The sequence below is a fragment of the Carassius auratus genome, chromosome 6 (assembly GCF_003368295.1).
Source record: "Carassius auratus strain Wakin chromosome 6, ASM336829v1, whole genome shotgun sequence".
In the NCBI taxonomy this organism is placed as follows: Eukaryota; Metazoa; Chordata; class Actinopteri; order Cypriniformes; family Cyprinidae; genus Carassius; species Carassius auratus.
In genome coordinates, this window is record NC_039248.1 from 10,475,665 (window position 1) to 10,619,843 (window position 144,179).

The window sequence follows — 144,179 nt, forward strand, 5'->3', positions numbered from 1 at the left end:
TATCCAATTAAATATGTACTAATTTGCATACATTTCCTGGCGAGAAATCTGAATATTTTATAAAGCCTGTTTCAAATTTTTTTTCATTTTGTTGACTTTCCTGAGATAAAGGTTTTTACAGACAGGACTTATTTTTTTCTTTTTCACTCAGTAAATCAGAAAATCCTGTCAATAGCGAGAAAATAAATAAATGTTCACCATGTTAAAAAAAAAAAAAAAAACCTTTTGGATGTTTTCTTTTTACCAGTCTAAATGTGTTGTATATATTTCGCTACCACAAAATTATTAATATTTTAAATGAGTTTTATTTTTAGATTCATCCTTTTCTTCATTTTAGTTGAAGTTTTAATAATTTTGTTGTTTTTAGCTATTTAAATTATGTTTATTATTTTATTAATTTTTAGTTATTTTAGTAAGGTTATTGCTTTGGAACAATATTTACTTTTAAATAAACTATACAAATTAATTTCCATTGAATTGAAATAGTGTTGTTGTTGTTTTTTTTATAATTGGCTTAGGCCTACATAAATATGGCTTCAGTAGAGCAACTACTGAATTTACTCTGATTTGTTCGATTTTTGGACTCCAGACTCTAAAAACAGCTTGTGTTGAACATCCCCAAGAGACAAGCTCTTACAGGCTAGAAAACTGGGAATCGATTCATTATTTGTGTGAAAACAGCATGAGGCTGGATGTGTTAGTGTTGCACAACTGCACCCGTTTAGTGTTTTCACTACATCTCTGTCTACTGGGCTTTCAGACCTGCTGTACGATGAAAATGTAAGACACTCACTTCAGAGGTTTGTTCAATAAACCACATGATATTTTTCTAAATATTTCCTCCCATACTGTTATTGTGTGATATGTTATATTTTCAGGTTACATGCAACAAGATCACGAGCTACAAATAAATGAATCTGTAAATCAAAATTGACACGTTTTTGTAATCTATTTATGGAAAAATAAACTACTTTGAAAATATGTCGAATTATCAAACACAGTTGTTCCTCATATGAGTTTGTCTTGTTTTCTTATTTTTACTGGAAAACAGAACAATTAAGACTGATTAATAAATGTGGAAGGCTTCATAGAAATCATCTATGTTTCTATATTTGTTCAGACAGACTTTCAAATCTTGTTTTATCAATGCCAAATAAATATAACCATTTTACATTAAATGTATGTAGACAAAATTTGTGGGGTTTTAGACTTTTTATGGCTCTTTTCTTTTGAAAAGCAAGGTGTGCTGTGATTGGCCGGCTATCCAGTGCTTTGTGATTGGCTTAGTTTCGCTTTCACAATGAAACACAACACATCACACACGGCGGCCTCATAGACAGTAAAAGAAATGGACACAGCGACCCCATTGGAACTCAATTGAGACAAGTGAAGCCATTTTTTAGCTATTTTTAGCACTTCCGTTTCTGATGCGCAAACTCAAACTAAGCTTGATGACGTCAGCAACCTGTCTGACAGATGTGATCTTCTAGTAGCTGTGCGTGCAAACTGCCAACGTTAATCTTGCAGAGACGGCGAGCTTGAGCGGGGAGTTCTTTGGCGTGAGTGAGCAGGAGTAAGTATTCTGATTAATTATTTTGTATAGTATTTTAAAATGTAATGCCAGTACGCCATATTAAGTTAATTGCTTGCGAGCTTCTCCTCCTGTCTGTACGATAATTTCTCTACTGTGCGACAGAGAGTGAGTGGTTATGACGCAATCGTTAGCCTATTTTTACAAAAAATGTTTCTACGGGGCCATAATGTAACATAGAAGGTAATGGAGCCCTTTATACATTGTTGTGTATCTTTAGAAATAAATAATGGACAAATGGAGTCTCAAGGCTGGCTTGAGAATGGCGCGACTGGCAGATTTGGTGAAGAAGCTTGCGTCAACCACATGTGATAACCCCAGTCTGGACTCTGCTTTGTCCACGGTGAAGGCCGATCGGGCGATTCACAGCACACAGGTAATGTATTTCCTTAGTGACTAAAATGGATCAGTTCAAGGCATGACGAAGGGAGTGGCTTTTGGAAAGTCAGAGAAAGTAATTTCGCTTTCAAAACGAAACACAGCTTCTCCACATGGTGCAGGGAGCTACAGCGAGAATAAAAGTTAAGCCTTCTTTCTTTGCATGAACATTTGGGCGGTGTTATGCAAATCTTCCTACATCATGACGTAGCCATATGGGGCGTGTTAGAATGAGCCATTTTAGGATGGTATTGTTGACTTAAGTTTTATAAAGAATATCTCTTTGTATTTTAGACTTTAGTCTTTGCACCTTTAAAGATCTTCTTTATGTACCAAGAGCTTGTTACAATCCAAAGAGAAAGAAAAACTTGAAATCGCATCAAATGACCCCTTTAAACTTCACTTGAAGGCTAAAACGAACGGAATTTTGACAAGAACAGAACCAGAAACTAAATCAAATTTTATATTTCCGAACAGAATCGAAAATTTGAAATGGCCATTAACCGATTAATAACATTAGTTCATCATTCCATTTAATATTTGAAATGTGCTGTCAACCAATTGTGAATTCCAGTAGTACGGCATATGCAAATGTGACGCTGAAGACAACGAGTGAAATGTCTGCTCAGCTCGCAATGGCAATGCACCGCCCTTAGAGTTTATCTGAGGATAGTGTGAGATGAATTCAACAGATCACATGCACCTGCAGCGCTTCTGTGAATGGAGAAAACTGAAAAACTATAGGCTTACATAAAAGGCATAAAGGCATATACACTAAATATATTTTTCACTTAAATCATATTGACAGATTAACAAAATGAAAGAATTTTTTTTATAAATTACGGTTCATTGTGATACATTTCAAAGTTTCCAGAAATGCTGCTCGCATCAAATTCAAGGTACTGATGCTTGCCTACAAGATTAATACCTACAATATTTGCAATTAATAATTTTTTTTTGTTAATTGTATTGATTTGTCTGTAATGTTTTTCTTAAACAGTACTGTACACAAACCATGTAATTTTCAAATAATATTAAACTACTTGATTAGCTGGATCAGGTCAGGTGTGTTTAATTAGGGTTGCATCTAATCTCTAAAGGGCTCTTGACCTCCAGGAACTGTTTGACACGACTGGTTTAGAGGTAGGAGTGGGATTAGGGACTATAAAAATACTTTTAATGCTATATTGTTACTAAAATGGTTATTTCCCTGCATACTTTGGTCAACTGGGTTTCATATCCTTTTATATTTGCTATAAAATAGGTAGATTAAGGTTTAATGGGTCTAAAAATCGAAATCACTTACTAATAAAAAGTTAACAATGCATATTCGCCAAAAAATTGGTAGGTTTAAGTTTGGGGGTAGGTTAAATAAGAATAAACAATTATATATAGATATATATATATATATATATAACATGTTTTTAATGGTCATGTCAGGTAGTACAACTGAAAATTGTTTACTTCCCTGTGTATAATAAAAAATAAGTCTCCTGCTCAGGAGAAAGGCAAAGGTGTATATATGCATATTCTGAGTGATTAGATGAATCACTGTGCCACAATATCTATAAAGGTTTCCATCTAAAGCCATCAAAGAGTTACACTGGCAAAAATGATTACAACCCAACTGATGTATACCTCTACTTGTCAAATCCCCATACAAACATAATTTAATTTCTAATCTCCTAATCACTTGACCTAGTGGCAAGCTGTGTTACAAGCATATTTTGTAATATTGATATGTAGGTCAGGAGCATATCTGTCATTAGGCTGCATAATGGAATGCTTTTTTATGCTTGGCGTGTTTGATGTTGATATTACTGAAAATGTAGCATTACAAAGGCAACAAATCAGTCGCGTTTGTGAAGTGTGTCCTGGTTTACATGCACCAATGTCAAAAACTTAAATAACGAATGCCAGAGAAATCACACGCTTCCTACCAGCATACCACTTAAACTGATCAACCACCTTCAATGAGTAATGCCTGCACTGTTTGTCATGCTGCTGACATTCAACCACTCAATATGTTCTCAAAAGCACTTTCAGAACTCCACAGTATATAATCAAAGTCAAAGCTGACTCAGATCAGTCCAATATTAAGTTCTAAAATAATGAAAATGAAAGTGGCTGTGCAAATTAGCATGCAGTCAGGCACGTGAGCACACTGTGCTCTAAAACCGACTTCAATTCAATTCACAACTGTGTCCCGACATCAGAGAACATTTCTACAGACTGGCATGACAGATGAGTGTCCAAGATCCTGCTTCTGGGAATCACGTCAAAATTGGAGTCACAGCTAAATGGCATGGAGACGTGAGCTTCTGCTTGTTGATATCTGGCAGCAGCCCACAGTTAGAGATTAAGAGCCATTGATTCAGGTGTTAAGCTACAAATTCAATTCACTACAAAAATGTCCACATTTGGTTTTCTGTTGATAAATTTTGCTTTTCATTACTTTCCTGTTACCTATTAGGCACCGTGTTCATACCTGTTCCAGGAGGGCAACTGTCCTGCATTCAAATTTTTATTCAGCAAGGAAACATTAAACTAATCCAAAAATTGCCTAATCCAAAAAAGGTATTTTATACGATAATATATATATATATATATATATATATATATATATATATATATATATATATATATATATATATATATATACATATATATATATATATATTGAATTTTCCATTCATTCCAACTTTTTTCCCCCATTTTCAACATTGATAATAATAATAAATGTTTCTTGACCTGCAAATCATTAGAATGATTTCTGATAATAATAATAATATACAGAAAATTTAACTTTGCATCAGGTATTGTTTTTTTCTTAGTTTTTTTTTCTAAGTCTTTCTGACCCCAAACTTTTTACGTATTCCTGAGTTTCTGACCAATTTGTGTGTATTTGTGGTTGCTACACGTTTTATCACCAATTACTGTGAGAAATGGAAATGTTCTCTTCTTTTTTCACCTTTGGGGGTGGGTTATAGCTTTAATTAAAGGGGTCAGACCACACATAGTCACGTAGTCTTACCAGTTGGAAAAAGTAGTCATGCTCTTCTATCCTGTTAGTTATGCCTTTGCTTGTCTCCACACATGGCTTACTTTTGTTGTTAGTCTTATCTTTCACCTGAAGCTCACAAGTCCACAAGCCACAAATTCCATTAAAAACATACCTTTCAAACATAAACCGATTCTATTGCCAAATGTTAAAGGTGCCATCTGTCATGTCTGGCAAAAAAATCAAGTCATACTCCACATTCCATATCAGATGGGGCAGTATGCCTCAATAAAGTGAATTGGTCTACTCTAGAGTAACAAACGAGAAATAGCATCTATAGTCTCTATGCTCCGCCCCTACCTTCACAACAACACTACAGCCATAGCCAAAGCCTAAGAGGACGTTTTGCCTCCAAAGGAACATTAGGTGATGTCAAGTGATTTTGAAACATGACATCTTCAAGCTACTCCCCTTCACCTTTACCAGTGGTTAGCAGGTTAGTTATGATATAAAAAAAATGGGTAAGTTATAGCTAGCTAATTATCAAACTCAGCTACGGTTAGCCATCACTAACATTAGCATGTTTATCGAACAGCCTTCGATACATTTCTATGTTATAACTTCCCGAAAAAAAATACACAAACATGTAAAACCAACTTCTAGTGAAATACTAACAGCATCTAATTTACCAATCCAAAAGAAATGTTGCAAGTTCGGAGTCGAGCCTCATTTCTTTCAGGTCCATCAGTTGTCTCCAGCGATGGAAAGCAGTGCCGATGTTTACTCTGGTTCGGCTCCTTTTCTTATCGGATTTGATTTGTGATTCCGAGCGCGGTTGTTTCCCTGTAGCGGGTGGTGGTCTCTTGCCAAGGGCTTGAGCCATCCTTTCTCTCTCTTCCCTGAACTGAAATGAAGTAGTGGGCTGTACTTTCCACACGATTGACATCAGGTTCAAATACGCCCACAAGACGTGCGAGTTATTCGTGTATTGCAGGTTGTCTGGTGGTTATGTTGCCCGCATACCGCCTCCCATGGCCGAAACTGGTATTACGACACCTGTCGGGCCGTGGCTAGTAATGCTAATGCTAATTAAGGTTGATATCTCTGCAGCACTATAACTTGACATTTTTTAATGACATCATCGCCCTTATTTCTTCTCATTCTTTTGATGCGTGTAGGTCATTTTTTGGATATTTTTACCTCAATTTTTACACAAGGCACCTTTAAAGCTGCGGTAGGGAACTTTTGACGCTCTAGCGGTTAATAAACAGAAATGCTTGCGTCTTGCGGAAGAACATCATAGCCGGAACTACTTCTCTCTGTTTATGTCTATGAAGAATCACAAAGGTACTGGGTTACTCTGCCGCGGTATCCCCGAAGCAATCTAAAATAGTCCGAATATAAACACTTATTATAGGTGCACCCTAGTGATTCAGGACAAGCCAAAAACACGTTTTGGAAAATGGATTCATGGTGTACTCTCTTATTATATACATTTTTCTACATTTTGAACACAAACAAAGTTACGGACCGCAGCTCTGATTGGTTATTTTTTACCGGGAGCAATGGAGTTTCTGCAAATGGCAATAGGACCACTGGGAGGAGCCAGAGGAGCTTGATTTTTTCACAGATTATCTGTCTCATATTCTACTGTCAGGACATAATGACAGGTTTAATAAATATGTAAAACATATTTTTTTACAAAAGTTCCCTACAGCACCTTTAAAGCACTTTATTGACACATAGAACAGTGGCCATGTACAGGCATTTTCAAAACAAAATCCACCACACAAGTAGTCAGATGTTTTTCTCAATATTTAAACACACTGTATTTTGTACACCACTGTGATTGTGATTAGAACACCACACACTGTGAGCTATTTATTTTCCTACTTGCTATGTACAGTTAAATAATAGGAATAACAAAAATCAGTGACTGTGACCAGTTTTGGAAAAAGAAAATAATACAAATAAAATCTTTTTAGGGGCAAATGAAAGGAATGGAGGATCGGCAGGGGATAAAATTGGAGTTTAACATTAATTCAGTGTAAAAAAGAATCATAAACCTCCAAAGCTGTTTGATACAATTCACATTGAGATGCCAGTGATTTTCTTTACATAGAAGTACTGTGATGGCACTGGTATGGACAGTGATGTATCAGATGGTAACATCATGGTACTGTGATATATACAGTAGTACTGAACCATACGCATGTACTATTTACATGTACCCCTACATACTTTGAAGAATATTAACATGGTACACGTTCATGGCATTTGGACATGTTTGATAGTGTTTTATTTTCACAGTATGTCAGAGTGGCTTTTAAAGCTCAGATACAGAGAGCTGACCATTGTAGCCTCCTCGGGGAGTGACTCCTTCAAGTCTGTCTGCTTCATGCACAGGAGAGTTCCCACCAGTTTGGGGAACTTCACAGTGAACAGCAGGTAGATACATGGGTTGGCAACACTGTTCAAGCTCGCCAGCAACATGAGGATGGTGAAGGTGGCAGCTGAAATATAAGTATATATATACACTGGTTAATTAATATTTACATTTGATCACATTCTTAATAAATAAATATCCTGAAACATTTCATATTGATTGAGCATAGCTCCAGCTACCATGTATAGGGGACAGTGGGGAGTGTTGGAATAAAAGAGGTGACATCATATACAAATGTGTGTGTGCTTAAATAGTTTGTATTAAGCATTTTATAACACAGTTTGATTTCCATTTGGTTTATCTGTATTTTTTAATGAATTATTATTATTATTATTATTATTATTATTATTTAATAGAAACTCAAAGGTCACATCACAATTCCCCTGATTAAAATAATGTAGCTATATAAATCTTCAAATAATAATAATAATGAAAAAATATCTGATGACATCTAAGTCTTCACTTTTTAATCACTTTTTTTAACCACTATTTTGTATTCTGTTATGTTTGTCAGAAGCATATAGGCGACGATATTAAACAGAAATATTAGTTAACGTGTGTCACCTTGTATCAGCCCTATATTTGAGGCATATCTCAACAGCACATCGTTTTACATTCAGATTAAGATGACATGCAATGTATTAACACCCACAGGTGTTTGTAAGTAGACTTTCTCTTACTCTCGGTCGGAGCTTCGGCGTCCCACACAGACCACAGCTGAACGGTGAAGAACGGAGCCCAGCACACGGTGTAGGCGAGCACGATCACCACCGTCATCTTCGCGGTCTTAATTCGAGACTTGGACACCGACGCCACGTTGCTGGTCCTGGATGAAAGGGGGTGTCCTTCACCACGACCCTGCTGCTGCTGCTGGGTCTTCAGGTACAGGTTGATCTGGAGCGCGCGGCAGATGCGCACCTGGCACACCGTCACGGTCACGATGGGCACCAGAAATATCACCAGTGTCGTCCACGTCACGTACGCTTTAGGTCCCCACGGCTGAATGAACTGTGCCCAGCAGTCGTAGACCCCCGGAGCGATCTGAACCCTGGAGAAAATAAACAGCTGCGGGACGCTGAAGACGAAAGACGCGAGCCACGCGACGCACACCGGCAGGTTCCAGCGCGCGCGTCGCCTCCGGAAAGTCACCATGGGGTTACAGATCGCCTGATAACGGTCAACGGTCATCACAACTATCATATAAGTGGAGGCGAACATGCCGACGATCTGCAGATACTTGACCAGACGACATACGAGGTCAGGACCGATGAAGCGGTCGGTTATGTCCCACATCAGCTGTGGACACACCTGGAAAAAGGCGACCACCAGGTCCGCCAAGCAGAGATGACTCACAAACACGCGCATCCTGGACATCTGCTGTCTCTTCCTCCACAGAACCAGAAGCAGGCCAAAGTTCAGAGATGATGCGCAAAGAAAGATGACGCTCAGCAGCGCGATCTCAACTTGAGCTAAATGCTCATCCCGGGGTTCATCTCCGGTTGCTCCCATCTCCAAAGTTACATCGCTTAAGTTCAATGTAAGGACAGGCATTTTCTTCCTTTTTCTAGAGTTTTAAACTAGTTCAGGTTAAGTAGGTGCAGTTTTACGCACGAGACTCTCAATGGTCACGCGTCTGCGTATCTTTTAACATGTGAGTGCGCACGGAGACTACAGGGTTTATATGTTGCTCTGGTGGACGTGGGAGGGTCTTTCATTCACAAACAGTACTCAAGATCACAATATGGCACTCAGCGATCCACATGCTCAAAAGATGGATTACGTTAAAGACATTATTAACCTTTTGGCAATTTTTCTTAATAAATATTTACTCTGGATCTTCCTGATATAAATTATTTATAAATGTAGCCAACATAAGATCTCTCAATTTAATTACTTGTGGCTAAACCCAATCAGGTGCACAATTGATGATTTGGCCCTCAGGCCATCCAAGACTTTTATATTATTTGGATAGTTCAACCAAAAGTTGTATATATAAAATCAACAATATTGAACCAAACATTAATTCTATAGACAGAAAAAAAAATTATAATACGCACACACATGGAAACATTCTTTAAAATACCTTTTACGTTCCACAAAATAAATAAATACAAGTTTAAAATGACATAAGGGTGAGTAAAAAAGGACAAGAATTTTCTTTTTTGGGTGAGCTATCCCTTTAAACTTGACACCTTTACATTGAATTACTCTTAAAAAGCTGGACTGTATAAAAACAATCAATGCAAAAATGATGACAACTTACCCCCAATGTGAAACGCTTATCATAATATGTAATTCACAAACATATCAAAAGCAATCCTTATGTAATCTTTGTACATAAAGCAAGACAGCACGACACTGTATGAATTGGTGTGGGTTCATTTATTTCAAAGTAAACACCTGGAGAGCTGGTTGCATAACCTTCTAAAAACTATGAACTATTGACAAAAGCAACACAAATTTCCTCGTAATGAAACCATGGCTACAGCTTCATATGAGAAGTCTTCTCTGCAAGAGAGCTAAATTACTCCCTTCACTATAATAATTACACCATTCTTCTGAAAGGGCAAAATCCCACATCAAATCAACAAAAAACAAAATGAACTTTGCATCATTGTGTCATTCATTTTAGATGCATCCTTGTTCAAACCAATTATGTTAATGAATGAATATGATATTTTGTCAAACTAAATCCCCATTTATAAAAATAAAAAAAGATAAGGAAATTCATGATTAATTTATAAAGAAAACTTTTTAGAGAGTGTTTATGATGCTCACGGTTTTATGATGCTCCATGTTTCTCATGTTAACTATGTTATGCATTCAAAATCTGAAAATGTGCACTTTGATGCTCCAAGACATTTTCTGCACCCTGAAAAGCATCTAAATAAATCATAGGCAATACAAAATCCCAAGATAGCAACCACAGATAGATCTAAACCTTTGGTTGCATTTTATCTGCAAAGGCATAGGACCAAATGATTTATACCACTGCCCTGATGGTTCTTTCTCACACTATCCACTGACACTATGGAGGTACAACTTCTGTACACAGACTCATAATGCATTATATTGTACAAGCATGCAGAGACATAAGCACGTTCTCTTATCTGAAATCAGGATGTGCTGAGGGTGGCCAGGACTTCCTCCTTGCTCATCTGACAGTGGCTCTTCTTCCACGTGTCCCTTAGCTCCTGAAGGATGGTGCCAATCTCTTTACCCGAGGTAAAACCCAGTTTGCGTAGGTCATGCCCACTCACTGGGAAGCGCGGGATGGACCACCTGCTCAGTTCATCTAAGAGCTTCTTTTCCCCCTGATATTTTAGCAGCTCCAAGACTTTACTCTGGGACTCCGGCTCTCTAGACTTCAATGAAAAAAAAGAAAAAAAAAAGAAAATTTTATTTAAATATTATATTACGGTGTTGTTATTGTTAATTAAAAACATTTCAAAGTGTTCTCTATAAATCTGAAACAAATAAAAAACAATATAACACAATATAAAGAAAATATAGTATTAAATATATAGAAAAATGTATAATAGAAATGTTCCATTTAAAGTCTACTAAACTAAAGTTCAGAAGTTCTAAAAAGAACTTTAACTACTAAATTTTAAATAATTATATTTATAAACAATCTAATGACAAACATACATAAAATGACTAATATTTAAATAAAAAAATGTTAACAGAAAATACAAAAACAAAAGCTTTATCAAAATATTAATAAATAGTACATAAATAAAACTAAATAACTTATTTAGTTTTAATTTTTTCATTTAGGAATTAAATTTGAATGATTATGGGGATAAAGTGGGTCATGTTTTTGTGTGTGTGTGTGTGTGTCAAAATGTTTTAAACGAAATTCAATCAATTTAAACTAAAATGTTTTCAATTTATTTAATTTTACGTACAACTGATGTAATGACATTTGTGAACTATATTAGAGCAGAAGGAAATGCACATACATCAATGATGAAATCAGTGTATGGTTTCATGTCGTCACGTTCGTCCTGTTCCTTTACGAGATCTCGTCTGTATTTGACCAGGAAGAGGCCCAAGTTTTTCTCCTCTCTGGATAGTTTCAGTCGCAGATCTAGTTTCTCCACATCATCCTGTCTTCGGAACAGAGCAGCAAGGATAGTCATGGGTTTAGGAGAGCAGTCATGAGCCTTCTGCCAGGTCTGCTTCATCTCCTCAACATTGCCATCTGCTGGAAGACCTGTAGGAAAATAAACAGCAAGTCTGAACATCTATAATAACAAATATTATGATACATCAACAGTACATTCATAATAAATAAATAAATAAATAAAAATTGTATTGTGAAAAAAAAAAGTGCAACCCCCCACATCTCCAGAAATTTTCATTACCATGTTTATGCCTCGCAAAATATCAAAGTTAACTTTAATTCAGACATTTAAAGCATGTTCATCATAGAAAACTGCCCATATGAATTGCATTTTTAAATGCATTTAGAATAATACATTTGGATGGGGATAAAAATAGTGACAGGTAATTGTACAGTGTGTATGTTTCTATTTTCAGCCACAGTTCCTTACAAATATTTGTATCACTATGTTTTGTTTCTCACCAGTATACTGGGCAAGACCCAACTCATAGACAAGCTCCAGCAGGTGATCAGCATGGTCTCCAACCAGCATCTTCTTCAGCTCCACCCAGATCCTCTCACCTGAGATTCCTGCCAATCCTCTGGCATTCTCTCTTATTGCCTCCAGAGTCTCGGGTTCATGTTGCCCAGGCTCAGTTGCCACCCGCCCGTAAAATCTATAGAGCAATCAGACAGATAAAAAATAAGATAAACTACCCAGGCCATTTATATGCTATACAGTGGCTAAAGTTATTTAAAATTTAAAGGATAACTTATTCAACCCTTATATAATTTCAAAGGCATATATCCAGTAGTACACAATTACCTGAAATATCTCAGAATTCGAAGGTAGTCCTCTTGGATCCGTAGTGAGGCGCTGCCGACAAACCTTACTTTCCTGTGCTTGAGGTCCTCATACCCTTGGAAATAATCATAGAGAGTTCCATCTAGCCCTGTGAAAAACATAGTATAGGACAAATCAAATATACAAAAATGTTAATGATTCAAAATCCAAGTCTACAACAAATCGATGAGAAATGCAAAGCAAATGCAGGTGAAATATTTTACCAAGAAACATGGAGTTGATGGTGAGATCTCTGCGCTCTGCATCCTTCTGCCAGTCAGTGGTAAACTCCATCTCTGCATGCCGCCCATCGGTCTGTACATCCACTCGCAAAGTGGTCACTTCAAAGTTCTCATCATGAAGCTATGTATAATGTATAAATCAGCAATGTTGATATTATGTGGATAAATGTCACCAATCAAAACAGTTAACCTAAACCCACTGCAGGACTTTAAAAATATGGGTTAGAGGTTTGGAAACTTTGGAGAAAATTTTTCCATATTATTATATATTTAAAAAAAAAAAATTATGCTTCACCTTACCCTGGCCGTAATGGTCCCATGTCTCTCTCCTTTGTTGTTAATCATCCTGACTCCTGCTGCCTGGAACATGCTCTTCATTTGCTCTGGAGTGGCTGTGGTGGCAAAATCCACATCTTCAGGCCGTTTTCCTGACAGAAGGTCGCGCACTGCCCCTCCTGCAATCCTCAGCTCAAACTGGTTCTTTTCAAACATTTCTATTTGTCATAAAAAATAAAATAAAATAATTCACAATTCATACATGTTCCTTGGTAGTACAAAGTAAATTGCATGGTACACTAAAATGGTAATCATTCAAAAGTTTGGACAAGTTTACACAACTTAATGTACATAATAAAATGTAAAATAATTTTATATGTATTTGTTATTTCATAGTTTTTGGTGACTCTACTGTTATTCTAAAATATGAAAATGCTAATAACAAAGAATGAGTAAGTGTGTCCAAACTTCTCAATGGCACTGTATATCAAAATGGTATATCTTACCAGCCAGAACAAGCAGTCCGTCAGTAAACAATGACTCAAACTCTTTAGTCTTCAGTTGCATTTCGATTAATGATCTGTAACTCCACGTGAGATGATGAACTCGGTAACGTTAGATAAACGAGGGGCGGAGAAATAATTTAGCCCATATCTGTGTAAACCTTTTAAAGACAATAAAGTCAGTGTAAATTTCACGTCATATAAATCATGCTGAAGTTAGAAGTAGCAAATGACTTGAAGTGACTCTTCGAGGCTAGTTCTTAGTGATAAACACATAACGTTACATTACCAAAGAGAACACTGTAGTTTCAATTGGTCACAGTTGGAGTTACAAAAACAAACATCATATGTGACAAAAAAAGAAAGAAAAAAAAAGTAATGTTTAGGAAAAAAACTTGTAAGATGCTATTACAACACATCGGTAGTTTTACCCACGTTGTGGGCCACTATGACAAACATTCACAGAAGGGGCGTGGTCAAGCTACACAGAGCTTCCGGGATAGCTACGTAATGACTTAAACAACCAATGAAAATTGTTTATTTACTTTCGCAGGCTGCCTCCCACGCAGCATGCTGGAGTTGAAACATTTATTTATTTATTTATTTGGGCTGTATATTAAATTGGGCTTTAATGCTTTTCATTAAACTAAATTTGTTTCGTATTTATGCTGATACAACTGTGATATGTTGAATATGAAATACGTCCTCATCAATAAAATCCTAATTATGTTATCGGTTCAATGACACAGAATGTGATAGGGTTCAATGTTTCATCTAAAAGATCCGACTAAAAAGAGTGATTAGTTCATGAATTGTAATTTGCCGGTTAATTCAATCAGACAGTAACCCAGTCGTAAAGGAATATGTGAGTAGTATGATAATAAAAAGCATTATCTCTCTGATTGCATCAAGTCCTAAATATTCAAACGTATCGGTTTGTCTACATTTAAAGTTACCGCCCATTTAAAGCCGAAGCGCATCGCGAGAGTGAGGAAGTGGCAGACTGTGGCATACATGCATTGAGCAGTTGCTGGCATCCGGTTAGTTTGATTTAATGGCTAAAGTGGAGATCGCCCCTTTGAGAAGCTGGGAAGATTTCTACCCAGGCTCAGAGCGCTTCGCCAAACCCGACACACGAGATCTGGCGAAATGGAACAACAGAGTGGTCAGCAACCTGCTGTACTATCAAACAAACTATCTGGTGTTGGCTATCATCGTATTCCTGATCGTAGGGTAAGTCCAGTAGTCTCTGTCTTCTTGGTGAACGTGAAAATGCATGCACAATATGGGATTTAAGTTAACTGTAAACAGAATATTCATATAGTATTAGTAGTTTGTTGTGACCACGTCAACACCAACATCCCATTACAGAGAGTATCGCGAGAAGTAATGTCTGTTCAAATGAAATACCCTGTAAAGTCAGCTTTAAATGCACTGTAAATAAAGTCATAATCCACGTAAATGTTTTTAAGCACGGTACTATCATACTATCACACTTAAAAAAAAAAAAAATAAATAAATATATATATATTTTTTTTATTGGATACGTATCAGCAAATTTCAGTACCTTATATTATCATTTGACATCATTATTGTAACTTGTTTTCAGCAGCACTGTACTTTTGTAAGATAATTTCATGTTGCACTCAAGAAAATAAGCTGTTCTAATGAGAAGTATTTGTCCTGTACAATTTAGAACATGAGGTAATTCTCCGCTAAATATAGAGGATAGTTAGCCTAGTTGATCTGGGTACACATAGTCGTGTTGGTATGTGGGCAGCTGTGTTTGTAAAACGAAGGCCAGTTTAATTTCTGGGAGATTATGGTTTGGCACTAATATTATAACTAGTTGCTAAGACTGAACAATATTTAAGGGAGTAATCACATGACACTGACAGCGCATGAGCAAAGGGTACGAGAGCAGTATTTAGTCGTGTAATCACAGGCATAAACTGCACGTCAAGATTATTATTTAACTGTCAAGTTTATTCAGTTTTATAATAACCAACATGGAAAATAAATCCTTTTGTCAAAAAATATTTTTGCGTTTACACTTTATAACCATTAGATGTCACTATTGAAGCTTGTATTCTCATAAGCTTAGAAAGCTGAGGCTGTGATCTAAAACAATTTCAAGTGAGCTTAAGGGGGTATTTAATGTGTACACCGATTGTCATTGATTGAAGTATAAAAATTAAAATGTATTTAAGACACAAATGTAGTAAAATCACTGATTTTGTCTTCAATAACATCCTGTCACCATCTAATTCTCTGTCCGCAGGTTCTTATACCCTGTGAGCATGTTCACGGGTGCAGCAGTGGTCGCTTCTGTCTTCATTGGCTCTGTATGGGCAGGGGAGAACAAGGCGATCATCAAAAAATTCAAGAAGGAGAACCCTGCTCTGTTTGTGTTCTTGGTGCTGGTTGTGAGCTACTTCCTCATGTCCCTCTTCGGTGGAGTTATGGTGCTCCTGCTTGGAATCAAGCTGCCTCTTCTCTGTAAGTTTCTTAAGAAAATTGTCTTCATTATCATAAATCTAAAAATGAAATGAGACCTGTTTTCATAAGATGGAAATCTTTTAGATGGAATACAGTGCTACTCTTTGTGGCATGCAGGAAAACAAATGCAAAGCAGCAGTTTATTAAATCCATGATGAAGCATCTGAAAGCTTAAAGTGCTTTCATTTTGTGTTTCAGTGATCTTTGCACATGCATCGCTTCGCCTACGGAACATGAAAAACAAACTGGAGAATAAGATGGAGAGCGCCGGAATCAAGAAAACACCCATGGGAATCATACTTGAAGCACTGGGTCAACAAGAAGAGAACCTCAATAAAATACAAGATTTTCTAGAGAGCAAACTCAAGGAGTGAACCTTTACTGAGCTTCTCTCCTGTACAAGAAGGATCTGCTTTCATCTGGCGCAGTTTCTGAAAACTACTCCGTTTAATCCAACATCTTTAATTGGCAAAACAAAAAGTATTTTTCTTAGTGTGTTTTTTCTATTATGGAATGAAATGATTGTATTGAAAATAAGTGTTTTATAATGTTTATTTACATCTCAGGTCAAATGTAAGAGGATGCAATTCAAAACGTCTTCCAAAGATTTCACTATGGCCTGTAGGCAAATGTGTCGTGTGCATATTTCAATTGATAGTGTTTTTCTCTCCCAAAATACATTTCTTCATGTATTAAGACAATGCATAATATAACATGGGAAGATGTCATCAGGTTTAGAGATCTTCAGATGTTCTGCAGTGTGATAACTGGAATTCTGTGGCAACTTGAAACTCCTGTGGTACTGATAATGAACTGTATTACTTTGTAGAAGATCGTTTACTTCTGTTTGTTGTTGATGATGTGCATTGTTCATTGATTCATTTTATCACACTGCTGATGCAGCTGTGTTGTAAAAGCAATAAGCAATCCGAGTACTGAATTATAGTGATTTTACCATAGGAAAGGGGATTTTAGATACTCCGTTTTTCACATCTAACATCATCCCTTACCTTTGGTTAATTATTTTAATGTGTAGAATTTCATGGCTTATTGCTCTCGTCATCCATGAGGTAAAAACTCAATTTCCTGTGATGCTTTAAACCTTGTTTTGCACAATTAAGTTGTATTCTTTGAATGTGCTTTTTGTGTTACAAACCAGTGTGTTTATGAAGTAGGAAAAATATAACCAATATGTTTTCAATATCATGTGGCATAAGGGACTGACAAGTAAAATAACTGAACGTGAATAACACCAGGAGCTTCACACATTCAACATATCTTAAATCTATGCAAAATGTGTTAATAAAGTCACATTTTGGTACCATCGTGTGTTTTATTTTAATCAAATATTGATTTAGAAATCAAATTAATCGCACTCAGCAGTTTTTTCATGTTGTGTGGGTCAACGTGTCGTCTTGTAGCTTGAATGCAGCAGCATCATGTGGAAGTCATTTTTAAAAATGCCATATTCACAATCAGACATGATTCATTTATTCCACAATCAAAGGCTTTGAAAACACTGAGTTTACAGAGATAAAACAACTAGTAGTCAGTCAATTGATCTCAGCATGTTGACCCAACCTGATCCATGTCAAATAAATCAATCTTAGGCTGCTGATATGAGTCTACATCCCTCGTTAAGTGTACATGACTTGAAACATGTCTTCCAAGAGTATTCACTTCTTTGTGTAAAACCTTTTTAAAGAGGAACAAATGAACTGAGTGGACCAAGCAAAGCATGTGACGGAGCAGTTCTTTAGAACAGTTTCCAACAGCTGACTCTCATTACAAACTCACTGAACGACTGAACTTGTAGCAAAAAAAACGAGTCTTTAAAATGTATGAGGAAGTACGGCTTTAAATGTAGTTTATTCCCAAATATAATCCACATTCTGTCCCTCTCTCTCATTTTATACAATAGATTACAGGGTGTTTGAGAGCAGCTCACATCTGTGCAAACTTACCTGCATTAAATCATGCTTAGTCCCTTCATTTCTGAACCTGCTGAATCAGCAACTTCACTATCATGTGTTTACACTTAAAAACAGATGCAAATCAAAGCTCTTTGATTTCTACAATGCTGAGCAAATAGCTCATGAGGACTATGATAAATGTAAGTGGATAACTATCAATTAAGCACACACATTTTTTTTTTTTTTTTGCACAATGATCGAGTTCAACAGTCATTTATAACAAATCTCCTAAGGCACCTACAGGGGATTTATGATGGAAGTCAGAAACTACCCTCCCCATCTCTAAAGGTTAAACATGACCTCATGTCTAATGACCTTCAGCTGCATAAGGTGACCATTGTTGCATACGTTTACACTGCCATGAAATCATTCTCTTAAAGGGTTAGTTCAGCAAAAAAATAAAATCAAACCATAAATCATTACCCCCTGAAGTCATCCTAGGTGTATATGACTTTTTTCTTTCAGACAAATTCAGTTGGAGCTATTTTAAAAATTGTCTTTGATTTTTTTAAGCTGTTTGACGAAACTTGAATATGCGGGTGTTAAGACTCCATCGGTTCATGAGGTTTATTAACAGTTAATCCATTTAAAAAAAAACAGCTCTGGGGGGTGAACAAACGCCTCGTGCAGCAAATCGATGCGTTAGTGTCAAAAAATGTAATAATGACTTGAATCTAGTTTGCACTCACAGTTGTAAATGAAGCAGTCACGGAGAATGAGGTCAGCTCTGTGCATGAGCTGCTCAGAAGTGATGCACACAAAACGCAGCAGAGATACAAACAAAACAATAGTCACTAAATAGAAGTACAAAACAAGGAATAGAAGAATATCAGATTTTCAAACATTGTAATATGGAATATGACCTTTATATTAAACTTGATTCAAATGGATTTATGAAGTGCAACACCCACTAAGTTGCATCAAATGGCTTGCAAGATCAAAGACCATTTTTAAAATAACTGAAATTGTCTGAAAAAGAAAGCCATATACACCTAGGAGGTTGAGTAATCTACGGCTTAACTTTCTAACTAACTCTTTAAGTCACTAAGGTAGTGGAATAATAGAGTGAGTTTTGACAACACAGAAGATGCAGAAAGTCTGAAGTGTGTAACTGTCAAAAGTAAAAGGTTGTGAAGTACAAAATGTCTTGAATCAAGTGATTTTAGGGTAAGCAATTGAGGCATTGTACATGCACATTTATGCACTGACATTTTGTTTTGAAAAATTTGGTAAATAAATCCCCACATATTTACAGATGATTATATTACAATAATAGTGTGTCTATATACTGTGAAGCTTAAGTAGGGTGTATAACCACAAACCCACTTGACAACTGTGTGTGTGTTTATGAAGGACTAATAGATGGCCATTGTTTGCATGGGTTTGGAGTCAGCTGCGGATGGCCTGGCTGATGTCTTTGTACAGCTGGTGGCTACAAGAGCAAGGGGAGGTTAGACAGAGGGGCACAGCTGCAGCACAAACATCCCAGAAGCAGTGGAGGGCGTAGGGCGGACGGCCCCGGGCCACAGTTCATCAGAACAAAGCCTCTGTATATCACTCATTCTCAGAGCCAAGAGAAGAGGCCAATGTGAGAGGAGAGCAATCGCTTCAAGAGCTGCAGGGTGAATGTCATAAAGATATACAACACTAAAATCGAAATGAAAAAAAATTGCTTGACCCATTCAAATGTTTTGCATTTTGAAATCATTCTCATGATTAAAACTTATTCCCCATTTCAATTTGGGGGAAAAAAAAGTCACATTACTGCAATATAATAATGCCACTCATCAAATGAGGCATGAATGGAGTACAAAAAAACAACAACTTTTTAAGGGTTTAATATTTTATTAAATATATATATATATATATATATATATATATATATATATATATATATATATATATATATATATATATATATATATATATATTCTATGAATGATTAATTCATGATCATTTTATGTAAAACAAATTATGCACAAATTTTCTTTACTGCTATGATTTTTTTCCACCAGTCTATTTTGGATTGAAATATAGTCTTACAGTAAATTTATTTTGTATTGCATATTTTTGAAAATATTTTATGACTGGCTTAGAGTTTATAGGTGAGAGGTCACAATACCTTTTTTATTTTTTCACAGGACCCAATCAAAATATATTGGGACTATAATACCCCCTTTCAGTGTATTTTAAATGTCACTTACTTTTTCTAATCATCATTTCAAGTGCAGACATAAATACATAAACGATGGTTATTTATCAAAGGTGTAGCATTAAAGCCAGCCAGCCAGCCACATGATGTGTAGTGAGCTCATTCTGTACACAGATGACAGATTGCTTATCTTAAGGGGAGTGGCTCATGTGCTCTTAGCTGGAGTTTTAAAACTTGTTTTTCTGGTTTCATACTGTACTCCACATATGATGACAAGCTGCTTGTTCTCATGAGATTTCTGAAGTGACAAAAAACTGAGTGTATAACTTTAACACAAGTTATGTTTTTGTATGTGAGAACTTTAATTCAATATTTCAGCTACTTATAGACAAATATACAATGAATCACTTATTGAAAGTCATATTTATAGTCCTAATTGTAGTTTACGGTCATGCTTAGTCAAGCTTGCCACTTCCTTATTGCATCCCGGTGTTTTTTCCTTATGAAGCCATTAGAAAGTTATATTTCTGATCATAAAAATTGAAAACATTTATGCTTGATTCGGACAAAATACAAAGACAATGTATGTTGGTTTTCTATTTTAATTCCAATGAATTTTTTGACAAATTACTAAGAACCAGCTTGAGAAATCCAAACTATATATTATATATTCTGTAAAAACAAATCTTTCAAAATGATGAAAACCGATCTCTCTAAAAGATGAAAAATGTATCAAATGTTTTTACAGTATTTACAAACATATACAGTTCCCTTCTAAAGAGAAAGAGAAATGCTGTGCACTCAGTCACGGTTTCCAATCTTTCAGAGTGAGCAAAGTCCATTTAGAGTATAAAAGTGCAGTAAATGGCCATAATTATTGTACCTGGATAATTGTTAGTGACCGTATAAAATCAATTATACTCCCCTACAGTCATGTTTCAACAATTAGAGTTGTTGCAGTCTGTTTTAACAGGATAAGAAAAGAAAATTAATACTTGGCACTGACTGATGCAAAGTAACATGTTGATAGACATGATTCACTAGTATAGAAACACTGTTTGTGACTGGTACAAATGTTAGCTGTGCACGAATAAAAAAACAGCACCGCTGGTTGTGAACCTAATTAAAATGGTCCCAGTACAAAGCCAGAAAGGATGGATACTTGTTATTGTGAATGCATTAAAATTGAACCTGATGACTGAGAAAATACTATATGAAAAGAATGTTGTTGCACCATCACAATCCAAGTACTTGACTTCCAAACACACAAAAACACTGTAAAAATGTTTGTTGAGATCAGCACAAACAACTAAATCCAAGTGTGAAAAAGCATGGGGAATATTTTGGTGAGGTTTTTTGCACATGAGAAAAATCTGGTTTCAATCCTTCATATAATCGCTTGTGCCTGATGAAATATTAATGTTGCAATATCCTTCAATCTCTCAGTGTGTATTGGGGCGATGTATCCAGTTCATTTTGACTACAGCATCAAACGTTTCACCCAAAGTTTCCACAGCAGCTGTGTCTTGAAGACGAAGTGCTATCCCATAGGTTTTTACACAAAGAGAATGCATTGTCCATTCTCGGGTCGCTTAGCAGGATCTACTTCACACGCATGTTTTAGGCTCTCGTCCGGCAGCATTCCTACCTTTGGAACGTAACAAATGGGATGAGAACAGAAGGCGGCGGCACATGAGAGTGAACAGTTTCTCACACTCTCTACACTATCGTTCCAGGTTTGGAGTTCTCATGCCAACACAGTGTCTGCTGGTCTTCAGAGTCAAAACTGCTGTCCATTGGGCTGCTCGTGTGTGAATCATGGTGGTTCACGTCTATGTAGGATCTGCAAATAGAGAAGAGAGTAAAATGTTTTGAAAATTAAAAAAACAAACGTGGATTTTAAACCCCAGTAGCACATAGCATTCCAGATATACTAAAAGCCAGAGTCACGGTCAATAGTTTTGCAAAGAAACAGAATGTTACAAAAATAACTCCTTGTGCAGCTGGTTTTGCAGCATTGTGTACCAAGGAATTCAGTATATCTGGTCAAGAAACAAGCCTGGTTTCCATATTAATGCTTTTTGATTAATACGTTTAAACATGTTCATCACAGATTTGAAGGAGATTGAGTGAGACACAACATCACTGTACAGTGTTAAACATTCACACACCTAAAGCAGACCATACACAAACACACACGTATGCTAGTCAGAACTTGCACACAGCAATCAAAAACAGTGCAGGGTCACATGCTTCCCCTCAAAACGAGACCTCACCCTTTTTTGGAAGCAAACACACAACCATCCCACCACCAGTGAGTAAGCTGTAGAAAGTGCTGTGGAAAAGACTGAGGTTTTGTTAACCCCTGAGTGATTCGCCATCATAGTTAGAAAGGCAAATGCGAGTCCTTTATATCTCACCAATGTTTTATGTGTTGTCTGTGTCACTAGCAATGAGAGTAAAAGTATTCCGGGTCATAACCGCTGGCAACAGCACCAGGCACCTCTAAAGGTGCTAGCAATGGGCTTCTCCTGCCTGGAGTCATCCACCCGTACTCGGGTGGGTATCTGTCCATAACAGGGTCAGGAGGCGGAGCCAGCAGATGGGGGTCAGGGCTGGTTTGGGAGGAAGGTTAAGCAGCAGTCAGATCAAACTGAAGTGTTCATGTGTGCTCACTACACACAGTTACACAGAGACAGACCACTGGATGTATGCTGATTTTTAAAGGGATAGTTCACCCAAAAAATACAAATAAAAGAAAAATCTGGCCATTTACTCTCTACCCTTTATGTTGTTGCATATATACATTTTTTTCTGGCATTTTATAATGTTGTATTTTTTCTTTTGCCTTAATAAATTTGGCTTTTAATATGTGAACGTTATGGAAATTTGGCTCACTTTTTTGAGCAAATATGTCTGTATAGTTAGGGATTGTTTGTTTCTATAAAAAAGAAAATGTAACATTTGATATATTATTATTGATCATGTATAATAAATATAAAACAATACATATAAAATTCTCTGCAGTTGATCAAAGATAGAGTAAAAACTGTAACACTGGAATATTATTATTATAATTATTTTTTTTAATGTTCTTGTGATCAATTTTCAGCAGCAATGTAAATTGTGTGTCATATAATCCTTCAGAAATCATTCTAATGTGCTGTTTTCAGGGGTTTATGATAAATATCGGTGATAATTAATGCGCAGCTTGTCAGTTAACAAATTGTGAAATCATGCACCTGATGGAATTTACCTCTGATTAGAGAACTGGCTTTACTGACGAGATTCGCATTAATTATCAGCCGATATCTATAGTGCACCCCTAGCTGATTCGGTGCTCAAGAAACTTTTCTTGTTATCACATTGAAACCAGCTGTATTACTTAATATTGTTTTTCAGGATTATTTAATGAATGGAAAGTTCAAAAGCACTTTGGAAATAGAAATATTAACATTATAAATGTATTTATTGTCACTTTTTGATCAATGTAAAGCATCCTTGCTGAAAAAAAAAGTTTTACCTTTATAAAAATCATTTATAAAACTAACTGAAAAATCTATTTAATGACATTTTTAAAGTTTGCAAGGAATACAGGCTTCAAAAGACATAAAATGAAAAGTCGTATTCATATGGACACTTGACACGATATCTATATATTTGCATTTTTATAGGATAAACTCATACATTTGGCACAAATAAGGGTGAGCACACGTGTGAACTACTCCTTTAAAGGCTGCTTGAAGAAACACGAGCACATTTAAAAAGGAAGCCATGCAGTTGAGCTTTTACATCACACAACAAGCCAGAAACCCTGAGACTCTGACTAAACAACAAATCACGCTGAGCAAAGACAGAGCAACCCCACACGGCTGCCGCTTTACTTACTATCAAGGGCTACAATTAGCAAATGAAGCTTTATTAACTCTTGCATGTCTTGCACCACCAGTTTGAGGCGGGGACAAACCCATCTGCTTCATCTGATAGCAAGAGGAGGAAGAAGGAAGATGAGGAGGAGGGAGAGAAGAAGAGAAAGCTTGGGAGAAATGAGGAGGATAGAACTGAGGACTGGCAGGGTAGTGCCAAGCACGTTTAGAGTGCGAGCTGGAGCCTCTGTGAGGGAAAGAACGGTCATAAAGAGAACAAAACGTGAGAGCAGGTACTGCACCAGCGCTCCTGCAGAATTAACCAGAAGCATGGTGTCAGGCAAGCTGTTAGCTAGAACATGCCCATAAACAACTGTAGCATATCAGCTAAACACACTGAAAAAGGTACAAAAGCTATTACTGGGACAGTACCCTGTACCTCATTCACACCTGAAAGGTGCATATTAGCGCCTTAAAGTTATGTATCTGTACCTAAAATGTATAAGTTGGTACCAAAATTGTACATATTAATACCTTTTGAAAGGATACCACCCCAGTGACAGATTTTGTACACTTTGGCAAACATCAGAAAAGAAAATTATACATTATCAAAACTAGAATTTTCTTTGAAAGAGTTAGAATCTAGAATAAAGGGTGTTTTACAGGGTATTCTTGGTGGGTGCTTACTCAAAAGGCCCACCTAAGCTTCTGTTAAATGGATTGGAACCCTCATTCAATGCAGGTCTATGAGATTTTTCACCCTTTTTTATAGGGAGGCACTATAGACACAACCCAGTAATGAGTTTCTTGGCATGGCATTGTGATGGTAGTGCTTAACTCTGGTTAAGACAGTTCAGATAAAGGCTAATGAGGTAATCAGTAAAGGACGATGGCGCACAGAAGAGTCGTACCTGCTGTGTAACGGCTGGCTGTAATGGACAGTGTTGTAGCCATAGGACTGATGGTGTGCGGGAGGCATATCGTAGTCTGACATTGCCATGACTGGTCGACCGTGCCAGTTTCCCGAACCCACTGCGATGAAATTAAGATGACAGGAAATTAATGAAGGAGAACCTCATGCAGATAACATTACTGTTCAACTACTCAAGACGGCATCAAAAAACACTCAAGGTTTTAGACTGGCTTGGGTTATTAAATTGCCAAAATTTGACTGTTATGGCAGATTAACAAAAGTTTAAGATGACCATTAAGTCATTTTCAGATTTAATTCTATATAAATAGAATGTCAAAATTGTTAAGACAATTTTTGATGTAATATATATATATATATATATATATATATATATATATATATATATATATATATATATATATATATATATATATACTCTGTCTGCGCCAATAGCTTTGAACACCTACTCGAGGACCTTTCCTTATCCTACCCCATTCTCTCTCCTACTTCACTTCCTGTCAGCTCTGTTCCGGAACATAATAATGCCAATATTTCTTGTAGGCTGGCACATACAAGTACTCCATTTGTCAGCCTTTATATACAAGACAAATTATTTTTTAAATAAAGTAATCTTGAATCACATTACTGTATACTGTTCTGATAATAATGTTGCAATGCAAACAAACTTAATCATCCTAAACCAGGCTTTTTTTTTAACACAATTGAGTTCATATGTGTCATCGTGAGATTTACTGAATGACTATAGAAGTCCAGAAAAATTTCGAACATGAGGAAACGCAAGATTTTTATGCAACAGTTCTCACCTGTCGAGTAGGAAGTAGTACTGTCACTGCGTACGTAACTCGATGACATGGTCCTGTAGCCCAGGTTCTGCTGTGGTCCCCTGTAGGGATCATACCCTTGTTGTCTCTGCTGTCGGTTGTACCAAACACGCAAGTGTTCCACCACTTCAGCCTTTTGCATGTTTTTCTCATTACTGGATGGAGGACGGTTCCTTGGCGGCCTTAATGTGGCATAAAGGTTATGAGCTGAACCATCGATCTCGTCCTGGCCATAGTTCCCATAAGGGTCATGTCTGTAGTAGCGTGGGTTTACAGGATAGTGTCCTTCCATCTCAGTCTCGTACATGTACGGTCCAATTTTGTACACATCAGGTTCCAAGTATCGTGGATATTCAGTGACATAATAGGCTGTGGTGGTTGGTTGTTGCCGAGGTTGGGGTGTATAACCCCGTGTCTCGTTTTGTGTTAGGTTAGGCATGCTGCCCGTGGGGGCGTATGTGTTACCCTGCCTCCGCCGATGGCGGTTTTTAGCACGGGAATGGCAGTGGGGTACAGGGTACTCCACACTGGATTGGCTGGTGTAGGAGGAACCATCGTCAAGTATCTCAGTGCTATTGCTACGGCGAGGAGGAGGTACGGTGAAGACGGGCTCGGATGGCTCACTTTCTGCAAGGAACCGTGACTGAGATTCCAGACTGCCACTGCGTTGCCGAAAATGAGTGCTGCTAAAGGAAGCAACAAAATAATTCGTGTAAATTTTTTTGAAATTTTTTTTTTCTTTTTTTTTTTTTACATTTACAATATAAAGAATCCAAAAATCTAAAAAAGAAAATATATTTAAAATAATGGAAAGAACAAATTTGAATTGACACATTTTAACAATTAAAATTACTGGAAACCCAATAACTGTTTCACACTGGCTTGTAGGCCATTTTACTTCGCACAAATACCATATAGTTTTGCTGTGTCCTAAAATATTTATTTGCCTAAATTAGATTTTCTTTGACTTTTCTAAGCCTGGAAATCCCTGACATTTACATATTTTCCATGATCGTAGGAACACTGTGTTTATTCCTTACTAAATGTCATTCAAGGGTCACACTAGTGGGTGGGTGATGAAGAGGGGTCCATTGTGTTCTGTACCTGAGCTGGCTGCTGCTGTAGGCATTGCGGGGAAGCTGAGGGGTGGGGGGCATGCTCCGCGAGTCAGAGGGTTGGCGTGAGGGTTGACGGTAGGGACTGCTGTGTGTCGATAAGGCAGGTTCTTGGACTTCACCATAATTTAATCTAGAACACAGATAAGAACAATGCTTTATCAAACCAAACTTCCTTCTTGGGTGGTGTCCTTACCGCACACAAAAACCTTTCACGGCATTCCACCCTTGTACCAAGTTAAATCAAATACAAAAGCTCAATGGTTTTTGATGAACAAATGATTAAATAGCAAACGACTGAATCCCATATCATATTACAGACAGCTTTCAGTCGTCTGGCCCCAATGAACTTCCACCACACTAGCACATTCTATTAATGCCCGTTGTTCCTGTGAGATTTTCCAGAACAGCTTTCCTGCTTATGCCCCTTCCGCCCCCACTTTGTGATTATTGCAGGAGTTTTTGCAGTCAAGCAGTGACATGCTTATTCCTGGGGCACTATTTTTAACACTGTGAGTGTTTGCGCTGATAAGAGGAGATTGTGAAGAAAGAAGTCGAAGCAAGGGAAGGCTGGAATGCATGGCTGATTCCTTGTTCGCAGGTCTCTACTATCTCAACAGCACAAAAGCAAACAGCAACCATAGGCAGAGAAGGGTAAGAAGTGCTCAAGATTAATCCCAAAGAGCTGTGGTTGGCAGGACTCTCACCTGCCACAGTCTTGGTAGTCATCATTGGCGTGATCGATGTGATCTGAATAGTATGATGCAGCAAAGGAGTTTGACGAGCTGGAACGTGGAGAATACTGCACTGAACGTGAACGTTGCCTCTGCGATGGCTCGTCTAAGACAAAACAAGTTAACTAGATTAAGAGGGTAGCCATCTAGTCTAGCCTGCAAAGATAATTAGCAAAGGCATTTATACACTACTGTTCAAATGTTTGATGAATACTTTTGAAATCTTATTCAGCAAGGATGCATAAAATTGACCAAAAGTGACAGTATAAAATTCTACACTACTCCATTATTTATAGCAATACTCACCATCTTCCAAATTCAAGCAGTCAGAAAGGCTGTCCAGGTTCACATGATCTGCAACAACAAGAGAGATTATAGTTCGGTGTGTATTATTTCCTTGCCGGCACAATCTATTACCACTACATAACAACAATAGTTCATCACTCAAGTTAAGCATCAAATCTTGACTGTCAACACAGTGCAAGTTTACTTACACTGTATAAACATGCACGTTTTCAGGGTTCACACACATTTTAGCCAACACTTGAGTTCATATACATATATATATAATGACTAATAATTAAACCAGATATGCACCAGCAATGATGACGGAAGCTCTTTGCGTGGGCTCCTTGCCAATCTTCACTCTGTAATCATTAATCTGATTTTCGATCTCCTGGAGCTTTTTTGTAGCGTCCAAAAGGTTTTTCCTGCGTTTCCTCTTTACTGTTTTACAGAGCTCATTTTCATAGGCAAGTTTTTTCGCTGCCTCCACAATCTTCTTCTGGAGTGCAAAGCAGCTCTCCAGGTTTCTTAAATTAGGATCCTGCAGGGAAAAAAGTTGAATTAGCAAAGAAGTACACAAAATCAAGCAGTCCTTGCATTTTTTCTGAAAAAAAAGCAATTGAGGCAGCCTACCACATCATAAGGGAAAAGATCATCCAATTTGAAAGCAGTTCCCACGCGCCTTCGAACATTAGGGGGCTTCTCTCCTGGTGCCAAAGGATACTCCTTAGGTAACACACCAGTCAACGCCTGATCAGATGAAGAGAAAAGCAAAGAAAATCTTAAGATATGACTGTTTAAACTGACATGGTTGAAACAGCATATGGAAATATGACAAGCCTCTTACAGCTTCCCGGAGGCACATTTTCTTCAGCTCTTCTTCCTTGAGTGCCAGAAGTTCTTTTATGCTTTCCTGTTTGTTCTTCAGTTCTGCAATCTTCTCTTTCTTCTGTTCCTCATTCACTTCATTGTCTCCAGAATCTAAAGGAAAGCACAAGCAAGTTCAATCACGACATCAGTACGAATGACATGAGTTAGTTAAGCTGTTCTTGGAATGAAGAAACAGACTGTCTTACTGGAAGAGACTAAACTTCCATTGCTGGCCATGATGAGCTTGTCTTTACTCTCCATGCTGACCAGCTTCCTGTTCCTTGGAGGACCAGTCTCTGAGAGATCCATGGCAATATCACCCAAACTTCTTGCTGTAGTTATTTTAGCCTTTAGGTATGTAAAAAAAAGAGGTTATTACAGCATCTCAATCACTTTCGTATGCCTACAAACAAAGCAATGACTTGTGCAATAGTAATAATAATAATAATAATAATTAAAGATGCACAGATATATACACTCACTTTACTCTGCTTGCGGTCCAGGTAGAACTGGTGTTGGCTGATGGCCATCACCCAGATGGTTTTGATCAGAGAATGGCTGGCATACCACGCGTAGATGACCTGAGCAGATTGCCCAAATGTGCGTCTAGAAGTTGTTCTTCTGTGGATTAACACATGTACAGACTGAAACCAAACAACGCTTTTTATCCTATGTTGTATCAATTAAATTCAATTATTGGTTACTGCAACAGTAATCACTTAAATGGTAATATAGAACTGTAAAAAGATTCAGAGACTCTACATTTAAAAATGACAATAAAAAGTAGTCCGGTTGATTCAAACTAAATAGCTTTTTAAATTCAAATATGATAGATGTGACCACATGAAGCAGTTTTAAGGTTACCTGCTATATTATACTGACTGACTATGAAGTAGGTCAGTGACACCCTGGCGCAATGTCCTGTGATATCATCTTTGTTTACAGAGCAAGCCTAAACTGTATTACTACTGCAACGTGAAGTGACCGAAACGTTGGAAACACATTAGCTACGTCAAAAGGCTTCGCATTGCTAACATTTACTTAGTCTATTCAAAGGCCACATCCTATAGTCTATAAGAAAATAAATAATGCTTAGCATATCACAAACCATGCTCACTGAGTGCTTCAGCCAGTTTCATTTAGGTTGATAACACAGACAATGTATATCAAGACATTACCTATTGTAGATTTATTAGTAACATTTTAGTGTAAGGCCCAATTCTCACTATTAACTAATTGCTTATTAGCATGCCTATTATTAACATATTAGCTGATTATTAGTAATTATAAAGTGGATTCTACATGACCATATTCTACATCCCTAATCCTACCTAAAACTACCTCACCTTAACTATTAATAAGCAGCAAATTAAGAGCTTACTGCAGCAAAAGTCACAGTTGATGGTTTGTTAAAAGTGAGAATTAGAACTTAAAATAAAGTGTGACTGATTTATCTTGCTTCCTCACCTCTTAGGGTCGTTGACCTCTACGGCAAACTTCTTCTCTCGGAAATACAGGTTTTCAAGCTGTTTCCACAGAAAGAGCTACAAAGAAAAAGGAAATAAGTTAGACAGGAACTATTTTGGACAACCACATTGACAGGAACTAACACTGTTACAAAAAAGTTCAAAAAAGTTCAACAAACGGGATTTAATTTTTATAATCTAGATATTTCTTTTTGAAACTCACCTATTGAGAACATTTACATCCCTGTATTTTAGCACTTATATATATATATATATACACACACACACACATTTTTTTGTGTGTGTTATCTGTCAAACCAAGAAAAATATATTTTAATTCCCTCCTAGAAACACTATACTCTGAAATCACTCACAAAAACATCACTACATGAATATATGGTTATAGCTGGAAGCACAAGACAGTTGCTTTGGGTATGAAGTAAATAGAAATCAATCAAAGCACTACAGAAGCAAAGCGTCCACTGAGTTCTCAACTTATTATCAAATTCACAATGATAAACATGTTTATGGTAAAAGCATCACCAAAACATCCGCAATTTATGAATACTGTCCTTTATTCCAGCCCTCCATCATAGATCTTCCCAGCTTAAGGCAGGGAAAGTACAATATCCAACTACTATCAGCGTGTGGGGGTGAGGATTTGCCAGGAATGTTAATAAATGCTTCCCACCAGGTACTGCTCAGATGCAGCTCGGAGTAATACAGACACAGGAACAGTATGATCCGAGCGTGGATCACGCAGAAGATTTGACTGCCGAGAGCATATTAAAACTTGACATATTTCTGACAATTATGATCAATAACAACAAAATGAATAAATGACAACGTCTTCTAATTTCAGAGATCTTGCAGAAAAAAGGGCCTTACCAGTTCAGTTAGTGAGCCATTAAAGTTCCAGGATAGCTGGACAGGATCAGTATAGTCCTGATCTAAAGTTTCCCACAGGGTTGTGGCTTCCTCGAACAATACTCTCTTGTGTGCTTTCGAAGAGACCAAAAGGTGTTGTAAGAGTTTCAGACGATTGAGCCCCGCCCCTTCCCTCCCCCTTCCAGTGACATCACTAGCACCTCACTTTGCCCTTACCCACCTTGAGCTAAACTTCTCTTCAAGTACTAGTGTCCCTCTCCGTCTGCCAACTATACAATCACTTCTGTGAAACTCTAACTCACACATGTAATTAAACCTCCACGATCACAACTTCATTCTTTCTCGAGTCACCTCCCTCTAACTCTGATACCCGATTCCTATCCTTGTCAAACCAGACAAACAGGTTACGCTCTCTGAAATACACACACATAGAATGTTCCTCTTGTTCCGTTTTGGGAGGGTATTTGGATTGATCATAATGAACACCCTTCTATAGCTATTCATTAATCCATGTTCCTTCTTCTGGTGTGTCTCATTTTTACAGTCTGAATCATAATTATTCACCTGTTGGTTTGGATGCTCATTCCCTTATGTTTCCCAAGGCAAATATGCCAAGAATCTACTACTTTCTTGTAATCATTAATGGCTGGCCATGGCACTCTTCACCTCCTGGTGAAAACCGCGTGCCTCTCTCATAGTGACTGAATAGCTGATGCAGCGACGACAACAGGGAATGTCTCACTATCTGAAAACATAAAAGTTTCCTGACCTTTCTTTGACATTAGACAAAAAGAACTACAAATATATATTATTTAGTCCAAAGGTGGTACTGATTACTCAAAATTAGCAGTATAAACACACAATTGATCCAAAAACATTATGTTTTTGTCAAGCCATTATCTTATTACCAGAACATGTGATTATAACACATTATAATGTATTATGACTCTGAAATGTGCAAAATCAGCTAATTGAATGATAAAAAGCATTCTCAACAATCTAATAATGGCAGCAATTTAAAAAGCTGAGCGAGACAATCTTTTCAGCATAATTCTTTTAGACAATTAAATGACTGATAAGATAAGTCTGAAGTCAATTGAGAGAGCATGCAAATGGAAAGACAATGGGGACAATCTTCAACACCTCAGACTGATAAAGCAAGACAGTCACGCAAATCTAGGAAGTCTGCAGATGTTAAGAATTTAAAAAATAATAATTAAAATACAAATAGATAAAGCTAAACAAAAATCAATTAAAATTAAAAAAAATGACTTAAATTAAATTTTTTTTTTTTTTTTTTAAGTTAAACATGCTGACCCAAACCCTTCAGATCATGTATTTTTTAAGTATCTCTGATCCTGGTGTAACTGTCGCATGTGATACCAATTTGTTTAGCACTAGTATCGATACTAGTGTATTCACGTAACACTTATCTTAAAAGCAGCTCCTGCTTAATCTGGATGTTGGAAAAGTAGTATTTTATAATCGTACACTCCTTAACGTCTTTCATGTGACAGGGCTAATGATGATGCAGTGCAGAAATATGTTGTGAATATGAACACACCCTCAAGACTGGCTGCGTTCACACAGTAGCGGAATATGGTTATTGGTTCTTTTTTAGGAGTTTAGAAAAAGGTTATACAAGCACACAGATATATGATGAGAGTGAAAACTGCATTCTAGAACCAAATGACTTGATCACAATTCTCAGGACTTAAAACCACAGTTTTTTGAACCCATGCTTTTTAAATGGAACTGCAACTTGTATGGGCAGAACTGTCAACACGGACTGTGTGAACTTTGCCACAAAACACTCAAACAAACAAAATCCCTCTGGAGGGAACCATAGATACATACTAAAAAAAGTTTAGAAAGAAACGTGAGTGGTATTTGCATACACAAATCTCTATGTGGTTGTTAGAATCCTCAAGAGTGGATTTATTATATGGTCAGTATAATACGTGAACCTGGACCACAAAACCTACCGTCTAAAGTTGCTGGGGTATATTTTTAGCAACAGCCAAAACAACATGTGCATACAACCGCCATCTTTGCCGTTACAGGTTTTCCTTATATAGTTGAATGGAGGATCGAGGAAGTGGCATGTCTCTTATAAATTGTCTCCAGTAAATATCATGTTCCATTAAGATACTATGTATGTCCTACTGTACCGTAAATATATCAAAACTTAATTTTTGATTCGTAATATGCTTTGCTAAGAATTCATTTGGACAACTTTAAAGATGATTTACTCTCAGATTCCAGATTTTCAAATAGTTGTATCTCGGAGCAATATTGTCTGATCCTAATAAACCATATATCACTGGAAAGCTTATTAACGTAAAAATCTCTATTTTGAAAAATTGACACTTAAGATATATAGTAAATAATACTTTATTAATTTTGTTTGGCTTTAATGCACCTTTTTCAATTAAACTTTGCAAACAAAAGGTTATCATTATAATATAAAAATTCCCCCCCCAAAATAATCTAAATGGGTTGTGATAATTGTAACTATATTGCCTTCTTTATTTTTTGGCAAGGTGGTCCTTTGCAAAGAGATCATATTTCCTTGGCATCAAAATGTTTGAAAAACCCTGCTTTTCAGGATGATCCAATGATATAAGCTAACACACAAGAGCACATAATTTAGTATAAACATAACGTAAACAAAAAATAATAATGTTATTTATCTGATCTTTTCGCAACTTTCCTATACTACAACTGGGGACAAACTAATGACAGTAGTTTTGATATTTCAAATGTATCTTTATCTGGAATAATACAAAATACACTTCATTTACTTCTTTGATAAGGCATCAGTTCAGAGCCCGGGAAAGTTCAGACAAAACGTTTCAGAGCTTTTAATACCGCAGACCCCCAACAGCTCTCGCATGTGGAGGAGTTATAACCGCGAGACCCCTCGCTCTCCTCTATGGCCCCCTGCTAAGCTAATTGTGTTTTATTGCTTGATCAATTGTCAGGGCTGAGTGAAATGCACAATGGCGGTCAGATTTGCATAATGAGCTTGGTGTTCTGGAAGAAGATTGGGGGGCGGGTGGACACAAAGACTGTCCTCTTTGACAGGAAGCACAATCAATACTGGCCAGATGATGGGTTGCACTCTGACAGGGACTAGTGTACTTTTAAAAAGAGAGTGTTAAAACACTCATTCAAGTAGGAAAAGGAGAGGGGGAATGGGAAAGTGTAAGAAGATTTCCAAATTTAGTACCTTTTTTTGGACAAGGTGCCTTGAAAAATTGTGAATGTGTATATCAATGTACTCTTGCGATACTATGTGATAGCAACACTGTACTATGGTGCCACCACATTACCCTTTTGTTAAAACAAAAAGAGAAATAAAAAGGAAGATGTTTACTCCCATAACACCCCGTACATGCCTTTGCCAGGAGAAGAGCAGATTGGGGCTCCATCAACAGAGCCAATTCCCATTCAGACATCACCCTGCCGCCCAGCGCTGCTCCCCGTGAAGCTCCATAATTACACCCTCCACAGGGAGGGGCTGGTGTTCATTGCTGCCATGCAACAGGGTTTCAGAGTGGGACATACCCATTAACACTCTGGAACAGGGCTGAATGTACATACACACCCCACTGTATTCTACAAAGCACTGGTGTAATGGATGCCAATTAACAGACACTTTAATGAGTGAGGCTGGGGTGAAATATAGAAGCTCTTCTCATAAAAAAAGAGCAATGGTTACTAATCTCTCATGGGACAGACGTGATAAAAAAACAGGATAAATGAGCATGTTCATTAAAAATGTCAATAAACAGAAAATTATAGATAAGAAATATCTACCAAAGGAAGCACACCAATACGGTCATGTTCATAGGTACTGGGTAAACAAGATGTCTGCTAAGAAATAAGAACTGGATTTTCCAGCTTATAGTCATCAAATGTGATTTATAGATTTATAGGCACTTGGTAGCCAGCACACTTTATCCACAAAAAGAATTGTGCACTACCGTTTAAAAGTTTGGGAATTGTGAGATTTGTTTAAATGTTCTTATAAAAAAAGTCTCACCCAAGGCATATATTTGATCAAATAAACAGTAAAAGCAGTAATTGTGGTTACTGAAAAACTTAGAAAAACTTTCTTAGGTGAAAGTTAACTGATTTTAAAACCATGGGAGACATCATAAAGATGGTTTCAGACAATTTTTAGTCTTATAATCCTCTGAACACGCACACTAGATGATTCGACCAGACCGCAAGACCACACACACTTGATGACTACAGGAAAGATTTCACAGTGACCCGAGATCTCATGGAGACTCGCGAGATCAAACATGACTACAGAAGAAAAACAAATGAAGAATAAATCAACGTTGTTAGCTGGCTCTCCCAGCGCATGTTCTATTACACAGTGCAAAACAAAGTATTAAAAAAAGTATATGGGTTACTTATTCTGCTTTCGTGGCATTTTTGTGGATGCCAAGCTTCAGAAATAGTAGCACACAACATCCGTTAGGTTATGCGTGCTCACTCTCATTGGCTACCACGGGTATCACATCAGAGGCAGCCAGATCAAGAGTTTGAGTTTTACGATTTGAGTTCTGGCATGCTCAGTTTAGATCTGGAGCAGAACAATTATCGTAATGACACCTCACAATGGAATCCTGGTAATACCAGGCTCTGCTACTTCACTTTGCTTCGTAGACAGAGTCTGGAATGGCATAATAGAGAAGTGTTTTCTCTCTCGCTAGGTGACGCTTGTCTGAAGTTTAAAATCATTGGTTACCGTAAGCCAATCAGATACATTTAGTTATGACGAATGTTATGCGCCTGTACAGCCGCATCGAAGCACAGACATCATGCATCGAACTCAAATCTATGATTGAACTTCCACTGTAAACCTGTTGTAAACACATGAGGATGCGAGCGAAATACCGGAGTGAACATGGCTGTAAACGACTTTTGCAGATTATGCGAAGTTAATCTACGCATCTACGTCACGGCTCTCAGCCCGCCCTCTTCTCGTTGATTGGCTCGGCTGTTTCCAGACCGGTGGCAAACAGAAAGCTCTGACGCTGTATCAGACTGAGTACAGAAGCGAAATGAAATTGAGCGGAAGTAGGAAGTCTGACGTAGTCAGACTATCACAATGGAGGCTTTTGTACAAAATAATCATTTGCGACAAGCCCGATTGTTCAGGGTGGAAATTGGGCTTAAAAATCAGCCTTAAAATCTTCTAATTTAATATTTTTTTAAATGTAAATTTTTGTCTTTTGGCAAATCATTTTTTCCACTCCATAATATGCAGCTGTGGTGCTCAAGAAACATTCCTTAACATTATTAATGTTGAAAACAGTTATGCTGCTTAATACCATTGTGGAAACCAATACATTTCTTCAATGTTCTTTGATGAATAAAAAGTTCAAGAGAACGGCAATGATTTGAAACTTGCATTCTTGCTGAAATAAAGTTTTCAATTTATATTTCAATTTGTTTTCCCAGTAAAATATCCATACTGTACACTTGTGTGAGAAACACTGATCACAGTCTTCACACATTACTACAAATTTATTTACCAGCATTCACATTGCTATGAAAGTATTTGAAAGTCTTTCCATGGTGGTCTAAAATAGAGATATTAATTTCAGATGAACCCTTAAAAATATGACTGTGAACCTAGAAAGAACTGTAGAATTTTTTCTCTCACCACTATGACTTTTAGCACTTGGTAAACAAAACAAAACAGCACACCTTTCGTGGCTTGAGCTTGTCTTGCAGGTCGTACTGGCCAATGCCTTTGTAGCTAATCCCCAGCCACCACGGTATGCCCTGTTTGTCCTGTGAAAGGGATGAGATTTCTTTTTTTAAAAATGAAATGCAATTACTGCTTTGTCTGGCAATGGCAGACAAATCAAAAGATCAAATGGGTCCAACCTACAGAAGCATTCACAAACAGTAGGAGCTTTTTTAACAGCAGTGTTTGATCTCCAAAGACATTTCTAACGATCGAAGCACAATTATAATTAGACCACACACATTTTACTAGTGGTTAATTATTTAACCAACCATAAATCAAAAGGACATTTTCATTATGGCAGCTTCAGTATCTATGACTAGTTCTGTATTTCCTAAAATATCACACGATGAATCAAAATCACACACCTTCACCTTGTAGTAATGTACTCCATATGCAGGCAAGGATTCAACTAAGGTAAGATACCTGTTGAACAACAGTATCGCACAGAAGGTTAAAAGACAACAACATGAAGGATGAACAACATTAAACTCTAGCAAATAATCTATAATGTCTCACTGACAGCAGTCCTACAATTGATTTCTCTCAGTGCTTTCACAGACAATGTCAATATATCAAAGCAGCAGCACAAATCAAGCTGACAGAAATGACCTTGTCTCTTCCCAATGAGATAAAGTGTGGCTAGACCCATTGAAAGCAGTCACTAACATTAATGTGGTCTAATTAATTACGCCGTTTTTCCTTTCCACAAACAACCGTGGAGCAATTAACAGATGTAGATCAGCAGGCTCAGACTTGTAGCCCCTGTACCTACGTTCCTTGAGGTTGTCTATGTCAGACATATAAATGATTAGTGTGCTTACCGTATGATAGCCTGTCCACGACTGAGGCCTTTCAGCTTCTTATAATGCTTGATTACTTTATCTTCACTAGAAGACAAAAGAGAGAGTTGTTACAATCTACATAAGTGCAACACAACAGCAATTGAGCATGAGACCAACATGTGAATGTGCCATTTAAATGACGTGGCTAGTCAAACTATTAGCTAGTCACATATTACACCAGGTGCACCCATGTGTGAAATGCCATCTGGCTGGCTGACTGTGCTGTGCATCACACACACACAGCAATTATTCTAATAACCGGTTCCTCAAACACACAGACACATTGTGAGGATTCATTCATTTATTACTAGGAAACAACAAAAAGGAAACTAATATACGAGATGAACATTACAGGAAACTTGCACACCAATAAAATTACAATATATAGGTAATTTTTATGTATATAAACTCACAGCTGCTTTTGCATGCACTTGCACTTGCACAGCTGTCTCTTAAACACTTGCACTAACGCACAGCTGTTTCCTTACATACTCATTCCCACTCACACACTTCAATAATTGCTGTCTGTTAACTGGTGTACTGTCTTTGCTCCCCACACTCAATAGGCATTGATTAAAGCTGCCACAGCAATCCTTTTAAGGTGGCAGACTTCGACATCTAGACGTCTAGGGTTACAGAAGCCAGAAGGCAGGCATCATTAACAACAAGCAAGTTAATTACCAAGGTTTGTTTGAAATAAACAGGCTGCAGCTTGCACATTACACCTGGCTACACTAAAACGTGCAGCGTTTACACACAGTCCACATACACACATATTCAAACTTATGGAATATCTGTATCATTTCTGAGTTTTATACATTTAAGAATGTTCTTAAAAGACATGAACACATTTACTTCCTTAATAAAAGCACATAATGCTGGTGTAAAGGAGGCTGCACAGACCAATAAAACATTAACCAATAATATCATAGCCCATCTCACAAGATCAATCCAAACCTGATGGATACAATCAAGTTTCTGCCAATCATGTCCTACTGAATACTGTGTTTGACACAAAAATGTCATATTTCAGAAGCTACCTTTATTAACTACAAAAACAATAATGCAGTCTTACCAGAATGCTAATGACGGGTGCTCCTTCAATACCGCAGTCGGGAAAGCTGGAAGCTTTTTTAAGTCTGATCTTGTGCTTTCATCACTGAAAATTAAAACAAAAACAGCATGTTAAAATTAAATACTTCAGAAATAAATACTGGGTGGCCTAGCTAAACACATGCTAGTGTATAAAAACTAAACACAGCAGTAGTGCAGATAGAATTATAGTATTATTATAGCATTACTTTAACTTCCAGAAATATATGGGTGATTCTCATGAAATTTTTGTTGAGGCAAGTCTCTATAAACATTTCATGTTTAAAATCTTTAAAACAATGTCCTTTTTTAGGCATTAAAAAAGAGGCCCGAGATGTTTACTGACAATTTAACACCTTCTTAAACATATTTTCCAAAATACAACCTTTAAATACCACATCAGTATGACAGTGACAACAACATTAGAAATTAATAATAATTAAAAAAAAGATTATTGACAATCAAGCACAGTTACTTAAAACACTGAAATAATAGATATTTTAATTAACAAATTGTTTCATTCTGACGTAATATCTCCTTGAAACTTAAAAAATGTATGTAATGTAAATTCTGTAGAAGCCATTCCTGTTTGGCCAAAAAAAGATGTGATTTAAGAGATAACAATGTTTGTTTGAGAAGATCAGATATCATTCTTTTGAAATAAAACTCCGGTGACAAATGATGACACTGATAGACTGATGTTTGAGTATATTCTTCTAAGAGCTTCTTGATGTTTGAAGAGTACACTAGTTTTATCTTTTATCATCCTGCTGGAATTCCTTTTTAGGATAAATGGGCTCCCACCTCAACCCTTACACTTAAAACCAACCAGTGTTTAAATTACATATCATTATGGAGATGTGCATTTTTCTATTCTGCGATTACAAAAATCTTGGCTTGACTTTTTATAGTCACTCAGAGCCTATATATAAGGATTAGATGTAAATGTAAAACTGAACTTCCCAACCTTGTAAGGTTACAAATTTAAGCTGAAGTTAGTGAAGATGTAGTGCTTGAGTTAATAGCATCTTATCTCAGGGGAGAGATTATGATACAATTCAATGCCAAAGTGTGTGACCTGAATATACAAGTTGAGCTAAATGCTGTTCAATTACAAAACATGTTAAAAGGAATAGTTCTCAATTTTAAGTAATGAATTTTTCAAAGTATGATTTCGATCTTCTGTGGAATAAAAGCATGCATTTGCATTGTCTCCATCTAGTTCATCATTAAACTTTTCTTCTTAGGTGTTGCATGGAAAAAAGGAAGACATGCAGGTTTGAGTAAACAATGACTGAATTTAATTTTTTCGCGTCAACTATCCCTTCAAGAGTTAGGAGGCCGCACATCTAACGACAACAAAACTACACACACACACACACACACACGAAAAAATAACCATCATGATAAAGACATGATAAAGACAACACCTGAATTCATAAAACAGGACAGCAGTGTTATTGAAAACCCTCATCTCATGGACTTCCAGACATCTGATCTGCTCGAACAAGCTTCGATCTGATCTTTTCCAAAACCATTCGGAGAGTGCAGTGGGCAGTATTGCTTTTACAGGAAGCAATTACTCAAAACAAAGCACAAGAACTGGTCTAATTTCGCAAAACAATGTAAAACCATAACATTGGATTCAGAATACTTAGAAAATTAATTGAAAAAAAAAAACAGGCTACAGAACTGATAACTTGTAAAACATTTCTAACCCTGCTTTTCAGCCCATTAATACCTTGCTTGACAAAGCACCACTATATTCCCTGGCGCACTTCCCATTCCAAGCCAGTTGGTTCTGTAGTTCAGCAATTTACGATAAGTTTGAAGGTATAAATCTAGCAGGCTCGGTTGATGATGTGGTAAAATACAGTAAGCTGGTGCCCTGAGACCGCAATGCCTTGTCAGCAATCTGGAATTCATTATGCTGTCTGTACTATCAAACAGTTGGCAAGGAAGGGCGGCAAATGCTTAACCCAGCACAAACAACGCATGAAGGAGTTAGAGCCATGTGTCAGCTTTTTCAAGAATACACCAACCCTCATTGCAGAGAAATCAGTGGGAAAATGGTTCATTTGAAGTCCTTGAACCGAAGGCAACTTTTTCTTCAAGTATTATCATAATATTATTTAATAAAGCCCTCACTATTTATTTCAAAAGTCGCATCACTTTTTGAACTTTCTATATTGTCTCTATAGAACTAGGACATATGGAGGGTGATCTTCAAGGAGAACCCCCGATTGGTTGCTCCTGACATATAAACTACAGACAGATGACATCATCATCCAGCATGACGCCCTATCGTCTGCCAACAGGAGATGTCTCCACTCCCTCTCCTCTAACATCTATGCAGTCTTAACAGTGGAGAGGATGAGGAGTAGGAGGTTTATAGAGAGGTGGGGGTCTTCTAACTTCCTACATAAACTTAAAGCCCTGGGCCTCCAAATGCAACCGCTCAGGCTTTATGAGATCTGGGAGCCTTCATCCACATGGAAATAACAGAAACCAGAGGAAGAGAAGGTCTGAAGGCTTGCTGTATCCTAAGCCCATTTAAACTATAAAACGACGCTATCAGTAATGAAACACTCGCACGACCCACCGATCTTTAACTGAAAACTAAAAAAAAGTAGGCATTCACTACAGTTGTAAAAGTATAGGTTCGGTAAAATTAAAAAAAATGTTTTGAAAAGTCTCACCAAGAACAATACATTAAAACAATAATATTGTGTGAAATATTATTACAGTTTAAAATTTTCTATTTAATAGATTTTAAAATATAATTTAATACTGTGATGGCAAAACTGAATTTTTGTCTTCAATGTCTTCAGTCTTCAATGTCAAATGATCGTACAGAAAAATCTAACCTAATCTGATCTAAAATGCAAAAACATCACTTTTTTTCATGGAACAGATCTCATTTGAAATAAAAATCTTTTGGAATGTTTAATAAATAAAATATATATATATATATATATATATATTTGTTTTTAATTAGCATTATTTCTTAGAAAGAAATAGAAAAAAATTACTCAAATCTATGACTCATGCAGTGGAACAGCAAACAGTCCTTTACAATATTTTGTATATTTTCTCCCATTTATTATATAATTAATGAAATATAATTTATTTAAAACACACAATGAAATGTACATCTGTAACTCATTCTCATATAATCAACCATGCACATAACATGAGATCAACACGATTCCATGGAAAAGAAGAGCAGTGTCACTGCGTCACTTCCTGTTGTGGAAGTGCCAGATATAGAATAGATGTCAAAGGCCAGAGTGAAAGTAGCTCCAATATGCCACCTGTGTACTCTAACCTTCCATTTTTACACAAAACCCTTTCAATACGTCCCTTTTTGACAAAAACAAAGCTTGTCTAGCTATTTTACAAGGTCTTTAACAAGTTCCCCACTGCTAAACAAAAGCAGTCACTGCTGCAAGGTAAACATTTCCAGAGTAAAAGGGACTGTTTACACACACCTCTGTTCCCAATAGTGGACAAGCTTTGTTTTCCAATCAGGAACTGCAAGGCTATTGAGAAAGAGTGACCAACACATGAACACTGAACCTTTCTGAGCAATTCTCCCTTATATATATTTTGTGTGTTAACAGATTGCTATATCACTATGCATCCCATTCACTGCCTCAAGATCAGTCCATGTTAACAGAGAAGGCAAAGAATTCCATTACTTACAAAAACTAATCAATATTGTGTAAACCTCCTGAAAATTTATGAACGGAGAACTAGAAACTAGGTAATTTACCTACCGCTATGATGACGGTGATGTTCTTAGAAAGTGGGCAACATTTATAAACAATGAAAATCTCTAAACTGAATTATGCTCGGTCTTGCACAAAATGCACTTGCCAAGAGTCCTTTTTAAGGTTTAAGAAATATCCAAGCCAAGCCAAGCCAAGGACATATACATCAGATATATTTACTGCCAGTGCTACTCACTTATTAAATGGTTCCTTTGGAAATGATCAACTAGGGCTGGATCACAACAAAACACTGAGGCATACAGCCAAACATTAACTTAAAATTCTTGCTTTTAGATGGCTCTCTAACACACAAAAACACAATTTCACCACCAAGCTAGATGGACACTTATTTTTTGCAACAAAAATAACACAGAACATCAGATTTAACAAAGTATTCTGAGATGGTTTTGTAATATATGGTTCAATTTTTAATCAATTACACTTCAGAGGAAACACTGGGGCCTGCAATATGATAGTGGCTGAACAAATTCGGGGTTACAGGATTAGTTTTGAGTTGACAAAAACAAACAAATCCAATCTGGCTTTGTTGGTACCACGATGCTGACCATTAACTTTCTCTATCAACAAGACTTTGATCCTGAATTAATGAAGAATTTGAAAGTGTGACATCATTAATGAACTGCCAATGACATGCCTTTTAACAGTGATTCACTAATTCACTGTCATACTGTAGATTATAAGACTGAAAAATATTAATTTAAATACATTTAAACAGCAAGGTGAAAAGAGCTGTCAGTGAAAGAGGAATCTATAAAGAAAACATCTTGCCATATCAGTTCACGTGAAACTTATGAAGTTAGTTTATATAGTTGATTACATATATAGGTATTATAAAGAGACTCAAATCTAAACTCAACTGTAGTCATGTTTAAAGCTTTATCCATTAATTCTAAATCGTATTAATATTCTATATTATTTGTATATATTTATATGAATTTTAAATAAAAGATTTATAATTATTTTAATATGGGTTGTGTAATGGATTAAGACTAATAAATATATAAATCGTATAATTATAATAAATAATCATTACTAAAAGCCAGATGATTTTATCTCTAAAAATGTTTTACTATGTAGTACCCTTTAATTTGGAGCAAGATAAACTGGGGGAGTGGCTTTCTTGGATCAGAGATGTGTCACTTTTCTTGATGCTGATTGGCCTAATTTCAGTAACTTCCATGTAACCTTAAACCCAGGATTGGTGCAAACTAAACAGATTTTTTTTTTCTTTGTCCTGCCCCACACCTGTGATACAAATCTCACATCATCAAACAGCTTGTTTCATTACAAGATTAATAAATAAATAAATAAATCAAATATACCCAAAGGAAAAAAAACTAAATTAAGTAGGAAAAAAAAATGTTAGTGCATACAGTGATCCCATCAATCAGTTCTCTCAAGCTCACACAAGTGTCATGGCAGGTGTATGTTACATTTCGCTCGACAACCAGAAAATATTTTATATTTACTAGTTTATAAATACATTTCTACCAGCGTTTATGACAAAATTTTGAACAGTATCCATTAATCATTCAGAGCCAAACAAACTTTGACTAAAAAGTGCATGTATTTATACATTTATATATGCTCACCTCATCTAGATTTCAGATTACCCCAATCTAATGCAATGTTCATACCAAAATGTGTTAAGATTTCTCTTACCTTGTGTAGTCTCCACATGCCTCCTAAAGAAAAGAGACATAACAGTAAATGCTTGTGTTGATGAATCATTCAGACTGAACCTTTATACATGCTTGAGTAAATGCGGTAAGAGGCTTAACTCCAGAGTGGGTTTACTACAGACCACACGTCTCTAAACTTTGCATTAGATATTTGCCAGTTAATGAAAAGTTGATCATTACAGTTAAGTCGCATCCTAAGCATTCTATGCATAAACACAAACATGCAAATACGGGAAGTTGCAACAGTTCAGCGAAAAGATACATGCAAATAAATGCGTAAAAACAGTAACGTTACGTACAGTAGCACGCATGTAGTTGTAACCAGTTTAGTTGTAAAGCAGCTTAAAAATAGTTCGGATACAAATTGCGTATAAAAGTGACAGCGAGTTAGTCCAAATGATTCCAGAGTATTAAAAATTCCCACTCACCTGAATAGTGTACGCGGCTAACTTAAAAACGATCTCACTCTCCACTTCAATGTTTTCCTGTAAGTTTAAAAAAGGAAACAGTTTAAAATATCGCTTTACTCGTTCGCCTTTTGGTAGACAACGAATCTAACTATTTATTTATCCCACCACACCGACCGTTTCCACACCGCACCGGTTCCACTATGGACGACACCATCTTTGTAAACAGACAGGTTTTATTTAACAATAATATTCATTTTATCTAGTTCACACGCAAAATATCATCACACGACTAACAGATTATTACAATAACACAGGTATCTAGCACTTTAGACAATAAAAGTCACTAATATATTCGGAATGATTGCAAGAAATAACTTGGACCACCCCAGGATGATATGGTACAGTCTGGGAGCAGGTTCTTCATCAGCGCTCGAGTAGTGTTTCAACGTGCATCAAAGAAACGTATTTTGTGCCTCACGAAAGCAAATAATGATAAAAAACAAACTTTATCACTTTGAATAAATAGTTTTTACCACACGGTCGCGCCAGGGTAATTTCAAATAAATAGCATTAGAAGTTTGTGGCTGTAGCACGACAGTTACAAAAGTTGATATTTAATCAGTCAACATGGGGTCGCTGTACAGCAGAGAGTAAAATCCCTCAACCACTCAATCACGCCATATGCAGCGCCCCGAGAGGATTTGGATCACACCACACTACCATACAAAGATAAATGGCTGATTACTAATAGCAATCTTGCAAACATTTACTTATATTTAAAATTAATTATATTACGTTAACATACACTTATATATACATGTGATGAGCTTTAAACAGAAAGTAAACAGTTGCAAAATGGACACTATATATTTACTGTATTAATGTGCATTTTTCAATACAACATTCAGTGCTACTCAACTGGCTCAAGGGTCTGCTATATATATATATATATATATATCAGGGGTGGTGAACGTCGGTCCTGGAGAGCCGACGTTTGGAACAGTGAACAGAGTTTTGCTTCAACCCTAATCAAACACAACTGAACAAGCTAATCAAGGTCTGAAGGTTATTAGAAAGCTACAGGCAGGTGAGTTTTAATTAGGGTTTGAGCTGAACTTTGCAGGGCTGCGGCTCTCCAGGCCCGGAGTTCGCCGCCACCCTCTCTCTCTCTCTCTCTCTCTCTCTCTCTATATATATAATTTCTATTTGAAACATTAAGCTTTATTATACAACAAAATGCAAATGCAAAATACTTAATAAACTGCAAAATAAAATTAGACACATAAACTTTGAAATGGCTTAAAAAAAACCAATTATTAGTATTTCCCACCTTTTGTGCTACAGTGGAAAGCATAAAAAAGCAGTAGCTACAAGTTCGAATCAAATACTGTGGACGAATCCCAAATGGAAGTGAGCATCCCTATGCCCTAGGCTACTCCCTTCGAAGGGCAGAGCCCTTAAATCATGTATCCATCACTGGCAAAAATATTTTGTATCACGTTAAAATAAAGAAAATTGTAATCAGCCTATTCTACTTATGTTTGTATGTGAAGTGGAAACAAACCCTAATTCTGCTTTAAAATGCATTGCAAGATGTCCTATCTGAAGATCACATGATCATAAATGGAAATCACTTCAGTGAAGTGATCATCACATGTTCCCTTCATTAACGGACTTCTGTAAGGGCCCTTCGTGAAGGGATTCAGATGATCACTTTCAATTGGAATGTCCCTACAAATGGCGTCCCCTTCATGAATTGCCCTTGAAGGGTGCAAAAAATTCGGAATTCGCCCTGTATATGATTAGTCAGAAATTGTTTTATTTACCATTGCATGTATTTAGAGAAAAAATGAGAGGATCTGTCAGAGTGAGTTCAAATCATACTTCTTTTCTTTCTTTATTAAATGTGTCGGGCTGAATTAGATTTGGTGGTTCAATAATAGCTGTTATAGTTGAAAGAGGCTAGAGAGGAGCCAGCCAACCCAGCAGCATCCTGCTGTGTCAGGGCTGTCATCTGTAAATGCCCATAATCAGAAAGAACTTAATGGAAGCCACCTGCCAAGCTCTTTTAAAGCCTCACCAAAAGATTTTTTTTTTTAAATTGACATTTGTGGTAGAAAAAAAAAGAAACCAACACTGCAATACATTATTATACAGTAGTGTTTTGATCTGTGACATCATTTTAATACTTGGATCACTTACATTGTAGACAGATATCTTAGCATTCCGGAAAAACAGTTCAACGGTGGTAGCATCTTTCAGATATGCAACACTCTCAATGTAAAACCTACAAAAAACACAACAACAATCAGTGCAGAACATATATTTGCTACTATAATTAACTGAAACTAACAAACATTGCATATGCACAGAAAATAGATATTAATGAGTAGATCCTATTGTAAATCCCAATGCCTAATCTTCTCTCCTCTTGGAGAGATGCATATTGTGCATTTATTTGCATGTTGAAACAGCATGGCTGTGCAGCTGGCGCCCCCTATTGGATAGCCTTCGAACATACAAATAAGTAAATCCGAACTCAACTAACCTGACTTGGAATTTGAGCTCAAGAGGTCCACTCTTTTTGGAAAAGTCATGGTCCAGCACTCTGCGATCCAGTTGAAGCCAGTTCGCCTGGCCCCTGATGAACGGCAATACGTTTAATGGAATACTTCCACATGAGAAACAGGCATTTTCTATAATGATGACTTTTAAAGATTCGTAAGATCTACATCATTTAACCTCACATGTAGTGTATGATCCTGTATGTGCTTTGTCTGAAAGAATGAATGAATGAATGATCAAAGGATCTTAGCACTGGCAATAATCCAAAGTAAGCAGGTAAGTATTTAAAATATTATCTTGTAAAACAGGAATTACCTTTAAAGCCCTAACTAAGCCTCTTGTTCAAAAGCATGCAATTTGACAAAGACTGATAATAGTTCAGTAGAAGTTTAGTTCTTATTTGAGGTTGTCTGGCCAATGATTACATACTATGAATTACTATAATTAAAGATCTACCCAGGAGTTTAATAAGCAAGATTTCAAAAAATCATAACTATATGTTTCTATGCAATGCAAACAAACACTTCAGCAACTTACTTCTCATCAATGAATGAGATTCCAAAGTATTCTTTCTCTTTTAGGTTAAAATGCGATGAAACCAGATCCAGGAGATCCCGGGACAACAGTTTGGGCTGTTTTAGAGACGTTATAGAGGTGTTATTTTATTTTATTCCACACATTATCTGTCTGTCTGTCTATGAGTGTTTTGAGTTAGCTTTACCTGGACTAGCAGTTCCAGCTGTCTGTCATTTAGGAGAAGCACCTGACACAGCCGGCCCTCAGTCATCTGTCAAAGTCAAACACATTCCAGTTAGTCTTAAAATAGTCAATACTTGTATTTAAATAATTCATAAAAATATGGTAATGAACCACCATATCGTTTAAAAGTCGGGGATTTTAAAGGGGTTATATGATGCGATTTCAATTGTTCCTTTCTTTTTGGAGTGTTACAATCTCTTTGCGCATAAAGAAGATTTGTAAAGTTGCAAAGACTAAAGTCTCAAATCCAAAGAGATATTCTTTATAAAAGTTAAGAGTCAACCAATCCCCCTAAACGTCTCCTTCTAACCCCCCCCCACACACACACACACATCTCTACGTCACTACGTGCGTGAGAAGATTAGCATAACACTGCCAAATGTTCAAAGAAAGAAGGCATAACTTTTATTCTCTCTCTTGCCGCCGCTGCCATATGGTGGAATAGCTGTGTGTTTCGTTGTGAAAGCGAAACTACTTTGTTTGGCCTTACAAAAGAGGACATGACTAGAAAACAGTGTTTAAGTTGTATTTCAACACTGTTCCAGAACAGTCCAACCCAAATATTCAGATGTGTGCTGCACATTTTATAGAGGATAAGAACAAGTCCGTCTGTGGCACAACGGCTGTTTTTATAAAGTACATTACAGCTTATAAGTATGTTATTTATAATTAAATAATTGCCAAAGATGATTCAAATGCGAGTTTTGAGCAGTATAGAGTAGTCTTGTTTATTGTTTCTCCGATCACAAATGCAAACATGGTTTAATGTTTAAGCGGCGAGATAAACAACACAACGTGTAAAAAACAGTAAAAGTCATTATAATCAGTAATTATGTCCGAACTGGATGCAAAAAATGGGTTTTATTGGTTTTGTCTTGTGTAGTGATGTACGGATTGCGAACAAATCTTTCTATTTATTCTTAGTGAACCGGTCGAACCAGTTAACCAAATCAAACTGAATCATTTTGAAACAGTTCGCGTCTCCAGTACGCACTGATCCACAAATTACTTAAAGGAAAACACCAGTTTTTCCATTTTCCACTATGTTCTTCCCTCAACTTAGATTAGATTAGATTCAACTTTATTGTCATTATGCAGAGTACAAGTACAGAGCTAATGAAATGCAGTTAGCATCTAACCAGAAGTGCAAGAATATAGTGTTATATATACATAAAAGTGCAGAGTAAGTAAAGCTTATGATATACAGAATGTACAGTGGAGTTGCTATATACAATATTGATCAGAGTATATACAGAATATAAATATGAATGTAATGTAGGGATTGTATGTACATTATGAACAGAGCAAAGAAGGATTATATATACATTATGAATAGCAGGAACTTGAGAACAGTAATAATAAATACAGTTGAATGAGTGTGCAAAATGAGTTGAGTTGAGTTGATACATACCTGTCCCGTCTCAGTGCATACACTCAATCATTGTAGCACGCGGCGCCACTATGCTAGCGTTTAGCTTAGCTCCATTCATTCCTTAGGATCCAAAAAGGGATGAATTTAGAAGAAACCAAAACCTTCCATGTTTTCCCTTTTTAATTGAGTTCAATTGAGTGCACACACTGAGATGGGAGAGGTACGTATCAGCTCGTCTAAGCTTAGGGAAGAACATACTAGGAAATGGAAAAACTGTGGCGTTTTCCTTTAGGTTATTCGGTTTATAAACGTGCCTTACCACAGATGCATTAATTTGTATATCAAAAGTGACATTTTGTAATGTTACAAAATATTTCATCTTAAATAACCAGCACAATTGTTTTCATCATTAATAAGAAATGTTTCTTTAGCACTACATCAGAATATTAGAATGATTTCTGAAAGATCATGTGAATAATGGCTCCTGAAAATTCAGCTTTGCCCACATTAGAAACAAATTACATTTTTAATTTACATTTTACATAATTAATAAATTATACAATTTTTATATATATATATTTGTATATATTTAAAAAAATATATTCAGTATAATTTGGTGAGCATAAGATATTTTCAAAAACATAAAAATCATACCAACCTCAAACTTTTAAACAGCAGTGTATTTAAAATTTTTATTGACCCTGTATGTATGTGTAATATTTTGAACATACTCCTCCATGACCTCTAATACAGATTTAGACATCATCATAACCTACTGCTTCACTTATAAACACTAATCTAATGATGTGAGGAGAGTGTGTCCTCTGATACTGGGTTAATAAATTGGATTGTTTTTCCCATTGGGAAGATTGATCTCTGTGTAGAGTCAGCCGGATTTAGATGTGATCTTGGCAGCCTCTTAGCAGGTGACTTCAGGAGCATTCAGCAAAGTCAGAGGAAAAACTAAATTCTGAACATAATTCTTATTCTAGTATTATTTACATAACCTTATATATCCAACACATTAATTAAATGAAATGAATTATGTATGAACTTATTCACAGAGAGAGAGAGAGAGAGAGAGAGAGAGAGAGAGAGAGAGAGAGAGAGAGCGAGAGAGAGAGAGACTAAAAAATGTGAACTGATGTAAACCTGAACTTGTAAGGACACATTGTTCTCCTCACCATGTCTAGTAAACGCTTATATTTTTTTTTCGTGGTTTACATTATGTTTCCTTACACAATGGCTGTGCAGCTGCATCTGAAAGCCCTTTATGTACAAGACTAAGCCTTCATAGAATTCAGTATAATCTGAGTGAATCAGTCATGTGAAATTCCAAACTGCATAACTTTTTACTGTTCAAAACTGCCCCTGATAAGCTTCATCATGATATGATAATACATCCATAATTATGTATAATCAATCCACCCTCATCTTATTTTTAATGCTGCATTAAATCAATTGCAAAATTATTAACACACACAATTAACTTTTCTCCTTCATGCATTAAAATGGTGATAAGCTTGAGGATTCAACACGGAGCATGCGTGAATTATGCTTGATTAATGAGAACCATACTATCTCTCTTCACCAGATCCACCAGTGTGCATGTACTGATAACAGTTAATTAATTAACCAAAATTAGCCTTTCTCATGTGTATTCACCGACTTTCTTGAAACTCATATTTTTTATAATAAAATATCATTTTAGATTTTATTAATACTTGGTAAGGTATTTCTTCAAGAGTAAACATTCCTTAAATGTAATTTGTGCTCAAACAAGAGCTATAATCAGCTTACTACTGAATAAGAGAGAAAAATTTGAGGGCCAGTCACTATAAAAAACAAAGACCTGCATTTAAGCTGTCTTAATGGAGAGAATTATTGGTGTTGTTAATAACACATGCTCCATTATCTAAGCTGGGATAAGTCACTATCGAAACCCTTTTACAGGACTATAGCCCAGGCAAATTAATGTTTAAAGCCATGCTTTAATAAAACTTTTTAGGAAACATGACATAGAATATGCATGCTAATAACAATACATCTTATCGGAATTTTTTATTCATTTTCTATTCCAAATGGAGAAAATTACATGAAACAACATTTAGCTACCATAAATTAGAAAAATCTGTTCCACCAGCAATGCAGCAAGCCTCACTGGCTTTGAGTTAAACTTTATCTTGCCAAAAGCAATGCTCTTGAAAGTGCTTTACACTAGACTCAGCATCAGCATATTTAAGATCACTTCCCTGCCCCCTAAGACCCCCCCCCCGACACACACACACTAAAAAGCCCTCCACTTATCCCTGAAAAAACAGCCACTTCTGTATTTTTTACTTGTCCACTAAAGATATATTCATGCAGGGATTCCTCATGTTTTGTGTTTTGTCAGACTATGCGCTCATCACTATTCACTGGGTGGCTGTTATATCTGTCTGCTAACTAGACAAAGAAGTTAGTATAGAGTTTGGAATTATTATTATTTTTTAAACTTATGATTTTATGCTTTAATATCTGAAGACACTGGAAACTTAATAGACTTGCGTTTGTGTGAACTAAGTCATAATATTTGTTGTGACTGTGGGGGAAGGGAATGAGTGACCATGCAAAACAAGAGGGTCATGTGACATATAATGCTCTTGACATATGGGTGATTCACCCTGAAATCTGAATTCAAACAAAGCCCCATACTCTCTCTCCAAAAACATACACACACATGCTTGTGAACACAGTTTCCACTAGCACCTGTTAAAATTAGTACTTAAACCATGAATAGTACCACTAGCTCCAAACTTGTCTTAATAGTTTCAGACATGTACCATCTGTGACCAGAAGACCCTTAACCTCTGCCATGCGCGAATGTGATTTTCAAGTCCAATCTTACACAAACAAAACCGTCTCAGGGTGAGTCACAGGAAAAACAAAAGGATGAAATGACTCACCAGTCCTAAAACTACGTCAAAGACTGAAAAGAAAAAAAAAACATCTGGAGAGAAGATCTGTCTGGATGTATAAATATCACTTAACTGTGGAGTGAGTCCCAATAAAGTTGATTAAAGTAACACATAAATAAAATTGGCAATTAAATTTCTAGTTAAATTTTGATCAGTTTCTCTCACACTTCATATTGGCTCAGACAATGATCATTAACAAGCTTAGAATAGTATGGACCTCTTTTATGGTTTTATATTGTGCTTATTGGGCATTTGTGAAGCTTCACAGCCCACAGTATGGTATCCATTCACTTACACCATATAAAAAAGTTCTTTGTTAGCATTCTGTAAACAAATAATTTTTTTGTTTGAGAGAAGAAAAAATAATATATGGAATAAACCTATAAAATGCAACCATAGACAAGTCAGTTGAGCAATTGAATCCGATGACCAATCTGAAGGGATTAAAGGTCATATTGTAAATCTTTCTGGAGTTTTATTTTAGGTTTTGATGTCCTTAAGAATATATATTTGTGGTACAAGTGCCAAAAACCATCTCATTATATTAATACAGCTCCTTTCTCAGAAGGTCTGCTAAGAACAGGCTGATTTTTATATACATTGTATATACATTGTTGTAATTAATTGTGGCTGGAACAATAATGTATATACACTCACCGGCCACTATTAGGTACACCTGTTCAATTGCTTGGTAGCACAAATTGCTAATCAGCCAATCACACTGCTGCCAGTCAATGCGTTTAGGCATGTATGTGGTGAAGACGACTTGCTGAAGTTCAAACCGAGCATCAGAATTGGGGATGAAAGGGGATTTAAGTGACTTTGAATGTGGAAAAGCCGTTTGTGCCAGACGGGCTGCCAAAAACTGCTGATCTACTGGCATTTTCATCCACAACTATCTCTCGGGTTTACAGAGAATGGTCCAAAAAAGACAAAATATCCAGTGAGCAGCAGTTGTGTAGATGAGAATGTCTTGTTGATGTCAGAGGAGAATGGCCAGACTGGTTAGAGATGATTGAAAGGCAAAAGTAACTCAAATAACCCCTCGTTTCAATTAAGGTTGGCAGAATACCATCTCTGTAAGCACAACATGCTGAACCCTGAAGCAGATGAGCTACAGCAGCAGAAGACCACACCAGGTGCTGCTCCTGTCAGCTTAGAACAGGAAACGGAGGCTACATTCTCACGAGCTCACCAAAATTGGACAATAGAAGATTGGAAAAATGTTGCCTGGTCTATTGAGTCTCAATTTCTGCTGCAACATTCAGATGGTAGGGTCAGAATTTGACGTAAAGAACATGAAAGCATGGATCCATATTGCCTTGTGTCAATGGTTCAGGCTGCTGCTGGTGGTGTAATGGTGTGGGGGATATTTTCTTGGCACACTCTGGGTCCCTTAGTACCAATTGAGCATCATTTAAACACCACAGCCTACCTGCTGACCATGTCCATCCCTTTATGACTACCGTGTACCCATCTTTTGATGGCTACTTCCAGCAGGATAATGCACCATGTCACAAAGCTCAAGTCATCTCAGACTGGTTTCTTGAATATGACAATGAGTTCACTTTACTCAAATGGCTGCCCACTGCTCCGGGTGTGTGTTCACAGTGTGTGTGTGTGTTCACTGCTCTGTGTGTGTGCACTTCAGATGGGTTAAATGCAGAGCATGAATTCTGAGTATGGGTCACCATACTTGGCTGAATGTCACATCACTTTCACTTTCACTTTCAAATGGCCTCCACAGTGACCAGATCTCAATCCAATAGAGCACCTTTGGGATGTGGTTAAACAGGAGATTTGCATTATGGATGTGCAGCCGACAAATCTCCAGGAACTTTTTCGACATGTTTCAGTGTTTTTCTTGCTCAATTCTCCGCAATGGCATGGACGCAATGTTGTCTGGGGGGTTTGACAAGATTAGAGTGGGTTGGTGGGCTGTGCTCAGGGTGGTGACTGAAGGCAGTGACTGTGTGGTTCACAATAGTCACAATAGTTCATGAAGAATCATTTCTACATTGTACAGGCTGTTTGCATTTTACTGTGGACTGACTGTTTTGAAACTTATATGGTAGTTAAAAGGCCCCAGACCTCAGTTATGGTGAGCTAGGAAATTTTAGTTTTAACATTATGGGACCTTTACATGAGTCCATATAAGCCAAACAGTAAATGCAAAGCAGTCCTAACAAATGAGGTTTTGCAAGATTTGTTTTACTACTGTTAGTGTTCTAAATGAAATATTGTACAGTATATTGTGCTATAGAAACATTGCCTGGCAGTCCGTGCACTTAACAGTCAGTTTGCTGCTATGTGACAGTATGGGTGCATTGCATTCTAATTCTTGTTATAACTGGGCAGCCTTAATTTATTTTCTAAATATAGAACCCCTGACAATGATTACAACATTTTCCAGTTTTCACACAGTATGCACATGGTCAATAAACATCTGTCTTCAAAGAGTTTGAAAAAAGATGTGGTTCCACAAAGACTTTAGACACTTTTATCCAAATGCTTTACATACAACACGCATACAACCTGAAAATATATGAGCTCATGTTTTTTTACCAATTCAGATTTCTGTGAGAACAACAAGCATTTGCTCATCTTGACTTCTGAAGAAACCACATCAATGTTTAAAATCATATACTATATATTAGATACCATGAATTACTGAATGCAGGTTAAGGTTATTAGAACAGCATTCCTTAGAAACAATGACATCAGACAGACCACAGCACAAAAACAAGAAGAGAAACAGTGACACTTACTCACTTACTCAAGTAAATCAATTGAGCAGATAGGACTATGACAACATCCAAAATAACAATTTACATTCATATTTTGACTTAATAGAACTACTCTCAATAAAACTACATACATTTATATTTTGTCAGACACCTACTGGAGTAGTTCTGTCACCAGTTACACACCCTCATGTAGTTCTAAACCCATATCCCTTTCTATCTTCCACGACGCAAAAAAAGTAGTTTTACATATTATGAAAGTAAATGTTGATCCATTTAATACATCCTTGATGACTGTATTGAATAATATATATGACCCCAAAACTTTGAATAGTAGTGTACATGACATGCATAAAGACATCTCATACCTGGTAGACATCTCCCAGATGAAACCATGTCTGCAGGAACCTTCTACAAGGGACAAGCCCATCACTGTAGCTTCTCCTCAGCACCTGTTCAACCACAGTCCACACCAACTGACTTCCAGAGGCCAGCAGATCCTCTATGCCACAACATAAGCCCAGCGCCATCCCTGTTCGTCTGGCACACTAAGAAGCTGTGTGCTCTCTCTGAGGCTGATGTAACCTAACTGGAGCCTGGAAGAACCAGGGTCAGAATGCCACTGGCTGGGTTTGAGGCTCTGTGTGTAGGCTTCTGTCCAAGTCTTTCCCCCTTAGAAGAGCACACAGAGAGAGAAGGCAGGCCACAAACAATCCACACTCGGAGTCAAGCCTATAGACATACTCAATGATGCACACACTCATATACAAAAGAAAGAAAGACTCACATACACACACACACATATGTGCGCAAATTGTACACAATGACCGCCCCAGCCGTGCCAGTCCCTTCTCATAAACAAAAGTTGTGGTTTCTTTGGGCTTTTCACAAGTGTATGTCTTTTGTGACCAATGTTTTACAGACACTTATATAATACCAATCAAATGAGAATGTTTTGGTAGTCATAGCGATTAAAATAAAGACAAACAACTTTACATCAGTGGCTGTTATTAAGAAGGTAAGGTTTACTAGCTGCTTCTGTGTGAAATTGTGTCTGTTAAGGGCGTAGTTTCCGCCAGACGCCACACTTTTCCACCCGGAATATTCCATAAAGGAACATTTTTATAAAAATACTTTAATTTGAGCCATACACAATATAGGAGGATGATGTGTTAGGAGCAACGCCCAAACTCTACAGCAAATTATAGAGGAAATTTAAAGGTCTTCATTGAACAAAATGGAAAAACATAGACCATTTTCCATCATCTCAGTGAACCCCTCAGATACATCTATCATCCATTTGACCTCTAGGTTTCCACAGCATCATTTCCTGTTCCAAATTTGTTTGGATTACATTCAATATGTCAGATGTACAGGTTGTAGCAATCCAAAAGGATGTTTTTCTTTCTCCTCCTGCTGTCTGTGTACGAGTTTGGATTCTTGCATTACACATCCGGGGTACTTAAAGTTCATTCTGAGAGGGAATCATACAAATCGAGAAGGAACATGCACACACAGCTGTCATATTTGGCAGACGTTGATATGACTCTATGTGTTTGTAGGATTTAAACATTCTAAAACAAAGAATACACTAGGAATGAAGGGATGTGATGCAAACAGACTCTTAATACTGAGAGAATAATAGCTAGAAATGAATCAAACACTTGAATAGGATTTAACTAGCTAAAATTGCTTATTCCAGGAGGTAAACAGAATCTCAAAATAATGCAAACAAAGTCCATTGAGAGAATGGAGAAACACAAGAAGTAAACAAGTCAGTTAAATGGTAGCTCCAGTTAAAAAGTACTACAAGAAAAATGGGCCAGTCAATACAGACCGTATACAAAAAGGTCTAGGAAGACTGCACTTCTGTGACAACACAAAAAGTGATGTGATAAATTACTGTAGTCATGCACACAGACATATGTGCATATTTAATCTAGACAATACACACAACACATACATTTACATTTCTTTCAGTGTAAAAGGTATCAGAGAAACACTACTATTCAAAAGTCTGGGTCGGTAAGATAAAAAATAAAATAAAAAAAATAATGTTTTTGAAAGAACTCTCAAATGCTATATTAATATTGTAAAATATTTAAAAACTTTTTCTATTTCAAAATATTTCAAAATATAAATTGTATTTATTCCTGTGATGGCAAAATAGCCATAACTCCAGTCTTCAGTGCCACATGATTCTTCAGAAGTCATTCTAATGTGATGATTTGGTGCTAAAGAAAACATTGCTTATCAATGTTAAAATCAGTTGTGCTACTCAATACTTTTGCAACCAACCAGGATCATTTTTAGAGTTAAGATGAGAAAAGAACAACATTTATTTGAAAGAGAAGTATTTTGTAACTTTATAAATGTCTTTACTGACACCTTTGATTAATTTGTCCTTTTTGTAGGACAAATTGTAGCTCATGAAAATCTATAGTCTTCATATATATTATACAGCATTATAGACTATGAAAGCACAACCTTAAAATTAAACACAAACCTCTTGCAGTACCACAGTTCCAAACATGATATTTATATGAGCAAAAAGGTAAAAAAAAAAAGCTGTTGCATTAAACAAGAATTAGTTAAAAAAGCCTCCAACCATGACTGAAGTTGTGATCCTTGCTCAACAGTTCTCTCACGAAGCAACCATTGATGTTAAGCACTGATTGGATGCTGGGAGGCAAAGAGTCAAGGGTTTAAGTGCATTCTGGGAATTCAAAGAGCCTATGGCATTGGAGTAAACACAGGGGTTGGAAACAGGTCAAACTGCAGTCTAGCATTGATCTGTAAGAGCCTTACCCAGCAACCTTAGTGTAAAACTATAAGCTGAAAATAATTCAAATTCACACCCATAAAAATTCTAATAATTTTGTATAACTTATTGTTTTTCTTACGCGACTCCATTGGCTCTTTATTTCTAAAAAAATAATAAAAAATAAAAAAATAAAATTATTTATATAAAAATATTAAATATTAATAAAATATTTTTTGCAATTTAGTAATGATCACCCTTTAAGTTTTATTCCATAATGACTAGCTGATTTATCCTTAAATACATATTATCTCATTTTAGATTTTTATTTCAGACTTATAAATTCAGTTCATGATACAGTATTATTTATATCCAAAAACAATTAGCTAATAGGCCTACTTCCAACTTTTTTATTGTTTTGCATAAATGTGACATTATCTCCTGTTATATAATATGTTGCTTAATGAATCCTAGCAGATTATAATTCAGAACACACTGAGGAATAAGAAGTTGCAAGTCATTCCCAGTGGAAGGTCTTAATTCGCTGGGGACATCTGACAAGAAGTCTCTGGTTAAACCTCTCAGGTGTGTGTGTGTGTGTGTGTGTGTGTGTGTGTGAGAGAGAGAGAGAGAGAGAGAGAGAGCGCACAAGTCCAAAAACACAAATGTATATCAAATGCACATGCATGAAATGCTCAAAATACAGACTGTAAATATGGAATGCAAGTATAAACACAAAGACACACACACACACACACACACACACACACACACACACACACACACACACACACAGCATGAGGTTCACACTCAAGAGCTCCTCTATGAAAGGAAAATAACTGCCTGTATTCACAGACACACAGAGCAACCAAGGTCCACATTATGCCTGCACCTTTAAAAGTAAACACAGCTGTAGCTTTTGAAGCCATATTTCAGGCCGAAACTCAAAAGAAAGCACATTGTTAAAGACGGTCACATCAATGTGTGGAAAATCATCAAATGGCAAATTTAATTTCCACATGTTGTGTTCAAAAGGCAAAAACATCTGGGAGAAGTATGCCCAGGAGCTAGTGATGGGTTGTGCTTTGGTTTGAGTGTTATGCATTATTAATACAAACGTTACATGTTATTGCCACAGAAACAGTGGAGATACAATTACAGCTTCGCCCGGCATTGAATGATGACCTCACACACTGGCACTTGTTCTGTGTCATGCATAAACTCAAGCTCTCAGTGACATGGGATCCTATTCATTTTAATGGCATTGACGCTTGATGGCACCCTGCTGGTAATTAAATGGCTATTGTATTTCCAACACAAACAAGACAAGTGCATGTTGTGTTATGTGACATCAGCAAATTTGCATAACTGGGCCAGATGGGGGTGGGGGTGGGGGGCTTGGGCATGATCCTAGCATTCTTAAAATAATAATTAAAAATTATAATTGACAAAATGAAAAATGAAAATTTTATCATTAATCACTTACCCCCATGATGTTCCAAACCCGTAAAAGCTTTGTTCGTCTTCAGAGTTTAAGACAATTTAACACAATTTAAGATATTTTGGATGAAACCGGTAGGCTTGAGACTGTCCAATAGACTGCCAAGTAAATAACAGTGTCAAGGTCCATAAAAGGTATGAAAAGTGGTCCTCAGAATAGTCCTAACAGAAGCTTCCGCCAAAAAAAAAAATGTCCTCTATCAATATTTTTCCCTTCTCCAATCAAGACGTCATCTCATCTGTATTAGGAGAGAAATATGCATGGATCAAGCTGTTTACATGAAAAAAGAAAAAAAATTCTAAAACTTGTTCTAAACAACTATGTCATTGTGTTTTGATGTGAGAGGACAGCAGGGGGTGGACTTTTCACTGGAGAAAGCATTATTATGGATTTTAGACTAATATTTTGACCAAAAGTGATGGTTTAACGTTAAAACACCTTAATGATGGATTTGTTTCTAACAAACATGCAGCTTTTCACTTTACAAGATGTTAACTGATGTACTTGATCAGTGTGAATTGCAAATTATTGTGATGTTTTTATCAGCTGTTTAAAATCTAATTTTGACGGCACCCATTCACTGCAGATGATTCATTGGCGAGAAAGTGATCCAATGCTTAATCTTTCAAAATCTGTTCCAACAAAGAAACAAACTCATCTAGCCTACATTTTGGAAGGCCTGAAGGAGAGTATTTTTTCAGCAAGATTCAGAGATATTTTATTGGCTAAAAAGGTTTTTTTTTTTTTACTCTGTTTCAGTCTTTATCTTTCTCTCCCCAAGAGAAACTCCCATGGTTACATTCATGTACTGATTTGTATTAATGAGCTAATTTCCACAGATCTCAGAGGAGGGCGTCACAGCACTGCCATCCTCATCATCCTGTGCAGTCCCCCAAGCATAGCAATAATGTGACATCAATTACCAAATATGCAATATGAGCATATTTAATTGGCAGAAAGGGGAAGGCATTTCATGCATCCAGAGGGCATACATACTTAGATATGATGGGTATGCAGCTGGTTCAAAATACAAGTGTGCATATCAACAGCTGATGGCCCCAAATGTGTTGTGCATCACTATGCTTTGAGAAGTGCAGTGTCTGCATTACCCTTTCATTACTGGGATGCCTTCCAAACCATTCAGCTCCTGTACAGAGCCAACACCGAACGGCTGTTTGACCAGCCCACTGACTGACTGAAGTCTCTGTTGGGTTACAGATGGTTTGACAGGTGGATTGTTGGAAGGAAAATCAATAATATTCTGAAGTGAATGAAAAGAGTTATAATATCAAAACTGCCGTTTCGCAATCTGTAAAAATAATAATGCTTTTTCAGAACCGAGAGAGATCAAAATCAGTCAGACATAATAAATTCAGCTCTGTAACATTTTAATTTAAAATGCCTATGGGGGGAAAAGCATGGGTCTCTGAATCTTTGATTTATTATTAAAGTTTGTACAGTTATGCATGTAGCATACAGTTTTTGTTTGTGATAGAGGTACTCCAGCCATACACTACTGCTCAAACGTGTAGGGTTACAAACAGTGACCAAGATGACAGTACAGACATTTATAATGTTACAAAAGACGTTTCAAAAAATGCTGCTCTTTTGAACTTTTTATTCATCATAGAATCTTGTAAAAAAAAAAAAGGTCACCCTTTCCACAAAAATATCAAGCAGTACAATTGTTTTCAACATTAATGTAAGAAATGTTTTAGAACACCAAGTAAGGATATTAGAATTAGAAGACTCTGAAGGATCATGTGACTCTGAAAACTGGAGTAATGATGCTAAAAAAATTCAGATTTGCCATTGCAGGAATAAATTATTTTTAAAACAAACATTTATTTTAAATTCTAATAATGCTTCAGAATACTACCGTTTTTGCTATGTTTTTGAATGGTAGTGTATCTAATGGATAATAATATCAGAGACTTTGGCATGGGCCCTTTTGTCTTGGGCTAGTGAGCACCTAGCCACCCCCTCGACAACCCTAGAAACTATATAGCAACACATTCAAATCCATTCAGAAATCCCCAAAAATTGACATCTTTTCGTAGATTAAGAAATATAAGCTTTTACAACTTCATGAATATTTAAGCTTAGGCGTTTAGATTACAGTAAATCTTTGCTTCATGTGTCCTGGTGAGGCTTTAGTATCTGGGCTGTCACAGTGAGCCTATTGAAGTGTCTGCTTGACTGGGATTTGGGGCTGATGTAGGCCATGGCACACTGAGCTGGGTTATGTTGGAGCCTCTGAACCATGACAAAAAGGATGGGTGTGAGTGTGTGTGTGTGTGTGCATAACACAGATGCCACGGAGCAGACGGGGGGAGGTTGTCACTGCTGCTTCTGCCCAGCGCTGTGCGCATACTGTCTGTCTGCCCCCTCTAATAAGGTCCCCATGGGATTGTGGGTGCAGAACAGTAGATTGAGAAAGTGGGGCCACTGGGTTTAAATATCATTTGCAAGAGATGAAAACCATGAATGGATTCTCGTAGTTTCACTGTAGGGGGGGGGCAGACAATGGCAAAGAAAAAAAGTGTGAGTGAGAGGGCCAGAAAGAGCTTGGAAGAGATAAAGACAAAGATAGAATAAGCATTTTTAAGTTGTTGTAGTAATACACAACTAATCTGTGGCTTCCATCATTCAAATTGTCAATATTTTGGTCAAAAAACTTAAAAATAAACTGAATTGGCCCAACAATTTGCAAAATTATTAACATGACATACGCTGGAAATAAAGTGGACTATTTTTTATTCTAAATTGAAATATTTTAAATTCACACCATGAAACGTTTTTTTTTTTTTTTTTTTTGCATTGTTTTGTTTATGCTCTCATCAAAATCCATGACAAGAAATGTTTTAATGCTACTTCTGCCATCTACAATTTTTGGTTTTTACAAATGACATTTGACTTTACACCAAAATACTGTATATGTATTTACAATACTAAAATATACTGTATGCACATGAATGGAAATACAGACATTGATGTCAACTTAAAATGATCTTCTGCTTTTTAAAAATAGACTAGAACATCTTTTTTTTTTTTTTTATCTGTGATTAAGATGTCAATTCACAGTCTTAATTTTTCTGTTTTCCCATTTCATGTGGCTTGTGCTATGCTCATACTGTTAATCACACAATTTAATGAATTCACAGACCTTAACATTTAAAATTGTATTTTTTATTTGGTAACATTTTTCATTAAATTGTATTGTTTGTAACTTATTTGGGACATGACCCACCAGTTGAGAAGCACTGACTTCTTGCATTATCTGTATGTATCCCATAATTCTTAGAAAATGATGTGTACACTATATACATAAAACATTCTGAAGTCCATTACTGAATGTATCCTCACCCTGATATGTTTATATATGCGCATTTTTGTGAATTTGTAATCGTAGTGCTACTGAAGCAAGAAGTGTTTAGCTTATCCCATCTCTCTTGGCTCTTGTCCTTATTAATATTTAATGTTCCCTCCCGGTCCACGACACATCTTCGATTTTACATTATGCAAACTACCACTGTGTTAACATTTCAAAACATTTGTGCTGAACCTTACATCCTTGTCTCTTGTCATATCGTTCAAAATCAGTGTGACAATTCACCTTAATTCCAGCCATGCTAAAGGACAATTTTCCTATTTTCTGGACTAAAGATGTGTTATAATATTTGGAGAAGGAAGAATCTGTTTCCATAAATAGATGAGTTATGCATAGTATAGTTTTTTTACAGGTTCAAGCTAAGGTCACTGCTGTAAAAGGCCAAGTGTTAGTATTTTCAGACAAAGACACAAACTCAACCTCTTGTAAAATTGTTTAGATCTCATTTAACATTATTTGGCATTGGAACTGACCAAATACTTGCAAAATTATCCTGTAATAATTCACAGTCCTTGCGAATGATGTAAGAGAATATTTGTGCTCATTTAGGCTATTCAGAATGGGAAGTATACAAACGTAGTATGAGAAATAGTATATAAAACATTACACATCCACAAGCAACAGTATATGCAAATTTGCATACTATGTCCAGTATATATAATATAGAAATAGTACAAGAAGTATAAGATGCTTTTATAAACATTGCTTTAATTCTATGGAGTCCATGAACAGGAAACAGAAGGACAGAACAATTAAATGACTTTAACTGAGATCTTTATCCCCTCTCATGCTGGTAAATGGCCCACAGACACATGCCATGTGTCAGCATAAATAAACAAGACAGTACACAGCAGGGATAGCCAGTGCATAAGATGGATCACAACATACCAACTGCACTCTTTTCTCTAAATATAATCACAATTACCCAGTCATACAAGATGTTTTGCTTTGTTTAGAATCCAAAAGATTTCAGCAAAATCAGCAGAGGTGCCACCATTCCCACGATGAAAAGATAAGGACTTCACTGGGAATTGCTGATGATGTATGAAATTAGCCTTAGTCACAAAATCTTGCAAAACTTTACTAAGGCTGATGGTACATTGGGCAACTTTTTGAGCAATGTTGCCGGGCAACTTTGGGAAATGTTGCCATCAACAGGCAACCAGGTGAGACACAGGGCCCATGACTGATCTAAAATATCCAGATTTGTTATCCATTCTCAATGGAAAAAAGCTCAAGGAATGTTGCTCAAAAAAAAGTTGCCTGGCAAAATTGCCAGTTATTGCTCATAACTCCTCTGGGCAACAATTCAATCACCTCTTGCTGGTCATTCATGGCCTGAGAAGGTCATTGCCCTTTGACAAGACTTTATGAAGACCTTTAAGGATTCCCCCGTTCATTTAAATAGGACTTGGTTTTGTTTTAACTGCTTTGCAAATATGGCCGCCAAGTGAAAGGACTTTCCTTGAAAAGGACTTTGATATTGTAGTGTTTATTTTACAGGTGGATTCCTATTGGCTGTCAATCAGTTTTTATCATTCTGAAAGTGATTTCAATGATATTGATCCCTCCAGAGAGTGATGGGACAAGAAGAAATCGCTGCGTTCCCTTGCTGCCCATGGAGGGTCAGAAAGCTTTCAGTGGCTCCAAAATTGGTGGCTGATTCATACAGTCTCATTCATACATTTTCATATGATGTGGTTACACCACACTGATGGTCAGGTTTACGGATGGACCTTTTTTTTTGTTTGTTTTTTTTAAACGTACATTTCCATACAGATCACAAATCTGAATAATCATTAAAAAACCAAGGGCATGTGGTGGATTTGATTGTCACTCATTGTAATATGAAAAGCAATTCCTTAACCATCTGCTAGATGAAAAGGGCTCCTGACCTGTGTCCATGTCCTGCCTGATGTTCCTTGTCACTGTGGTCGTAGTGTGGACTTGTGTATGTGTGCTACTAATCTAATGCAGTATTTATGAAACATGTTTCTGATAATATTTACTCTATTTCAAGACAATGCATTCACTCTATCCATCTGTCTTGAAAAGGAGGCATGGAGATAAAACAGAAATATTGAAGAATCAGCCATGACCCCTCCGGCGCTACCACATATGTGGAGCAGCACCATACAGCTCTATCGATTTCCACTGTATCCAGACTGTAGGCCATGTCTATTTTTCAGTGAGGATGTTTCCATGCCAAGGCCTCTCTTGAGAGAGGAAAAACACACACGCACACCGGCAGAGGTAGGCGAGACAGCAGCGGATGGCCCATTATCATGAGCACTTCCTCTCTGTGTGGACTGATATTAATAGTCGCTCTCATTCGGGCATTGATGGAATGTAACTGAACATATGTCTGCCAGTGGAAAAGAGAAAATGAGTTATAACTACGGGGATCATTCTCAGTTTTCCCTGGAGAACAGCAGGGCATCGTGAAAGCTAAAGTTAAATTATTGGAACAGAACAATATCACATTAAAACATTCAGCTTTGTTGGTCTTTTTTATGAGCTTTTAACTGAAGATCAAAGATTATGCAATCTATATTATACAGACTGACACCCTGAACTAGGCCTGAGGACAGGTTTATGGACTCCCAAACCTAGTTTGGATGCTTTGTTTTTCGGAGCTAACTCTGGACATTTGTAAGACTCAAGTTAAGATAAAACAATGTAAGACAAGTCCAAAACAGCTATAAAACATGGCAATGACCCACTACCATTTGGGACACATTTGGATAATTTGCAACAGATACTTGGATTTCCATATAAATCTTACCCAGAAAACTGGCAGTGAGTACTAGAAGCATCTGCAAACATTATCTGGTTTCATCTGGTCTCGGCAAATACAACCCAGAAGCACACTTTCACCCACTCTGTCTACATATATAGACTTTGCACATTTCAACATCTCATCCATCTGATGCCGGATTTGCCATCATGCCTTTTCTAAGGACACAGTCAAATTGGAGTGACACCAGTGTCCTTAATGCAATTAGGGATCAATTATACGACACTGGGTCACACTTACTCTGTAACTGAGTTGGTTTAATTGAATTGAACTGAATCCACATACCCCTCTGAGGCACTGCCAGCACCACTAAATGCAGAAGCTTTGAATTGATTTGTACTTCCAAGCTTAAAGATTACTGCCGACCCATAGAGAGAAATTGACAATCAGCTCCCTAAATCTTAGATCCAGCTGGAATCAAGTGTAGAAATTTAAAAAGGCCCTTCTAAAAGAGCCAAAACTGACTCACTTCTCTAAAGTGCACACTTTCAAGTTAGACTGCTGGAAACGTCAGCCCTGAACGTATACACATGGAATATTATCTTCTGTGGTCAGTCTTCCTTTGTTGTGCAACAGGAAGGTGAGCCGGTTATCACATGGTGAACTTACTGGATTTACAACTATATCATATAACAGCATCATGTAGTGTTAAATTGAAAGTAACTGCAATTTGACATGGGCAGAATGACAAAATGAACCTAAACAACATACAGACAGAAATGCAATCGTGAGAAGGGGGATGGTGAGTGTTTAAAATGTGCTTCAATTAAGCACTTTACCCTAAAAACCTCTAGAGAGAGAGAACGAGAAAAAAAAACTTGCTTTAAACTGGTAGGTGCACATTAAAAGCCTGGTTTCTATAGGCAAATCCATTAATTCACCCTCACTGGCAAATGACTCTGAGTAACAAATATGGAATTTTCTATATTAGTTAATAGCTTAAAACTGATCTCATTTAATGCATGCATGCAACTGAACTGCCAGATTATAATTAACACAATGCCTAACTCATTTTTTCTATGCCTCTGTGTTTGAAGGTGTGCATGTGCTTAAATCAAAAAAACAGCTAAAATATAATCACTTGCGGTGTAAATCTAATTTTGAACCACATACACATAACAAAAAATTCCTTGCCTTTAAAAATGCAACCAGAGTATGCCTTAAATTTAATTTACGATTTAGCTAAATAACATCACCTGCTCCCGAAAACAACCTTTTCAAATAAAGAGAGCATTTCTTATCCTTCTTACATTTGGACAGAACTGTGTCCCCCTCACAGACTATCAGGATGTCACATGCTTCTGTCTCCTATTGTTTGTCTTTCTCAGGAAGCAGGAAGTTCAGAATCGGCGTCTGCAGAAGCGGTGGAGAAATGAGCTTTTTGATGGATTTCTGTCTTCCTTGGTCCTTTAAAATGAGCCTGGGTTTCTAATCAACAGCTTTCACATGTGTCAACAGGAAACAAGCACACACATGTTACTCCAGGTAGTCCCCTGAGTTTTGTTGTTCAAGGTTTGAACAAGGCATAAAAGATTTGAAGTTTTTTTATATTTGTGAAAAGCTACAACTTTACAAAGAGTAACTGTGAGAATCAGCGTTTATCATCCGGGAAAATATGTTTTTTACATTGCAATCATCCATTGAAGGTTCACTAAGGAGAAGTCAGGTGCTCCTGGCAGAATTAGGCTTATACCCTGTATTTCACCACCAGAAACGCTTTCCGCACAGTTTAAATCACATATGTCTCTCTATGACCCTAGAGAATGAATAATAATCTGGTTATGTGTATTCCACATAAGAACAGTGACCATGGTTGCCACATGAGGTGAAGTTTCCGACATCAGTCGAGCTTTACGCACCGCGCGGTCGTCATTTATCAAACACTGTAACGTTATATCAAAGAAACTCAACTTCTTATCCTCAAGTTTTTATAATGTTGTATATCCATTATCCCTAAGGCACAACCAGGGGAAAATATGCAGAACATGCAGCCCTTTCAATAACAAGCTGAACTCACCTCTCTTTATTGTCGGTAGGTATTGTTGTGTTCAAGCCCCCAGGTTCGCGAGGATCTTTTGTCTTTTTTGTTACCGGAGGCTAAAATGACTCTGTGGTCTCAGTGATTTCGCGTCCAAAGTCATGCACACGAAGGAAAACCCGATGCGTAAAATACAAGCAGCCGGTGATACAGTTCATGTCAGTTTTGTGAGGACACAGGCTCTATCGGTAGAGTCCCGTGTCCGTCGGTTCACTCGTTTACCCCTCCTCCGCCCCATCAGCTCCCCACAGTCAGTCCACCCTGAGCAGATTTCCCTCTGCCGTTACCGTGGTGATGCGCACGCTATTGACGCAAGCGCGGGCTGAAACGACAGTCTGAAAATAAAATAAAATAAAATAAAATAAAATAAACGCATAGTGTCAGTGTTAAAGGTTTGGGCAACAAGGTTATTTATTTATTTTTTTTATTTTTTATTTTTTGCAAGAAAATACACATAGGCCTGTAGAAAGGCAACATAATCTCATAAGAAGATCCTAAAGAACAGAGCACAAAAGAGAAAAAAAATACACAAAAGAGAGAATAAAGAAAGAAAAAAGTAGAACTATACAATCTTCTAATTGTTAAAATTTCTTCAGTAAACTAGAAAAGTCTTTACATTTTACAAATCTTACAGATTTTCAGTACATCCAAAATTATTTTTGAAAATCAGAAAGCAATGGCTTTGTTTTAAGGCACTTACATTTATGAATATAAAATGTGCCCAAAACGAAATATTATTCTGTACAAATTGAGTATGTACCCCTTCCATTATTGAACCAAAAATAATATCAACAATGGGGAGCTACCAAATCAAATAATCAAATGAAACTATTTATATGCACTTGATAGAAAAATTGTGCCAAAGCTCTATGATTTTTTTCTTTTTTTTTACATTTACCCTAGTAATGTTGTTGTTTTTTTCTTTCTTTTTCTTTTTTTCTTTTCTTTATCTTTTTTGTTGTTGTTGTTGAAGAATCTTAGTTTGTCATCAGAATAATTAAACCACAACTTATATTAATTTGACTCAGTGGGTCCAAAGAACACTGTAAATATACGATTTCAACTTGTCAGTGCATCCTTCATTTTAAAGGAAGTTCCCACATTAATTAATTTACAGTTACACTGATACTCATAATGACAAGTTCAGTGGAAAGCCTTATACCTCTTACAGCTGTATGTTGTTACTAGGTTCTGTATAACCATTACTCTATATTAAATTTTAAGACAATATGTGGCATATCAGCTAAATGCATATATAAAAAAAAGGATAAAGTGATCACAGTTTTTTCTTAAACCCTTTCTGTATCTTGGATATAGAAAAGGAGGAGTGTGAGAGATTGCTGCCTCATCTTGTCCAGCTCTGTGATTTGACACATGGCTAGACAGCACTGCAAGGCCTGCTCACACTCTCACATCCATTTTGATTCAGCTGATTATCCAGTGAGACAGGTTAATGAGTTCTCTGGATCTGTTATTGTAAAAAAGTTCCACTTCTCACCTCAGTGACCACAGCAAACGAGTGGACATTTTCACAACACACATTTGTTAATATTACAGGCATCCTGATGAAGGACATGTCACCTTGAACTTCATATTGATTTAAGTCAAACACTTAATTGCAAGTAGGCTTTTCTTCTATGTTTTTTTCTAAGTTTTCTAAAAAAAAAAGAAAAGAAAATTGGTTTCAGTAAGTGTAAACAGTCTTACTGATGACAAATTGTACCAACAACATGCACACAACTGATCACATATAGTTATAGTCTATGCTACCAATCATCATACTTCTATAAAATTGCTTTGTCTACAAAAATGTGAGGTGTTTTTATATAGAGGTAAGCTTTCCATTTTAAAATGCATTTTTATGCCCTAAATGGCAAAAACTACAAAAAAAGCACAGGGAGACAGAGAGAGACACAGAGAGAGAGAGAGAGAGAGAGAGAGAGAGAGAGAGAGAGAGAGAGAGAGAGAGCTTGTGAAAGAGGGAGGGAGAGCGATGGGGAAGGAAGGGAGTGTCAATGTTCAAAACAATAGAAAATCTCTCAAAAACAGAAACAACAGGCCTAGTATTGCAGGAAAATGGAATAAAGGAAAGAAGTGTGGCTTATGGCCAAAATATTATAATATGATGGACTTTTAGTTTCACATCAAATTTACATACAAACAACAACAAAAAATTAAGCACCCAACTGTTACTGTCCTATTGTTAATAAAATAAAATAAAACATTGTTACATGATTCAGTATTTATATGCATACGCTTGATGCCTTCAGAAAAACATATTTTACTGAATAAAGGAAATATTCATGAATTCTCAGTACTGATATGTTAAACAACCAGACATGCTACGGAGAAATATAAATAAATATATTAAATAGCCAAAACTGTGTTTGGTGCATGAATGTGGAAATGTATCAATTATATTACACTCCCCTGTTTTAAGAGAATAAAATGACCTGTGCAAAGACAATGGATTTCTGCTCCCATTTCCTCATGACAAGCTTTTGTTTACTGCCATCTAGTGGATAAAACATATAATGACTGGTCAGGTAGAAATGTTTAGCACCATCTGCTGGAGAGACATTTAATTAAAGGCTGAAAAAACAGATTTGGAAACCGTTCAGTCACCGCAAGCGCATTCAGATGTGTCACGGCAAGTTTGTTATAACGGTGACTACAATTAATGCTAATGATTAGCTAAATTACAGAGGATGACATTAAATACTTTTCTTCTGTTGGTTAAAAAAGCTCGATCTATTTGAATTAACTTTCCCTAAAATTTGTAGTATTTACTGTCAAAACACTCAAACAGTTCCTTGCGAGGTTAGACCCATCTGACAAAAAAGTTATTTTTCATATACAATTCTCCATGAATTAAAAATCCTTCATTTCTGTTCATTTGTCAATCCAATTGTGGTCCTCTTAAGATGATGGGATGTGAATGTGGAGCAGGTGACCATCTGTTGGACAGGCTAAAGACCAGCTGTGTTTGTGAGTCATAATATTCAAATAGCCTGTTTATTTCCTGTGTAAAAATGAACATGCCCTGTAAAAATTATGAATATACATCACAATTTGTTCCATTTGTTAGGTACACACCATCAGAAATAGATAGATAGATAGATAGATAGATAGATAGATAGATAGATAGATAGATAGATAGATAGATAGATAGATAGATAGATAGATAGATAGATAGATAGATTTAATAATTATTAAGTATTAGAGCAACACCCTAGCTTTAAGCCTAATGCTGATACTATCAGAGATTTTACTGCAATGTCACAAGCAATGTAAGTTTTAATTGACATGATCTATCTATGAGCTAGACTATATAAGAAGCTTCCAGTTTGGCAGTGCTGCTCTGCTCAGTCCGAAAAGGCACAGTTTCATTTGAAAGGTATTTTTCTGGAGGCGGTTTGTAACATATCTGAACCCAGTAGCCCCAGTAGCTCACGTGTTTTCAGGTGTTTCTGTGCTATCTCTGTATCTATGGATGAGTGAAGGTTTTTTAAGTGTTATGAATTTTGGCATTAGGTTTGGTTGCTGATATAAGACATGTTCCACAGCCCTGAAGAGGGATACCTTTATTGCTAATGTAAGAAAAGTGGATAATAACTTACAACATTCACAGATCATCACTTGTCACTTTGATTTTAAATTTCAGTAGCTTTGTGAACTGACAGTAGTATTTTATTGCAACGTTATATTGTCCTAAAATCCACTTGCATAAACACTGCACCATAGGCAATATTATCCGTAGGGGCTGCCATTGGTGTTTTGCGTACTGTGTGACATCAGAGCTCGGAACTCGGAGTACATCGATCTAGTAAGAGTTCATGGGTTGGAAGTCACAGGTGTGACTGATGTTCCAGTGCACTTTCACGGATATAAGGTTGGAAAAAGACGGGTTATGGGTTGCGTTGGGATGCGGCATAAATCTGCAATTTGGAGGACCTTTAAATTAGAGCGCCCTCTACCAGATAAATCCCACATTTGTCTTACCATTAAAGCTCAGAAGGTGAGGCCTTCTGTAGATAAGGACTATTTTGACCATTGTACATGTGTAACTTTTAAATTGCGGTCCAATTAAGTCGTAGGTTTTTTGACATGAATGTGATATAACTCACAAAGATGGATCTTTGAGATACAGTGGTGCTATACTCGGATGTTCTGTGACAATCCCAGTTGTAGGATCTCGGCCTCCAGAGAAAATTCCAAGGACTGCATCTTAGGCTAAAGAATACTGATGTTAAAGACTAAACTGTGTTAAGTCCATATGGGGGATTATCTGTACTCAGTGAATTCCTCTCCTAATTTGTGCTGCGTTTCCAGACTTTTGGTTCAAAATGTTTAATCCTATTTGCTCCACTACACTGACGTATTTTCATGGCTTTGATTTCTGGTTGGTCTGAGTGGACTACACAAGTGGATAGTGTGAATCTCACGCACAGACACTCAAAGAGGTTTCATTGGAGGCAAAAAGTAGCCTTCTGACGGAAAGGAACTAGCTGAGAGGATCTGGTAAGAATTCTCTTATTTGTGTAAATTTGTGGAGAATATACTACAGTAATAGTGTATTATTTATAAATTAACACAATCTTTGCAATGCTTAATATTTGTTGTAATATTAAGATAACTTACACTAACAAAGGAATATGATTAAGTAAAACAGGTGCCATCCATTTAGAGCTTGTGAAAATGGTGATTTCAAGTAATGTAATCTTGCATTTATTTATTTCAAATTTTATTTTATTACATATATATATATATATATATATATTAAAGTACATTTTTAATTCGAAAATGATTTTCATATTTTTTTTGACAATTTTTTTTAATTCTTGTGTTTTCTCAATTGCATGCTCATAGAAACATTATCTTGGGCCCTGTGATCAGGAGGCTATTTATCATTATTATTATTACTAATTAAAAACTATGTATTATGATCATTATTATTACATTTATTTTATAAAAAATATCTCATTATATATTTATATATAATGAATAATATAACCTAACCCTAACAAAAAAACTTTTAGCATTTTTTAAATAAAATAAATAAATAATAATAATAATTTTTCTAATTGTTTTTACAAATAAGGATGTCCCTAAAATTTAGTTTTATTTTCAGATTTAGCTCATTTCTGGGTACAAATTTGTCCCAAAAATATGGTTAAGAACTCACACATAACCTTACATATAGATTAGTCCATGTCTCCACAAGGCAGACTTTTTGTGAGGTACCAGGCAGAGACTGCCGAAGCAGAAAAGTGAAATCTTTAAGCCCAGATGGGTTTGACCAAAGATTGAGTGAACCCTTAATCAGCCGAAGTACCTCTGACCTGACCAGAAATAAGCAAAGAATCAGCTCAGATACAAAGACAAAGGCAAACACAGTTCTGCCACACACACACTCAGCACTAATTCAAGAAAGAATGCTCATAATTAGGGCGCTGTTCTCATTCTTCAAATTATTTAGGAAAAAAAAAATCTGACTTCTGTGAAATGGTGACAGCTCAGGATCCTGCTAGATAACCTCATTATCTTATTTACAAAAAAAGAGGCAAAAGGTAAAAAAGAAAATCTCAGCAAGACATTATTTTGCTTTGTGACAATGTGATCTGCTCACATAGCTTCACGTGACTGAATAAAACGCAATAAAGCTTGTTGCGTGCTATCATTGTAGTAATTGCTCCAGTAAGATAGCCCTGCAAATGTTTTCCAAAAACAGATGACTTTAAATGCCATCAGATTTCTGCCCCACGTGCGAATGGCTTGCCGTTGTGTGCTTGGCTCACTGGTGGTTGGGATGACCTTTCAGACTGCGATGCTTCAGGACTCTGTCCGTGTGCATACACAACTCCGGCTTTGTGTACCAGCTTCAGGAGATGATGAGGCTCGGGGCACTGTACTCTGTCAAAACCTAGACAGCAAAAAAAGAGCTTTTGTTCTATGAAGAAAAAAAAAAAAAAAAGAAATGGGCGGTCTGTTTCTGAGAAATAGTTTGTATTGGTTTGCTGGCAGGTTTATGGAGTTGTGTTGATTGTTCATTCAGAGGTTTTGGGTTGTAATGAAGCAAGATGACACATGCGAAGGTTTGTTCAATAATATATAAGCCTTTAGAACATACTGTGTACTTAGTTAAAAAAACTAACTTAAATCTAACTTTGAGTATCACAGTAATAGCCAAAAAAGTCACCCTGAGACGTACTCTGCACTTAATGTCTTCTTGGGCTGTAATGTAAATTTGTTGTCTTATGAAAAACATAAGAAGCCGATACATATGATTACTAGTTCTTTTATGGTTACCCTTTTAGTTTAGTTGTTTTAATTTTCTTGTGTATAAAATGTTGCACTGTATGGAGCATATATACAATAATTCCTTTGTCAAATTTACTAAAGATTTAATGAATACGTCGAGATCATATACTGAAATAATATTTTAATGGGGTGCTGAAGAATTTAGAGAATTCATAAGATAACCTTACTTATTAATCCTCCATGCCACACAATATTTACTGTACATGGAAACATTTAAAATGCTAGCTATTTAAAGAAACAACAAAATTGTTGCTATAAAGAAGCTGATAATATTGTGCTGTTTTAAGAATATTTTAGCAAGTTTTATTTAAAAAAAAAAAATTATAAAAAAAATGTTAGATAATGACATTTTTGAACATCATCATCTATTTATTTACACAAAATCAAGAAATATTTGATATTATTCCATATGGCAGTTCTGTAGTGCTTTTGCAGTAATGCAGGCTGTGGCATCAGTATTGCTATTTCAGTTATTTGTTTATTTGGAAGTGCTTACAATAATTACATTTTATTTATGCATGTTTAAACAACTGCCACCTGTTCCAAGGAACTGCTCAAAGCTTAATTCTATGAAAAGGTGTAGAGAAAATCATAGAGTTGTCATATGGCTTTTTATTTATTTTATTTATTTAAATTTCAAATTCACTTAATTTTAAAATATATTTTATCTATTGTTGATAAAAAGATCTAATTGCTCACTTTTTGCCTAAAAAGAGTCTCCTAACTTACATTGTCCTCTTTATTAGCCATAAGGCTTTCTGCAGATCTGTTGGATAATCTTAGACTTGTGAGCAGTGTATTATTCACTTTCATAAGAGTGACTAGTTGCCTTTTATTTCTATATGTGTCTGACTATAAAGTTATCATTCATTCTGTTTTTGGCCTGTGTGGCCTCTCCGACCTCTGACACCGTGACAAATATTTGTGCTCTCAACGCCCACATTATGGTACACTGTGTATTCAGTTTTGCCCTGGCCCACCAACTGTCATAACGGGTCCGTCTTGGAGTTTTATTGAATTCATATCAGATTCGACTTGGGACAGTATTCCAGCTGCACACATAAGCAGTATTGTCTGTCATGTAAGCAAGTGCATTTTTGTAATCCCTCGTCAATGGTCCAAGTGTTGCCCATTCTGGTCTGACTCTGGTACATTCTTGTTAATGCCTCTTGCCACAGGCCTAAAAGCACATTGCACGAATGTGGCTGGAGAAAAGCTGCTCTTTTGTCTAAGACCCTCCTCTTGAGCGGCGTGTCTTCGTCATAGCCTGTTATACGTAATGTGCATGTCTCTTCACTAAGGAAAAATGCTAATTCACACCCCTCAGGCTTGCATTTAAACCTAATGCACACACACACACACACACACACACACACACACTCACACACACACACGCACATACGCACACACTCACACATACAAAGCAATAAATACTTTGTGTGTTTAGTTATAGCACATGCAAATTAATTGTTTCACGCTTTCAGTGGCTCCAAAAGTATTTTGACCAATAAGCCATGCTTAATAATGTTTGAATGTCATTGCATTAGATAACAAAATATCAAACCAAGTAGCAACTGTGACCAATGCAATTTTTTATATTTTTGTCATCTTCTTTAACCAAATTATCCCAAGGTGATTTTTAGTGCATTTATTGTCAAACTAGAATGAGTCTACCGGAGTCCTGCACATGACACGCAGGAAAAAATATAAGGCTAAATCGTGTGCACGATTTACTAATTCGTTCCCTCAATGTACTAAAACTTGCACACGATTACTATAGCTTTCCCTCGATTTACTATTGTATTCACTCGATTTATAAATTGTGTGCACGATTTACTAATTCATTCCCTCGATTTGCTAAATCGTGCACACGATTAAGCAAATCGAGCGAGCGCAATAGTAAATCGAGGGAATGCAATAGTAATCGTGTGCACATTTTAGTAAATTGAGGCAATGAATTAGTAAATTGTGTGCACAATTTTTTTTTTTTCTTGCATGTCATGTGCGGGGCTCCGTAGAGTCTAAATACAGAACCTTTTGTCTTTTATTGTAATAGTATCTCTGTTGTTTTACAATGTAAACGGCTTGTGAATTTGCTTATAAAGTCTTCTTATGGTTTCTTTCTTAACATAAATGCCACTTGTTGATGTATATTTTTTGACACACTCACGTTTTGTTTGATATGTATGCACATGCATCTTACAAGCTTGCATGCATCCATAAATGCACACATTTTCTTTTTTCAGAAATGCGCTCTAATACATACAAAAAACGAGTGTCTGTTGTTTTAAATGAGCTGCATGTTGGTTATGCACATTTTTTGTGCAGTTCAGATCATTCTACTCTCCCCACTTTCACCACTACATAAGATGTCAGAACTTTGCCCCTTAATTGACTTTTATGGTCTTTAAGTTGACATAAATCTTCAGATTTGCCATGAACTAATGGCTACAGATTAGTTATTGTCAGCAAAGTTTAGTGTGGAATGGATGGGTCTCTTTTTTATTTCTTTATTTTTTTGTCAGGCAACGCTGCTTCTCAGCAAACAGTTTATTTAAAATGTATACACACAGTAATAAGTGTTACGGTTGTCACATAGGACTTCAAACATCAGAAATTAGTGTAAATGTTTCCTAGTATAATGAAGATAGTTTACAGTGTTTTCAGGTTTGATGTGTTATTAATGCACACATTTTAAAGGAATAGTTTACCTAAAAATGAAAACTGGCTCCTCAGGCCATTTAAGATGTAGTTCTTCATCAGAATAGATTTAGATAAAATTAGTTTTACATCATTTTCTAGTTAAGGGATACCATCAGATTGAGAGCTGCTAAAACAGCTGACAAAAACATCACAATAATCCACAAGTAATCCACATGACTCCAGACCGTCAATTAACATCTTGTGAAGTGAAAAGCTGGATGCTTGTAATAAACAAATCCATCAAGATTATTGCATTCTCCAGTGAAAAAGAACTATTAATTTAATGGAATGGTGGAATATGTACTTGATGTAGAATCAGTGGATATGACTCTGATTTGTTAGCTCCTGGTAATCCATACACTGTATGTTTACTTACATTTTTACTGCGATGGGCAGCAAAGTTGTGTCAGCGTTTTGATATTTCATTATTTAATTCATTCATGCTATCCATAAATACGTATGCATGTTTTCTGTGTTTGGTAACCTAAGTTTACAGGATTACATGTAGTAATAACATTTCAGATTATTAACCATTTTTAAAAATGAACAATTAAATAAGTGTTCATGATCATTTCAATGGATTTAATCATTGCTTATGTATAGTGTTACTGTATCTCTTTTAATGAACAGTACCCGACAGCCTCAAATCACCAATAAAATGTCACCAACTCCTTAAGGACACAGTTTACTATTGACTATTACCTCCCTCAGCCATTCTCCTATGAGAAGATGATAGAACTGTTTATGAATATCTCCATAGACACAGTATCTGTTGTCATTTAGAGAATACTGCTTCTCTTCAGCAGGAAGGGTTTAATGAACCCTAATGTTTTAGGGCAAAGAAGGATAGTATAGAGAGAGTAAAGAGAAGCACAAAGACTTTCCCTTATGTTGTAAGAAAAGAACAGCATTCTTATATACCCTGACTGAACTAAATGAATCTGCTATCTACAGAATCCACATGTGACTCATTTTATGAAGTCTGGCTTCCTTTAAATAGGAACACATAAATAAACACAAACACATCATGCAAAGGATCAGAAGCACAAAATATTTTAAGATTGTTTTCCCTTAAATTCAGTTGGCACAAAATAAATAAATAAACAAATAAACTAAAGTTATTATGAAAGCAACGACTATTTGCACTTGTGCATGTGCATATGCCCACACTGTGTTTTAATCTATGAATCCATAAAAATCCAAGAATGATTTATTTTGCTTCAGGGACTCTTCAAAACAATCATTACATTGTGGTGACAAATAATGTCCCTATAGATTACCAGAAGGGCATGTTCAGTTTTCAGCGTGCATGTGTCTCGTGGTGTCATTATGTACATAATAGCAATACTTTACAATGTGTAATAAATCACGCAGCTCCTATGCTTGTCTGTTTTTAAAGCATGCCCTAAGTTAAATAGTGTGAAATGTGGTATTGATTCATAATTAGAAAGGAAACTAAAATTTACAGGGATGGGGTAGTTTCATCTCTAAACCAGGTTCATTGAGTAGGTTCTACAGTACATCACAGGACAGCATTCCTTATAGTCTCCCCCTGAACAGAATGTGTGTAATCTGACCATCACCAAACACAGATGCTGGTTCAATGCTTTAATAGTATATAGTCCTAGTCCAGAGAGTGGTCTCAGTCTCAGCTGTACATGTGCTAGGACTGATGATGTCGCTAATGCGAGGTCTTCATCGCAGGGATGTCTGAATTACCCCTCTGTTTGACTTCTAAAAAAGAATGTTGCTCTTTAAGACATCCAAATGACTATGAAAACAGGGGAGAGGAGGGTTGTGAAAGTGCAAATCAAATGAAAATAACGTTTTTAGGTGTGGGTGTGTGGGGGGATAATTAAGAGGAATAGGATTTGCTCAAAATACTGAGGTGAAAAAGTGTTCTCTAACCCCCCACCTCCACCCACAAATTTAGAAGTTTTTCATGTTAGTGTGGACTTATTTCCATATAGAGCTCCAAAAACATTATTTATCCTACAGTGGCTTTCACAGAAACTATTATTTTTAAATAGCATTTAAAAGCAGAACATCTGTGAATATGTGATGTAAATTAATGAAGGGTTAGAAATATTAGATAAGATTAAATAACAGCTCTGTGATTTAACAGATTCAAATGATGAAATGAAAAGCACCTGAGGCACTTCCAAGAAGTAGATATTAATCATTGATCAAACAGATCCAATGCTTCTTCTGAGCAGGTCATAGGCATGTATAAACAATTTTCATTTGTGTTTGCATCTCTTGGATATCTACCCTATGCATGCATGTGCTTTGTGCAAGTGTGTAAAAGACACAAAAATAGTTATGTAAGTGATAATTACATTTTTGCAACAACATTTCAATGATTTTTCCACATGCCATTTGTATGGTTTTCTAAGCTTTGGGTGTGCGTGTGTGTATATGTGTATGTACGTGTGTGTGTGTGTGTGTGTGTGTGTGTGTGTGTGTGTGTGTGTGTGTGTGTGTGTGTGTGTGTGTGTGTGTGTGTGCGTGTGTGTGTGTGAGTATATTTTTGTGCGGATGTATGAAACCAAATTGAGCAACTTAAACATAAGGATTATTATTTTCAGAACATTTTGTATATCCAACAGCTCTTTATATACACAAAGTCCCAATCCAGTGATTCAATCGGATATGAATTGTACATCTGTGAGTTTGTTTGTGCGCACTTACATACGTGTGCACAATATTTCAACCTTTAAAACCAAAGGCCCATCAGGCAACAAAGTTCTCTTTCCTTTCTTTCCCCCTTCAAGATTTCAGAGATAACTCCATCTTAAACTGTCTTGTTTTTAGACTAACAGTGGCACTGATTGTATGCCGGATGCTGAGAACAAACAATGTTTTATGCAGGATGAGTGGAACTAAAGATGAAACGTTAGTTAGCCGCAAGCCAGTTTCAGTTTAGACACTAGTAACCTATCGTTTCAATGGTCCTTTTGTAGAAATGGACTGGTGACGTCAAATGAACTCTATAAAGGCATAAATTCATCGTTTTGGTAAAAAAAACAATATGAGAACAGCAACCCCCTCCCAGCCCCTTAAATACATTTTCAGTCTTTTCTTTGGCATTGATATCTTCAACTGGCCCAGACGACTGGAATCCATAAAGGGAATATTTTTTTGAGCTAACAAATAATCTTGTTCAACATGTTGGAGATGTTAGAGTACAGTCACTACCAGGTGAGACAAAACTTGATCAAGAACAGACATAATTCATATTATGTTTTGAAATATTGCCGAATTGATTGAATTTGTTATTGACTGTTTATCCTAACGTGTTTCCTTAAATTTGTCTTTCGCTGACTCACAGCCAAGCATATGTGTTTTGTCTTTTGTCTTTTTTAGCATGCTTGCAGTATTTGTACAATAATAAAATAAGCTATAATAAAATTATTTACTGTATGCAATGCATTTAGTCCAAATATGAGCTACTTTTCTGTAAACACACACACACACACACACACACACACACACACACACACACACATATATATATATATATATATATATATATATATATATATATATATATATATAGGCTAAAAATTAATTAGTCTCATGCACAAATAACATACAGTATTGGTAAGTTTCTGAGTGTCTGTCTGACTGTATCTGCATCATGTCTCTGTTTGTGACTCAGGTGCAGACCCACCTGGAGAGCCCATCCAAGTACCACATCCAGCAGACCCAGAGGCAGCAGGTGAAGCATTACCTGTCCAGTGCACTGGGGGCCAAGCTAAGCCCACAGGCCAGCACAGGGCCCGGCCCCAGCCAGCCCACAGAGCACGGCATGCCCCCTGGACCAGGAGCCAGCGCTCCTAATAGCCCTATGGCCCTTCTCACCCTCAACTGTGAGAAAGAGGTAGATGCAAAAGCTATGTCAATCAAATTTTGTCAAATAACATGTTATCCAATTATTGTGTCAAAATATGGTGAATACAGTGACAAGATTGCAATTTTTTTTTTTTTTATTCCTGTGATGAATATGCATTTTCAGCATCATTACTCCAATCTTCACAGTCAAATTATCATTCAGAAATCACTCTAATATGCTGATTAGGTGATTAAGAAACACTTCTTAGTATCACTGTTGTGCTGCTTAGTATATTTGTGGAGACCATGATAATTTTTTTTCAGCATAGTTTAATGAATAAAGGCTACAAACACAGCATTCAGAAGTAGAATGGAAATATAAATATTTGATTACATTATAAATGTCCTTACTGTCACTTGATTAATACAATTTTTATTTTCTTAAAAATATGACACTGCCCAAATGTTTGAATGATAATGTACATCACTCTACCAAGGCTGAAAATGAGTATTAAGTAACTGCATGCTGAGGCCTGTTAGACATCGAAAAAGCAAGTTATTTTAAGTTGCACAACTAAAAAGTTTCTCATTTCTTCGGATAGTTCCTGCTTTTTTCTGTGACTGATTGATGACGGCGTAGTAGAGCCTTTGATCTAAAGTACATCAGTGCTGTAAGGGTTACTAGGAAAGTAAAAATTGCCAGCTAGGAAACAAATCAGAGAAGTTCTTAGAAATTATTCATGTATGTGGCACATGATCATCTTTCTTTTTTTTTTTTTAATTGTCAATAACTAGTTTAACTTTTTATTTTTTATTAAAAGCATTTTTTGCCAGGGTATGACTTCATTACTAATGAAAGCGATGTAACCACATTATGCCCTTGCTTTATATAATATTTGAATTGTTACAGATGGACGATGTAATTGAAGACATCATAAGTTTGGAATCAAGCTACAATGATGACATTCTAGGATTCATGGATGCAGGACTTCAAATGACTAATACGGTAAAGGACTAATATATGATCAGGATTGTAGTGTATCGTGCACATTTATGTTCACATGCACTGAAATCTTTGTGTTTATGATTTATCATTTTTCAGATTCCAGTTTCTTCAAACCTGTTGGACATGTACAACAATCATGCTCTTCCTCCAACTGGGGTTACCATTAACAACTCCTGCTCATCTAACCTGCCGGCCGTCAAAAGGGAATTATCCGGTAAAATTTTATAATTAATGCTTATGAAATCTTTTAGTTACCATGCCAGAACCCACTATTCTAAGGAATAGTAAAAGTATCCATATTGTGTGCAGTTCCGAATGCAAAATATCTATGAAAAGTATATTGTATTAAATAGTTACCCCAGCACCTGGCATGATGCACATAATGGACAAGCCTGGATCATGTGGCACGTTTGACACTTATCAAAGGCCTGAAGGCTTTCCAGTAGGTATGTTTCCCTTTCCTCAGCCTCTGAAGGCACTAAGCATGAAAAAAGAGATTTGTGAGACTGTACATTTATGTCCAGAACATATTATTCCATTACCTTTCATAAGTCAACAAGTTTTACATTTGAAATTACATTTACATACATATTAAATCAACACAGTCTAAAGACTAAAAGAAAGACAAGACAGTAAATGCACACAATATGGACACTTGATTGATAAACATGGTCCACACAAACTCACATTTGAACTTAATTTTTTACGTTTTTAAATACTGACAGTTTTACATGTAATTGAAAATGTTCTAATACACAGTAATGCATTAGATTACACTGGCGCACTAGCGATGCAAATGTGAACTCTGCCTTTTTGTAAAGTTTTATAGCTTTGATTTTAAAACCGTGAAGTTATGTAATTATGAAGAAAGTTGTTTCAGTTGATATAATTATGTATTTCAGAAGCAGAGGTCAGAGCCTTGGTAAAAGAGAGACAAAAGAAAGACAACCACAACCTCAGTGAGTCTGATGATTAGATATTTGTTTGCATGAACACTTTTTGGGATATTTGTAAATGTCAAGTGTAATATAATAGAATATTAATTCTAATAATATCTAATCTTTATTGGCTTTTCCATCCATACAGTTGAAAGAAGGCGGCGTTTTAATATAAATGACAGAATTAAGGAGCTGGGGACATTAATTCCCAAGTCAAATGATCCGTAAGTCTCTAAAATATAAACATTGGTTTACAATTACTTACATGCTGTATTTATACTGTAATTTCAGTCCGTTTTATACCAATATGCATAAATTTAGTGGTTGCACGCAGATTAGGCATAACTGTGTGTATCTCACTGTTTTCAGAGACATGAGGTGGAATAAGGGCACCATCCTGAAAGCTTCAGTGGATTATATTAGGAAACTGCAGAAAGAGCAGCAAAAAGCAAAAGAGCTGGAAAACAGACAAAAGCGACTAGAACATGCAAACAGACATCTCCTCCTTCGTATTCAGGTAAACCAACGAATAAACAAAAGCTCACAAAACAAACTGCGATTGGTTAAAAGCTCATTTCAACTAGTCACATAATCAGTTTTTGAGGACAATGTTTCGACATGCCCTTTGACAAAACGCTTTTTTAATAAGATGGCGAAATGCCAAGTGTAACATTGCTTTGAAAGCTTATAAAGTATGCTCATGCTTCAGCTGCATGAAATTCAAAAGTTACACTCGAGTAATTGATTACGGGGAATTTCCCTCGTTTTGACACATAAGGCATTTGGTTCACAATACCCCTACTGTTTACACACAACTTTTCAAGCACAAATATATTATTTCTTTAGTAATGTACTACTGCATGTTATGCTGAAGTGTGTGGATTTGTCATTTCTGGTTTGTGTCCAGGAGCTTGAGATGCAAGCCCGCGCTCATGGACTCGCCGTTGTAGCCTCTCCAAGCCTTTATTCCTCCGACCTGGTTGCTCGAGCCATCAAACAAGAGCCTGGAATGGGGGACTGCACGTCTGATTTGTACCCACACCTCCCCAGTCCTGACCTGTCCCGTCCCACCACTCTGGACCTCAACAACGGCACTATCAGCTACAACGACAGCCCCACGGAAGAAGGGGAACCGGGGGTCTACGACAGCCCCAACAAGGCCTCCGCCAAGCTGGAGGACATGCTCATGGACAACAACCTGTCTCCAGTGGGCAGCAGTGACCCCCTATTGTCCTCCGGGTCCCCCCTCCCATCCAGCAGCAGCGGCAGCAGCAGTATGGATGAACATGAAAATGGCTGTTAGCATTGTGAACCAACATTGATGAACCAAAGTTAGATGATTAGATGTTTCTTTGTATAAAGTTATGTTATCTGAGATTACCAATGTTACATTCAGATAGTTTTCAATGCTTTCAATCCAGAACTTGTAACATGAAGAGCAAAATTACATTTCAGCACTTATCTTGTATTTTAGAATATTATATATTTTTTCATTTATCATGCTGGAGTTTACTAGTTTTAATAGTTTGATGATTTATGAAGGATTTATATAGAACAATATGAAGAACAGCTAGAATACCCCCAATATGATTTCTGGAGTTGGCTTGATATTGTCCTCAAATGCAACTTCTTGGGGTGTAATTTTCCAGTAACACATGCACAGTTCAATTCTCTTCTACTGTGCAACAGTTAATTAACCAAGAGCAACAACAAAAACACAACAACAGACATATCTACAGGAGAAACATTCACAGAGGTCTGGTAATTGTTGATGTAATGTAATTAAGGATGTCCAATCTTCAGCTATAACACTAAAATATTTTACTTTGTTCCTCATCCCACCATGAGAAAGCAGGAGTTTTGAACACTTTAAGGTGATGATACACGGCGCAACTATGTGAGCAATGTTGCCGAGTGATGTCCCTTGGGCACTTTTCCATTGAGAATGGGCAAAAAATCTTAATGGAATAGAAGAGCGAATAGATCTGAACAATGGATGTTGATCTATCCTTAAAGAAAATATCCTTTATAATATCCTCTATAATATAATTTTTTTTTTTTTTTACTTAAACCTAGCTTAATTTTTCAGAACAGTATGTACTTTTGTACAACGTGGTGGGTATTGTGTTCAGGCACTGTTTTTAGTGATTACTGACTGTTCAATCACTTAGTGTTGGACAGTTTGGACAGGATACTAACATTATCAGTTAAAGTATTAAAAATCATGTCAAAATCGTGATTGACAAAAACATACTCATTTTGTATCACAATGATATGGTGTATCTATAATGATGAATGACTTGCTATTGAACAGCTAAAGTACAATTCTCTTACTAGTCTGATCTTTATTCTTGTCTCTTCTACTTCATCTTATACTTGTTATCAGATTTCTACTGCAATTTTTTTAAAGGTCAATAAGGTCTCAAAAATGATGAAATTTTATTTTTGGAGCAAATCATTGAAGACAGGAGTGAAATCAGATTATCTGATTCAAATCTAGTAGTATTATTGTATTTATATCCATTGTTTTTTTTAAGACTTATGAAGACATAATTTCATGATGTTGTGAAACATAATACATTTTTCTCATCATAACAGAGACTTTGTTAATAAGAAAATTGTTTATTATACACTTGCATGTATTACATCCAACACGTCAAGCAGACTTTTAATATTTTTAATAAATGATTTAATTATAAACCGAAATGTCCCTTTATCAAATATGAAATGATGGGAAAGAAACCCTTAAACACAACTAAAGAAAATCTTCACTTATCAAGTCAGCCTTCTTCTAATCATTGCCATTTACAAAAAAGGCAATTATAGTAATGAGAAGCAATTGTTTTAAATGTAAAACACTTAAATGCCCATAATGCATACAAAATAAAAAGGAAACAAAATCTATCATAGAAAAATACATACGTATAAATTGTTAAAGCTAAGAGGCTCCCCAATGTAAACATTGGCTGAGGTCTCACTGAAGTGAACCAGTGCTCAGTTCATCGCACCACTTCTTGTACGCTCGGAACAGAATGCCTTCATCAGTGTCGTTGAAGATTTCTAAGTCAGGAATGTGGAAAGAATATTTACTTTTTCTAAATCATGTGACTAAAACTTTACAAAATATGTTAAAAATAATTTTTGGGTGCTTTTTAGCATGTTAACTTTAAAGGAAAACGCCACCGTTTTTCCATATTCCACTATATTCTTCCCTCAACTTAGAGGAGTTGATACGTACCTCTTTCGTCTCAGTGCATGCACTCAATCGCTGTAGTGCATGGTGCCACTATGCTAGTGTTTAGCTTAGCTCCATTCATTCGTTAGGATCCAAACAGGGATGAATTTAGAAGCCACCAAACACTTCCATGTACATGAGTAGTTACACAATTAAGTATGGTGAAAAAAAATGTGTTTGGTAGCTTCTAAATTCATCCCTGTTTGGATCCTAACGAATGAATGGAGCTAAGCTAAACGCTAACATAGTGGCACTGCGCGCTACAGCGATTGAGTGCACGCACTGAGACGGGAGAGGTAGGTATCAACTCATCTACGTTGAGGGAAGAACATAGTGGAATATGAAAACTGTGGCAATTTCCTTTAAGATTCAATTATATTACCTGCTCTTCCGAGGCCTGTTGGTAAAGGCATTCTCACAAGCCCTCCGGAGTGCTGTAGTCTGTCACACAGAGATTTCTGAACCAGAGCAAAGGTGCAGTCTTGATGCCACACCGGCAACTCCAGTCCCAGCATGCAACAGACGATCCTGAACTTCTCCTGCTCTGTGAGCAACCCCATCTCACACGCCACATACACCATGTAGGACATATCGATATTTACTGCCTCACCATGGAGTAAAGCTGGTAGGACTTTCTAAAAAAAAAAAGGAAGATTAAATATTTCACATGCGGTTATTGCTGCATTTTGCATGTACTGTGTGCAAAGGCATTTTAACTTGGAGAGACGCATCTAATTCTGAGATCAGTTTTCAGACAGTAAACATAGCAAAAATAATCTCGCACAAGGAAAGAATATTAAAAGCCTTGAGGCGAAACCGATCAATCTTCAGTGAAAGACTGTAATTTTTCACCCCACCCAACCCTCTGGAAATATTAGAAAGTGCAGCTGATGAAGTAATGATACCATCTCTAGCTCTGGGCTGATCAGGTGACCGAAGTCGACCAGTCTGTCAAGATCATCCTCCCACAGGTTTGGGGCCAGTTCTTCTAACATTGTTTCTATGGCGACACGTGTAGAAACAGAAGCAGGGTTAATGCGGTCGTCTTCTAGAACTAAACCGGACTGGAACTTGGAGTCTAAAAGGAACTGCCCCTGTGCTTCCAGAAGTTCAAACAGCCCTCTGTGCTTCATCAGGGCCATCTAGAACACACATATAAAAATAAATAATAAAGACAAATAATAATAAAAACACAGCCCTGCATTTTGAAAGAAATTCTGCTGATTTGAAAAAAGGCTTAATACTACATAATTTGAATATGCTAAGTAAAAAAAAAAAATATCATCAATATATATTCAAATACTACATTTAATTTCAGAACATAAACACAATTACAAACACGTTACTTTTAATTTTCTGTCACTGTTTGGATTTAGTAAAACACCCACAGATTTAGCAGAAAAAAAAGAGGCCTTGTTTGCATTTTTCCTCCATTACTGGCCATATTTCGAACCTTGAAATCAGGATTAGACATATAAAACGTCTTTAGAATTATTCATACATGTGAAAATTGACTGAGATTTGAATGAATAGTTCTAACCTGGTTCAGAGACAAGATAAGAATTATGTCGGTTGCACTTTATTTTACAGTACGTGTACTAACATGTAATTATAGTGTACTTACAGTGTATTTATCTTCTGTATTCTGGTAATACAAGGTAACTACATGGGGTAGGATTAGGTTTAGGGGTAGGTTCAAGGTTAGTACCTAGTTATTACATAGTTATTGTAATTACTATAATAAGTACATAGTATGTACATGAGGAACAGGACTGTAAAATAAAGTGCTACCATTATGTCTTAGTGGCGGTTTTTCTAGTAATTAAGGGATAATACAAGACTTCTTCACCTTGCAAATTGTTATCGAAAGCAAAAATGCTATGGGTAACACTTTAGTATGGGGTCCAATTCACACTAATAACTACTTGCGTATTAGCATGTCTATTATTAACATATTGGCTGTTTATTAGTGCTTATAAAGTACATATAATGCATGACATCCATAATCCTACCCAATACCCTAAACTTAACAACTACCTTATAAACTATTAATAAGCAGCAAATAAGGGGTTAATTGAGGCGAAAGTCATAGTTAATGGTTAGTTAATAGTGATAATTGGACCCTAAAATAAAGTGTGACCATGCTATATAATGCACATCCTATTTTGTGAGAAATTGTGATTTTTTGGAGTGGCATTTTTGGAATCAGCACCCCAAAATGAGCAAGAAACAAGTTTTGGATTTTATCTGGCAAATATGATGCAGAGTGGTGTAGTAATAAAGGTTTTAATAATAAATATTGCAAAAAAAGGGGAAAAAATGTACCTTCAACATTTCTGCAAGACCATTTGATATGTGTCTGCGAGAAATTGTCTGTATAAATGACCTGTCCAAGAAGGCTGCAACAGGTGCGATGTAGGTGCCTAGCTTATTCTTGCAATTTGCGAAATTCACACCCGTCTTTGCTCCGACACTAGCATCGATGTATGACAAAAGGGTAGTGGGAACGCGAATGTATGGAGTGCGCCTTCTGTAGAGGGATGCTGCGAGACCCACGATATCCAGGCAGACCCCACCTCCGATGGCGATGATGGGCTCGTTGCGCCGATCGATGCCAAACTGGTGGACTTCCTCCAGGATCTTCAGGGCCATTTCCATGGACTTGTTCTCCTCTGTCGTGGGCAGGGGCAGGATCCGGTACAGGACGTGTCTGGCTTTGAGGTAGTCGGTGACCTGAGAACCATAGATATTGTATACTACCTCATCCATGACTATGAAACGTTTTAAGGGCTTGGTGCTGGAATGCACGGCCTCAAGCTGCTGAGTGTCTCTGATGTGGCCCAAAAGCAGAGTGTCATTGCTTGGGTCAAGAAGGTTTTTGGTCTGAATAACTGTATATGTGAAGGTGACGGGGGTGACCACTGTCCAGGTGGTGCCACTAGAGGAGGTGCTTTCATAACTGCAACATATAAAGCTCATGACTCATTTTGTGTGTCAGATTATATATCACCAAAAAATATATAATCTGCAATATTTCTGTTTTCAAACTAATAAAATCTATATTTACAAAGTTAACTGAAGCAGTTTGGCTGAATATATTTTATATTTTCTAATACTTTAATCAAATCTACAATATTTAAGCAGTTTGGCTGAAAATATGTTTTATTTTCTAATAACCGATTACATTTTTGTCTAATATTTAGGAGTAAAAAGCCCCATGGATATTTAGCAACACAAACTACTATAGCACTTTGCTGTAATACTGATACAACCTGTTTTGTATAAGCTGATGATTGTATTAAATATGTAAAGTGAGTTCATATTTGATGAATCTTGTCTCACCGGATAATTAGTTTGAAGAAACGGATGAATTAAAATTGTAGCTCTACTAGTATGTCCATTTACCAATAGCAAAATTATACACTTGTCATAACTTTCTACACATACAGTAAAAAGCTATAAAATGCTGAAAATAATTGACATTATAATGTATAAAAAAAAAATCAAATCTTGATCACTTAATCCATCCAATTAAATATATTCGTTTTAAATGTATACATATGTTTAATTTTAATACATTATACATGAGATAAAAACACATCATCAAGACATGCAAATCCATGTATTTGATGTTTCTAAGTGGGTCAAAAAAAAAAAAAACTGATTACAGATAGGTGCAGATTCTTGGGACAGTATGAGTTAAACTCCTTAAATGCAACTTGATTAAGCCTGACTTTAATAAAAACCAGTTAATTTCATTGTTTCCATATAAAACACATCTGGCAACTTATTTTTATAAAATAAAATAATGTCAAGTTATCTATAAATGTATTTATTGATTTATACGCACATTTTGGCAGCTGACACTCGTCCTTTTATTCCTTGCTTCACACTTTGCCCTGCTTTGCGTCTCCACGTCCCCTTCACCTGAACCAGGCTGAATACGGTTTCCTTCTGTCTCTTGAGGTTTTCCATCGTCGAGTTCTCCAGAGATGGCTGGCGAATTTCAGGTGTATTAACTGTTAAAGGTTCTTCAGCTCTCTCCATATATGAAGCGTCAATAAATAATGGCACGAGACGCATCAGCAGGAATCTGGAGGAGCTTGGGCGGAAAACTTATGAAAGTTCTCCCTCTGCAAAACCGTGCTGTCTCACATATTTTTCAACTTACACAACTCACATTCGCTGAAGGGCACACTTATATGTGACGATCACGCGTGCGCAAAACACTCCGATGCAGATGGGTTATGAAACATTACTGGAAGTTATATGAGAGCTAAATGATGGACAGGTGCCGTTATGTAAATGACCTGTCCACGATTATGAAGTCAAATTTATTTACTTATTTCTTTTTCATAAACGGAGTATCAAAGTGGACTTTACTTATACAGAATGTGCTCCATTCCGAGAGCACTATGTCAGCATCAATGTAAGAAGAGTAACGTTAGTTACGTAGTCAGTCAGTGCACGCACACGTGAGAAAGGTTCACTCTGACTGCGAATTCGTTACCTTGTGTAAGTTTGTCACGTGATAATTTGCATAACGTTTATCCTTGTATGGGTTAACTGGGCTTGTGCAACGGGGAACACGGCCAACACAATCCTCCCAACTGAGGCTACGAAGATTCGCTATGCAGACAGCAAAAGGTAGGAAAGTTTGCGTGCGTCAGTTTGTATTCCCAAACTTTTTACAGCTCGCTAAATGACAAGTTAAACTGCACATTTTTGTAAAATAACGTCAGTTCTGTTTGTTGTAGCAGATCTAAAGCATGTTCAATAGGCTACAAAGTCTTACAGCTCTTACTTAGAATGTACACACAGCCAAAAATAACTTTAAACGCCACGAGAGCAATTCCAGTCAGGGTTAGTGTGTTACTAAACTCGGCCGGTCAGTATAGGATCAAGTTGACCGCGCAATATCAACATTGGTCGTTCAGCAAAACAATGAGATTCACAGACAACAGAAAAATCACCGTTTAGACTACTTTGAAAATCTTTAATGTGTCGTTGTGTGTGTATTTATGGAAATGAGAGGTTTGTAAACCGTTACTTAGTCGTTGAGTTGAGAAGGGAATGTGTTGGAGCGGTTTTGTGGAGATTTTCTGTATTTCTGAAAAATATACCTATTAGCTATATTAATACAGAAATATTCATTTTACTGTTAGACCTACTAGTATGTCAAGTATATACATTATTGGACCGGTTTTGCAGGCTAAACCTTATGATCTTGCACAGAGAAATCTGAGCTGTGTTGCAGAAACATCCCATTCATGTATCAGAATCCATGGTAATTTCATTTAGGAAATAAACCTTTAGGTAACACTTTATTTTAAGGTGTCCTTGTTACATGTTACACGTAGCCAACTTACTATTATAATAACAATTAATTATGCATAATTGCATGCAAGTAAACCTAAACCAAACCCTAATCTTAACCCCTAACCCCCAAGTAATGTAGTTAATTAATATTACTCAATACTTAAATTAATAATTACACTGTAAAAATGACACCTTAATAGACAGTGTAACCTAACTTTATTTTTAAAATTAGTATACTAAGTTCATGTAATAGCCTACTGAGGCACATCTAAATTTGATAAAAGCTTTAGGCTATTGCTTTAAAAAAAAAAAAAAAAACAGCAACAAATATACTAATGTTCAGTTACATTTTTAGTTATTATTGTTAATGAAAATAAAAAAGAAACCAGTTTTTTTTTTTTTGCTAAATTATTGTATTATAGTTGATAAACAACGCAGCAAGTTGGTGGATGTTTCGTCACTAGAGCCCTGGATGGGCATCAAATTTAGGCCTGAGACGCTCAGGCCTGAGCCCGACCCGTGTCTGAGCTTATCAGAATTACTGGCCCAAGGCTGACCTAAGCCCACCCCTTCTCCCAAAACAGCTTATACTACTGATTCAGCTATTAAAATAATTCAGTTTTGTATGTAATGGTAAAGTGATTATATTTCGTTTAATTTTTTTATGAAGTTAATTTCGAAAACCTTTTATTTTTTAAAAAGTAATGACCAAGCGGCCTGCGGCAGACAGTAAGCTGATCATATGTTTAATCAATTCAGCCTTCTCAAATCATCACGACTTACCTAAAATAAAATCTATAGATATACTAAAATAGTTCAAGCATATAACGATGTTTAAACATTAAACCTAAATAAATGTGAGCTATATCCAGTTGTTTGTGCGGAGAGCCAGCGTGATCACTTGCATGTTTTACATGGATACGCCGTCATTCATATTGATATGCCGTAATTCATCATTCGTAACTGTAAAGGGTCTACTTTTATTTTTGTTCAATCACAGTATCAACAAAACATTGTGCTTTTATAAAAATAAAGAAAACAAACATGATGTGCTTTTTGCCATCATGTCTTGAATAGGAGTGTTTCACAAAAATGAACCGAAACTCAGCGAATACATGCTTCACAGACATGATAAATATATCTATAGAAAGCTTTAAATAAGTACTTAATAAAAAATAAAACATATTGAAAACAAAAACTCTTTTATTATAATCATAATCTGTACATATGCATTTCTTAAAGGTTTGTTTTTTTATATCTTACAATGGTTTCAAGTAACATGATGACACACAATTCATGAGGATTTCTCAAAGGCCACAAGGTTATGTGATACTATGTGGCCTGTATGATTAATACATTATACAGGTGTGGTGTGTTATTTAAGAATTTTCTACCAATTAGTACATCAGTAACATGTTTTTTTTTTAGCTGTATTGCATAAGTGTACCTCTATGAAGGCCTGTCTTAAGATACTGCTAATTAACCAGCCCTTCTTTTGAATATTAGTTTCAGACACCCCTGTGGAGTTTGTTGTTGAGTACCTGCTGAAGGCTAAAGAGGTCGCTGAGAATAATGTAAATGTTCCCGCTGAGCTGCGTGATAATCTTCAGAAGGCCCTGGACATCGCTTGTGGACTGGATGGTTACCTTGAACAAATGAGCAGCCAGGAGAGTGAACCATTGGCTGAGTTGTATAGGTAACTATTCACCTGAAACTCCGCGTGGGTTGCAGATTATTCGTGTATGTATACACGGTATACACATCATAAATCTGTTTAATTATTTTCTGAAGGAAATCAATTTCTCATGACTGGAATAAGGTACATGAGGATGGAAAAACCTTATTCAGGCTTCCTGTTACATGCATCACTGGACAGGTAGAAGGTATACATCTTTGAAAAAAAAAATATTATTTTGATTAAACGCAACATGTATTGAATATTTAAATTGACATATTGTGTACTTTATGTTTGATGTGTTCATAGATACAATTACTCAGTTCATAAAACAAAAGTATAAACTATTGTTGAAAAGTTTGGGGTCTGTTAAGTTTTTTGTTTAGAAATAAACTAATACTTTATTCAGCAAGGATGCATTAAATTGATCTAAAGACCAATAATAATGTTACAAAAAAATACATTTTAAATATATTCTATGCAGTAAGAATCCTGAAAAAACATATCACTGTTTCCACAAATATATTAGGCAGAAAATCATTTTCAATATCGATAATAATAAGAAATGTTACTTGAGCACCAAATCAGCTTATTAGAATGATTTCTGAAGAATAATGGGACATTACATCCATAAGAATAAATCTTATTCTGTTCTATTCCTATTCTGTTCTATCTATAGCACAACTGTACATTTAATCTTACAAAAAAAAAAAAAAAAAAGTACAGACCCTTAACTTTTAAAAAGTAGCATGTATGTGCAAACTGTTTTTTAAGACTGAGACTGATTATTGTTATTCTGTAGGTCAGGTATTAAAGATGCTGGTCCATATGAGCAAAGCGAAGAGGGTCTTAGAAATAGGAATGTTCACAGGATATGGGGCCTTGTCAATGGCGGAGGCCTTACCAGAGAATGGACAACTTATTGCCTGTGAGCTTGAGCCTTACCTGAAAGACTTTGCACAACCTATATTTGACAAGTCTCCCCATGGTAAAAAGATATCTGTGAGGACGGGACCTGCTATGGATACCCTGAAGGTGGGGAAAACAAGTCTCACCTTCATCTCTGCAGGCATTTGAGCGGTTAAATGTGTCCTGTCTAGAAATTAATTTTGATTATGTGATTATTTTGTCAAAAAAAAAAAAAAGCTAAAAGTGTACTATGTTGCAGGAATTAGCTGCAGTGGGAGAGCAGTTCGACATGGTTTTCATTGATGCAGACAAACATAACTACATCAATTATTACAAGTTCCTGCTGGACCATAACCTGCTGCGGATAGATGGTGTTATATGTGTAGACAACACACTGTTTAAAGGGAGAGTTTACCTCAAGGACTCAGCAGATGATTTCGGAAAAGCCTTGCAAGATTTTAATCAATTTGTCACAAATGATCCTCGAGTTGAGCAGGTGAGCATGTTTTTCTCTCAAAAATATGTTCCAAAACTTATGTTCTACAATATACAATTCTAAGAGTGAATTTGAGTTGTCTGATCCCTGTTTATAGGTTATTATTCCTCTGAGAGATGGCCTCACTATAATACGAAGAGTGCCCTACACACCTCAGGCAAACACACAGCTGAAGGTGTAGTAAACGTAAAATATTTGTATCAAATACTGATCAAGAATAATGGCTTAAGTGTGTGTTCAAATGCACATTTATGCTAATAAACATTCAGTAAACTTCAGTACAGCTGTTGATCAAATCAGTGATGATGATCAATGCTTTATAGAGCACAGTGACCTATGATGAGGTTTTCCGAGGAGTTCAAGGGAAGCAGGTGCTGGACAGGTTACGTTTGGATGGAAAAGTGGCCTATGTGACTGGGGCCGGTCAGGGCATCGGCAGGGCCTTCGCACATGCTCTTGGAGAGGCTGGAGCCAAAGTGGCCATCATAGACATGGACAAAGCAAAGGCAGAGATTGTGGCCCATGAACTGACCTTGAAAGGTATGTGATACTTTCATGTTCCTGTACTTCAGGCAATGATGTCTTAACTAAAATTAAAACTGCAGCTAGAAATCTAAAACAATTTGTTTCGGGATTTTAAATAAAGTAAAAAAAAAAAAAAAAAATATATATATATATATATATATATATATATATATATATATATATATATATATATATAAAAATTGCTAAAATAACATGTTTTTGTCAAGGATTCCCACAGGCATACTGGATTTGATAAATAGTGCACTAGTTTCAAGTTTTATTGGCTATTATCTATACGTACAATTTTATTTCTAATCCTTACACTACTTGATTTAACCAGCAGATGGTGCACTATTATCATAGAACCAAACGGAATGACCCTGTTTCAAAGCTGTTTTTTTCCCTCACATCTTTTGTATTAACATAATTTTGTGTATGCTCTGCAAAAACATATTTTCTTACTTAGCATTTTCTTATATTCTTGTACAAATATCAACATGCTTCAAGTTAAATTTACTTGAGAAGGAAAATTACTCAAAATATAAAATCTAGTTTGATATAAAATATAAAATCTAATGAAGATCAAAATTGTGTTTTTGCTTACACCAAGAACAAATATCTTCCAGTGGGGTAAGAAAAAATATTATTATTATTATTTTTCTTTTTTTTTTAAAACAACAAGACTTCAAAACATTTAGCTTCTCTTTTTTTGTGTACGTGTGTGTGTGTGTGTATGTGTGTATATATATATATATATATATATATATATATATATATATATATATATATATATATATATATTGTATTGAAGTTTTATTTTGTGTGGTTTATATGATTGAGGAAGTGTTTAAAACTGGAACAAACCCCATATTTACATCTTAATATAATAAAGTGGTATTTGTCTGTTTTCTTTCTTATACATCCATGTCGTTCCAGGCATTTCCAGCATGGCTGTGTCCGCGGACATTAGCAAACCAGAGGACGTTCAGAAGATGATTGATGACATTGTTTCAAAATGGGGCACAATTCACATTGCTTGTAACAACGCTGGCATCAACAAAAACTCTGCTAGTGAGGACACTAGTCTAGAAGAATGGGACCAAACCTTTAACGTTAACCTCAGAGGGACTTTCATGTGTTGCCAGGTACCGCTTTATTGATATATTTAGTTTGTCGTTAATTCCAGCTGAGATAAATCATTTAGTCTAGGCATTGCTGAAAAAAATCTTGTTAATAGTGCAGCATGCATTTACAAATAATGTCCCACAGTCAGTCAACATCATATTGTTGCCAGATAAGAGCGTGAACCCAGGTTCAAATCCCGTCCTAACATACAATGAACCAAGCAAAATAGCCACTGAACCTAACAGCCATTAATCTCAATGCATCTTTGTTGTATGTAAAAGAGCAGCTTTAAAAAAAATTCATGTGGGTTGCTATCACTTGTATTTGCCCAAACTTTTGCAGATTCTAATTGCTTTTGTATATTAGCAACAACTTTTCCATTAGTTTCTGACATTTCCCAGGAGACGGAATAAAAGCTCAGATAGGGGAAAAGAGAGGTGTGAAGGAAAGTGATTTCATACCTACAGCATTAGAAGACATTAAATCCTGCCAGGCACCAAATAAATCAAGAGTAAGCTGTTTTACACAAAACCGAGAGGTGATGGAGATGCCTCACGCACATTAAAATGAACGCCGGGAGTTTTTGACACTTTTTGTCTCTCTGCTCATGCAGGGATTGTTATTCCTCTCCCTGTAGACTGTAGACGTGGAAGTCTGATTAGTGAAGGTGTCAATACTGTGACGCTCCTCTGAAAGCACATTTGTCTCTTCTCTCCCTCAAATTACCGCCTCAGGCGGCCGGTCATGTCATGCTGAAGCAAGGATATGGCAAGATAATCAACACAGCTTCCATGGCCAGTTTAATAGGTGAGTGATGATTTTTATGCCACCATAAGCTGAGATATTACACTGTCTCTTCCCTCTGAATTTAATACTCTCATCAAACGTGAGGGTGGGGTTTTGGAAAGAGAATATCAAACAAGTAAAACAGAGAAAGAAAACTTGCATACACATGTGTCAATCATAAATACAAGGAAAAATTGTTTTGAAATTTAGGCTAAAACATGCCAAACTCTTAGAAGTGTCATGTTGATTTCATTTGGTTTTTGAAAAATACCAGAGTAAAGTTTCAGTTTTAAAAATGTGCTACCATCAAGTAAATCGTAATAACATTTTTCTATATCATTGTAAAAATGTACATTTAAATGTATGCATATTATCATAAAAAGTTTAATAAATAACAATAATACATTTATAATTTATTTATATACAGTGTAGAGAGAGAAAGAGAGACAGTTACATTGAAATATGTATTTAATAAAGTAATAATATATATTTTCCCCGTAAGACATAATGATAAAAGTTATGTCAAACTACTAAGTAATTTCAATCTTTTAATGAGGCTGTTTTATCATTATGATTTCACTGTTGTAGCACCCTAATATTTTTAACTTTATACTACATCAAAACGAATCCTGATAATACAGAAATTAAAAACGCTCTTCATAGAATTATCTTTAGTTTTGTACGCAGGCTGCTCCACATAAGCTTTTAACTCACTGAAAGCTGCTAAATTGTAAAATGCTAAATACATCTTAAGAGATCTAATATAGTGTCTATGTGTGTGTGTGCAACCATCTTAAATTCAATGACCCTTTTATTGTTTGTTCAACTAGAGCGATTTAACCGTATTGCCCCACACAAGCCTGTTTTTGCATCATTATAAACACAAAAAGTGTGTAATGCTGTCGAAAGGCTGTGAATTGCAACTTGTGGTTCAGTCTCGTGTAAAGGGACTTCCTGGTATGCCGCCGGTCCTGGGTGCTCCGTCTTGAACTATGGTTTAAAAAAAAAACAACATTTTTTTTATGCAGCACGCTAAAGGAACATTATTGGCTATGCAATGTAGCACAATTTCTCCAACAGGTCCCTTGCTGTGCAACAGCAGCACTCCATCAACAGTGTAGTCAAGTAGCCAATAAACTTGTGTACCATATGGATGCTAGTCCCAATTGTGGATGCAATCTGTAACATAGAAGCATGCTGCTACAAGAAGTGGAGAGAGAAAGAGACAAAGAGAAAAGGAAGGGGGAGTAGAGGGCAAGGGGAAAAAAGTGATCAATTACTCACATTACATACAGTCCTTCAGGAATTTTCTTTATTGGCCCAGACATCTGTTATAATACTGTCATAATGTGTAATCAGATGGGGGCTGTTGTAGCCAAGTTGGGGAATACATCTTGAAAGTCCAATTAAAATGCACAGTGACACTGCCTCTGTCCATCTGGTGAATAGCATTGTGTTTTCCCCTCTCTTTTTCTCTTCCGACGTGGATGGACATTTTAAAAATGCGTTTTGGTAAAATTCTAATTATTTGTGTGGGTTTGTAGTTTCCTGCTTTACAGCCTGTGGATATAACCTAAAATGGAAGGTAGGTGGCATTGTGCATTTACATATGAAGTGAAACCTGAACAGACTGGCTGTTAAAGGGCTAGTTGACCCAAAAATCAGATATACATGTATGTGTCTATGGGTGGGCAATATCACCAAAATTTTCTATCACTATGAGAAATTTTATTTCACGGTAACGATATATATCACAATATAGTTATTTTTGCTTTAAATGGGGTTTTTATGATATCAAAGTTTTTGATACCATATCATTTTCATTATTCTTGTCGCCAGTTTCAATATCACAAAAAAATGCATATTCATCCTTATTTAAATTTAAATATATATTTCTTCTTATTAAAGTTACAAAAGGGAATTAGTCAAGAGCAGTGAGAGATTTTCTCTCTGTTGTTTTTGATTAACATGAATGACAGACAGCAGGAATATGAGACTGCTGTCACTTTAAGAGCTACCTGGATCCAATCTACCGTTACACGTGTTTTCCTACTCAGCTATTTGCTTTCATTAAAGAACTAAACTACTGTGTTTACAAACATACTTGCAAAGTAAAAGTGTGTGTGTATTTAACCGTTTAAGCCATATAAAGCGGGGAAAATATCCATGAGCACCTCTCTTACAGCACTATAAGACGGTCGCTTCTGATTGCGTTCCAACATCTTAAAATCACTTGCTTTTAATCCACAATGCTTTAAAAAGGCATGGAAACAATATGTTTTCATGACCACGTAGCACAGCAGTGTCAGGCGAGCATGTAACCACAATAGAGACGATAGTCCATAACCTCTTTCTGGTTAACAAAATAATTTCTCCCAGTTAACCATGTCTACCAGTATATCGGCCTCCCCTACGTGTGTCATTTCAAACTAATTTGAGTTTCTTTTCTCTATGGAGCACAAATAGAATAGACTAGAAGAGTGTTAATGCTTCATATTCATTGAAAATGTCAACAATCCAGTGTCAGAATAGCTTTTTTTTTGGCGGTTGAACTATCCATTTAACCCTCATGGGCCTTGGATCAAAAAATCAGGCTCTGATGACATCACTTTGACCTGCAACATCTCTGAAGTTTACAGATATGAGAGGAGCCTTGTTTCCTTGCTCTTAAAATGTGAAATGAAAATCTGGGATTTAAGATATGTTTCACTTTCCTTTTTATCCTCACCATCCGACTGCTCTTTACAACTACAATACTCTTTAAAACATCAATGCCGCTCTGAGGCATACACTAAAAAGGCCTGTTCTCTTGCCACATTTCCTGCTAGGATTAATACATGTTGGCCTTTTTGTGTTACGATAAGATGGACCTTGAGGCATGGAGCTTATTTGTAGGCAAAGAACAGCCTCTTTTCTTTTGTAATAACAGCAGCTTCCCTCGAAAACCAGGCCCAGTGCAACCAGACAATTGTCCGGTTAGCATTTCTCCTTTAAAACAAACGAGGGGCTGGAGAGCGCGAACCCTTCTCCACAGGACCAGCCGCTGCCTTCGCACAGCTGTGCCATATTTATCATCTCGCTTCCAACCACAGCAATTTGGCAGTGAGATCACCAGGTGACGAGGTTAACTACTAAAGTTGCATGTAACTTGGAGCCTCCCTCATGATGATTAATCAAGCCAGCCCCCTTTTCCCTGCATTGCATGCAGCGTCGAGCATCTGTGATGGTCAAGGCAAACAAATGGCGTTTTGCCTTTGTTCCTGAAGATGATGCACATCGAACATCCCAAGTAATTAATTTTACATCGCTTCATCTGCGGGGTCCCAAAAGCTAATGAAAGTGTTTTCATGTCACATTGGAGTTCAAGACCCTCTTGCTGAGTTATGAGAGGAATGAAGTAATCGGGCCTTGTATTAATCACATGTTTAGGTCATTATAGAGTATTAAAAGGATTTTAATGTGTGTTTAAAAGTTAAAAAATTGGTTTAATTCATTTCAATTCATTTTATTGATGGAACATTTAAAGCAATTACTTCAAAGCTGGTTCTAACATGTTGTGCTCATTGCGGATGCATAGCAGGTTCTTCAGGGAAAATGCAAAACAGTTGCACACAGGTGTATATAAATGTTTTGTCCAAAAAATGAATCTAGAATAAAAATGTCATCTACCTGTAAAGTCATCTGGAAGTAATTTATTAGGTAGAAGTATATCAGGAATTTCTCCTGTGACTTAAGGCTACACTTTAAAAATGGCTTTTGCAGTGATGACATAGTTGATCATTTTGGGTTCCCCAAAGAACTTTTCATTGAATAGTTCTTAAAATAACTTCTTTTTTTTGTCTTTTGTATAAAGAACATTTTAATGATTTAAAGAACCCATTTTCACTTTAAAGAAACTTTCTTTGGTTCTGTTTTTTACACTAGAAAGGTTTCATGGATGTTAAAGGTTCCCATAAAATACCAATAAAAACCTTTATTTTTAAGAGTGTATTTAATAAAGGATAGTCTGTTTGATATATGCCACCAAATCCTCCTGCTTCAGTAGAGTTTAACAGTAAGGGTTTGATGTAAAAATCCAATTAATTTTTTCCAATGGATTTTTGATGACAACACAAACCAGAACTTTTATTATTATTATTATTAATATTTTAATCCCTGTGGAGAAAATCAATGGGGAAAATACCTCTGGACTTAAGGCCACTGAAAAAGTGTACCATCACAATTGTACAGTACTATTTTATCAAATAATGTAATGGGATTTGACGTGAAATTACTTATCAAATGTTCTTAATCAGTTTTAAATGTCCTGTTTCCTTCTCAATAGTGCCGCATCCGCAGAAGCAGCTGTCCTATAACACATCCAAAGCTGGGGTGGTAAAGCTCACACAAACCCTAGGCACAGAGTGGATCGACCGAGGTGTTCGAGTCAATTGCATCTCCCCGTAAGTGTGACAGACCATAGACTGTGCTGTGTGGGATAAGTCCAAATTTCACTGGAAAACATTCTCATTGCTGCTAACATGATTATTTCCCACTTGGTGCAATCTTAAGCAGAGTCACATGCTCTGGTTCATTCCAGTATTATGTTTTCGAATGTAACACATGAATCAATGCCAACTTTTTGTGCAAAAAAAAAAAGAGGCCTTTCTCTCTTCATATGTGCATTGCACCAATTAAGCAGAGAGGACTGTTTTGATATTTAAGTGGAAACTTAATTTGTTTTGACAGGGTCAAAATGCATTATTTTCCACAATGGGCCACACAATTGAGACTCAGTTACTAAATTACAGTGTGAAACAATGCAATCCCACTTAATTGGATGATGTCTAGAGGGATGTGTAGAGCAAACAATTTCTTTAATTGTTATATTCAATTAGGGATTCAAATTAGCCTCTTCAGCAGAAGTGTCAGCAAAACAATGGCAGCCTTGTTTGTATCTATTTGTCAGCTCAGTTCTTCTGAGGAAAGGAAGAAAAGAGCAAGAGGAAGCGTGCGTGTGTCGCTTGAAGCCGAGCATCCCCAAGCCCCCATGCTTCCCACAGCAAATTTGCAACACGCGCACATGTGCCCTTTATTCATTTCTATATAGTGCCAGCTTGTTTTCTAATTTTAATCTGCGAAGAAGCAATTCTTTTCTCTATGTCGAACCCCCACCCCTCCCTCAAACACAAGGTCTCTCACTGGGCCCCTGATTTCTGTGAAGTGACGGTTGGTAAATATGCATACGGGCAGGGGGGACCACAATTAGTGTGTGTGAGGTTGACTGCCGCCTGATTTCATTGGCAACTTTAGCTGCGACAGTGATAAGCCGCATTATCTGTAAAATTGGCTGAGGGAAAACAGTAAGCCTTTGATTGCCAGGACGGGTTCCCAGATAAAGCAGTGCTGAAGAGAAATATAATTGAGATTTAAATATAGAAACCAAAGGTTTCACATGCTACTTCAGCGCCTCTAATTTAGCTGCGGTGTCAGATTTGGTATCAAGTCGAATGGAATCTATTCGTAAATGGCGCGGAAGGCTGTTGGGGATTTGGGCTGTCAGTGAGTGTGTGAACAGGCAGGCTGGATTTCCCATGTGGCTGCCCTGTGTGAAGTACATTTGCTCCAATTTGGAGTTCATTTCCTTTAGTTAGGCACTAAAGCGGCACTCAAGTTTGAACGTAATTTCAAAATCAAAGTTGATGTTGACATTGGGTGATCCAGTTTACCACATGGAGATCTTTTAGACCTGCTTATAACATAATAAATATACTCAGTATATCTTACAGTCATCATGTAAGGGCAATCACAACAGCAGCCATTCATGTGAAAAAGAATAAGGGCAAGAATTGATTTTATCCTTTGGAAATTGATTGCATTGTGTGCAGTATGTACCAAATGGAGCCAGACCACTGAATATGACATGATGATGTCGCCTTATTACTGGGACATTTTTCTACCAAGTTTCTACCATGATGGTGACCATGAAGTGAATGGTAAAGGAAGCTCACCCTCAAAAGAGTTGACACCCCTCCCCCCTTTTAATTCTTACTGTATTTTAAACTGAATTAAATTTTGAGTCAATTCATGTCTGTATATAATTGTTTTAAGTAAATACTGAACATACTGCATTTTACCAAAATACTGTAATATATTGAAATATTATTACAATAAAAAAATATATATATTCCTGTGATGGCAAAGCTGATGCAAATTCAGCCTTAAGTGTCACATTCAGAAATCATTCTAATATACTCAATTGGTGCTCAAGACGCATTTCTTAATCTTAACACAGTTAAGATTGAAAACAGTTGTGTTGCTTAATATTTTTGTGGAACTCTGAGATGAATAGAAAAAGTTCAAAAGAACAGTATATATATATTAATATAATCATTAATCACATATATATTGATATTTGAACATCAATTAAAGACCAGTGGTGAAATGGCTACTGTTTTATAGGAATTCTACATTAACTGTATGGCTTAGGTGACTAAATTGGTAAGTCATTTTAGAGGTGGTGATTTTGTGAAAGATCATGAAAACAAAGATGCACAATAAGACCAGGAACCAGGGTTTAATTTAAGTAATTAGGGTCAGATTTGATTTCTTGTTGACTTTAAAGGGGGGGGGGGTGAAATGCTATTTCATGCATACTGAGTTTTTTACACTGTTAAAGAGTTGGATTCCCATGCTAAACATGGACAAAGTTTCAAAAATTAAGTTGTACGTTTGAAGGAGTATTTTTGTTCCCAAAATACTCCTTCCGGTTTGTCACAAGTTTCAGAAAGTTTTTTTCGAGTATGGCTCTGTGTGACGTTAGATGGAGCGGAATTTCCTTATATGGGTCCTAAGGCACTTCTGCCGGAAGAGCGCGCGCTCCAGTATAGCGAGGCTGAGCAGCACAGACATTTCACTGATCAGAGCGATTCACTGATCAGAGAGAGAGTGTCGCGAAAAGTCACAAAAGAAGTGTGTTTTTGGTTGCCAGGGCAAGACAACCCTGCACAGATTACCAAAAAAAAACAGCATTAAGGGACCAGTGGATGGAGTTTATTTTTACAGAGCATCAACGGAGTTGTGCAAGTGTTTTTGTTTGTTCCCTGCATTTCGAAGATGCTTGTTTTACAAACAAGGCCCAGTTTGACGATGGATTTGCATATCGTTTATTTCTTAAGGATGATGCAATCCCAACGAAAAAGGGTCACGATCGTGTGTTGGAACCGCAGGCGGTGAGTAAAACTGCTTCAAATATCTCTGCCTCCTTGTTAGTGCGTCCCCTTCCATGCCAGAGACCCGGGTTCGAGCCCCGCTCGGAGCGAGTCGTTGCTGTTGCTGCTTTCGTTCAGTTTCAGCCTCTGGATCTGATTCTGGATCATAAATAAATGGCTGAATCTGACTGTTAGCCATGGTTTGTTTTGGATGATGGGTTTTCCCTCACGGTAATGTCACAGTTTCCACATGCTCTCAACGCAAAAGTCTATTCGCGCTAATGATTCTTTAGCTCCGCCCACACGTCACGCCTCCAGCCGGTCGTGTTTTTCCGGGAAAAATCGGTACAGACTATCTTTCTCTTATGAATATAATAAAACTAAAGACTTTTTGGATTTATGAAGGATGCAGTAATACTCTATATGTACTCAAGATTAACAGGATATTGAGTGAAAACGAGCATTTCACCCCCCCTTTAAGACTTCTGAAGTTCAGTTTGGAGTGTGTCAGTCACACTGTCCATCCATCAAAGGACACTGAACCAGTGTAAACACCATCAGAGCTGTTCTGCTCAGTACGGAGTTCCTTAAAGGATAGCCAACTTCATTTTATGTCACTGTGACTGCTATAACCGAAATAAGTGGCCCTGAAACAACACTGTCTCTCTGTCTCTCACATCTGATGTGTCTCTGTCGGTTTCTCTCTCTTTCTCTACAGTGGTATTGTTGACACCCCTCTCATCCATTCAGAGAGTCTGGAGCCTCTAGTTCAGCGCTGGCTGTCAGATATCCCAGCCGGACGACTGGCTCAAGTGACAGACCTCCAAGCTGCAGTGGTATACTTGGCATCTGACGCCTCTGACTACATGACAGGGCATAACTTAGTCATAGAGGGTGGTCAGAGTCTGTGGTAAAGAAAGTTTGCCTCTTGGATTTGGTAATACACTCTCACCCAGTGTTCCTTAAGGATACTGAGTCACCAACTTGATTGTAATGATGCAGTACATTGGCGAAGGTATGTGTTGTACATTTAAGTAATCCACAGGTCCACAAACTTTTTTAGTGTGTGGTGTCTCAATTGTAAGCAACTCTAATTGTGCAGTATTTAACTAGCGCATTTTGTACTAGTAGATTTTTACATTTAAACACTTTTACAATAAACATCCACTTCAACAGCATTTTTGTTCTCCAAATTTTTCCGCTAATATTTTAATGTTTCATATATTTATTTTGATGTAAAAATAACCTCAACCACTGCATTGTTTTCCCAATACAAATATCGAAATGTCTTAAATCAAGAGACTTAATTTACTTGAGAAGCAGCATGACATACGCAACTGTAAGGTTGTGTTTTCTGAAAAAAAAAAAAAAATCACATAAGACATGAAAAAAATATCTGCCAATATTAGGAAAAATACTCTTCTTACTTTGAATTAAGTTTATTTGTATTACCCCAATTGCATTTTTTTCTTGTTTTATCCATAAACTCACTTAATTTTTATATAGTTTTCAGATAAGTTTTATTATCTGATGTCATTTTGCTTCTCAAGTTTATGTATCTTGATCTAAGAACATTTAGATATTTGTACTGGAAAATGTATAATAAGATGCAACATAAACTTTTACATTGGATATGAAGCTCTACGTACCTCAATACTGTTTGCTATTACACCCGTTCAAGTCTATCCACACATATTCAACCTTGTGTATAACACTACCGGTCTCTTTCAGCATCAGCAGTCATGAATGATCCTATAAGGGCCTCTCCCATAGCTATCTTAATTGCTCTCTGTTCTGTGTATATGCTGAAAAACAATACTTGAATCAAAAGGCCAGTGAAAAACTTGACCCCAGTCACTGCAATTATTCTAAAGGAGTGGCCAATTAGTTCCATTAGTAAAGCAATAGGATAGCAGGTATGCACATAAATGTCTATAATTTCATGCCATCAGCTCAGATACTTGGCCAGATATTTACATAATTAGTGCTGTAAATGAGGAGATTGGTGTTGGAGAGCTTCATTGTTATGTTAGATTGGCGATTCTGCCACTGATCTGAAACCTAGCATCATATTAACTGTCAAGATATTCATGTTTAGATCCAAAAATACAAAATATGCATGTTTGGATGAGTTTAAAGTCAGAAATACTAATCAGGAAACAGTTAGTATTTAATGGCAAAGTTATATTAAACAGATACTCTGAGAAGCTTTAAAAATCTGCAAGGCTTAATGAAAATCAGTGATTAGATTAAAAGTGTGATTCAGTATCTGTCCACAAAGTGGAAGCATGGAGTCAGAAAGCTTCAGTTGTGCTTCACCGTGTGCTTCTTTTTTGTATACCAGCACATATCACTGAGGAACTATCAAGCTGTCTTTACCCATTGTCTACATTCTGTACATGGGGTATCTGCAGTTTATCTCCTTTCAGAAATAAGATTATTGTTTAATATAAAACACTGCTCAATCTACTTAAGTTAAAATGTAGGATGCTAGGTTAAATGTTTGCTTTAGTATTCAGTTTATATTTAATTTTTTTTTTTTTCAGTTCAAAGGTGACCTTTAGATGTAGTAGTAAAATCCATTGAACATTTAATTGTGAAAAAGGTGATTTTTAATTTATTCATTAATAAATATTATAATAGTCATAAGAATACAACATAAAATATATACAAATCATATTTATGTGTATAAGTTATTAAATATAATAATATATAGAAACTTACATTTATATACATTATTATTTCACTACTACTACTATTACTAGAGAATAAAAATGACTAAAGTTTCTTCTTATTATTCTTTTTTTTTTCAGAAGACTTCTTAAACACTGATATACTGTACATGTTATACTTATGTTATATTATATTTACTGCTGTAAACTATTTAAAGACCTAATTTTCCCTGAACCTCTTGCACTGTAGGTTTTTTTTAAGGATAAACCTACGACTGCTCCATGATGTGTAAGTGATCTTGAATACATTATTGATGACCTCTATGAGCTGCAATTACTATCAGGAGCGTGTGCACGGCTGTTGTGCTTAGCACATCTTCAGTGGAAAAAGAAACTTGTGCTTTGCTTCTTCTCTTACTCGAGTGGCCTATACATTCTTCACATGAAATTTGATTAATGCACATATACTCTATACATACACTACACTACTTTTACATTTATTTTAAATTTTTCTTTAAGCCTTATATATATTTTAATGATTTAAAAATTCTTAAACATCTACAGTTTTAAATGTATTGTAATTGATTAAGATAACACTAGGCAGCAGTCTTAATCCATATTAATAACTCTGTCTAGAGTGATTTTTATTCTGTTTTATATTATAACTTGAGTATACAAATGTCAGACACACAAACACATTCATATTCGCACAGATGCCACCACACTGTAACCTTTCTACGCTGCTAAACAGCTGACATTTGAGAGTCCTTGATTCAAACTTGGGAATAACTGAGTTATAATTACATGCATTTTGAAATGAGCAATTATCGATAAACCCAAATTACTCAACCCCAAGGGCCTTGCTATCACAGCAGCGCTAGCTGTTTTTTTTTTTCCTCTGTTTATGACATTTTATTTCATCCAGTTTTTTTTTCAGTGACAAAATAGTTGACCATAAACAGGCTTCTTTCTCAAGTGAAGACTTCTAGTTGCGTTTCCAAAAGTTTGTAAATGTACAAACGTTTAATTCTGATGTGTAAGGTCTGTTTATGCCCTGTTTGTGATCTCATGTCTTATTGATGATAGCAAGCTTGCGCTGTTTGCTCAGATCAGACTCACCTGCCGACATACAGGACTTCAAAACACATTACAGTGCATAGAAAGGCACACTTCCACTGAATAATAAAAAGGGCAACATTTTGTCAACGTGTGCCATAGCTCTCGGTTCTATTCAAATAGAGGCGGGAAACCAGCCACACAGATGTGCATTATTCATGTAGACGACTCAGAAGGGTAAACACATCATTCTTGCAGATTAAGGGCCTGTTTGACTGTAGCTGCCTAAACATTAAACCTCATGAATTACTGATTTTTATTTGAGAGTTTGCATTTCTGAGTCACAACAGAACCAATGAGCTGTTTTAAAAACAACAGGTTCGTATGTGAACATCATATATTATGAAAGTTGGCTTTCATTGATGTGATGTCACAGGAGTCATGTCAAAAACATTTGATTAACATTAAAATGCTTTGTTTTATGCATCATAGCTTCTTTTTAAAGTATGTCAGTTCACTTGCAGTTCTATTTTAAGTAATGTATAGCTGCTTTCTACTTAAGATCATCTAAGTGTACTCAACTGTGCTACTAAAATGCACTTTCAACATTGCTGTATTAAAAAAATAATAATAATAATAATATATATATATATATATATTCCACTTGTAGTACACTTGAATCATCTTTCATAGACTAGTACACTCAAGTGTACTACAAATGGTAACTAAATAAATATTTTAAAATACAATAATAGTATGTTAAAAGCGTGTTTTAGTTTATATTATTGCCGTTCCAAAATAATTTTTGGTATATTAAGTAAAGTAAATAGCACCTATTTATTGCCATTTAAGCGAAATTACTGAACCCACACATAGGAGCAAAAAAAATAAAAAATGCTAATTTTAGAAGAAAATTTTATATGGCACTTTTGCTTCTGAACTCTTCATATATTCTTAATAGCAAACTAATAACCTTAATGACACAGTTACATTTCATTTTTAGTTAAATTTTTGTCTTTTATACAGCTGACAATGTGTTTTGTATTATGTAACCTACTGTGTGCTATACAGAACACTATATTGGCACTTTTAAACTTTTTAATAAAGAAGATTCCATATGAAACACTCTTGGCCTTTACAGATGAATGTAATATACTTCATCCAAACACCAGTTTTCTGCTAAATCCATTTGTTTCTACTGCTCCTTTATCCTCAGACACCTTTTTTCCATTATGTACTGTTATATTTATCTTCGACTGCAGCTTACCTGGTAGTTAAAAATGGGGGAAAAATCCTAGTACAACCAAGTTTGTACATGACATGAGTCTAAACACAAAGTTATGAGTTTGTTGAGCTGAGGTTGTTTTGCCATTACATAAGCTATAACTTCTGGTGATTAATGAGGTGGCCTATTACCTAACACTGTTGGTATACTTGTTTTCTCACACAGACAAGCATGTTCCTTAGGGGAGAATTCTATGGGGAGCTGGATGCATATGTGTTCTGCCATTTTGATGAATGAAAAAGTTGACTCGTATGGTGGAAAATTGTTGTCTCTCTTCAAAAAGAGTTTGAGCTTGCTGCTGGTGGCCCCTAAGGGACGTTTGGAGAACAAAGGAGAACAACACGACGGATATGTCTTGGAAAACCACGCTGGAGGAGTTCAATAATGTATAGTCAACGTATGGCGTTAGGTATATGTTAGCGCAGCACTGTAATTGTGACCTGTAAGTTGCTGTGGTGTCTTTCGAAAGAAAGCACTGAAACACACTTTCAGCATATTCAGTTCTTGTTTGTAATGCAAAAAGTGATGCATTTCCTGTAGAAGGTGTCCATTATGATAAACCGGACAGAGACTTGGTTCCACCGGCTCTTAAAACACCAGGGAAGGTATCCTCTTATCGGTTTGGAGTTGTAAATAAAGCCTAATTTCAAATTCTATTATTCTATTAATATATGCTCCTCACAGCCTTGTGTTATTGCTGGAACCTCATTGCTTAATTTATGCACGTCCAGAAAAAGCTCATTTGCATTCTATAGACATTCCATATTTTACTCGTGCATCCAGAGAGATCATTTCAAAGGCAGATTCAGATGCTGATGGAAGATATTCATTTGAGCTACAAAACAAGGAACACAATTTAGATTAGAATTGCATTATCACAGATTAGAAATGCCATTACTACTGGGTTTACATTATGATCTGCTGTGAACAAAAGAAAATGTTGCTTATGCAAAATTGTTGAAGAAAACCAAAAATAAGCATTTTAAAGCATGTTTGATTTGAACACAATGGCCTTTGGTGTTATTTAGAGCTGATTTGATTTATATCCTCTCTTATGGGGTTTATATGTCATGCAGACATACTGTACATATCTCTATTGATACTGTTGCTTGAGAATCATGCATGACAGTACTCAATAATAATGGTGCGGATCACTTTTGATATCTTGCTATTTGTGACGGACGCTTTGTTCTGTGGCCTGATTTCATGTGCACCACACCAAAGGCTGGGGTTTCTCTCTAGGAAACAGCTGAAGGATGATTTTACTGACTTTTCCTCCAAAATTCTCTATTAGAAGTGGTCTTGAGAATCGCATGCACTTTTAGTTCACTGAACTGACAATTGAAAAGGTTTTGCATCATTTATTTCCTCTCCTTACGAAAACATACTATGGTTTCGCACCTAGATGCAATAGTTATTAATGTAAAATCATACTAAATGAATAAGAACTGTATATAATTTAATTATATAAAATGTTATATTTACATATTTTCTATTAAATTACATATTACGATTGGTTGAAATTTTTTTTTTTGAAATAAGTCCCTTATGCTCAATTTTTTTATAAAATAAATACAGGTGCATCTCAGTAAATTTGAATGTCTTGGAAAAGTTCATTTATTTCAGTAATTCACCTCAAATTGTGTAACACCTGTATTAAATAAATAAAATGTTTATGATTTTACTCACATTTAACAAAACCCACCAATTCACTATCTTAACAAATTAGAATACATCATAAGACCAATAATAAAAATAAAAAAAATTGTGAATTGTTGGCCTTCTGGAAAGTATGTTCATTTACTGTACATGTACTCAATACTGGTTCCTTTTACTTGAATTACTCACTCAATTCACCGTGGCATGGAGGTGATCAGTTGGTGGCACTGCTGAGGTGGTATGGTAGCCTAGGTTTCTTTGACAGTGGCCTTTAGCTCATCCGCATGGTTTGGTCTCTTGTTTCCCATATTCCTCTTGACAATAGCCCATATATTCTCTCTGGGGTTTAGGTTTGGTGAGCATCTTCAAAAAGCTGGTCAGCAGAAGGAAGCATAAAGTGCTCCAAAATATTTGGTAAACGGGTGCAGTGACTTTGGTTTTCAAAAAGCACAATAGACCAACACCAGCAGATGACATTGCACCCCAAATCACCACAGACTGTGGAAACTTAAAACTGGACTCCAAGCAACTTGGGCTATGAGCTTCTTTACCCTTCCTTCAGACTCTAGGACCTTGGTTTCCAAATGAAATACAAAACTTGCTCTCATCTGAAAAGAGGACTTTGGACCACTGGGCAACAGTCCAGTTCTTCTTCTCCTTAGCCCAGGTAAGATGCCTCTGACGCTGTCTGTGGTTCAGAAAATTCCTTGACACGTCTGTGTGTGGTGGCTCTTGAAGGCTTGACCCCAGCCTCAGTCCATTCCTTGTTAAATTCACTCAAATTTTTGAATCGATTTTGCTCAAATACTTTTTCCTTCCACTCAATTTTCTGTTAACATGCTTGGATACAGCACTCTGTGAACAGCTAGCTTCTTTGGCAATGAATGTTTGTAGCTTACCCTCCTTGTGAAGGGTGTCAATGATTATCTTCTGGACAACTGTCAGATCAGCAGTCTTCCCAATGATTGTGGAAAACCTTTGCAGGTGTTTTGAGTTGATTTGCTGATTGGCATGTCACCATATACTAATTTGTTGAGATAGTAATTGATGAGTTTTTGTTAAATGTGAGCCTAAATCATCACAATTAAAAGAACCAAAGACTTAAACTACTTCAGTCTGTGTGCATTTATTTAATACACGAGTTTCACAATTTGAGTTGAATTACTGAAATAAATGAACTTTTCCACAACATTCTAATTTATTGAGATGCACCTGTAATTAACAATTAATTAAAAAACACTAATATTGTGAAATATTATTAAAGTTAACATAACTGGTTTCTATTGTAATACGTTTAAAATATTATTTATTTCTATGATGGTAAAGTTTAATTTTCATCAACCATTACTCTAGTTTTTAGTGTCACATGATCCTTCAGAAGTCATTCTGACATGTTAATTTGCTGTTAAAGAAACAGTTGTGCTTCATAATAGTTTTGTGGAAATTGTGAAATATTTAGTTTTTCAGATATAATATTTTTTACAGCTATGATTTTTAAACCATATATATGTTTTTCTTATTGTTTTACTATACATTACAGCGTTAATAAACATCTAATCTTGCCATTCTTCTTCAAGTTTTAATATTTCCAGATTAAATATCACCACCAGAGATGAACGACAAACTTTGACCTAAAATAAAACAGATGGACACGAGATAGGAAACAACAGGAGAGGGCTGTAACTGAGGAAGTGGAGATTTAGTGGGGTTGAGAGGTGCCTCTAAAGACTTACCGCAGGCTCATGAGGGAAGGCCACACTGAGGGGGATCGATACTCTGCTAATGCAACTCTCATTATTTCTCGGAATAAATTCTCCTGACTCGGGGACCGACACTAAAAGCACCTGGTGGTATTTCAGTGGCTCCGCAGGGCCCTTGGGGTCCAAGGATGGCTGCATCAGACTCAGGCGGGCTACTAAAGCTCCAGACAAGCTTTCGGGACCTTTAGCACCAAGCTCTAAGGGGACACATTAACGGAGAGTCTCACAATAGACATTTTGATGAGTCTAACAAGAACACAATAAATTGTCCCTCATTACTCAGTAATTAACTCCACAGTCCCATCCTCCCCCGTCCTGACACTTAAATCACCCTTTCCTTCCACAAACACCCCCTAACGCTCTCCTTCCCTCTGTCTGGTCTTTAATTTCCTCTTCTCTGCAGGGTGTAAAGGCAGAGAGGTTTCATTCCATACTTCATCATTCCCTGCCATATGTGCTCTCCCATCTCAGCCCAACTTCAACCCCACCTTTTATCTCGTCCCGTCCTCTGAGACCTCTCATAGGGCAACACCTGGAAAAGGGCGTGGCCTTATCTGCTTTGCTTGAGCAAAACCTAAAACTGCTACCAATCCCTCAGGCCTTCGCTTTCCGCAGGGCTTTTCACAATCCTCCACTGTTAATTGTTAAAATGAGGTTATTAATTGGACGCAGAGGAAAATCACCTGTCATGTCAGATGGGGATCACTTACTGATTGAAAGGTATCTCTGATATGAGCCCATGGGCTTGATGGGCCTGTGAAGCACACACCGGGATTGAACGTCTGCATAGCCCAAAGGCATAAACCCACCCTAATTCATAAGAGGGGAGCTCACTTTTTGATTGTGTATATGGCTGACATACATCCACACTCAGATGGCCCAGATTCAAAAGCCATGAGTTGTTTGATAGCCTATTGGGGACTAAATAATCTTGGGAAATAAGGGATAATGGACTTCACACCTACATAGTTCAGCATTCATAATTCAAGAGATCATTTCACATGATAAGAACTGCTATCTATTTTTTGGCTACCATAAGATTTTTTTTTTTTTTTTTTTACACATTCAGTAACATTGACAAAAATTAGATTTTTACATTAAGGAAATACAGTATTGTTCAAAATAATAGCAGTACAATGTGACTAACCAGAATAATCAAGGTTTTTAGTATATTTTTTATTGCTACGTGGCAAACAAGTTACCAGTAGGTTCAGTAGATTGTCAGAAAACAAACAAGACCCAGCATTCATGATATGCACGCTCTTAAGGCTGTGCAATTGGGCAATTAGTTGAAAGGGGTGTGTTCAAAAAAATAGCAGTGTCTACTTTTGACTGTACAAACTCAAAACTATTTTGTACAAACATTTTTTTTTTTTCTGGGATTTAGCAATCCTGTGAATCACTAAACTAATATTTAGTTGTATGACCACAGTTTTTTAACAGTTTTTTAAAACTGCTTGACATCTGTGTGGCATGGAGTCAACCAACTTGTGGCACCTCTCAGCTGTTATTCCACTCCATGATTCTTTAACAACATTCCACAATTCATTCACATTTCTTGGTTTTGCTTCAGAAACAGCATTTTTGATATCACCCCACAAGTTCTCAATTGGATTAAGGTCTGGAGATTGGGCTGACCACTCCATAACATTAATTTTGTTGGTTTGGAACCAAGACTTTGCCCGTTTACTAGTGTGTTTTGGGTCATTGTCTTGTTGAAACAACCATTTCAAGGGCATGTCCTCTTCAGCATAGGGCAACATGACCTCTTCAAGTATTTTAACATATGCAAACTGATCCATGATCCCTGGTATGCGATAAATAGGCCCAACACCATAGTAGGAGAAACATGCCCATATCATGATGCTTGCACCTCCATGCTTCACTGTCTTCACTGTGTACTGTGGCTTGAATTCAGAGTTTGGGGGTCGTCTCACAAACTGCCTGTGGCCCTTGGACCCAAAAAGAACAATTTTACTCTCATCAGTCCACAAAATGTTCCTCCATTTCTCTTTAGGCCAGTTGATGTGTTCTTTGGCAAATTGTAACCTCTTCTGCACATGCCTTTTTTTTAACAGAGGGACTTTGCGGGGGATTCTTGAAAATAGATTAGCTTCACACAGACGTCTTCTAACTGTCACAGTACTTACAGGTAACTCCAGACTGTCTTTGATCATCCTGGAGGTGATCATTGGCTGAGCCTTTGCCATTCTGGTTATTCTTCTATCCATTTTGATGGTTGTCTTCCGTTTTCTTCCACGTCTCTCTGGTTTTGCTCTCCATTTTAAGGCATTGGAGATCATTTTAGCTGAACAGCCTATCATTTTTTGCACCTCTTTATAGGTTTTCCCCTCTCTAATCAACTTTTTAATCAAAGTACGCTGTTCTTCTGAACAATGTCTTGAACGACCCATTTTCCTCAGCTTTCAAATGCATGTTCAACAATGGCTTCATCCTTAAATAGGGGCCACCTGATTCACACCTGTTTCTTCACAAAATTGATGACCTCAGTGATTGAATGCCACACTGCTATTTTTTTGAACACACCCCTTTCAACTAATTCAACTAATTGCCCAATTGCACAGCCTTAAGAGCGTGCATATCATGAATGCTGGGTCTCATTTGTTTCTGAGAATCTACTGAACCTACTGGTAACTTGTTTGCCACGTAGCAATAAAAAAATATACGAAAAACCTTGATTATTCTGGTTAGTCACATTGTACTGCTATTATTTTGAACAATACTGTATAACTTAGACTTGCTCATGCAGGGCAAAGTGGTTAGTTGCTAGAGCACTGCTGGTGTTTGGAGTGGTTTTTAGCATACTGGTTTTTATGATATATGGGTAGCTCCTTCAGTGTACAGTAGGTATGTGGGATGTTTTCCCCCTGACATGCCCTGATTGGTATTAACAGCCATAAAGCCATATTAACAATGAAAAGAAGTCACAGATGCAAAGAAATAAAATACATTTTTGGGAAGTTCTTTAATAGATGGTAAGACCATATGCAGAACCATTAGTGAAGCCAAACAGCCCCTGTGGCTCCCACAGCTATCAGGTAATTTGACAGAGATCCAAAAGTTGTAGACATGCAGATGTTTACCATTAAAGCAGGCATCTGTTTGCTCAGGCACAGTTTATGTCAGAGAAAATGTGACAGCCTCCTAAAGTCTTTTTAGAGAGCAGTTTAAATGAACCATTGTTAAGTGCAGTGCATAAGAAAAGTGAAAGCAAACTTATCACAAAATAATTCTTGAACATTCCATATATATATATATATATATCCATATATGGGGTGTGACGAGACATTTATTCCACGAGACGAAACGAGACTGGGTTCATGAGAACGAGATTAGATTTTTTAACTTTTTAAAAGAAATCATTAATGGTGAAATATATAGGGGAAAATAGTCTTTTATTCAACTAAAAAAAAAACACAAAATGCAAGAAAATGTCAATTTTATGCAGGTATAAACAACATATAAAGACTGCAAAAGGTCTTGCCACAAACTCAACTGACAGGCAAGTAATTACACAAAATTATAAATAGTATAAATCAAAATAAATAATAAACAACAAAAATATTCATTTAAAGTGGAATCGAAGCAGTCAGTCAAGGTTATTATTAAGTAAACTGATTTCCACTTTTAAAAAAAAGACGTGGCAAGGCTGGAAGATATGTTGTGTGATTATTCCTTAAATATAATATTTGTTTAATTTTAGGAGTAGTAATAGTAGAAGGCAATGTACATTCTACTGAAATTAGTAATAGGAGCATTGTCGTCATACCAACCTGGACTTTTATTTTGACGGGTTGCCATGAATTCCTTTACAGTTCTGTGTATCTGATATGACGCTAGTTTTACTCAAATGATCAAATGCTCATGATTTGACACTTATATGAGTTCTGGAGATGTTGTTCATGTGTTTACGTCCTGATTTAGTGAGAAGGCAGTTGTGAAATCACCGCGAGCATTGTGCGCTTCAGTGTGTGTGTGTGGTAATGTTAAATGAAACTGTGTGTCTTCGCCCTTAATTAAACAGAGACAGACTGAACATGCAGGATTCATATTTAAATCAACTTTTGCGGCTTTATATTTACAGATACTAGTCCATATCATGATTTGATTGTGTAACGACCTACTTTTGATTAATTCATTCAAAATTCTGTGACATTCCTCGTTAAACTGTGAATTCTATATATATATATGTCTCCGATGAAGTGAGTCATACTATTTTTAATCCACTTTTAAGTAAAATATTTGTTATATTTGGTATAATGTCAATATATTTCATGAGAACACTAATGTTATCCCATGCCTTCTGCAACTCATGCCAAAGGCTTTCCTTTGAATGCACAATAGATTAGATCCAGTTTATTTTCCAACTCGCCCCAAATTTGCTCGATGGGGTTGAGGTACAAACTTTGAGGGAGACAGTCATCAATTTCAGATTCCTTCCATTGCAGGTAGTTCTGTCAATAGTTTGTTTCATGGGTATTATAATAGCCAATTCAACAAAAACAACTGAAACCTCTCAAATATGCCAAGTGTTTTAACAATGTTGGCCACCACTGTGTATATATATATATATATATATATATATATATATATATATATATATATATATATATATATATATATATATATATATATATATATATATATATATATATATACATACACAGACAGACAGACACACACACACAAACACACACACATATAAACACAAATGTATGAACAGAACCCCCCCCCCCCCCTCCCCAGATATATACACACACATATATTTTGCAGAAAACAAGACAGGCTGTACAGTTTTGCTTGTAGATATCAGTTTTACATGCTAGCAAGTCATTTAATCCGAACTGAAAAATAAATCTAAGATATGATGCTATCAATATGGTAAATCCAGTGAAAGAGCTTATTGTGACAACCTAGCAATTCGATTTGCTGGTAGACTGGAAGTCATATGTCATATGAAAGTCATATGATTTTTATGTCATAACTTTTTGTTTTACACTAAAATGGATATACTGTAAAAAAAAGAAAAAAAAAAAAAGAAAAAAAAAACACCTACTCACTTCTTGGCTATCTGCGCTAAGGTTTCCCTGTTGTTTGAACAACCCGGTTACTCCTTTGGTATCTCTATCTGGTAACTGAAAACAAATGTTTAGCAAGCCAAGATAACACAATAACACTCCAGCCCTCTGCCTGGCATGATCGTTCTCTTACCTTGACCTCTCCCTGAAATAGATGCCTGAATTACATTCACACAAACACACGCACAAAAGTGTCGCTTTCCCTATTACGTGACGAGAGCCTGGTGCTGACAAAAACGATCTATTACACCGTCGCCAAGCACTCAAGAGAGCAGTCTTCCTGAACGAAGAACAAAGGTTGATTGGCCCTAGAAGGACAAGTGTCCTACAAAACACCGTCTCAAACCGGCTGTTAACAACTGCACTCTAGTTTAAACAAGCCATCTACACAGGGACACACTGAAGGCCTTTTCTCTCCACTTCACTCTTCAGTGTGATAAAAATCGACACACATTGGCACAAGGGCCTGTTATTGTGTAGAACTGTTTACCTAGTAAAGCTGATAGGATCATTTCATCAGCCATTTGATGCCAAACCTGAAAGTGCTTGCGAGTTTATTTCTGTTCTCAGTATTTGATCAGTTCAATAGTCTGAGTCAAAACACACATTTTGTCAAGGAGCCCGTTTTACTGGAAGTGTTATTTAAGTGAAAGTCACTCACCTTAACAATTAGAAAACTTGGAGGCATTTCTCTACACCTTTAACCAATGACATGAGTTTAGAGGTTGGATTATGTTAGATACAAGAGTCGAAATAGTTGCGTAGAATTCACTAATAGTAGCTTGTCATGTTTCCATTTATTTTCCAACCTAGACTGACTTATTTTGATTAGCTAGGTCCATATGAGAATACGTTAGCTTCCCTTACCAAAAAGTATTATACTTCAAGTTTATTTTATAATGTATACTTAAGTAAAGTTCAAGTATATTTTAAGTATACTTTATGTATTATAAAATACTATAAATTGCCCACTTTCTAATATATAAAAGTTTTAAGTATATTTTAAGTATAACAGTAGTAGACTTCTATGTCTTCTAGATCTATGTTTTTAGTTTGTACTGCAACTAGACTAAAAGTGAGCTTATAGGTATACTAATAGTTTACTAATTAAATACTTGTTTTAGTACACTTTGAAGTACTCTCAGTAAACTACTAGTTGAGTAATTTTATACTGCAAGTATACATGGGTGGAGAGAAAATCATGTAGGCAAGATGTAGTTATCAGCTCGCTCACATGTTTCTGGTAGCATGAGGAAAAAGTCATAGAATTTACCATTTACCATTTACCATCTTCGGGCCCTTAGACGGCACTGCATCACATACAGGAATGCTACTGTAATGGAAATCATAACATGGGCTGAGGAATACTTCCAGAAAACATTGTCGGTGAACACAATCCACCGTGCCATTCGCCGTTGCCGGCTAAAACTCTATAGGTCAAAAAAGAAGCCATATCTAAACATGATACAGATGTGCAGGCATTTTCTCTGGGCCAAAGCTCATTTAAAATGGACTGTGGCAAAGTGGAAAACTGTTCTGTGGTCAGACGGAACAAAATTTGAAGTTCTTGTAGGAAAACTGGGACGCCATGTCATTCGGATTAAAGAGGACAAGGACAACCCAAGTTGTTATCAGCAGTCAGTTCAATGGCCTGCATCTCTGATCATCATCTGGAAAGGCACCATCAATGCTGAAACGTAAATCCAAGTTCTAGAACAACATATGCTCCCATCCAGATGTCGTCTCTTTCTGGGAAGACAACATGACAATGCCAGACCACATACTGCATCAGTTACAATATCATGGCTGCGCAGAAGAAGGATCCGGGTACTGAAATGGCCAGCCTGCACCCCAGATCTTTCACCCATAGAAAACATTTGGTGCATCATAAAGAGGAAGATAAAGAAGACCTAAGACAGTTGAGCAACTAGAAGCCTGTATTAGACAAGAATGGGACAACATTCCTATTCCTAAACTTGAGCAACACAGTGGTAAACATGGCATCGGTCCAACTTTTTTGAAATGTGTGGATGCTATGAAATTAAAAATCAACTTCTTTTTTCCCTTAAAATGATACACTTTCTGAGTTTAAATATTGGACATGTCATCTATGTTGTATTCTGAATAAAATGTTGAAAATTGAAACTTCCACATCATTGAATTCTGTTTTTATTCACAATTTGTACAGTGTCCCAACTTTGGAATCGGGTTTGTACCTGTATTTGCACATCAACATCTTTAAATCAATAGTTGTATATTTATCTGTCATTTCTAACTTGATTATGTCATTCACAATGCTTCAAAGTACTGTAGTTCTTTCCTTCATTTACATTTTTCCTTTTGTCTGACTTTCAAATACTTTTTTCGTTGCATCAAATCAAAGTTTGTAATGTTGTTCACATCATAGATGGTTTGGTTCATGGCTTTGCCTCTTTAACAGAGATTTTTGAAAAATCCATAAAGGGTAAAATACTAGTACTTTTATGTTCCAAGGTTTTCAGGCAGAAATGCAATTATGCAAAAAAATGAAATATTTTTGGGTGCTTATTTACACAATGCTAACTATAAAATTATAAACCGATGTCTTAAAATATTTCAACTGTAATTTCCACCGCTGTTTATTTCCCATCACCACGTAATAAAAAAAAAAAATGCATAAATGTGATGGAAATGTCTGAAATATGACAGAAATTACACAATTCTCCTGTGATGCTTGTATACAAACCATTGGACATTGTTAGTGGGAAAATTAAATAAACTAACAAGAGAAATGAGTTTTGTCAGTGTTTTTACAAGGCCAAAGGATCCATAGTTTAAGAAACACCCTGAAACATCTGTAATGTACAAAGAAACAGCATTGGAAAAAATATTGCTGAAAATTTGTAAACATTAACAGACAGGCTTTATCACTACTACAGTGCACACTATGCATCCATTTAGAACTGAAATGATCACATATGTCTAACACATGCTGTTACTAACAATGTCAGAAATGCTCAGAATGACATGGCATGATCATGCCAAGAGCTTAAAAAGCCCATGAAGTGTTACATATGTTATAGAACCTAAATGCCTCTTTGAAAACTCTTACCTTGGGATCTCGGCTGATGGGGATAGACACTCAAAGGCCCTTAATGACCAGGAGTCTGTCCGCACCTCTTGTATACAACAGTTTAAAAGCCTCCCAGCTCTCGCTGGACACTTCTGTACATGCATAATTTAATGAATCACCTTTTCCTTCAAAAGAGAGAAGGAATAGAGCTGTGTGTGGAGATGTACTCAATTATCATCCGTCTATATAGGTGTTTTTCCTTTCCAAGCGCTTCCAGGTGATTACATAAACAGGGGGATGACACAGAATAAAAAAATTAGGGGGATTTTTAGTATAGTCGACTTAATGTGATGGTCTGTTTTTAAAAGATGTTTCCACACAGCCCAGGGTTTTGTGTAAAAAAAAATAAGCCAAGCTTCAAATGAGTCTTTCAAGACCTTAAGTAGATTTGAGCATAATGCGGGACAAAATACCCTTGCCTCTGAGCATAAGAGTAGGAATTAGATTAACCTCTGAATATAGTACAAGGAAAGGCATTGTAACGCATGTATAAACCTCGACACTACGACATAATGACTGCCCCTAAACTCATCTGAACCTACCGGCTGAATGAGGGGAAATATATTGTTCTAATTAATTTCATATTGAAAAAGCTGTTGAATCATAATAGTCATGCACAAGAGTTCTCTGCGAATGGCGTTAATAATTCATCTCTATATGTAAGTTTAATCGAATGTGCTGCTTAATTCAGTTATTCAACTGATGCAGACAGCTTTAAAATCACATGCGTTTCCTTAGTTTTCATTTTAAATTATAGATAGATTTGAATAATTTATAATTTAAAAATGCATAATTATATGCTTGTGGCAACACATAAATTCATTAAAAAAATCAAAGGATTTTTTTTTTTTTTAAACAAGATAGTGTTTAAAACTAGTGCTCATTTGAGATATTTTAATACAAGACAATTCATGGTGGCAGTTGATGTAATTATTATTCGATAGTGCACTTTAGGGCAATATGGTGGTCTTGGAATGAAGAAGGTGACCAATCTGCAAACCCATGTGTGATGATGTGTGACTCACCTCCTCTCTCCTGGGAGTCAGATAGGGAGCTGCTGGAGGAGGAGGCAGTGCTGTACCTGTCCACTGAGAATAAGGAGTATGTGAATTCTGTAGAGCTCTTTTCTACTTCTCTCTCCCAGGGATCCAGCTCAGGAATGGGTGAGAGCCTTCCAGGTGCTGTGCTGGATGCCTCTGTTATTGCAAAAGAGAAAGAGTTTTTGAATAATCTGCATGTTTACTCTTATTGAGCAAGATATTGATTAACGCTTGACTAGTAAGTGAGATTATGCAAAAAGGTTTTCATAAAATCCTTTAAAGTATTAAAGGAAAAGTTCATCCAAAAAGGAAAATTTTGTCATAATTTTTAAACTTGCATGGTTTTCTTCTGTTGAACAGAAAATTATATCCATATAATGAAAGTGAACAGAGACCAGGTTTTCAAAACAGTATTTTCAGTTAAGAATGACATGAATTTTCCTCACACAACGCTATGAGGTGACTTCAGAAGAGTTTGAATATAGTGTCTAATTGAGTTGTATGGGGAAATTGAATAATGTTTTTTGTCCTCTTTGGATCTTCATTGCCCTGATCCCTATTCACTTTTACAGTAAGAGTGCAAATTAAAATAATAATAATTGGTTTCACACAGGTGAGGTTACACATTCATAACGATTATTAAAACCAGTAAGTAAACAGTTTTTGAGCTTCAAACCAAAGTTTGTAATGGTTTGGTTCATGGACCAAGGACTTTTGAAATATCACTAGGAGAAAAAGTGAATGGAAATTTACTTCTGGAACCAAATCTGCTGAAAAAGTGGGTGTGCACTATTGCACTCTATGCAAGCCCCAAACTCATGCCATTATCTGACCCAGAATCGAACATTTCATGAATCGACTCCAAACAGCAGTGTTTTGAAAGTGCTCAAAGTCTTTTTTTCTACACTGTTTTAGAATACTTACTTTATGAGGTGCTCAAATACATCAGTTTTAAATACTCTAAACATCCCTGTCAGTAACAAATCTACCACTATATATGCAGAAGAATCAATGTTCTCTAATCCACCGTGTCAGTTCTCATTTCAAGAGTTCTTTCATCCTGGAGCAATGTTTATCAAGGCCTGTCTAGAAAGCATGCTGAGATGTGTTCCTGTGCTCTCACTGGTCTCAAAGTGAGCCCAGAAATCATTCAATAATGTATCTGCCAGATCTGAATGCAAACTATTAATGAATCATTGCTTTGGCTGCACTACCTTGTTTATTTTTTTCATCCACCTATCCCAAATGAATTATTCAATGTGCTTTCCTCTCTTTTATTTAACATTTAATGTCTTATGATTAATTAACACACGGGACATATTTTCCGTAGAGGAATCTGCATTGTTAGTCCAAAATAAAAAAGAGAAGGGGAAAGACAAATGAAAATTGCTTTGGGCTGTATTGGCCTTTTTTCTTCTTCTTCTCTCTCTCTCTCTACTTCAGATTGAATAATTTAGAAAAGAGGATAAAGAATTGTTTCTCCAGAAAGTTCTGCGGTTTGTCTTCACTGTGTTCTCGCTTTGTGAAGTGAACGTGTTATGATATGACAGACGTAGAAGATTAATCTTTCGTGTTTTATTACAGGAGAGCGCATGCTCTTTGACAACACAGTCACAGGATTTAAACAGCAGCTTCAAAATGAGCAGATTCTCAGGTGTGCCATTATCAGCTGTTCACAATCACAGCACAGCTGTCATGCATAACCATTTTATGCATGATATAATCTCTAATACAAGTTTTTTCTGATAAATAAATGTGGGGATCTATGGAGTAATAGAGAGTATGACAACTAGCCTTAGTTTCTCCTTCTCCGAGCATACTACACCATCATTGGGGGGATTTACTGGATGGGGAAAGGAATAGACATAGTAAAAAAAAAAAAAAAAGATAAAAACAGATCCATTAAGACAGGGGACAGGATTTACCTATTTTTAACTGCTCTGTAAGCTAATGCACTGTTGCACCTTTCAATCAATAACCATCACAAAACGAGTGAGAAAACATTGTTCTCAATATGTCATGCACCAAACCAAAACCATTTCAGTGCGTTAGACTAATATGCGAGCATTGATGGTTATTATTTAACTTACCAGCTTTTACCAGAGCATCTCTTTCCAGTTTCGATAAAATCAAGCTCGATTTCCGAGTTGTGTCCTTGTCCAGCCATCTATCACATGTATAACAGTGATATCAAAACAACTGACATTCATGGTCCGAATTATGAAAGAAGTTAAAAGACACTGCTAAAGCTCTGTGTGAAAGCTAACCATCTAATACAGTTATGCTAATGACAGGATTGTAAAGCAAAACAAAAATGACTCCTATCTCACTTTTAAGCAGATAATGCTGTACGTCACTATTTTACTAATGATTACTAATAAAGAAAGTTAATGAGACTAAAAACTACAGAAGTACTGTCAACAAAGCAAAAGAGAGGATTTCGTTTCTCTCACACTCCCGCTAGTCGTCACTGCTGGTTTGAAGAGAGAAGCAACTTTGATTGACGTGAGACACACCCAAGTCTAGCGACGACGTCGTTACGTGTATTATGTTTGACAACAAAAACTTAAGGTGTATTTTTGAATGAAGGTTTAATAAAAAAAAAAAAAAACTTAAGGTAACGTCGCGTTTTATAATTGTTGTCATTCAGAGATTATTAATTTAGTGCTAGATCTCATTATTCATGTTCAATCACGTCTTCATATGCATACTGTAGTTGTTACTGATGTTTCTAGAAGAAGTCGCACTTTTTTTCACAATTAACGTAACGTTTATGTTTCTTCAACTATAGACATTTTGGCTCTGCAGAACTCTCTTAAAACACTGTTTTAACATTCGCACTGTTTACTAAATTTGTAAAATAACTGTGTCTAACAGCCGACATGTGCAATACAGAAGATTGCTCCCTTTTTTCTGACTTCTCTTTTCTGTACTTGGTAAACAAGTGAACTGATTTTGAAGAAGATAAAAACAAACAAAACAACAACAACAACAACAAAAATAGTTTGTGGAGGAAATAACAATCCTAAAAAGAAGAACAAAATTATAGAAATAATACTCATATTTTAAATATTGAAATATAGTAGTATAATACATTAGTTTTGCTCTTTTTACATTTTTTTTTAAGTTGAATAATTAATTCATGATGGGTTTTCATATTGTAAGATGAAAGTCTAAGTCTGTGACAATATAAAATCTATACGTAGAAGCAGTGTTTCCAACTCCGCTTATTATATGCCACTTTGGGCTTGTTTTTCTGTAAATTCGATTACAATTATTGGTAGTCGCGGGTCAAGTTTTTTTTATTTTTGGGCTTGTTTCTAAAGTGTAGAAACTTTGTTCCCAGCTCCATAATAAGTTATCAAGCAGATATTTTCTATATGTTATTTAAACGTAGGAGTTGTAGCCTGTTCTCTCTGTCCTTTCCCTTTCCCCATACACACAGGAGACAGCAGAGTTTTTCAAGAGGGTCTGGCTGCAGACATATGGGCGAGTGGAGCTCCACTCAAGAGCGGAAATACGTCACCTCCACTAGGGACGCCGCCGCCATGTTGGACCGGGCCACACTTTCCGTAGAATTACGTCGCCTCCACTAATGACGCGGCCGCCATGTTGGTCCGGGTAACACTTTACGTAGAATTACGTCGCCTCCATGGGGGCGAGTGGAGCTCCATTTAAGAGGGAAAATATGTCACTACCACCAAACTTTCGTTTTGTATTACTTGTTATATACACGTATAAAGGGTGCTTTGCCAGTTATGTCACCTCTTTGTACGTAATGTTAATATGTTCTGTACTTTTATCTTTGTTACTTTTACCTAGTAGAAAAAAAAAAAAAATATATATATACTAATCTTTTACGGTTTATGACAAGACAGCATTTTTTTTACCCCCCCCCCCCCAGCAATTTGCACTACAGACATCAATTTGTTCATGTTTGTTTTACCAGTGTACAACTGCCAATGTAACATTCCATACATTTTAGAAAGTTAACCTTATGTTTTTAATATTTAGCAGTGAAAAATAAATGAAATATTAAATAAATTATTTAAATAATACCTCAACCAGAATTATGTGTGTTGAATTTTGTATTTTAATCAAAATAACAACATATACAAAATAACCACAGTAAAATAATGAAGAATAACTTCCACAATTTAGAAGTTTTAATGGTTTTTGAGTAATAATAATAATTAACACATCTTACACTACATTGAAAACATATGAACTGCAAGTGACCATAATTGTTACTGTAATAACACAATGTGTTCACATGCACGCACACTTTACTCTTCAAGACCTCCATTGTCTGTGAAGCAATCCCAGCTACAGTAGCCAGGGTGGTCATCTGAGGAGTAAAACCCCAAAAGCACTCCTTGTTGGCCATTTTCCTGGTGACCAGCCCCACAGTCTTTGTGAAGCTGGCTGCACTGTAGGCGATTGCACCTAGAGATTATGTACAGCTTTCTGTACTTTAGATAGTGTCTCTTTAAATATCTTCACTGCACCTGTTCAGTATCAACAAAAAAAAGTTTAATGTTAAGGAAATGGAAGAGAGTGAGATTACTTAGTCTAATTGTTATAGCCACAAAAACAAGAGGGTTGACCACACTTACTGAAGTCACCATCAAGCCAGCTGAAGTGTGCCTCCTGTTAAATATGCTCCTGACTGACAGTGTTGTTAAATCTCTGGCATGAACAATTACGTCAGATGGGTCAAGTTTAATTACAATACTGACATTTAATTATCATTAATGTTAAAGCAATTTACTTGTTGCTGAAGGTGCCTGGTCCACCACAGTTGTGCTTTGTTGTTCTGATGCATCTGATTGCTGGGCTGGGGACACAAAGAAGACATGAGCACAGCAAAACTGGAACAATACTATGTCTGTGTGCTGACGTTAGGTAAATTCAACATAGAATAGTACTGCATCATTCACCTATGACAGTCCCATAGCAGACAAGGTGATGGTGCTCAGAAGTTTCAGTCTCTATTTGTGGAGGTGTTATGAGGATGGATAACACTTGATATACATTTGATCTGAAACAAAAAAAGTAAAACAATAGAATAACAGAACAACAAAATAGAAAAAATAAATATGTTAATGTCACATGTAAAAAGACCTTGACTTCTAAGGTGGCAACATACATTTAAAATGTAAAGAGTGCTGCATCTTCTATGCCAATCCTATCCCTGGAAGTGAATGAAAAATTAAATATGAAAACAACCACCTCATATGACCTTTTTAAAATTATACAACAAATGCTAAAGGAATACACATACAAAACGATCGTGTCCTTTCATTATTCACTATGTTATTTTACCACAAGCCACCAAAAACTAAGTTACATCTATGCTATCCATCATGTACTAAAGGTAAAAATTTAAAGAGCAAACAATTAACAAATAAGTTTATCAGAAATGTATTATCCAAACTGTACTTCCCCAGTCAACTGAAATGAAAGTATGTTCTTCAAGAATTTATTGAAGAAGAGGCAAAGAAAATAAGGAAGCTTTATTTTACTTATCCAGTTCTTCCTAAAGCCAAAGAAGTAACATTTAAAATTCTAAAGGACATTTATCCATCTAATCACTTCCTACTACAAGAAAGATTTAATTGGGAGAACAATTCATGCGGGTTCTGTGAGAAAGATATTGAAACTGTTGATCATATGTTTTTGAAATGTGAATCTGTACAGACTTTTTGGCTGGAATTTCAAAACTGGCTTCATTTCAAACAGATATCAATACACCCTTTGACTGTGATCTCAGTTAAGGTTGGAGTATTGTTGAAGGAAAAGATCCTAGACTTTTTGATAAATAACTTTACAATTACTTTGTGCAAATACTAGATTCATAGATAAGTAGATAAGTAAGATAAGTACGTTTTTAAAGGTTAAACCTCACTTCAGCGGATGGAAGAATGAACTAAAGATATTTGCAAAGTCTCTTCATTACAGGATTGACAGGAACGCCCAGAAACTCTTGTATGCTTTGAACTTGTTTTTGTTGTTAGAATAAGACCCCAAGACATCTTTCTTTTTCTTTCCGTTATTTATTCTGTTTTATCTTATGGTGTGATTATTGTTATTTGTTATTTTTTCCATCTTTTTTCTTTCTATTTGGCTGTATCGACACTAATAATATGTGTTCAGTTGTTGAAATGTGGGGTAAAGGTTTGTAATTGAACTTGATAACTTAATAAAAAAACACATTGGACAGAAACATTGATCTATAAATTACTATATGTGGTGTATATATGATCAGTGGCCAGACATCAACATTGCTCGCGATATAAATCTATAAATCCATAGTGTTTAGTATTCTTATGTTACTAATTTCACGTAAGCCCTGTGCGTTTTTCTTACACTGCGCGTTACAACAGCGTCAGTTCACCATTTTAGCGATGCAGAGATAAAATTACCTGAGTTTAAGTTTGAAGTACTCCCGGCGACGCCATCTTGATGTTTTCAAGTGGAGGTGACGTATTTCCGGTTTGAGAGTGGAGCTCCACTCGCCCATGGTCTGCAGCCAGACCCTTCTCGAGTTTTTTCCCACCCACATCCTGCTTCTAATTGACTCTGACCCAGATGGCAATGAGTACTAGCCAATCAGAGGCAGAGCAGGGCAATCTTTTATTTTTCTGGTCAGGAAAACGTCGTCAGTGAGTGACGTAAACTTTAAATAAATGCGCGCGAGTTGCGACTGATGGTGACTGACTGGACTGTAGGAGAGTTTTTATTATGTAATAATAAATAAAAAAAAATTTTAATTCAGGATGATATTTATTTGTGTGTGCAAATTTAAAAGAAAGTCGCTTGTTTTGGGCTTGTTTTCACAGGCCTGGTTGCTTATTTGTCTCGCGAGATCTGGCAACTGCATAGAAGGCATTCGAAAAAAAAAACAGCAGGGGTTCAGATAAAAAATCGGCAGCTGGCAGCAGGCAGTGGCTGCCATTGACAGCCGGAAGGCAGTAACTGGCAGCCGGATGGTAGGCGGGACCTGCCATTCGGTGGGAGCCAATCAGTATCGACCAACGTGGGCGCAACCAATCAGATATAACTGCACCCAAACGCTTCAGTAATGGTTGCGATTGATCAAACGGTAAGTTCAGAAATTGGTCATCGGAGTAATTAATGTTTTTTTGCGTTGTAAGTTTGATTTTAATTGTTATCTTGGTGAACGACTTGGTAGACTTGGTGCCTACTTTGGTTTAATTGTTCAATGAAATCTAATTAGTGGTAGCAACGTTGTTTGTGTACCTTGTTAGGGGCCTACCATTAACTTCAAATTACGTTTGACGTACCATTAAATATTAACGTTTGTTAGCGTGTTAACAGTCTATTGAATAATATAAAAGAATGTTGTTTGACTGGAATGATAGAAGGTAAATTTGCAACACTAACCATATATTTTTGCATGTTAAGTCTTTCAGGAGATTGTGTGATATACATTAACTTAAGAGTTCTTAAAATAATTTTTTTTTTTTTTTTTTGCACTATTGAGGTGTGTTTTCTCTAATACTATGCATGTGCAGAACTGTTCTGTGTACCAGTTGAAGTTGTAAGCATGTGAATGCAAAACAATATATATATTTTTTTTATTATTATCTATACAAAATATAATGGACCGGTTCATAATTCCTTATAACTTTTAGGTCTAGTTTCACAGACAGGGCTTGGATTAGGCTGTAGTTAAATTTAGAACATTGAAGCAGCTTTTGTAAACATGCATTTAGAAAAAAACAAAAACATTACTGATGTGCATCTTGAGACAAAACCATGGCACTGACACCTTTTTTTTTTTTTTTTTGTAATACCCAATAGTTGCCAGATGCTGTCCTGTTGGAAATTCTTCTTTACGTGATCCTGGAGGAGGGGTGATGCTACATTACTAAGTCCGTCTTTGGTTTGTTCCAAATTCAGAAGTCTGCTGTACTGTATACAGACTCCTTTCGAAAGAGGGCACAATCCAGCTGGCTTGACTGAGTATCTTTTACATATTTGATTAGAGGTTTAAAAAGGTGCCATAACATTACATTTCTCAGTTGCCATGTCTGAATGTTTATCTTTGTAATAATGCTGTTTTCATGCTCCTCATCTCAATATACAGGTGGAACAAAATGGAGAACAAGTCTAAGCCATGTCAGGAATTCAACAAAATGTACACCCTGCAGACACTGCGACGAGGTTTACAACAACTGCTTACCAGGTGTGCAAATTATGCATGAAAATGTAATCACTGCTCTGTACATGATGACAAGATGCAATGGGAATAATCATTAATATGGCTGTGCATGCATGTCTACTGTTAATAAAGCAATTTAGGTATTAAAGTCACCATTTTCTTATGAATAATAAAATGCAGCAGCTAGAGTTCTTCCTAGAATCTGGAAGTATGACCGGATTAGCCCAGTTCTGTAAACCCTGTACTGGCTCCCTATCAAACATCGTATAGATATTAACATCTTCAATTATATTAATCTGTTTCTTTCTTATTCGAAGGTCACTGCAGTCACCCGGATCGAGTACGTATCCAGACCAGATGGTGGATCGCACCTAGAGAGGACCTCTACAGCCCTGGAGATCAGGACAACTAGAGCCCCAGATACAGATCCCCTGTAAAGACCTTGTTTTTTCTCCATTTCGTCACAGATGGAGTTTTGGTTCCTTGTCGCCTCTGGCTTGCTTCGTTGTGGTCACTTCATTTACAGTGATATCATTGACATGATTGCAAATGATTCCACAGATACTATTTAAACTGAATCGAGCTGAAGGATGACATCACTGAATTGAATGATAAACTGCCTTTTAAACTGACTACAAACTGAGTTTACTAATGTCCTTCTGCATTATTGACTGACATACTATTTTCCTATTTAATACTGTAACGTTGCTTTGCTTTGATCTGTATTATTAAAAGCACTTTATAAATAAACAATGCTTGACTTGACCATGTTGCAAGAGGAAAATGAGGGGAGATGCACATCCACCATGGGTTTTACAGTGATTGGTGCAAGATGCTGGAGAAGTAACTCCGTATACCTGATCAGTTCTGATCTAAGAGTCTTGAAAATACCTCTGGATTGTTAGTGATTCTGATTGATATTTTAATCTGCTTGCTTACTGGATATATTTTATATGGTTTACATTGTAAAGCACTGACTTTGACAACTTACTAACCCAGTTACAAATTTAACAGCTACTTTATACTATATATATATATATATATATAGTTTCTTGAAATACTACAAATATAACCGCAAATTATGATTTTAAATAGAGGTCTCTGAGACTTCTCTCTTTTCAGTCCTTTGTGTATATAGCCTATAATAAATATACAACATACACCCAGTAAGTGCCACTCTCGTATATAAATATAAATTGTTTTATTTCACACAAACAATGATACATGCATGCATAAACATTCAGCTGGAAATTAACGTTTAGCAAAATGATCTTATTTCTTTCTTTATATTTGATCAATATTTTAAATCAAATAATATACAATACTGACCTTTTATACTTATTTAAAAAAGTATTAAACATAATCATAAGTGTATATAATTATTTATTTGTCTTGTTGCCGCCGGCAGCCTCCTCCAATTTCCGGGTATTAGCGACAGCTGCCATCCGGTTTTATTGGCAGCCACTTCCTGCTGCCAATGACAGCCACTTCCTGCTGACAGCTGCCGATTTTTCGCTGAACCCCCTCTCAAAAAAAATAAATAAAACATGGTAAAAACTTTGTAAGACAGTTTGAATGTGAACTGGATATAACAAAAAGGAAAGGAAAAAAAGTTGTAAGTGTTAATAAAAATCAACCCTTGGGACATAAAAGTGTCATAAGTTGAAGAAACACCCAATTATGAATCTACTTTCTTCCAATAATATTCACAGAGTTTCACAAGGAAAAAAAAAGAAATACATTTTTTTTTATTCAGAGCCTTAAGGCTGTAGCACTACTACAGTGAAGTTCAGTAGTTTTTTTTTCAATGCACACAAACATGTCTACAGATACCTGAAACACAACAATCATAGTTCAGCTTTTACAACACATGCTTCTCATATAAAAGCCAGTCAGCAGAGATGAACTGATAATGAGCTCTATTCAGATTTCTCAAGGTTTACAAGCCTGCCAATTTACTCTAACTAGCCTGCAGATTAGAGCTGAATTTTAAAGGATGCCCTGCTGTGTTTGCATATGTTTAGAGAACAAGGGGCCTGCTAATTGAAAAATTAAGATGTGGGAATGTTTGTTGGAGTGGACCGTGCCAGATGCCTTATATGGCAGAAGATGCCTAATATGCCAGAAGGATATGGCATGCTGGTCTCACGGATTCCATTCAGTGTAATATGTTCCTTTGTGCAACAATGATTATCATAAAATGGCAGTTTGTCATGTTGGAAATCCCTCATCTAAAGGAGTAGTCAGAATACACGGTTACTTTTGGTTACAAACACAGCTACGATCTTCATCTTTTAATAAGTTCAGTGCAGTTCATGATTCATCTCCAAAAAAAAAAAAAAAAGGATTTAAATAGTTGCAATCTTGATAAGTTCAGATTTGATAAATATATCAAACTTTGCAATGTTTTATGCTATATATCTTCTAAGACCATCATGCAATGATATGCAGTTTTAATCAGTTTTGTTTGCATATGTTTACAGAACAGAGGGCCTGTTAATGGAAAAAATATGAATAAGTGGTAGATTGGATCAGATGCCTTTTCCAAAGCAAGTGTTGAGTAAGTGCTGTCTTTTTAATCTATATGTCATAAAGACAATATATTGTACGATGCATATATATATATATATATATATATATATATATATATATATATATATATATATATATATATATATATATATATATATATATATATTAATTATGGATAATTTTTTGCATACAGACTTTTGTAAAATGTCAGACATGTTTGAATATGCTGTCTCATAATACGCTAACATTTCCTTCTTACCTTGAGACAAAGACAGATAAAATGATCATCCATGGAGTCATATTCTAAATCCAGTTGATAATTAATTATACTGCAACCAGATTCCCTTCCTCTAAATTATTTATGAGTTAACCTCTCTTTTATCCTCCAGTAATGAAATACATTATGCGTAATGACAAAAATAGATTAATTCATTTGTATAAAAGGAGAAAAACCTTGCTACTTTAAATTGAATGATAAATATAGCTTCCCATCCCCCATCCAAAGACACTCAGTTCCTAGATTTGCATGATGATGGATGAGTTGAACCAGAATGACTTTGATAGACTTATAGTTAAGATTCTAATGGATTGATTGGAGTCAGAATAAAGCTGAAGGATTCTTTAGCTCAAGTGTGACATTTCTGCACCATGTGCATCAAGAAATTTCAAAAAGATTCATTTTGAAAATCTTTCTGGGCACAGTAGGCCAGCAAGCAGTTGTCTCGGCATATTAAGCTTGTTAAGATAAATATTTGAAAAAGTGTATATATACTGTATTAAAAAAAAGGTTCAAATTAACACGCTTCAGCTTTAAGTTTCCAATTGTTCCCGACACTTGTATCTAACATAGATAATTCCTCAATTTCCAAACAAGGTTAGGATGTTATCAGGCTCCTAATAATGTCAATAAATCTCCTGGTTTTGTCAGCTTTTATCAAATGTTTGAGGACTGCTATGTGACTATTCCAGTGAAGATGACAAAGAAATATCCCTCCCAAGGACAGCCAAAATAGATATCAGAATTTCCAATTAAGACTTCAGATAAATGGCCTCACAATACTGCAAAATATCACAGGAATATGAGAAAAGGAGGAAATTGGATTTGGTGAAGTTAAACAGTATATGACTTAAATCTGTTGGGGATTCTCTCTCAGACAAAGAAAGTGAAGGTTTCCTAAGGCGATGGCTACACTTGGGAATTCCCAGGGTGATCCAAGGGGGGCCCGGAAAACCCTTGAAGTTATTCAACCCAGTAAATGACTAAATAGATTTTTTTTCTATTAGCTGATAGCCCCACATTGGTTGAAGGCAGACTGTTTGACTCTCTGTTTTTTATTTAATTAGATGTCAAAGTCAAAATGATCATCTTTGATGAATATTTTTGAATTATTGATATTCCTGGCAATATTGTCTTGGCACTAAATGGATATTATAGTAGAATATAGATATTCCAATCTGAGGAGCAGATTATATTAACCTGCTTAGATATTTTGTAGTCACATTTGTCTTTTTGAACTTATTTTTATATTGTTGGACTTCCAAAATCCAAATTCCATATATTCCATATGTATAGATATATAATATAAATATATAATATTATTCTATTTCTTTGACTTCACACATTTATTTTTGTAGAAATCCATGGCCAGTCATTTAGCAAAAAACAATTAACTGTACAAGTAAAAATGCACTTTTTTTTTTTTTTTTTTTTTTTTTGCATAGAGAGCTTTTACCATTAGTGTAATTATGATATGACATCAGACATTCTCAGTAAAGTATTGTCTTGTTGTTATTGCGTAAGACGGATTATGATTGGGTTTAAGCGCAGGCACATTATGAGGTGAGCGCTAAGTAGTGCTGAGGAGGGAACAACTCTCTTATGGTGTCAACCAGATAATAAGCTCCTTGATTCATATATACTTTAAGAGTCAAGGGTAACACAATGCTAGCCTTGTATTTCTCTCTCTCTCCCCCTATGTGTGTGTGTCCTTGCTGGTAAGGATCTCTTTTGTCCTACATTTTCATGAGTGTGGTCTCCCTCCGTCTACTAGTGCTGCAGGCTTATCTTCATCCAGCACTGTTTTTATAGGCTGTCAATTCATCTCTCTCATTACCATCATTAATAAGGCCTTTGATACATCTTATTACAAGGTTAATTGGGAAAAATCTGAAGCATATCCCCCTGTATCTTGTGTGATATGTCTCAAATACTCATCGCTCAAGTTAGTCCGCATACTACAACTACAAAACAGAGGAAAAGACCCTCTAGTGCAATGTAAATGTTCGCAGCAGCTGGTATTCATTGATTGGCGTGTTCCAACAGTGAGTGGTTTATTGTGTTCCTGGGTCTGTTTGATGTCTTACCTTGGACTGTTGTGCTCGAATGTGCTTTTAATGGTGGTGTGTATGCGCCAAATTGATCATTAAATGATTTTAACGGTGCAGTGTGACCAACTGCTCGCCTGTTGTCAAATGTTCAAACTGATATGAGAATAAGAGTAGGTGTCTCTTGGACGATAAGGATGCCATTCAGCCTATTTTGTAACAAATGTTCAGGATCAGGCAGAATCTACAGACTTTTTTATACATTTTTCTGGGGGTTGTTTTTTTTTTTTGGGGGGGGGGGGGGTTTAGGATGATCAGAATAGATTTAAACAAATTGTGCGAAATGTACCAAATTGGTCATAAAGCAACAAAGTACAAGTACAAGAATACAAGAAAACTTCTTAGAAATTACATTCAGTGTGGTTTTAGTGATTAGTTTTTATTACTAATCACATATAGTAATATGGCTAAAAAGAAAAAAATATTTTTATCTTAGATTTGCTGTTTTTTTTATTTATTTTTTTGCAGATGTGGCAGATTTGGACAGAAGTTAGACAGATTTAGGACTACAACTGCCTTTGTTCAGTGATTAATATTGCTAATGGTACATTTTAAGTACCAGGACTCATCCTTTAAGTCTTCGCTACCATATTTTTTAAATTTATGATTATTAAGCAATTTGGACTTCAAATACCTGAGACGAACAATTATTCTACAGTTGTTCGAAGGACCTTTGGGCACTGAAGGTCTAAAAGCTGATGATTGCAGAACGTAGTCGCTGTAAAGATTTCAAAAAGACAGAAAATGAGTTTGACAAACCTGCAAGTTTGATCTGTTCCAAATAATACATTTGCTGACAAGGCCACTAAAGAGTCTGAGGTCCGCACAGTGCCGACTGTACGTTCAGGTGGGAAAGTATGAGAGCCTTTATTATCTGGGCTAATAAGATCTTTCAATTATGAAAAATGAGATGAAATTAATTAATTGTTCTGATGCAGTTTTTTGCAACCTTCAGCAAATGTACTCTTGAGAAATACATGAGCACATGCTGAATTTGTCTCTTCCCTTTGTGTGAATACAGAGTCTTTTTTTCTTTTTTTGCCTTATTTCTCACTTTAGTACACAGTGATTGCCTGTACAGTGCTTTTCAGAACTGATATTGTGTTAGTTTTCAATAAATGTAGCACAGGTGCGATAAAAGCGCTGTAATTAATATTATTGATGCTACTTTTTGCTCTTGTGACACATTTTTTTCCTTCTTTTATCCTATAGGTTAACTCGTCCTTTGCTAAAAAATGTCACATTACCCAAGTATACAGGATTGAAGCTTATGCCATCGTATAATTTTCCCATAAAATGGGAACATTTAAGTGTAGAGCGTTGGAATTGTGTGTCAATGAATGTCCCCGTTAATAGTGATATCACTCCCCGGAACAAAAGGATGGAAGGCTGAACGAGAATAGAGGAGTGGAGGTGAGTCCATGGAGCGTGTACCATCGGCTATTCCCATCCCCTCCGTTCGGGTCATGCACTGGCCCATCGAGAGAGCACGTACATGACTGACAATACCCGCAAGACAAACGGTCCACTCCGGCACAAACCACGCTCAGACAGAAATGTGCAAAAAAATAATAGTTATTAAATTAATTGCGGTCGTAATCTCGTAAAATATGTGTCAGAAAATTATACGCTGTTCGATTAACACATAACACGGATGTCAACTATGTAATAAAATCCTGATCAATAAAACAATAACCATGTTGTTAAAAGCAGCCGTTGAAAGGTGTTGCCAGCTCTGTGTTTCAGGGGTGAGCACCCCTTTTAATATAAACGGATTTCATCTTTCCACCATGTCACCTAAATCACCACAATGTTTGTGTATACAATTATAATAAGTTAATAAATTGTAGCAATGGATGGATTAGCAATACTCTCATCGACCCCATATATCAGGCATTGTCATAGGCACAGAAAATGCATGTCTAACAATCTGTTGATTACGCTGTGCTCTGAGGCAGAGATACGTTATTTGAACCTCTTGCATTGTTAAAATCAATAAGTTTCAAGCAGTAATGACCACAATTAATGAGTCTTTTTACATCTTCAGTTATCTATATCTGTTTTAGTTTTAACGGCAGGTTTAGTATTCGTACATTCTGCGTCCTTCTGAAAAATGACACTTTTGTCTTTGCAAAGAACAGAGCTCATTGATTTTGTAGTGAATGACATGCTATACTTTGGCCCTAAAGCAGTGCATTGAGAGCATACTGCATAAATGATCACCTATTGTTCCAGATACATCATCTTAGTGCTAAAAATTCACTATACGCTAAAAGAAAATGGTACAAGTTTGGATCTCATAATGATTCTTTTCCAGCTGAAAAGGTATTTGTGCATAGCATACAAATGTATCATCGACCTAAATGTGTTGCTTTATGAAAAAGTGTTTTAAAGGAAGGCTTTCATTAACTGAAACCGTATTCCTCTTTCTCTGCTCAAGCACACTGAAATAATGTTCATGCCACATTGACTACCAGAGGAGCATTAGTGTATTTATCTATTTATGTGGAATGATTCGAAAAAGCTGTTAATTTGAAAATTATTTTTTATTTTAGTTTTGCCAGGGAAATATTCATTTGAGTGAATTAATTGTGTAGCAATTAAAAGCGGCATATTTGGGAACATTTATGAAACTGGCTGTAGCTGGAGGTTTGAATTTTGTAAGTAGGGTTAATTAACACTAGCCCTGCATTGCCAATAAAGCCATCAATGCATTTAAGTAGCAATAGAGCTTAGACTTAATTCAGAGTGGCTCGTTGTGAATAAGTTTTATCATACACGCTATTTGTGAATATTATTGGTTATTTCACCACAAGGAATTTATTGCCTTATATGCATACTTTATTTACTGCATATGTACACATTGAACCAGTATGCTGGTTATATATAGGTGACATAAAGATATATACAGTAGTTAAAACAGTCCCATCATCTTAGCAAGCAAAGCAAGATATCAGTGCACTAGCAGAGCCAATGGTCAATAATTGAATGAGAGAGGCCCATTGTCCAATTACACGGATTATCAGTGGAGGCTCCCCTTCTCGTTAACGACTAAGGCAAGGATGAGTAATTAAAAAGATTCATGTTGTGGCCACTTAATGATCCTCTCTCTTTTTTGTGCCTCATCTGTGGTTACTAGAGCATTTAAAGTAGGGCATTGTACCAAAACTCCCTCAGTTTTTCAAATGCCTTTGGCTACATGTGTACTGTCGGAAAGCACCCAGCCAACATGCTGTTTGCATAGGAACCAGGTGTGTTTGGGTTACTCAGCTGTTGAAACTGCAGAATTAAAGTCTTTTTTGCATGGATTTGGCGGTTTGACCACATACCTGAAAGCTCAGGTCGGAAAGAAATTCTTTGAGCTATCTAACTGCTAACTGCTCTGTGCTGTGAAGAAAGGTTTTTATTAGTGCAATCTGAGTTGTAAAAAGATTGTGGGTGTGTCATAATGTTCACTAACAATAGGTCATTCAAGAGTTGTCAAAGTTAACATCAAAATGCTGTTTATATTTTAAGTGTTATGCGGTTGATTTAGCATGTTCTGTGACATTTGTCATGTGCATCACTTTGGGGATTAAGTTTGTTCTTATCCAGTAATGGGACAAATTCACTAAAAGGTTGGTTCACTTTTGTTGAGTTCAAAATAGCATCTGCTTTCATTAAATAGCTGCAGTCCAGTTTAATGTGCCCAGCAATAGCACTGCATCATATAAGTCGTCATTTAGAGTCTTATAACTTTTAATTGTTGTTCTTTGTAAACTGATGTAAATTTGTGTTAATGTAATTATGCCCTAGTTTTTATGCTGTTACTGTGTGTGGAAAGCTAATGGTAAACAGAAATGCATTAAAAAGGGATTGTTGTGCCTTTTTCTAAGGATCATGTAGTTCACTCAGTGATGGAGAAGAGCATTCCAAGTTTTATATATCCAATCAATTGCTGTTCCCGTGAAGTAAAATTTGCACACAGCGAAAAAAAAAAAAAAAAAAAAAAAAAATTCCCATGTTTAAACTGTTACCTTATTTGCAATATTATTATTTTAGATGGATTTTAAAAATGCAAATCAAGCATGCAAATAATCATTTCAATTTATCATTATTGAATTTCCCTAGTTGCTGAAAGCACCTAAAAACACTGATTTGATAGATTGACTTCACGATGTCTTACTGTTCTTGTGGTCAGCCTGATACAAAGCATATTTATTTGCCAAATTGAAGTGATTATCTCCAGCTTTCATTGTTGACTTCAACCTGCTCAAACTCAACTTTTCTGAAAACCTCTACTTCCGACTCAAAGTTGGATATCTCGGGCCAAGGATTTTCCTTAACCTATTTTCCTGAGCCCTAGACCTTAGGGCTGAATTCATAAAAGCTCAGGCTGTCGAACAATTTGTCTTTTGACAGGAGGGACCAGTGAAGCCACCAGAGGCTGGTCAACAGTGAGTGGCAGGGCCCGAGCCTGGGGCGATACCTGTGGGGCGGGTGGCTGAACGGGTATTGCAGAAGCAGCTCCAGTAAGAGAGAGAAAGGGAAAGAGAGAGAGCGAGAAGGGGTATGAAGGAGGGAGCAGGCCGCCATCTGGCCCCGGAGAGGGAATTGGGTGGTACGATCAAGCCGAGGGTGGTGTCAGATCAGAGCGGTCAGGGCTGGTGGTGAACAGATGTTCTGGGGTGAACGCACACACTAGCAAACGTGCTCTGGAGGGACCACGTGTGTCCATCATTGGCTGGAGAATGCTGCTGTTCTGACCTTGAGCAAGGAAACATGTCAAAGTCTCTCTGCTCTAAAATACAAACACACACAAACACACAGAGCTCGTAGGGAATTAACCTGTTCTGTATTTACATTTATGTCAGGGAAAAAAAGGCCATGACCAATACCGCATTGCAATTTATAGATACTTTGAGAGAAATAAGTTATTTTGATTAAAGGAACAGTGTACTATTAAAAATAAAAATTCTGTGTTCAATTTCTGTCTATCATGTCCTTTGTGTGAGAAGAAGAACTTGAGAAGCAGATCGCAAATGTCCGATTCGTGAATGAATCACCAGATCTTTGCAACGAATCAGTTCATTCAGTTTACAAAAATGGTTTAAATGATTCATTCGCAAATCAAACTGAACTTATCTTGACTTTATGATCTGGTTAACAGCTCACTACAGGAAGGATTACCAGTGAATAATGACTTACATTTTGGATTGATTTTCTCAAAAAGCAGTTGAATTACTTTTAGAATGCTTTTGAAAACTGCAGCCCCAATAAAAAATAAATACAAATAATAATAATTTCTCCTTTTATGGTCAACAGAATAAAGGAAGTGGATGATTAGTAAAAGCTGACAGAATTTTAATTTTTGGGTAAAATATATATATATTTATTTTATTTTAATATGGCTCTAAAATACCACATTGATTTTTAGGAATCCTTGGTACATTTGCTGCAACAATAGACAAGTACAGTAATATTAGAAAGGTCTAGTTTTTACACAGAATCTGTTGTCCGTGTCCTCCCGTACTCCTGGGATGGAGAATGGAGTAAAATGGGCACTTTTTCATGCATTAAAGTAGCCCTCATCACCTAGGAACTTGCTAATCAATAAGCATTTAATTAGTCAATTATATGCCATTAATTTAACACCCCTGAAGGTACAGTCATCTCCGTGAAAATACGTGCTTTAGGAAATTTATCTATTGGAAAATGTAAAGGCAGACAATTAAGTTCTCAAGCAGCGATGTAAAAATCGACAAGCCGTCGTGTGAGGATGTGAAAAAGAGTTTGTGGAACCCAAGCAAGCTCTGGCTTCTCAACTTTTAACTAGTTTTTTTTCCTCATGGTGACAGAGGAGTGGAGATGTGGAGATGAAAAGAGGGGACTGCTGATAGTGAAATTCGTTTCAATATCATCTGTGTTTTGGAATTAAACATAAAAATAATGAAACAATATTGTACAATGGTTTAATTCATTCTGTTGTTATGTTAATATGTTCTAATTAAAAGCAACTAATTGCGGTGCTTATTGTTTTGTTTTTGTTTTTTTGTGCTGTCAGTATTTTGACTAAAAACTAACCCATTTAAATATTAAATTTTTTTTTTTTTTTCAAAATGGCTTTTTTGTTGAGGCCTGTTTTTTTTTTTTAATGAAAAGTAACACATTACTCCTTACTTCCAGAAGTAATATGATTACATAACACATATTTATTCATAATATGTCACCCCAACTCTGAAGATCATCATTTGAAGAGATGTGAAATAAAGCCTGTAACTGTATGTACCAAGATTATTATTTTTTTTCCTGTTTTCCTATTAGCTTTAAGGCAGTATAAGACTTATTTATACATCCACAACAATAATCCTTGAATGCCTCTAGGACTTAACTGTACATGATTGGCCTCCATTATGATATTCTGCTGTGTGATCTTCCAATAGACAACACAACCGTTTTACAGTAAGCATATTTTAATATTTCCTCCGATGGCATCTGTATGTTATTTATTCACGCAAATTGTCTGCTTTTATTGCTGACAGCAGTCATATTTGTAAAAATGAGTCCTGTGCTGCAAAATAATGTTTATCGCTTTATAAACTGCAGGCTTATGTTTTATTTATGCCATATGATGAGAGAAAATAGAGCCTGAATTGATGTTTGCTAATAGGCTGCAAAATAAGAAGCCTTCACATAATAGCGGAGTCACTGGCGGCCAAGAGATTGTAATTCCTGGTGTCAATATTTGAATTGCTGGGGGAACTATTGCAGACACTGCGAATATATCCGAGCACCGTTTTGCTCCTAGTCTATAAAAACTAACATCTGTTGAAGCATAACTGAACAGAGATCACCCGGTAAAGTACAGTTAACCAGATGTCGTTTTAAAAGTGGCAGATGGAACAATGAAAGGCGGATTGGAAATTAAAAAGCACAGCTAAAGGTCAGATCAATTAAGGTGCCTGTCGCCGGCTCCCATGTGACAATTAAGATGAGTTTAAAGCGCTTTGAGCAATGGGACAGCCGTACTGTAGCTGTTGCTGGGGTGAACTTCTTAAGGGCATAAAAATGTATGGCGTGGGACCAGAGGCCCCTGGAAGTGAAGTGGATTTGCAGTGGGTCAAGGTTAATAACCCTCACAGATAAACCTGTTTCAGTGTCTCTGAGCTGAAACGGAGACCTTTTGTCCATCAGTATTAAGCTACAAATAAATTAACAGTGACTTTAAGCGACATTGCTAGAGAGAAGGTTGGACTAAATTTATACAGTAAGTTGAATGTCATTTCACAGTTTCTTTGGTTACTTGTCATTAAGCCACTGATTTTCAGTTGGTTTTGCTTCAGGACGCAGATTTTGCTTTGGACTATAACAAATATGTTCTTAAAATCAATCATTGATTTAAAGTATACATTTTATTATTAGATTTATTAATATGGTGTCATCTTTCACAAGCACATGCCAGGGGGGTTTATTTTGTCCTCTTACCACATAATACCTCTATTTTGCAAATATATGTTTGTTTTATGGTTTTGTTCATAAAATGCATGTCAACCAAACTCACTCTTATGAACTAAGTCGAGCTTAATTAAAGTGAGCAAGTAAGCTTATTTATCAAGTATGCACAAACATATGTGTTTTATTTAATATGCATATTAGATTTTAGCATTTACTAGTAATTTTGTTTTCCTGGCAATTCTTTTTTTAATTGCAATCCACCAGAAAAGCACTGATTTAACACTACTCACTGTACAATACACTGATTTCAGACACAATTATCTGCTAGGCTATATTATTAAGAAATTGCTTTCTGAGGTAATTCAATGCAACAATAAATAAATAAATAGTGATTTCCCATTAGATTTGAAGACCTAAATAACTGTACATTTTTATGTTTCAGTATGATAGTGACTACATCATAACTGTTAGTAAAGTTGGCAATTTTTTCAAAACTGTTACATATTATACTGTTCTCAGAAGAAGAAAAAACGTTAATAGAGGATATGACAGAGGCCCCTTGCACATTGTATTTGGCAGCAGGGGAGCCACAAGAGGGCAATATTTGCATTGTTTGTCCATCTCCTCCCCAGGCACTCTCATTTACATCAGACTTGTGTATTTGCATGCCGGGATCAAAAACAGTTTAGTTCGTTCATTTACATCATAACATGCAAACAATATGTTCACATAAAGTCTGATAAGACCTTTCCGCCAGTGTCCACAGCCCACACTTAACACACAGACATGCATTTAAAGGCAACTATCTCTATTTGGCAATCGTCACCTGCAAACACTACTGTTTTTCCTGTCCACAGATGTGTTTTAATGCTTATCACGATGTGGTAAATTTGCAAAAAAGGTTCAGTGTTTTCATTCACAATTAGTTTGCATTTCAGTTTGTTTATTGTCTTCCATACACTACAGTGGAATGAAAGATTGTTTTGCTTAAAATATGTTTCTTTAAAAAACATAAATCGGTATAATTTATGATGAGAGTTAAGCAGTGCCTAATTTTATCCACATTTAAACCTATGTTGATTAAGCCACCTTTTTCTTTTCTTTGCATTTTGCAGTGCATGCTGGGATGATTTTAGTCAGCGGGTTTGCCTATTTTTTAATTTCATATTTGAATAAGTGATGTTGTCATCATGGCAAAACAAAGTTAGAAAAACTATGCAAAATTACAATCATTTTTTTTTTTTTTTTTTTTTTTGTCAGAGTGATATTTCACAATTATAAACTAGTTTTAATATGGCTAACTTCTTGAAATAATTTCCAGACAAACCAGGCAAACAACTAAATTGATTATTATAGATGACAATATTGACTTCCTGCTCCATGACAGTAAAACTATAGATTTCACCAACAGATAATAAAAACATGTAAAAGGAAAATTTCCATATCTGTGTCATTTTTCCCCATAGTAGTACTTTCTCCCGGGTTTGGTGGCCAGTGAGCTGGCACGCATCGGAGTGTTGGAATTAATTAGATAATTTGTATAATGGACCACGACTTGGAGAGGTTCAGAAGTCCTGCTGCTTGCATTGTCCTTGAGGAACTCTCATCCAGATGTTCAAGCGGATCTTAGCCTGACCTGTAACCTAGTCCTAATTATCATTTGAATGACAACATGCTCTAGATCAATAGTGTTCAGTCACAGTTTGAAGGCGGAAGATAAGAACTCACCTTGTGGAGCTGCATGGGGGAGAAAAAGATGCTAATGTATTTATCTGAAATACATGCCAGCAAACCACTGGATTTAGTTAATAGTGGTGTAGTTTTATTGTTATTAACAGGTGTATCTTATTTGAAGAAATCAGTTTATGTTAAATGCAAACACTGGGAGCATGCAATATATTTTGTTGTTCAAATATGCGAAGGGAAAATTCCGTCTTATGCCTGTTCTAAACCTGTATACTATTATTTTTCCAAAAGAGCACAAAATATTTTCATAAAGAACGACTTAAATTTCATACTATTCCTCATTCAGAGCTATAATATGGCTTTCGAAGACACATGAAATATCACACACAGTGTGGGATTATGCCATTTCTTCCTTTTCAGAGCTTCACAGACATTGTCACTGTGAATTGTAGGTGCACCAAAAAGAGCTATGTAAAGAAAAAAAGTATTCCATGGGAACAATAATAGCTAACTAGTTAAATAATTACAGAATTTGTATTTTTGGGTGAACTGTCGAGTGTTTACAGTAATGCCCAAGCCTTTTGAACATGATGAGGTAAGACAATTTGGTCATTCGTCCTGGTTTAAACTTTCCTGGATTGTTTTTACTTTCAATTTGTTTTTCTTAAACCGTACCAACCCGTTAATTTAGAACGGGTCATATTAAATCACGACCCCCTCATGTCTATTTTTATGT

General features: G+C 36.2%; 7 protein-coding genes and 1 long non-coding RNA gene across 19 annotated transcripts; 3 read left to right on the forward strand and 5 right to left on the reverse strand.

Annotated features, from left to right (window-relative positions):
- Positions 1 to 6,694: 6,694 nt before the first annotated feature.
- LOC113096033 (oxytocin receptor-like) lies at positions 6,695 to 9,491 on the reverse strand. Its single transcript, XM_026261406.1, has 2 exons — positions 8,097 to 9,491; positions 6,695 to 7,483 (listed from the first exon to the last, which is right to left on the reverse strand). Exons 1-2 carry the CDS (start codon positions 8,965 to 8,967, stop codon positions 7,275 to 7,277), a joined length of 1,080 nt encoding a protein of 359 aa, XP_026117191.1. The 5' UTR covers positions 8,968 to 9,491; the 3' UTR covers positions 6,695 to 7,274.
- A 288-nt stretch (positions 9,492 to 9,779) lies between these two features.
- Positions 9,780 to 13,855, reverse strand: LOC113096011 (CCA tRNA nucleotidyltransferase 1, mitochondrial-like). 3 transcript variants are annotated; one of them, XM_026261391.1, is made up of 8 exons: positions 13,679 to 13,855; positions 13,393 to 13,550; positions 12,911 to 13,104; positions 12,593 to 12,731; positions 12,351 to 12,477; positions 12,008 to 12,201; positions 11,382 to 11,635; positions 9,780 to 10,781 (listed from the first exon to the last, which is right to left on the reverse strand). In XM_026261391.1, exons 2-8 carry the CDS (start codon positions 13,451 to 13,453, stop codon positions 10,533 to 10,535), a joined length of 1,218 nt encoding a protein of 405 aa, XP_026117176.1. In that variant the 5' UTR covers positions 13,454 to 13,550; positions 13,679 to 13,855; the 3' UTR covers positions 9,780 to 10,532. The 3 variants fall into 3 exon arrangements, with proteins under 3 accessions (XP_026117176.1, XP_026117184.1, XP_026117183.1); XM_026261399.1 differs by having other exon boundaries at positions 13,825 to 13,843; XM_026261398.1 differs by lacking the exon at positions 13,679 to 13,855 and having other exon boundaries at positions 13,393 to 13,656.
- Positions 13,856 to 14,357: 502 nt separating this feature from the next.
- On the forward strand, positions 14,358 to 17,209 carry LOC113096042 (PRA1 family protein 3). Its single transcript, XM_026261414.1, has 3 exons — positions 14,358 to 14,622; positions 15,671 to 15,888; positions 16,087 to 17,209. The coding sequence occupies exons 1-3, from the start codon at positions 14,444 to 14,446 to the stop codon at positions 16,260 to 16,262; spliced, it is 573 nt and encodes a 190-aa protein (XP_026117199.1). The 5' UTR covers positions 14,358 to 14,443; the 3' UTR covers positions 16,263 to 17,209.
- A 2,817-nt stretch (positions 17,210 to 20,026) lies between these two features.
- Positions 20,027 to 67,715, reverse strand: LOC113096053 (FERM domain-containing protein 4B-like). 5 transcript variants are annotated; one of them, XM_026261443.1, is made up of 24 exons: positions 55,354 to 55,577; positions 47,875 to 47,940; positions 47,691 to 47,785; positions 47,137 to 47,229; positions 46,791 to 46,875; positions 44,607 to 44,663; positions 44,159 to 44,181; positions 38,686 to 38,769; positions 37,590 to 37,655; positions 37,134 to 37,191; positions 36,723 to 36,809; positions 30,106 to 30,182; positions 29,121 to 29,259; positions 28,845 to 28,986; positions 28,616 to 28,749; positions 28,402 to 28,518; positions 28,081 to 28,309; positions 27,790 to 27,837; positions 27,457 to 27,589; positions 26,739 to 26,882; positions 25,617 to 26,320; positions 24,791 to 24,911; positions 22,434 to 22,628; positions 21,724 to 21,856 (listed from the first exon to the last, which is right to left on the reverse strand). In XM_026261443.1, the coding sequence occupies exons 1-23, from the start codon at positions 55,513 to 55,515 to the stop codon at positions 22,460 to 22,462; spliced, it is 3,033 nt and encodes a 1,010-aa protein (XP_026117228.1). In that variant the 5' UTR covers positions 55,516 to 55,577; the 3' UTR covers positions 21,724 to 21,856; positions 22,434 to 22,459. The 5 variants fall into 5 exon arrangements, with proteins under 5 accessions (XP_026117238.1, XP_026117228.1, XP_026117246.1 ...); XM_026261461.1 differs by lacking the exons at positions 22,434 to 22,628; positions 55,354 to 55,577 and adding exons at positions 23,902 to 24,126; positions 67,453 to 67,715 and having other exon boundaries at positions 21,745 to 21,856; XM_026261433.1 differs by lacking the exon at positions 22,434 to 22,628 and adding an exon at positions 23,902 to 24,126 and having other exon boundaries at positions 21,745 to 21,856; positions 25,617 to 26,317; positions 55,354 to 55,585.
- Positions 65,925 to 84,735, forward strand: LOC113096094 (microphthalmia-associated transcription factor). 6 transcript variants are annotated; one of them, XM_026261498.1, is made up of 10 exons: positions 65,925 to 66,015; positions 66,764 to 66,920; positions 80,159 to 80,380; positions 81,242 to 81,337; positions 81,434 to 81,551; positions 81,691 to 81,783; positions 82,240 to 82,296; positions 82,424 to 82,499; positions 82,645 to 82,792; positions 83,183 to 84,735. In XM_026261498.1, the coding sequence occupies exons 2-10, from the start codon at positions 66,882 to 66,884 to the stop codon at positions 83,576 to 83,578; spliced, it is 1,245 nt and encodes a 414-aa protein (XP_026117283.1). In that variant the 5' UTR covers positions 65,925 to 66,015; positions 66,764 to 66,881; the 3' UTR covers positions 83,579 to 84,735. The 6 variants fall into 6 exon arrangements, with proteins under 6 accessions (XP_026117283.1, XP_026117299.1, XP_026117277.1 ...); XM_026261514.1 differs by lacking the exon at positions 81,691 to 81,783; XM_026261492.1 differs by lacking the exon at positions 65,925 to 66,015 and having other exon boundaries at positions 66,222 to 66,920; positions 83,183 to 83,578.
- A 146-nt stretch (positions 84,736 to 84,881) lies between these two features.
- On the reverse strand, positions 84,882 to 89,709 carry LOC113096085 (2-epi-5-epi-valiolone synthase-like). The gene is made up of 5 exons (XM_026261481.1): positions 89,361 to 89,709; positions 87,836 to 88,469; positions 86,416 to 86,652; positions 85,893 to 86,145; positions 84,882 to 85,335 (listed from the first exon to the last, which is right to left on the reverse strand). Exons 1-5 carry the CDS (start codon positions 89,591 to 89,593, stop codon positions 85,250 to 85,252), a joined length of 1,443 nt encoding a protein of 480 aa, XP_026117266.1. The 5' UTR covers positions 89,594 to 89,709; the 3' UTR covers positions 84,882 to 85,249.
- Positions 89,710 to 90,010: 301 nt separating this feature from the next.
- LOC113096077 (uncharacterized) lies at positions 90,011 to 104,713 on the forward strand. Its single transcript, XM_026261470.1, has 11 exons — positions 90,011 to 90,157; positions 92,336 to 92,525; positions 92,621 to 92,712; positions 93,307 to 93,539; positions 93,673 to 93,909; positions 94,007 to 94,084; positions 94,233 to 94,449; positions 95,371 to 95,579; positions 96,294 to 96,366; positions 100,670 to 100,787; positions 104,254 to 104,713. Exons 1-11 carry the CDS (start codon positions 90,142 to 90,144, stop codon positions 104,447 to 104,449), a joined length of 1,659 nt encoding a protein of 552 aa, XP_026117255.1. The 5' UTR covers positions 90,011 to 90,141; the 3' UTR covers positions 104,450 to 104,713.
- A 16,390-nt stretch (positions 104,714 to 121,103) lies between these two features.
- On the reverse strand, positions 121,104 to 123,689 carry LOC113088466 (uncharacterized). Its single transcript, XR_003286029.1, has 3 exons — positions 123,549 to 123,689; positions 123,309 to 123,385; positions 121,104 to 121,374 (listed from the first exon to the last, which is right to left on the reverse strand). It is a non-coding gene; the product is annotated as an uncharacterized LOC113088466 (long non-coding RNA).
- Positions 123,690 to 144,179: the final 20,490 nt, after the last annotated feature.

Coding starts and splice junctions, on each gene's coding strand:
- LOC113096033 (XM_026261406.1), bottom strand. CDS start 8,967: ATGCCTGTCCTTACATTGAACTTAAGCGATGTAACTTTGGAGATGGGA. Junction 7,484..8,096: donor CGCCGAAGCTCCGACCGAGA/GTAAGAGAAAGT, acceptor CTTATATTTCAG/CTGCCACCTTCACCATCCTC.
- LOC113096011 (XM_026261391.1), bottom strand. CDS start 13,453: ATGCAACTGAAGACTAAAGAGTTTGAGTCATTGTTTACTGACGGACTG. Junction 13,105..13,392: donor CGGACTGCTTGTTCTGGCTG/GTAAGATATACC, acceptor TATGACAAATAG/AAATGTTTGAAAAGAACCAG. Junction 10,782..11,381: donor ACACTGATTTCATCATTGAT/GTATGTGCATTT, acceptor TTTTCATTGAAG/TCTAGAGAGCCGGAGTCCCA.
- LOC113096042 (XM_026261414.1), top strand. CDS start 14,444: ATGGCTAAAGTGGAGATCGCCCCTTTGAGAAGCTGGGAAGATTTCTAC. Junction 14,623..15,670: donor ATCGTATTCCTGATCGTAGG/GTAAGTCCAGTA, acceptor CTCTGTCCGCAG/GTTCTTATACCCTGTGAGCA. Junction 15,889..16,086: donor AATCAAGCTGCCTCTTCTCT/GTAAGTTTCTTA, acceptor TTTGTGTTTCAG/TGATCTTTGCACATGCATCG.
- LOC113096053 (XM_026261425.1), bottom strand. CDS start 55,515: ATGGCGCTGGGCTTATGTTGTGGCATAGAGGATCTGCTGGCCTCTGGA. Junction 37,656..38,685: donor CACCCGTCATTAGCATTCTG/GTAAGACTGCAT, acceptor TTTGTCTTCTAG/TGAAGATAAAGTAATCAAGC. Junction 28,987..29,120: donor TGGACCGCAAGCAGAGTAAA/GTGAGTGTATAT, acceptor ACATACCTAAAG/GCTAAAATAACTACAGCAAG.
- LOC113096094 (XM_026261498.1), top strand. CDS start 66,882: ATGTGTCAACAGGAAACAAGCACACACATGTTACTCCAG. Junction 80,381..81,241: donor CCCTCAACTGTGAGAAAGAG/GTAGATGCAAAA, acceptor GAATTGTTACAG/ATGGACGATGTAATTGAAGA. Junction 81,552..81,690: donor CGTCAAAAGGGAATTATCCG/GTAAAATTTTAT, acceptor TGTATTAAATAG/TTACCCCAGCACCTGGCATG.
- LOC113096085 (XM_026261481.1), bottom strand. CDS start 89,593: ATGCGTCTCGTGCCATTATTTATTGACGCTTCATATATGGAGAGAGCT. Junction 86,653..87,835: donor GTCTTGCAGAAATGTTGAAG/GTACATTTTTTC, acceptor TGTGTGTTCTAG/ATGGCCCTGATGAAGCACAG. Junction 86,146..86,415: donor TCAGCCCAGAGCTAGAGATG/GTATCATTACTT, acceptor TTTTTTTTTTAG/AAAGTCCTACCAGCTTTACT.
- LOC113096077 (XM_026261470.1), top strand. Junction 92,526..92,620: donor CCATTGGCTGAGTTGTATAG/GTAACTATTCAC, acceptor TATTTTCTGAAG/GAAATCAATTTCTCATGACT. Junction 94,450..95,370: donor CCATGAACTGACCTTGAAAG/GTATGTGATACT, acceptor ATGTCGTTCCAG/GCATTTCCAGCATGGCTGTG.